This window comes from Oncorhynchus masou, chromosome 3 (assembly GCF_036934945.1).
Source record: "Oncorhynchus masou masou isolate Uvic2021 chromosome 3, UVic_Omas_1.1, whole genome shotgun sequence".
Taxonomy (NCBI): Eukaryota; Metazoa; Chordata; class Actinopteri; order Salmoniformes; family Salmonidae; genus Oncorhynchus; species Oncorhynchus masou.
The window spans coordinates 21,883,148-22,026,179 of NC_088214.1; the positions used below are offsets into that span (position 1 = coordinate 21,883,148).

General features: G+C 43.5%; 7 protein-coding genes and 1 pseudogene across 12 annotated transcripts in view; 5 read left to right on the plus strand and 3 right to left on the minus strand.

Moving 5' to 3' along the window:
• LOC135512824 (cAMP-dependent protein kinase catalytic subunit beta) overlaps positions 1-5,809 on the plus strand; it is a 9,868-nt gene extending 4,059 nt beyond the window's left edge. The window contains exons 2-10 of the mRNA XM_064935254.1: positions 917-978; positions 1,264-1,392; positions 1,813-1,911; positions 2,020-2,102; positions 2,319-2,445; positions 2,675-2,770; positions 2,889-3,011; positions 3,280-3,444; positions 4,209-5,809. Coding sequence (XP_064791326.1) covers positions 917-978; positions 1,264-1,392; positions 1,813-1,911; positions 2,020-2,102; positions 2,319-2,445; positions 2,675-2,770; positions 2,889-3,011; positions 3,280-3,444; positions 4,209-4,334 — 1,010 coding nt within the window. The 3' untranslated portion in view covers positions 4,335-5,809. The remainder of the gene's footprint in view (positions 1-916; positions 979-1,263; positions 1,393-1,812; positions 1,912-2,019; positions 2,103-2,318; positions 2,446-2,674; positions 2,771-2,888; positions 3,012-3,279; positions 3,445-4,208) is intronic.
• Positions 5,810-6,560: 751 nt separating this feature from the next.
• LOC135507891 (exosome complex component RRP41-like) lies at positions 6,561-8,032 on the plus strand (annotated as a pseudogene).
• Positions 8,033-8,265: 233 nt separating this feature from the next.
• On the plus strand, positions 8,266-19,970 carry gpaa1 (glycosylphosphatidylinositol anchor attachment 1). Its single transcript, XM_064935266.1, has 13 exons — positions 8,266-8,429; positions 8,707-8,822; positions 9,092-9,271; positions 9,496-9,607; positions 9,772-9,919; positions 10,003-10,104; positions 10,406-10,602; positions 15,723-15,919; positions 16,050-16,203; positions 17,482-17,553; positions 17,717-17,913; positions 18,819-18,989; positions 19,229-19,970. Exons 2-13 carry the CDS (start codon positions 8,749-8,751, stop codon positions 19,470-19,472), a joined length of 1,848 nt encoding a protein of 615 aa, XP_064791338.1. The 5' UTR covers positions 8,266-8,429; positions 8,707-8,748; the 3' UTR covers positions 19,473-19,970.
• Position 19,971: 1 nt separating this feature from the next.
• Positions 19,972-43,805, minus strand: LOC135512841 (ranBP-type and C3HC4-type zinc finger-containing protein 1-like). 5 transcript variants are annotated; one of them, XM_064935295.1, is made up of 10 exons: positions 35,769-36,239; positions 32,656-32,799; positions 30,647-30,821; positions 30,399-30,497; positions 30,143-30,284; positions 29,973-30,063; positions 29,585-29,870; positions 21,155-21,273; positions 20,874-20,982; positions 19,972-20,786 (listed from the first exon to the last, which is right to left on the minus strand). In XM_064935295.1, exons 2-10 carry the CDS (start codon positions 32,731-32,733, stop codon positions 20,713-20,715), a joined length of 1,173 nt encoding a protein of 390 aa, XP_064791367.1. In that variant the 5' UTR covers positions 32,734-32,799; positions 35,769-36,239; the 3' UTR covers positions 19,972-20,712. The 5 variants fall into 5 exon arrangements, with proteins under 5 accessions (XP_064791367.1, XP_064791377.1, XP_064791358.1 ...); XM_064935305.1 differs by lacking the exons at positions 32,656-32,799; positions 35,769-36,239 and adding an exon at positions 43,722-43,805; XM_064935286.1 differs by lacking the exon at positions 32,656-32,799 and having other exon boundaries at positions 30,647-30,788.
• LOC135506962 (alanine aminotransferase 2-like) lies at positions 43,803-57,377 on the plus strand. Its single transcript, XM_064926405.1, has 11 exons — positions 43,803-43,832; positions 44,410-44,499; positions 44,839-44,947; positions 54,359-54,492; positions 54,603-54,846; positions 54,990-55,069; positions 55,204-55,340; positions 56,143-56,317; positions 56,563-56,718; positions 56,917-57,029; positions 57,215-57,377. Exons 1-11 carry the CDS (start codon positions 43,803-43,805, stop codon positions 57,303-57,305), a joined length of 1,359 nt encoding a protein of 452 aa, XP_064782477.1. The 3' UTR covers positions 57,306-57,377.
• A 6,962-nt stretch (positions 57,378-64,339) lies between these two features.
• LOC135512869 (alanine aminotransferase 2-like) lies at positions 64,340-81,618 on the plus strand. The gene is made up of 11 exons (XM_064935337.1): positions 64,340-64,450; positions 77,731-77,820; positions 78,053-78,161; positions 78,543-78,676; positions 78,764-79,013; positions 79,157-79,236; positions 79,371-79,507; positions 80,318-80,492; positions 80,738-80,893; positions 81,090-81,202; positions 81,388-81,618. The coding sequence occupies exons 1-11, from the start codon at positions 64,340-64,342 to the stop codon at positions 81,476-81,478; spliced, it is 1,446 nt and encodes a 481-aa protein (XP_064791409.1). The 3' UTR covers positions 81,479-81,618.
• dhx30 (DEAH (Asp-Glu-Ala-His) box helicase 30) lies at positions 81,553-94,879 on the minus strand. The gene is made up of 20 exons (XM_064935328.1): positions 94,706-94,879; positions 94,328-94,455; positions 93,700-93,810; positions 93,409-93,578; positions 93,160-93,277; positions 92,864-93,013; positions 92,476-92,628; positions 91,893-92,363; positions 91,065-91,448; positions 89,473-89,548; positions 89,250-89,354; positions 88,382-88,557; positions 87,926-88,132; positions 87,732-87,813; positions 87,384-87,577; positions 87,001-87,160; positions 86,639-86,796; positions 86,435-86,535; positions 82,831-82,970; positions 81,553-82,572 (listed from the first exon to the last, which is right to left on the minus strand). The coding sequence occupies exons 1-20, from the start codon at positions 94,872-94,874 to the stop codon at positions 82,310-82,312; spliced, it is 3,516 nt and encodes a 1,171-aa protein (XP_064791400.1). The 5' UTR covers positions 94,875-94,879; the 3' UTR covers positions 81,553-82,309.
• Positions 94,880-105,861: 10,982 nt separating this feature from the next.
• Positions 105,862-125,282, minus strand: wrnip1 (WRN helicase interacting protein 1). 2 transcript variants are annotated; one of them, XM_064935347.1, is made up of 7 exons: positions 124,545-125,280; positions 118,061-118,255; positions 115,644-115,894; positions 111,281-111,504; positions 107,748-107,903; positions 107,308-107,387; positions 105,862-107,056 (listed from the first exon to the last, which is right to left on the minus strand). In XM_064935347.1, the coding sequence occupies exons 1-7, from the start codon at positions 125,184-125,186 to the stop codon at positions 106,775-106,777; spliced, it is 1,830 nt and encodes a 609-aa protein (XP_064791419.1). In that variant the 5' UTR covers positions 125,187-125,280; the 3' UTR covers positions 105,862-106,774. The 2 variants fall into 2 exon arrangements, with proteins under 2 accessions (XP_064791419.1, XP_064791429.1); XM_064935357.1 differs by having other exon boundaries at positions 106,919-107,056; positions 107,752-107,903; positions 124,545-125,282.
• Positions 125,283-143,032: the final 17,750 nt, after the last annotated feature.

Genomic DNA, 143,032 nt, shown 5'->3' on the forward strand with positions numbered 1-143,032 from the left:
CACTGCATATGGTCCATGTTTGTTGATCTGATATACTTGTTGTTAGTACATAAATCTATCTCTCTCTGTCTCTTTCTTCCACATCATCCCATCCATGTGGGTGATTGTTCCTGCAAATCCTTGGGTGATCTATAGAGACTTTTGGTATGCCCATTCTTCCACTAGATGCCCAAAATGACAGAAGATTCTATTGAAAATTAACCCAAGCTTGGCTTGTAGTAGAGGTTCACTATATGCTTCGATCTATATTCTGCCAAAACCATTACCAAAACCTCTGTTTTTGTCATCTGCATTCTGTCATTCTGGATATCTGCTGTCTGCTATGTTTTTCCATGTATGTTGGTTTGTCCTTGCTCGTCAAAAACAATGCTGTGAGTGTCATAGCCTTTCCCTCAACAGTATTAGGCCCTAATGCACAGTCAGTGCAGAAAGAAAGTGATGCTCAAGAGCTCTTCATGCTTCATGAGGGACCAGTCTCTCCTCCTGTCTTAGTGAATTCTTACACCTCCCTCTCCATTTAAAAAACAGAAACATGACATAGGGCTCTTGGCTTCACTTCTTAGTTAGACTGCCTGTCTTGGTTGGTGTGTTTTGTATCATTAGAAACAGAACTGTTTTGTTTGTTTCCCTTTACTCCGTACATGTATTTTGTGGATGTTCAATGCAGATGGGCGTTTGGTTAGTTACAACTTACCTATCTTTGTCTCCAATAAGTTTAACTTCATACTGATTTTGTCACTATTGATCCCCAGCACCTTTCTAGAATTCCCACATAAGGTTCCATTTAAGATTTCCTTTGTACTTTGTTGCCCGCTCCATGCAAGCGAAAGTCATTAAATAGGAATCAATCATTATGCATTGACCGACAATTCCTTCCTATGGGCTAAATGTGCCTGTGTTTCTACCTTCCATACAGTGAAAGAGTTTCTAGCCAAAGCCAAAGAAGACTTCTTACGGAAATGGGAATGTCCACCACAGGTGAGATGTTTCAATGCTCCGAGGCCTTGCCTGGAGCTACAAATCCAGGGTTTGGGGATTATTTCTCATTTACTTTTTCTGCTATTCCTCACATTCTCTTGGCCTTCTCAACTGTATTGGGGTAGAAGGTCCAAGGTACTTCACCAATGTGTTTTGAAAAGAAGATGGGGAGAGTGGATGTGAAGAATATCTAAGTTTAACCGAGTAAAAAACTTGGACTGCTGCTGCGGTCGATCCATTAGGTGTGCCTAATCCACTTTGTATGTTTTGTGTTACCCATTCCAGAGCACGACGGGCCTAGATGACTTTGACAGGCTAAAGACCCTGGGTACAGGCTCGTTCGGGAGAGTCATGCTGGTCAAACATAAAGGAACAGAGCAGTTCTTCGCCATGAAAATACTGGACAAGCAAAAGGTGGGTGCCCAGTGGAAAATAGCTGGCCTTTTGTAACACATTGCAGGATGGGTAACTGATGTACATTTGAGTAGACTTGGCAATTTATCACCCCCCCCCCCTCCCCCCTCTTCTTTTTTACAAAGATAGGGGGGGGGGCAACAATGATATTAAAGACTGTAGTTGTTAGATTGTAGCATAACATAAGTACTGTATCATTGTGTAGTGTTAGGATTGGTGGCAGTAATGTCTGCCTGGCCCTCCAATCACTAGTCTGGATTATTATTATTATATCATTTTCATTACTGAAATGGAATGAAATTTAAAAACGGACCCCTTCCCCAACTTCTGTACTGTTTTGTCATGCCATCACTAACAGTAAATAAAAAATATATATTTGTTGGTCAATAGTTGTTTGATGATCACTTCCTTGTCTATTAGGTGGTGAAACTCAAGCAAATAGAACACACGCTAAACGAGAAGAGAATATTGCAGGCTGTGTCTTTTCCCTTCCTCGTCAGACTTGACTATGCCTTCAAGGTACAGTTCACAAAACCAAAAAAGTCAGTGTTTTTCAATCTGGCCTATTTATTAGGTTATTCAATTATTATCATCTAAGTATCTGTATGGATTTGTGTCCCTCCACAGGACAACTCCAATTTGTACATGGTGATGGAGTACGTTCCAGGAGGAGAGATGTTCTCACATCTAAGACGAATCGGAAGGTTCAGGTGAGTGTCTGCTGACATTTCTGCGCCTCAACACAAAAGAATGTTGATTACAGATTGTTTATAGATTTTCCATTTGTTGATAGAACATTTGTTTTGGATAATTTTGTAACGTATACTTTGTTTGTTTCAGTGCTTATGTAGTTAATTACAACTGTTTAATTTTCTGCCCCTATATCATCAGTTTAACAGATTCTTCTGTCTTTTCTTCCTTCACAGTGAACCGCACGCACGGTTTTACGCAGCCCAGATAGTACTGACGTTTGAGTACCTTCATTCACTTGACCTTATCTACAGAGATCTGAAGCCTGAGAACCTTCTAATCGATCACCACGGCTACATCCAGGTATATGTGAAGTGCTTGAAGTGGATCATTTTAGTTTGAGACAATATTTCACCAGAGATGCTGGTATTCGAGCAGTAGAACATTTGAGGTGCCAGTACTGTGTACCGGTGAACACAGACCCAACTAGAGCACTGCGGGACACATCACTCCCTGTGGACTGTACTGTAGTGGTGGGTTGTGTTCTCTTTGCTATGTTGCTTTACTGACTGTACGTGTTCTTGGTGGTCAGGTGACCGACTTTGGATTTGCCAAGAGGGTAAAAGGCAGAACCTGGACGTTGTGTGGAACTCCAGAGTACCTGGCGCCCGAGATCATCCTCAGCAAGGTGGGAGTCGTGACAGACACACAGCACATGAAATTACTCCGTTTGAAGAGATGCAACCGTTTGTTGCCCTGGATTAGATATCTGAATGTGAACTACATTGTCATTCTGCTGTGTGTAGGGCTACAACAAAGCAGTGGATTGGTGGGCCCTGGGGGTCCTTATATATGAGATGGCTGCTGGATACCCTCCCTTCTTCGCTGACCAGCCCATTCAGATCTATGAGAAGATTGTGTCTGGAAAGGTAAGGACAAGTCCATTTTACAACCTGGCCAACCTATTTCACCTGAAGTTTAACACATTTTGAACACCTGTCTTGTTCTCATTAAGTAAGCTAAACTCAGTGGGAGTTAAGCCTTCATTTGACAGTTGTCTGGCTTTTGGCTTATGTTTGTTGTGAAAGCCTCTTCCGTCTTAAATCAGTCACTTGCTTTAGAGGGCTAACGAGGAGCAAATGTACGTTTCTCAATACATTACCATTTAGACAAACCTCAATATGTGTCCCCCTTTAGGTCCGCTTCCCATCCCACTTCAGCTCTGACCTGAAGGACCTGCTGAGGAACCTGCTGCAGGTGGACCTGACCAAACGCTACGGCAACCTGAAGAACGGTGTAAACGACATCAAGGGACACAAGTGGTTCGCCACAACGGACTGGATCGCCATCTACGAGAGGAAGGTACGTTCAAGCCTATATTGGAAGATGAGGACAAACAATGCAAAGTTGAATTGCTCTTTTTAGCACCTAACTTTTATGAAACACTATTTTATTGATGTCCAGTAGAACTTTCTTGAGCATTGTAGGGTTGGGCGATTTTTACGATTGCACGTTTGTACTCTGTGTATCCTTTGCCCTGATAATCTTTTTGCATATTCTGCAAGTGACTTCGGTCTGCTGGTTCACATTTATTATTCGGTTTGAAAACGAACAACTGCCAAACAGGCAAAGATGTTCTTTGTCCCCCCACCAAATCAGCCATAGTTTTTTTTCTGATTTAGCTTAATGCAGGCTTTACTATAGTTACTAAGTGAAATCCTGTCACTTTTTATTTTAAACAGACAAACGGTCAGAAGGATCCTTATGGAAGAAAAAATGCTGCAAATGTGCTAATAACTGATATGTGTATTTTTATGTATAAGAGAAACAAGCCCTACAGATTTGAAACTCATTCTGCAGCCTAGACTAGATAAAGTACTAGCCCTAACACTTGTTTTGAACAATGATTTAATGAGATCGTTTGTGGCTTTTGTAATAACTTGAAATAAAAATAGTCTTTATATGGCGTAATAATAATGTTTTCTATTTGACTCACTAGAATAACTTCATGAAGTAGTTTGCTGAAAGGAGGCGTTACCTAGGCATCTCTACAATATCAAGTACTGGCTTTGTTCTAAGGCAAACTCCCTCACACTTCTCCTGGTTGTGCTGCTCTGTGTTTTTAGGTGGAAGCCCCGTTCATACCAAAGTGTCGAGGCGCTGGAGACACAAGCAACTTCGACGACTATGAGGAGGAGGAGATCCGCGTCTCCGTAACGGAAAAATGCGCAAAGGAGTTTTCCGAGTTTTAGCTTGTGTGAACGTGGATATATCAGGGCTAAAACACACATGAAAAATAAGGGGATCTTTGCACTCTTCTAAAGACTTGGGGTTGGAGCAGAGACCATTGTTCAACTATTACTAAGTAGTTCCTTCATTCCACGAGGCTGAATGAGGTCGCCATGATCCTTGGGTGCCGATGATAACACCTTCACTGTCACACACACTTGCATATTAAAGCAAACACGTCACCTAAAAAAAAAAAAAAAAACTCTTCCCACTCTGTTTTTGAACTTTGTAGCAGTTGTTGTTGTCATGGATGTTGTGCTCCCCTTTACAGCTGTGATATTTTTCGTTTTAGGAGGAAAACCAGAAACAGAGTTACTATATGAGACAAAGGCCAATTGAATATTATAAGTCCACGCAGTGTAACTTCAAACCGATTTTGCCTGTGGCAGTATCGCACATGATTGTGTGGTTTTGTAGGGCATTGCCTCTAGTTGTCAAAAGTTTATATTCTTGGTCTGTTACAAGTCTGGGATGGTTTTCAAGAAAAACATTCTCACCTTGGACTAGGACAATGTTTTGGCCATATTTCAGAAATAGTATTTGTCCTCTGTGTATAATGTTTGTCACTCGAAGACATTTTAAACACCCTTGAGTGTTAAGAGCATGACCAAAATACAACTAATTGGGTGACCGAGGAAGAGAGGTCCCTTCCTTTCTTTACCTTTTGCCTTAGAGAGCCAATTCCAACACCCCACAAAGTGCCCATTCTCTGGCCCATTGGTATTCTGGCCCTGTAACAGGGAAGTCATTACAGAGAATGGTGAACCCAATTACAAACAGAAATTAACAAAACAGTGATTTGTTGTTTCTGTTTGTGCCAGAGAAAGTCTAGAATTTGTAATCTCTCCTTTTAATTTACCATATTTTATTCCATGGATTAAAACTGAAGGCTTTTTGGTCCCTAAAATGTAAGATCCGCTAATAAAAAAGGACCCTTTTAAAAATTAATTTTTGGAGCTCCAAATGCGTTAAATGTACTCTTTAAATTGATCAGTTCAGTGTGTATAGTGTTGTGGCTTTTGCCTCAACATTGTTAGTGGAACCAGTACACACTTCATAACAATATATTGATGCTAAAACATTTTAAAAAGCTTCTCAGAAGGGATCACAAGACAATTTGTTTTCCATGTTTTTCCCCTATTGCTGTTCTTGACCTCTCTCCTTTCCTTGTTTGTTTCATTCTTATGACAGAATGTAGAGTTGCAACTTATAGGTATGCATATTGTTTAAAATGCTTGATTTCAAGGTACATGTTTTTTTCTCACAGACATACTGGCAAAAAAAAACTAAAAAACTAAAAACAAGACTGCTCCTTTGTATCACATAATCCAGTCATTGTTCAGCTCATTACATTATACGTACAGTATATGCATTGTTTCATATGTTTTATTTATACACATTAGAGATGCTAATAAATTTTATTTTTAAAAGTGTCAAAGTTTGGAATGTTTTTTTGTAATCTTGTGGTGTACATAACGGCATACTGCTCTAGGAGTGTTCATATGTGGGTCTTATTTCTGTCAAACTTTATAAATCAGGACAACATCCAAGAGGCTACATCACACATCATAACTGAAATGTTCATGTATTTTTTTTAAATTACTACTAAATTTACCAAATATTAACTATTCTAGCTGTATTGGATAATTTACGCATATGCCCACTTAGTTAGATTCATGCTGGAAAATTACAGTAATATTAGATTTGGCATAACAATAGCAATCATTTCAAAGAGTTCGGCAATAAATTAAAGTAATTCAGAGGATATTCTGTCAATATTTTTGTTTTACTGTTTACAATTCAGAAATGTTTACCTTTCCTGAATAAAATGTGTGCTTGCTTCAGCTGTCGAAGCATTTGTATGGAAGTAGGAGATATAGTACTGTATGTATATGGTGAGTCTGAACTTAAGTACACTGCATTCTATGAACAATGAAATATGCCTAAAACTAGGCAATGGTGCTATCCAACTCCTGACACTAGTGTAGTTAATTAGGGGGTGTCCTGACGGACTCAAACCCTAGTCCCAACACAGATTATACCAACGGTTTATTCGTTACCTCTTGCATCAGAAACGTTTACTGTTTAAGTGTCAAACGGAAGCAAACAGCAAATTGAACGAACCCAAAATTGTCCAAAAGAAACTCGTTTTCGTTGCAAAACGTTTTCCGTTTGGATTAAACGTAAAACATTCTGCAACAGAATCGGCGCAATGAATACATCCTAAATCTCTTGGCGAGGTCGCCAAATCGTCTGGTTTTGAATCCCTAAAACCACTATTATATACCCATGGACAATGTCGTCTATTACACACGTGCGTAGTTGTACTCCAGTTCAAACATTCAAAAGATGGCAGGCCTGGAATTATTGTCCGACCAAGGATATCGTCTAGATTGAAGAAAAACTACTGAGTACACGCTGGTATGGGTTTATTTGCCCAAGCTGACGGGTCTGCATACATAGAACAGGGAAAAACCAAAGCGCTGGCAGTTGTGTATTGGCACTCATGAAGTACGTTTATTGCTAAACTAGCAAGATGGATATATATCTAGCTGACGTTAGTTAGATAACAACAAATACTATCTCCATGACCGCGCTATCATCAACTGGCCACTTTCAGCACAGCTGAGAGGAAGAGGGGACCGCAAGACCACAGAGATGAGCCTTCACCTCAAGCAGACGTGTGAGGCAGCGGTGTTGACTAATATGTACCCACGCTCTCAAATATACATTTATGTCAAGGTATCAGCTATTTCAGTTCTGAATTAATTATGAAATGGGTTGTGGTGGAATCTGCACTATTCTTAAGATGGGGAATGAAAGTGGTTGTATATCCAGTCTTTGGGATTTGGAACCAATTTTAAATTTTACTCAGTTTCATGTTCTCGGAGTATTCATTAGTAGTTAAGAGTTTTTTTCTTCTGTTGCGAAATGTTTTGCAACGGAAACTGTTTATCGTTGACGCTAGGAACCAAACAGAAGCAAACACCAAACTGAACAAAACGGGAAGGGACCAACCTACATGTGCCCAATAGAAACACTCACTTTTGCGACGGAATCCGACTAATGAATGGTGTAGAGTTTTCTTCATCAAGTTGAACACTTAGACATGGGGCTTGAAAAGTCAACATGACTTGAATTGAAACACTTCACTATCTTCCTTCTCAGATCTTGCAGTCAGACGGTGGGAACCACAGTGCGTGTGAACGCTGCCACTCAGGCACTGATCGACGCGGGTATCCACATTCGTGACTACCGTGTGCGCCTGCACTGCAGGCTTTGTGGACGAGACCGCGTTGGCAGACCTGTGGCATGCTGAAGAGAGTTGAGGGGGGCACATCACTGGCCTTGGCATTGCTGTCCCGTGGTGGGCACATCGCCCTGCTACAGATGGATGCCCGACTCCACCAGGACCACCTAGAGACACTGATGACAGGCCGTCAGCAAAGTGTTGGATGAGGTGGTGAGATGGCATCTTCAGGAGGTGTCTGCACTGACCGGAGAGTGATGTGGTGTAGCTTGGACTTTGTGGTAGATTGGCCTATAGTGAATGGCCAGGGGAGGTGGAGGGAGGAATAGATAGAGGATTAATGTTTTCTTTTTTTATTGTACACTCTTGCTCTGCTTTTGTATGAAATGCCTTTATAAACAATTACATTTAAACCCATTGATGTGTTTTGAGTAATCTATAAATGGGCCGAGATGATTTGTGGACAGAGGGAGCTATAGATGTAGGTCTACATCAGAATCTGGGATTGGATAAATCAATCAGTCAGCAAAAATAAAACAGTTTGAGTGTAGCGTCACATGGGGGTGTATTCATTCATTTCCAAACCAACAGGATGAGCCAGTCACAAATCCAATGAGGTAATCTCCGTTTTTATAATTTCTTGGCTAAAGCGGAAGTTGGTCCGTCGCACAATCGTCCGATAAGAACCAAGAAAAAAGACCGGTGGAAAATCTACAGCAGTAAAGTACTGGCTAGCTACACCTGTCAAATCTTGGGCCTTTCCATTGTGCCCGAAAAGTAGGCTCTGGTTAACTACACATTTGTAAAGGTATTGTATAAATACATTGTTTCGTTTAAAATAACTGAGTTGCGGATTTTTGCACGTGCAACGTTGCTGATTCTCTGCTGCTTAGTTAGGCAACTAGCTAGCTAGCTAACATCTGCTAATTGATAGTAATGGACCATATTCTTTAGCACTGCTTATTTTTATTACAAAGGTTAGCAGTTAGCTAGCTAGATTAACACTATAGATGCCTACAATGAGAGGGGATGACTGAAAACTACATTCATATTGAATATTATTGACTGGGGCTTTGTTTGCAAAGGTCCAGCTGAGCCAGTCTGAGAGGTGTCAAGGCAACAACAACATGGGACTGCTGTCTGACCCAAACCGAAGGCGAGCCCTGACCAAACTTCTCACCCGTCTTAATGCACCAATCTGGTGAGTCCTTCCTGGCAGAATATCAATGGTAGAATATTGCATTTGCTGGGGAAGTAGAATGGAACAGGGTGTCCTCTTGATGCACCTTATCCACTTGTACTATTTGTATTATAACAACAGATTTTTACCATGTCACCTTGGGGATTTGATCCAGCAACCTTCCGGTTAATAGTCCAACGCTCTAACCATTAGGCTACCTACCGCCCCAGTCTACCTCCTAACTGTGTATGACGCAAATGCTTTCAAATGATATAAAGTTGTCTCCCCAGTGTTATGTGCTACCTGGCGGGTGTGGCATGGTTCATGGGCTTGGCCTTTGAGCCGTTCACCCTGCGCACCTACATGTCAGAGAACGCCATGGGCTCCACCATGGTGGAGGAACGCTTCCCAGCAGGTGAGAGGGCTCTGGCCACCGGTAGGGAGTTTGCTGCTCACAAGAAGAAAGTAGGGTGAGTCAAACTAATAAGCCTTCCTCCTATAGCCATCACTAGTGCCAGGAGCTTCTTTTGTTCATGTGACCAGGAAAAACTCACCCCTAGCTATCACTAACCCCTACTTTGGGATTCAGTGCTTATCCTACCTATCACAAATGCAGCTATAATAGTGATATCCACCCCCACAATATTCCTTCTGTGTTTCAATTTTCTTCTCCCTTCCTCACTTCTCTCTGTAGTGGGATGCCGGTGGATTGGCTGGTGAAGACCATGCAATCTCGAGGGCTGGAAGTGTTCACTCAGAGCTTCACCCGCAAGCTTCCCTTCCCAGATGAAAACAAAGAGAGATATGTGCGTGTGGGCTGAGACAAAAATGTCTACATATTAAACATAAGCTCCTATTTAATCTTTGTGCGCGAACACACTCTCTCACACACATTCTTCCTCTATCTCAACACAGGCTTTAATTTCTTCTCTTTCTCTCACTGATCCTTCTCACGGTTTGTCTCGGTCAGATGGTGCGGGGCACTAACGTGTATGGGATCCTGCGGGCCCCCAGAGCCCCTCGTACTGAAGCCCTGGTGCTGAGTGCCCCCTGTAGTGAGGGAAACAATAACAACCAGGCAGTGGGCCTTCTGCTGGGCCTCGCCCAGTACTTCAGGAGTAAGCATACTACTATTACTAACATTCACACACACAGACCATTTCCAAAGGTTAAATTCTGTCAATGATTGGTCTCTTCTTAGGTCAGATCCACTGGGCTAAGGACATTATCTTCCTGGTGAATGAACATGACCTGATCGGCATGCAGGCCTGGCTGGAGGGATACCACCACACCAACACCACTGGTCAGTACTCCGTACCTGCATCTCTGTAATAATGTAACCCTGTAATGCACCAGTTTTAGAGACAACATTAGAGACTGTATGTGTTATCAATGTCTCTATACCAGGGCTCTTTAATCCTGTTCCTGGAGAGCTACCGTCCTGTAGGTTTTCCCTCCATTTCTAATGTAGCACACCGGATTCTAATAATTAGCTGGTTGATAAACTGAATCAGGTTAGTTACAGCTGTCCAGGAACAGGGTTTGAGAACCCTGTTCTATTCCAACAAACCTGCCACCACTGTGCCTCCTGCTGGATCCCTCAGGTGGTGACTGGTCTCCACTGCAGGGAAGAGGTGGCTCCATCCAGGCAGCTCTGTCTTTGGAGCTGAGCAGTGATGTCATCACCAGTCTGGATCTGGTTCTGGAGGGGCTCAACGGCCAGCTGCCAAACCTGGACCTGGCCAACCTCTTCTATGCCTTCTGCCAGAAGATAGGGGTCCTGTGTACCATCCAGGGCAAGGTAGGGAAGAAGTCCAAATGCCTTGAGTAATAACTTGAGTAAGTAAGTTTGAATTATTATTATTTTATTTCACCTTTATTTAACCAGGTAGGCTAGTTGAGAACAAGTTCTCATTTGCAACTGCGACCTGGCCAAGATAAAGTAAAGCCGTTCGACACATACAACAACGCAGAGTTACACATGGAATAAACAAACATACAGTCAATAATACAGTAGAAAGTCTATTTACAGTATGTGCAAATGAGGTTGGACAAGGGAGGTAAGGCAATAAATAGGCCATGGTGGTGAAGTAATTACAATATAGCAATTAAACACTGGAATGGTAGATGTGCAGAAGCTGAATATGCGAGTAGAGATACTGGGGTGCAAAGGAGCAAGATAAATAAATAAATACAGTATGGGGATGAGGGAGTTGGATGGGCTGTTTACAGGTGGAGTGATCTGTGAGCTGCTCTGACAGCTGGTGTTTAAAGCTAGTGAGGGAGATATGAGTCTCCAGCCTCAGTGTTTTTTGCAGATCGTTCCAGTCTTTGGCAGCAGTGAACAGGAAGGAAAGGCGGCCAAAGGAAAAATTGTCTTTGGGTGTGACCAGTGAGATATACCTGCTGGAGTGCATGCTACGGGTGGTTGCTGCTATGGTGACCAGTGAGCTGAGATAAGTCAGATGAACCAGTGGCTTTGGCTAAGAACCTGGACGAACGATGGCACTGTGATAGACTGCATCCAATTAGTTGACTAGAGTCTTGGAGGCTATTTTGTAAATTGAAGAGCATGCATTAAGTTTTACTTACATATAAGAGCAGTTGGAGGCCACAGAAAGGGAGTTGTATGGCATTGAAGCTTGTCTGGAGGTTAGTTAAACAGACGGGTCAGAGGTATACAGAATGGTGTCGTCTGTGTAGAGATGGATCAGAGAATCACCAGCAGCAAGAGCGATATCATTGATGTATACAGAGAAGAGTCGGCCCGAGAATTGAACCCTGTGGCACCCTCATAGAGATTTGACACACTGAACTCTATCAGAGAAGTAGTTGGTGAACCAGGCGAGGCAGTCATTTGAGAAACCAAGGCTGTTGAGTCTGCCGATAAGAATGTGGTGATTGACAGAGTCGAAAGCCTTGGCCAGGTCGACGAATACGGCTGCACAGTAATGTCTCATCGATGGCGGTTCTGATATCGTTTAGGACCTTGAGCGTGGCTGAGGTGCCACCCATAGCCAGCTCGGAAACCAGATTGCATAGCGGAGAAGGTACGGTGTGATTCAAAATGGTCGGTGATCTGTTTGTTAACTTGGCTTTCGAAGACCTTAGAAAGGCAGAGTAGGATAGATATAGGTCTGTAACAGTTTGGGTCTAGAGTGTCTCCCCCTTTGAAGAGGTTGGATGACCGCGGCAGCTTTCCAATCTTTGGGAATCTCATGTGATACGAAAGAGAGGTTGAACAGGCTAGTAATAGGGGTTGCAACAATTTCGGCAGATCATTTTAGAAAGAGTGTCCAGATTGTCTAGCCTGGCTGATTTGTTGGGGCCCATATTTTGCCTATTTCAGAACATCAGCTATCTGGATTTGGGTGAAGGAGGAAATGGGGAGGCTTGGGCGAGTTGCTGTGGGGTGGAGGGCTGTTGATTGGGGTAGGGGTTAGAGGTCGACCGATTTATAATTTATCAACGCTGATTATTGGAGGACCAAAAAAAGCCGATACAGATTAATCGGCTGATTTATTTTTATTTCTTTGTAATAATGACAATTACAACCATACTGAATGAACACTTATTTTAACTTAATATATCAATAAAATCAATTTAGCCTCAAATAAATAATGAAATATGTTCAATTTGGTTTAAATAATGCAAAAATAAAGTGTTGGAGAAGAAAGTAAAAGTGCAATATGTGCCATGTAAGAAAGCTAACGTTTAAGCTCCTTGCTCAGAACATGAGAATATATGAAAGCTGGTGGTTCCTTTTAACATGAGTCTTCAATATTCCCAGGTAAGAAGTTTTAGGTTGTAGTTATTATAGGACTTATAGGACTATTTCTCTCTATACCATTTGTATTTCATTAACCTTTGACTATTGGATGTTCCAGGAACACAATGACAACAGCTACCCTCGAAGCAGCGTTACCCTTGCAGAGCAAGGGGAACAACCACTCCAGGGCGAGTGACGTTTGAAACGCTATTAGTGCGCACCCCGCTAACTAGCTAGCCATTTCACATTGGTTACACAAGCCTAATCTCGGGAGTTGATAGGCTTGAAGTCATAAACAGCTGTTGGCAAACGCAGGAAAGTGCTGTTTGAATGAATGCTTACGAGCCTGCTGCTGCCTACCATCGCTCAGTCAGACTGCTCTATCAAATCATAGACTTAGTTATAACATGATAACACACAGAAATACGAGCCTTAGGTCATTAATATGGTCAAATCCGGAAACTATCATCTCGAAAAACAAGACGTTTATTCTTTCAGTGAAATACGGAATCGTTCCGTATTTTATCTTACGGGTGGCATCCGTAAATCTAAATATTCCTGTTACATTGCACAACCTTCAATGATATGTCATAATTACGTAAAATTCTGGCAAATTAGGCGGCCCAAACTGTTGCATATACACTGACTCTGCGTGCAATGAATGCAAGAGAAGTGACACAATTTCACCTGGTTAATATTGCCTGCTAACCTGGATTTATTTTAGCTAAATATGCAGGATTAAAAATATATACTTCTGTGTATTGATTTTAAGAAAGGCATTGATGTTTATGGTTAGGTACACATTGGAGCAACAATACATCCATTATATGCAATGCCAGACACGCTAGATAAACTAGTAATATCATCAACCATGTGTAGTTAACTAGTGATTATGATTGATTGATTTTTATAAGTTTAATGCTAGCTAGCAACTAACCCTGGCTTACTGCATTCGTGTAACAGGCAGTCTCCTCGTGGAGTGCAATGAGAGGCAGGTGGTTAGAGCGTTGGGACTAAGATTGAATCCCCCGAGCTGACAAGGTAAAAATCTGCCATTCTGCCCCTGAACAAGGCAGTCAACCCACCGTTCCTAGGCCGTCATTGAAAATAAGAATGTGCTCTTAACTGACTTGCCTAGTTAAATAAAGATTAAATAAAGGTGTAAACATTTTTTTTTAAATGGCCAAATCAGTGTCCAAAAATACAGATTTCCGATTGTTATGAAAACTTCGGCCATTCCGATTAATCGGATGACCTCTAGTAGGGGTAGCCAGGTGGAAAGCATGGCCAGCCGTAGAAAAATGCTTCTTGAAATTCTCAATTATAGTGGATTTATCGGTGGTGACAGTTTCCTAGCCTCAGTGCTGTGGGCAGCTGGGAGGAGGTGCTCTTTTTCTCCATGGATTTTAGTGTCCCAGAACTTTTTTGAGTTTGTGCTACTGGATGCAAATTTCTGTTTGAAAAAGCTAGCCTTAGCTTTCCTAACTGCCTGTGTATATTGGTTCCTAACCTACCCTGAAAAGTTGCATATCATGGTGGCTATTCGATGCTAATGCAGTACACCACAGGATGTTTCTGTGCTGTTCAAGGGCAGTCAGGTCTGGAGTGAACCAAGGGCTATTTCTGTTCCTGGTTCTACATTTTTTGAACGGGGCATGCTTATTGAAGATGGTGAGGAAGGCACTTTTAAAGAACAACCAGGCATCCTCTACTGACGGGATGAGGTCAATATCCTTCCAGGATACCCGGGCCAAGTCGATTAGAAAGGCCTGCTCGCTGAAGGGGAAAACAGCAGAGGTGTATTTGGAGGGCAAGTTGGTTAGAATGAGATCTATGAGGGTGACAGTGTTTACGGATTTGGGGTTGTACCTGGTCGATTCGTTGATAATTTGTGCGCGATTTGACGGCATCAAGCTTAGATTGTAGGATGACCGGAGTGTTAAGCATGTCCCAGTTTAGGTCACCTAGCAGCACGAGCTCTGAAGATAGATGGGGTGCAATCAGTTCACATATGTCCAGGGCACAGCTTGGGGCAGAGGGTGGTCTATAGCAAGCGGCAAAGGTGAGAGACTTGTTTCTGGAAAGGTGGATTTTTAAAAGTAGAAGCTCGAATTGTTTGGGTATAGACCTGGCTCGTAAGACAGAACTCTGCAGGCTATCTCTGCAGTAGATTGCAACACTGCCCCCTTTGGCAGTTCTATCTTGTCGGAAAATGTTATAGTTAGGGATGTAAATGTCAGGGTTTTTGGTGGTCTTCCTAAGCCAGGATTCAGACACGGCTAGGACATCCGGGTTGGCAGAGTGTGCTAGGGCAGTGAATAAAACACACTTTGGGAGGAGGCTTCTAATGTTAACATGCATGAAACCAAGGCTTTTACGGTTACAGAAGTCAACAAATGAGAGCACCTGGGAGTAGGGGTGGAGCTAGGCACTGCAGGGCCTGGATTAACCTCTACATCACCAGAGGAACAGAGTAGGATAAGGGTACGGCTAAAGGCTATCAGAACTGGTCGTCTAGTACGTTCGGAACAGAGTAAAAGGAGCAGGTTTCTGGGCACGATAGAATAGATTCAAGGCATAATGTATAGACAGAGGTATGGTAGGATGTGAGTACATTGGAGGTAAACCTAGGCGTTGAGTAATGATGAAAGAGATATTGTCTCTAGAGACATCTAAACCAGGTGATGTCACCGCATATGTGGGAGGTGGAACTAAATGGTAGGTTAAGGCATATTGAGCAGGGCTAGAAGCTCTACAGTGAAATAAGACAATAATCACTAACCAGGACAGTAATGGACAAGGCATATTGATATTAGGGAGAGGCATGCGTAGCCGGGTGATCATAGGGGTCCAGTGTGTGGTTGGACTGGGTGGAGACACAGCGATTCAGACAGCTAGCAGAAGGGCCTTAGAGGGACGTCTCGAAGGAGGAAAGTCTCTTTTAGCTTCCGTGTGCGGTGAAGTTATTTGATGTTGTTGCAGAAAGTACATACTGTAAATTTGTAATGCTTTCAGAGGTCTAATAATAGAACACCATAGACATTTTGTGTTGTGCATTCCTCTATGCCAGGTAAGGAGAAGCCAGTAATGACATGATGTAATAACATGTTTAATTGCCTGATTGTCATGCTGACTGTCCTTTCTCCATCCAGCTCCAGAGGAACGACTGGGACACTACATCGGGCTACAGCCACGCGGCCCAGACCATGATGTTGATGGTGCTGAAGCAGGCCAGTGGGCGACCCTGGGGGGACCACGGCCTGTTCCTCAGATACCACATAGAGGCCGCCTCCATCAGGGGCATCAACAGCTTCAGACAGTACAAGACAGACACCACCACCATCGGCAGGTCAGCTGCTGATGATGTTCAAGCTTCAATTTAGATGATCAGAAAGCCTTCAAATGCAACTCTTGGTGTTTCTATGGAGACATTTTCACAGTGAAATTGACATGGAAATAAACCTGTGTGTGTCCCTCAGGCTCCTGGAGGGGATGTACCGGAAGCTGAACAACCTCCTGGAGCGTCTGCACCAGTCCTACTTCTTCTACCTTATGCCCTCGCTCTCTCGCTTCGTCTCCATTGGTTACTACATGCCCGCCTTCGGCCTGCTGGCTGTCATTCTGCTGTTGCGCGTATCCTTCCACCTCTGGGACAATAGGGGATTCTATTTTTATTTAACTGTTTTTTTAACCAGGTAGTCCCATTGAGGTCAGACTATCTTTTTCCCAAGGGAGACCTGTCCAAGAGAGCTGGAGGGTTGAGATGCACTTGTGTGGGAATTACAGTTGAAGTCGGTAGTTTACATACACTTAGGTTGGAGTCATTAAAACTAGTTTTTCAACCACTCAACAAATTTCTTGTTAACAAACTATTGTTTTGGCAAGTCTGTTAGGACATCTACTTTGTGCATGACACAAGTAATTTTTCCAACAATTGTTTACAGAAAGATTATTTCACTTATAATTCATTGTATCACAATTCCAGTTGGTCAGAAGTTAACATACACTAAGTTGACTGTGCCTTTAAACAGCTTGGAAAATTCCAGAAAATGTCATTGCTTTAGAAGCTTATGATGGTCTAGTTGACATCATTTGAGTCAATTGGAGGTGTACCTGTGGATATATTTTAAGGCCTTCAAACTCGGTGCTTGACATCATGGGAAAATCCAAATAAATCAATCCCAGAACAAAAGCCAGACTACGGTTTGCAACTGCACATGGGGACAAAGATCATACTTTTTGGAGAAATGTCCTCAGGTCTGATGAAACAAAAGTAGAACTGTTTGGCCGTAAATAAATAAATAATTCTCTCTACTATTATTCTGACATTTCTCATTCTTAAAATAAAGTGGTGATCCTAACTGACTTAAAACAGCGATTTTTTAAAAAAAATTTTTTTTAATTTTTACTAGGATTAAATGTCAGGAATTGTCAACTGAGTTTAAATGTATTTGGCTAAGGTGTATGTGAAAATCTGACTTCAACTGTAAATGGACAGAAAGGATATTAATTTTGGTCCATTCTCCTATATTAGTAAATTAATTAGGTTCGTCAAAAGGTCTAATGTGGGTTAATGATATGTTTGCATAGTTAAGCTGAATGTTCAACTTCATTAAAGATGGAATCCACAGTAGGGGAAACAGTGCTGCTCACCGCCCTAATGCCGTTGTTATCGTTTTGTTTGACGAAGCCGGGGTGAGGAGTGTTGCACAATGGGGTAAAAAAAATGGCAGTACATTCTGCTGTTCTAGCACACGTGCAATGATGTCCATGGGGCAAACGGACATGGCAGTTTCGTTAAGGATTTCAACTTTAAGTCATGATGAGATTGCTCTGAATGAGGCTGTGTATATGTCGATGATGGTTTAATACACTGGTGCATATCGGTTTTGTCCTTAATGGAAGTAACAGGCCTTAGACCTGTGGGTTCAGCTAAGTGCTTCTCCACCAGGAACAGAGGATGGGGTGGCTGGGGGAGTGCAGGTCAGTTATGGAGTAGTAAACAAGCTGTGTGTGTGTGCGCACTTCTGGTATGTATTGTGTAACTATAGTATCTACCTTTTTTACATCTCTAGAAGTCATCAACCTATTGGTCTATGTCAGTATAATTGACTCTTTCCTCCTGTCTCCCTCTGTCCTCCATCAGCCCTCCAGCCCAGGGGTCCTGTCTATCCTGACTCCAGTAGTGATCAGTCACATGACAGGGGTGGCTCTGTACACCCTCCCTATCCTCTCTCAGGAGATGGCTGTGCAACACTTCCCTGTGTCTGAGACGGAAGCTGTGGTCCTCACTGCTATAGCTATCTACACCGCAGGACTGGCCCTGCCACACAACACACACAGGTACACACACATACACACCCTCTCATCTTTCTCACATATACACACACTCAAAGAAAACATAACATGGCTGATGCAGGTTCTCACACACTAAATATGCATACAATATGCCAGGTTTGCCCCGTGATCACACACACACACCTTGACGAATATGTGGCTGCAGTAAATTATTTTATTTCACCATGTCCCCCCCTGTAACTCGTGTCGTTTACGACTTGCGCTAACGTGCATTTCGTGATCTGATCAATATCATCTAATCAAGGCAGGGCTCTACAGTGCTACCATTTTACATGCATATGTGCCTAAATATTTTGCTGTGTGCAACCTGGAATTGTAATTTAGGAACACAAGTGCGCCTAGAAAAATGGTTGCAATGATTACTTTACTGTAAAACAGCCCCTGAGTGCAGATTCATGACTGTCATGCTTGCACCATTTTGGCAAAGAAAAACGGCTTGTTACCTCAAATATTTTTAATTGTGCTCCTAATTGTCTGTGCGCTCATATGCTCCTTGTAACAAAGGTCTGTGTAAAATATCTCTTATTCATCGAAGTTGTGACCAGATTATCTAGTGCCTCCCTGTATACAAATGATTTTACAGATATTCTTTCAAAATAATATTAATACATTTATTATAAATCAAATTGTGATACGTGTCAATGATTTTAGAGGTTGATATGATTTTTAAATGGCTTGACCATCCAGATGTTTACACTTCATTGATATCCAGACACAATGCATGTCTGACAACCGATGGAGGTGCTCAGGAAGATCTGATCACAATCAAATGTCTTTTAATCGTTTACACCTGTCTGAAAATGTGGTTACAAAATGTGGACAAGATCAGGACAAAGGGCGCATGTTAGCACCAGGTATAAATGGGTATTTTATCTCTCTTTCTCCCCCAGGCTTCTGCAAGGAGAGGGTATAGAGGAGGGCTGGAGAGTGCTGAAGCTGGTGGCTCTCCTCTACCTGGCTGTGTTACTGGGCTGCACTGCCCTTATCAACTTCTCCCTGGGCTTCATCTTGGCTCTGTCCCTAGTACCCATCGCTGCCTTCATCACACCACATACACCCAAGTAATACTCTCAACACTCTCACCCACCCACAACTTTCTCCTGGTGTTGGGTGATTTCTTATAGTAGAAGTAATAATTCTCTGTTGTTTTCTCAGTGATGTTGCAGTGTTAGTTCCATTGTCCCTGTGTGTGAGGATAGTGTGTGTAATGGTTCCCCCCCTCTTGTCCACTGTCTTGAGTGCTGTATTAATGTTTCTTCTTCCAGGGCTCTGTAATAACAACTTTACTCTCTCTCCCCAGGGCTCTATCTGCAGCTATCATGGTGCTCCTGAGCCCCGGCTGCACTCTGCTCTACTGCGTCTTCGTCTTCCAGGAGCTGCAGGAGACCCCTGTCTCCCTGCAAGATGGTTGGATGCTCTTCCTGTCTGTCATCTCCCAGGGCATCCTGGACCACGCCCTCTACGGCTCATTGGTCTATCCGCTCCTGGCTCTGCTGATCTACCCCTGTTGGTTGCTGCTCTGGAACATTCTCTTCTGGAAGTAAACAACAGGTAACTGGGGGAAGACTGGTCCCAGACCTGCCTTTATATGGGAACTATCTATCGTGAGAGATGAAACTGCTCCTAAACCTGCCTTTATGGAATGAAGGTGTTTCCCCAAGGAGTAGGCTGACTGACTTGCCAGGAAGTTGGCAGGGGGAGTGGTTAAGTGCATTGGGTTGGGCTTGTCTGGCAACTAAAAGGTTGTATTGGGTTCAGGGCTTGTGTGCATGGGATTGGTTTATGGTACCTGAAGGAATAAATAATGCACTGTGTTTTGGTTATGTTATTGGGCCTGAGTGAATATTCTAAGGGAGGAAACTGAACAAAAGAAAATGTTAAGGAAGCAGTATCCTTAAGCCAACCTCTTGGCAACTGAAGCCATCCAGAAAATGTCCATAATCTACTATATGAACTGTCTTTAAATGTTTTATATATTACTTTATTTGAACCATGTGTACAGACACTCATTTATAAATGCTCAAATAAAAACTTAACTCAAACTTGATCAACGTATGTTTATTCAGCTCACACCATTTTATACAGTTATGTTTGACACAATATAAAATTCTGTCACTAACACAGTTCAGACAGAGAAACGTATGACAAATAGGTGAAACGCATCAACAATAAAATCACTTTAAAACCCTGTCACTCCCACAGACTTGCCTCATAGCAACTAATTCCCCTCATCCCATCAAACCAAATGGCACCAACCATTGACCAGCAAGACCTGGGCCTGTATTCACAATGTATCTCAGAGTAGGAGTACTGATCTAGGATCAGGTCCCCCATGTCTATATAATTATGATCTAAAATACATCTGATCCTAGACCAGCACACCTACTCTGAGTTTGAATACAGGCCTTGGTTTTAAACTGCACTTTCAATACTCAAAAGTATCCCAGTTGGCCAACTTCAAAATATACCATATTCTCTCATCTGAGATATCAGGTAAAGAGAAGGGAAGCACCACCTACCCCTCTGGAATAAATATAGGACTATTCCACCCCTCCCCAATGTAAAATAAATAAATAGAAAGTCTACCACAAGGCAAAGGTTGCTGACTGCCATCATGTCCAGAGGAGAGTCAAAAAGCCAGCTCCCATTGACTATACAGGTAGTTCCTGCAAGTGGAGCTCCATGTGTGCGACAGCGTCCATATACCTCTAGAGTTTGTCAGTAGTGGGTTTTTACCTAAGAAGCAGTAAGTTGGTGTCAGTTGTGTGTGATCAGTCATCCAGGCTATGGTAAAGGTTGCGAGGCAGTCAACTGATCAATGCACCAATCTCCCCCTGCTCCACTCTTCTTCCTTTCTCCTTTAATACAGACAGGGAATAAAGACAATATTGTAGTTTAGAATGCAGGTGATGTGTTCTGTCTACTCTATGCAATAGATACAGTACCTGTTGTATGAGGCGGCGCTCCCGAGTCAGGTCTGGCTGTACTGCAGATCTCACAGCCTGGTCGGGAAGGATTGTTGATAAAGGTGCAGGAGGGACAAACCCATTCTGTCTGCGTGTCAGATGTAAAGAGCAGTGATGTTCAGTATACTAGCTATATGAAATATTAGGTTTCTATCAGGGAAAGAGAAAGTATGTCCTCAACTATCATCTTGCATAAAACAATTAAATGGTGTTTGAAGCCAACAGCCGACCACATAAATATGAAAACATTGGGTTAGCACCTGTGTTTTACTGGCTTTGCAGGGTTGATCAGGTTTATTGTTGATCAGCAGAGTCTCCAAGTTGAGGGCCTCTCTGATCTCGCTCATACCCAGCCTGTCAGCCTCGCGTCCGTTGCTCCCTACAGTCAATCACAACAATGGTAAACATGCAGGGTCTGAAAAAATAAATGAGCCTTTTATAAACACATTTCATGAAATTCTATGTCCTTTACATGATAGACATTAGCATCATTTTTTTTTTGTATAAATGCCACACAAATAGCCTAATGCCGCCTACTGTGCAACTCGCTATTCTGATAGGATGCAATTTTGGAACTTTATATATACTTTCGTATTTATAGTTTGTTTTATTATTGGAGGCCTATTTATTAATCTAAACCAGTTCTTTAACCCTCTCGGGCAGGGCTCTCCAACCCTGTTCTTGGAGAGCTACCCTCCTGTAGGTTCTCTTTTCAACCCCAGTTGTAACTAACCTGATTCAGCTTATTAACCAGCTAATTAATAATCAGGTGCGCTAGATTAGGGTTGGAGAAAATAAAAATAAGCTTACAGCCCTGATCTAGAGTCTAAAGGAGGGTTCTACTAAGCCAACATATGATCTAGAGTCTAAAGGAGGGTTCTACTAAGCCAACATATGAAATTGTTTGAAGATGATCATTTAGATATTTGATTTAGAATTTTAGGACCCCTTTAGGTATGAAATATTTTTTTATTATTGAATGAAACATTGAATTTGGCCTTGAATTTGGCCTGCTTATAAGCCCATAGAAATACATATTCTTTGGGACTGTTCTTCCATTTATGAATATCTAAAGGAAGTTTGTTTTGAAGTGTCTGCCCTATCATTTTTATTGGACAACTATTTCACTTTTTTGTATTTTTTATTTCACCTTTAACCAGGTAGGCCAGCTAAGAACAAGTTCTCATTTACAACTGCGACCTGGTCAAGATAAAGCAAAGCAGTGCAACAAAAACAACAATGCAGAGTTACACATGGGATAGACAAACATACAGTAGATAACACAATATAAATATCTGTATACAGTGTGTGCAAATGAAGTAAGGCAATAAATACTCCAATAGGGGCGAAGTAATTACAATTTAGCAATTTACACTAGAGTGATATGTGCAGATGAGGATGTGCAAGTAGAAATACTGGTGTGCAAAAGAGCAGAAAAACAAATATGGGGATGAGGTAGGTAGTTGGTTGGATGGGCTACTTACAGATGGGCTGTGACCAGCTGCAGCGATCGGTTAGCTGCTCTGACAGCTGACGCTTAAAGTTAGTGAGGGAGATAAGAGTCTCCAACTTCAGTGATTTTTGCAATTCGTTCCAGTCATTGGCAGCAGAGAACTGGAAGGAAAGGCGGCCAAAGAGGTGTTGTCTTTGGGGATGACCAGTGAAATATACCTGCTGGAGCGCATGCTACGGGTGGGTGTTGCTATTGCGACCAGTGAGCTGAAATAAGGCGGAGCTTTACCTAGCAAAAGACTTATAGATGACCTGGAGCCAGTGGGTTTGGCGACGAATATGTAGCGAGGACCAGCCAACGAGAGCATACAGGTCGTAGTGGTGGGTAGTATATGGGGCTTTGGTGACAAAACAGATGGCACTGTGATAGACTGCATCCAATTGGCTGAGTAGAATGTTGGAGGCTATTTTGTAAATGACATCGCCAAAGTCAAGGAATGGTAGGATAGTCAGTTTTACGAGGGTGTTTGGCAGCATGAGTGAAGGAGGCTTTGTTGCGAAATAGGATGCCGATTCTCGATTTAACAATGGATTGGAGATGCACTAAACTACACTGAAGAAACACATAAATGCAAGATGCAACACTAAGATTTTACGGAGTTACAATTCATAAGGAAATCATTCTATATAAATGATTTAATTAGGCCCAGATCTATGGATTTCACATGACTGGGAATACAGATATGCATCTGTTGGTCACAGATACTTTTTAAAAAAGGTAGGGGGCTTGGATCAGAAGGACCAGTCAGTATCTGGTGTGACCATTTACCTCATGCAGCAGGACACATCTCTTTCGCATAGAGTTGATAAGGCTGTTCATTGTGGCTTGTGGAATGTTGTCCCACTCCTCTTCAATGGCTGTGCGAAGTTTCAGGATGTTGATAGGAACTGGAACATGCTGTCATACGCGTTGATCCGGAGAATCCCAAACATGCTGAATGGGTGACACGTCTGGTGAGTAGGCAGGCAGGCCATGGAAGAACTGGGACATTTTCAGTTTCAGTGTACAGATCCTTGCGACATGGGGCTGTGCATTATCATACTGAAACATGAGGTGATGGTGGTGGATAAATGGCACGACAATGGGCCTCAGGATCTAGACACGGGGTGTCTGTGCATTCAAATTGCCATCGATAAAATGCAATTATGTTTGTTGTCTGTAGCTTATGCCTGCCGATACCATAACCCCACCATGGGGCACTCTGTTTGCTCACATAATGCCATACACAGTGTCTGCCCTTTGCCCGGTACAGTTGAAACCGGGATTTGTCTGTGAAGAGCACACTTCTCCAGCGTCCCAGTGTCCATCGAAGGGGAGCAGTCTGGTCAAGACCCTGGTGAGGCGATGAGCACCCCTGAGATGGTTTCTGACAGGTTGTGCAAACCCACAGTTTCATCAGCTATCCGGGTGGCTGGTCTCAGACCATCCTGCAGCTGAAGAACCCGGATGTGGAGGTCCTGGGCTAGCGTGGTTACACGTGGTCTGTGATTGTCAGGCCGGTTGGATGTACTGCTAAATTCTCTAAAACGATGTTGGAGGTGGCTTATGGTAGAAAAATGAACATTACATTCTCCGGAAACAGCTCGGGTGGACATTCCTGCAGTCAGTATGCCAATTGCACTCGCCTCTTCAAAACATCTGTGGCATTGTGTTGTGATAAAACTGCACATTTTGGCCTTTTATTGTCTCCAGCACAAGGCGCACCTGTGTAATGATCATGCTGTTTGATCAGCTTGTTGATATGCCACACCAGTCAGGTGGATGGATCATCTTAGCAAAGGATAACTGCTCACTAATAGGGATGTTAACAAATTTGTGCACAAAATTTGAGAGAAATATGTTTTTTTGTGCATATGGAAAATGTCTGGTTTCTTTTATTTCAGCTCATGAAACGTGGGACCAACACTTTACATGTGTTTTATATTTTTGTTAATTGTACTTCCAAATACAGTGCATTCGGAAAGTATTCAGACCCCTTGACTTTTTCCACAGCTTTATTCTAAAAGGGATTAAATAGTTTTTCCTCATCAATCTACACACAATAACCCATAATGACAAAGCAAAAACAGCTCTTTAGAAATTTTGGCACATTTAAAAAAAATAAACTGAAATCACATTTACATAAGTATTCAGACCCCTTACTCAGTACTTTTGTTGAAGCACCTTTTACAGTGATTAAAGTCTAGAGTCTTCTTGGGTATGACGCTACAAGCTTGGCACAAGTATTTGAGGAGTTTCTCCAATTTTTCTCTGCAGATCCTCTCAAGCTCTGTCAGGTTGGGGAGCGTCGCTGCACAGCTACAGTGCCTTGCAAAAGTATTCATCCCCCTTGGCGTTTTTCCTATTTTGTTGCGTTACAACCTGTATCTTTAAATGAAATCCATTTAAATCGACATACACAAATATGGTAAAAAAAAAAACATTAAAAAAAAAGTCTAAATAATAAAAAAGTGGTGCATGTGCATATGTATTCACCCCCTTTGCTATGATGAAGCCCCTAAATAAGATCTGGTGCAACCAATTACCCTCAGAAGTCACATAATTACTTAGATTGCACACAGATGGACTTTATTTAAGTGTCACAAGATCTGTCACATGATCTCAGTGTATATATACACACCTGTTCTGAAAGGCCCCAGAGTCTGCAACGCCACTAAGCAATCAGCACCACCAAGCAATCAGCACCATGAAGACCAAGGAGCTCTCCAAACAGGTCAGGGACAGAGTTGTGGAGAAGTACAGATCAGGGTTGGGTTATAAAAAAAATATCTGAAACTTTGAACATCCCACGGAGCACCATTAAATCCATTATTAAAAAATGGAAAGAATATGGCATCACAACAAACCTGCCAAGAGGGCCGTCCACCAAAACTTACAGACCAGGCAAAGAGGGCATTAATAAGAGAGACAACAAAGAGACCAAAGATAACCCTGAAGGAGCTGCAAAACTCCACAGCGGAGATTGGAGTATCTGTCCATAGGACCACTTTAAGCCATACACTCCACAGAGCTGGGCTTAACGGAAGAGTGGCCAGAAAAAAAGCCATTGCTTAAAGAAAGAAATAAGCAAACGCGTTTGGTGTTCGCCAAAAGGCATGTGGGAGACTCCCCAAACATGAGACAAATTAAGCTTTTTGGCCATCAAGGAAACCGCTATGTCTGTCGCAAACCCAGTACCTCTCATCAGCCCGAGAACACCATCAGTGAAGCATGGTGGTGGGAGCATCATGCTGTGGGGATGTTTTTCATCTGCAGGGACTGGGAAACTGGTCAGAATTGAAGGAATTAGATCTTCCAGAGATTTGAGACTAGGACGGAGGTTCACCTTCCAGCGGGACAATGACCCTAGCATACTGCTAAAGCAACACTCGAGTGGTTTAAGGGGAAACATTTAGGATTCCAATGTCTTGTAATGGCCTAGTCAAAGCCCAGACCTCAATCCAATTGAGAATCTGTGGTATGACTTAAAGATTGCCATACACCAGCGGAACCCATCCAACTTGAAGGAGCTGGAGCTGTTTTGCCTTGAATGTGCGAAAATCCCAGTGGCTAGATGTGCCAAGCTTATAGAGACATACCCCAACAGACGTGCAGCTGTAATTGCTGCAAAAGGTGGCTCTACAAAGTATTAACTTTGGGGAATGAAAAGTTCAGTTTGTTTTGTCTTATTTCTTGTTTGTTTCACAAATAATATTTTGCATCTTCAAAGTGGTAGGCATGTTGTGTTAATCATATGATACAAACCCCCCAAAACTCTATTTTAATTCCAGGTTGTAAGGCAACAAAACATGAAACATGCTAAGGGGGGTGAATACTTTTGCAAGCCACTGTATTTTCAGGTCTCTCCAGAGATGTTCGATCAAGTTCAAGTCCGGGCTCTGGCTAGGCCACTCAAGGACATTCAGTGACTTGCGTTGTGTTTGCTGTGTGTTTAGGGCCGTTGTCCTGTTGGAAGGTGAACCTACGCTTCAGTCTGAGCGCTCTGGAGCAGGTTTTCATCAAGGATCTCTCTGTACTTTGCTCCGTTCATCTTTCCCTCGATCCTGACTAGTCTTCCAGTCCCTGCCGCTGAAAAATATCGTCAAAGAATGATGCTGCCATGACTATGCTTCACCGTAGGGATGGTGCCAGGTTTCTTTCAAGCGTGACACTTGGTATTCAGGCCAAAGAGTTCAATCTTTTTCTCATGGCCAGAGTCCTTTAGGTGCCTTTTGGCAAACTCCAAGCGGGCTGTGTGGTGCCTTTTACTGAGTGGCTTCCGTCTGGTTACTCCACTATAAAGGTCTGATTGGTGGAGTGCTGCAGAGATGGTTGTCCTTCTGGAAGGTTCTCCCATCTCCACAGACAAACTCTGGAGCTCTGTCAAGAGGACCATCTCCACAGTTTGGCTGGGCGGCCAGCTCTAGGAAGATTTTTGGTCGTTCCAAACTTCTTCCATTTAAGAATGATGGAGGCCATTGTGTTCTTGGGAACCTTCAATGCTGCAGAAATGTTTTGGTTCCCTTACATAATCCTGTCTCGGAGCTCTACGGACAATTCCTTCAACCTCATTAGTTGGTTTTTGCTCTGACATGTACTGTCAACTGTGGGACCTCATAAAGACAGGTGTGTTTCTTTCCAAATCATGTCCAATCAACCTGAAATGGTCCAGACAGTGTGGTGAAGAAGGCGCAACAGTGCCTCTTCTACATCAGGAGGCTGAAGAAATTCTACTTGGCCCCTAAGACCCACAATTGAGAGCATCCTGTCGGGCTGTATCTTCACCTGGTACGGCAACCCCACAAGACCACCAAGACTCTTCCTACAGCTGGCCGCCCAGTCAAACTGAGCAATCGGGGGAGAAGGGCCTTGGTCAGGGAGGTGACCAAGAACCCGATGGTCACACTGACAGAGCTCCAGAGTGCCTCTGTGAAGATGGGATAACTTTCCAGCAGCACTGCACCAATCAGGCCTTGATGGTGAAGTAGCCAGACGGAAGCCACGCCTCAGTAAAAGGCACATGACTGCCTGCTTGGTGTTTGCCAAAAGGACTCTCTGCCAAAACTCTCAGACCATGAGAAACAAGATACTCTGGTCTTTCTCTGGTCTGATGAAACCAAGATTGAACTCTTTGGCCTGCATGCCAAGCATCACGTCAGGAGGAAACCTGGAACCATCTCTACGGTGAAGCAGGGTGATGGCAGCATCATGCTGTGGGGATGTTTTTCAGCGGCAGGGACTGGAAGACCAGTCAGGATTGAGTGAAAGATGAACGGAGCAAAGTACAGAGATCCTATTTTTTATTTTATTTTTACCCCTTTTTCTCCCCAATTTCATGGTATCCAATTGTTGTAGTAGCTACTATCTTGTCTCATCGCTACAACTCCAGTACGGGCTCGGGAGAGACGAAGGTTGACAGTCATGCGTCCTCCGATACACAACCCAACCAGCCGCACTGCTTCTTAACACAGCGCACATCCAACCCGGAAGCCAGCCGCACCAATGTGCCGGAGGAAACACCGTGTAGCTGGCAACCTTGGTTAGCGCGCACTGCGCCCGTCCCGCCACAGGAGTCGCTGGTGCGCGATGAGATAAGGACATCCCTACCGACCAAGCTCTCCCTAACCCAGACGACGCTAGGCCAATTGTGCATCGCCCCACGGACCTCCCGGTCGCGGCCGGTTACGACAGAGTCTGGGCACGAACCCAGAGTCTCTGATGGCACAGCTGGCGCTGCAGTACAGTGCCCTTAACCACTGCGCCACCCGGGAGGCCACAGAGAGATCCTTGATGAAAACCTGCTCCAGAGCGCTCAGGGCCTCCGACTGGGGCGAAGGTTCACCTTCCAGTAGGACAACGACCCTAAGCACACAGCCAAGACAACGCAAGAGTGGCTTTGGGACAAGTCTCAATGTCCTTGAGTGGTCCACAATAAATGTGAAAGAAATTCTAAAACCTCTTTTTGCTTTATCATTATGGGGTATTGTGTGTTGATTGAGGAAGAAAGAAACAATTTAATCAATTTTACAGTAAGGCTGTAACGTAACAAAATGTGTAAAAAGTCTAGGTCTGAATACTTTCCGAATGCACTGTACTTTTGGTCATGGAAGTGTATTTTTTAAATATTTGTATAATCCAGTAGTCTATACATAAAATGCCCTGATGCATTTATGCTCAAATCTGACAGCTGAAACATAAGGTGCACAATATTGTTTTAGGAATGTAAAAACCAATTTAAAAAAAAATAGGCTATACAGTTTTGCATATGCTACACATCGAAACACAAGGAATAGTGTTTTTGTCATTTGTTATAGGCTGCTTTTAAGGACATTAAATGTGGCTCATTTGGCCAATATCCCTAATTTATTGATGTACGCTGGCTGCATGGGTGGACGCCTTTTTTACATTTATTTTTATTTCACCTTTATTTAACCAGGTAGGTTAGTTGAGAACAAGTTCTCATTTACAACTGCGACCTGGCCAAGATAAAGCAAAGCAGTTCGACACATACAACAACACAAAGTTACACATGGAATAAACAAACATACAATCAATAATACAGTAGAAAAATATATAAACGGCAAGTGCAAATGAGGTATGATAAGAGGGGTAAGACAATAAATAGGCCATGGTGGCAAAGTAATTACAATATAGCAATTAAACACTGGAATGGTAGTAGCCTTAATAGGTTACTAACCCATTGCATATGGATGACAGGCACATTTCTCCAATGTCTGAAATGTAAATATTTCCTAACAGAAACCGCAACCAACCATATAAATATAATCCATAGATGCCAGTTCCCATTTAAATCAGGACTGGCAGCCATTGCTAGTGTACCAATTGAGTTGAACAGTCAAAGTGCCAGGGTAAGAGGTTCCAAAATAATTCTATGAATTATATCTATGGCCACAATGCAACAAGCTGTTCTATATTTGGTGCGTGTGCTGCCCAAATTGTGGCCTTCCTGTGTAAGTACGTGTAATAAAACTTAATCCACTGCTCTTTATTGAAGCAATTTATCCTCTGTAGCTAAATTATGCTCTCTGGTGTAGTATTTTATTTATGTCTGTTCAGACAAGAGTAATATCATTTTTATAGCCTAATTTTGGCAAAATTATTTCAATTTACTTATTGTGGCTATTAGTATGTGCACTGCTGTGTGTGTCTGTCTCTGTGGGTGTGTGCACAAACTTACCCTGGGAGTTGTGGCTGAGCCTGGAGGGCAGGGTGCTGTAGCCCCTCCAGTCCTGGGACGTAGACCTGTTGCTGGTAGGCAGAGGTGGGGTGAGGAGGGCGCCCTCCTGGTCCTGCTGGAACAGCTGGCGGGTGAGGCGGGCATGGCGGGCTGAGATCAGGTAGAGGTAGGCCATGTCCCCATCCCTCTGGACTCCATACGAGGCCAAGGACCTGGGCTCTGTGCACAAACACTGCCCTATCACCCAGCGCTGCACGCGAGGGTGGAAGCCATACTCCAGAAACACCTGATAGCAATTCAGACAGAGGAGAGATTTGTGAACATTTACATTTGCCAATGTAGCACAAGTACTCAAGCAAACAGAAGACCACAGAAGTTTTGATCTGACCTGCTGCTTGAGTGCTGCGACGGTCATGTGTGGGAAAACTTTCACTGTGACGCAACAGGAAGAGGAAATGTCCTCCACTGCCACAGCCAAACTGCAATACAGACATAGCACCATTAACACAACTAATTTCCCCCCTAAACCTAACTCTACTGCCTGTTACTTCTTCTCACCGTATCTCTCCTTCTGCGTAACTCTTCTCAGACAGTTGGATGGTGAGCGCCACCTTCTGGTGAGCCAGAGCAGATGCATGCTGAGCAGCAGCCTGGCTGTCGCCTGCTTCGATCGCCCGGGCAAGCTCCAGGCGCAGCTCCTCTTCAGAGAGAAAACAGGTTCAATTACTAATACTATACAAACATGCATAAATGTACTGTATGTTGCCATGCAAGTATGGTAGAAAAAGAGTGGAGGAAGCATGAGTGCACTTACCAGTGAGTGGTAAGGAGGCTGTGCTGCGCTGTTCTAGAGCTACTGCTGCGGTGTGCTTCTGTCGGTCATCCAGAGGATGTGGGGAACTATTTGCAGCAACTACAGTGAAAGAGAAAGAACGGTCAATTGTGAGACAGCATTCTATTGTTTTAGCCACAGTATGGGGTTCTAGGAGGATACTCTTCTAAGACACAACAAGACAGGAATGCAGCTAAACAAGCTAGAGAAAGACTGCCATGCCCTCTGACCTCTGTGTGCCTCTCTTAGGGATGACATCACCACTGTGGCCCACTGCTCAGCCTCCAGATCGCAGCAGAAGTTGAAGCGGATGCAGTCGTGAGGGGGCGTTGCCAAATGAATCTCGTGAAGGCGTGGAGACTTCACCTCATACTGCACAGAGCGCAAGTCAAACTCTGCAATGAACTGTGAAAAAAATAATAGTTTGGACACACCTACTCAGGTGTGGGGTTTTGTTTAATTTTACTATTTTCTACATTGTAGAATAATAGTGAAAACAAACTATGAAATAACACATGGAATCATGTAGTAACCAAAAAAGTGTAAAACAAATCAAAATATATATTTTTGATTTTTGATTCTTCAAAGTAGCCTGGAATGCTTTTCCAACGGTCTTGAAGGAGTTCCCACATACAGTTGAAGTCAGAAGTTTACATACGCTTAGGTTGGAGTGATTAAAACTAGTTTTTCAACCACTCCACAAATTTCTTGTTAATAAACTATAGTTTTGGCAAGTCGGTTAGAACATCTACTTTGTGCATGACACAAGTAATTTTTCCAAAAATTGTTTACAGACAGATTATTTCACTTATAATTCACTGTATCACAATTCCAGTGGGTCAGAAGTTCACATACACTAAGTTGCTTGGAAAATTCTTGAAAATTATGTCATGGCTTTAGAAGCTTCTGATAGTGTAATTTACATACTTTGAGTCAATTGAAGGTGTACCTGTGGATGTATTTCAAGGCCTACCTTCAAACTCAGTGCCTCTTTGCTTGACATCATGGGAAAATCAAAGGAAATCAGCCAAGACCTTAGAAAAAAAATTGTAGACCACAAGTCTTGTTCATCCTTGGGAGCAATTTCCAAATGCCTGAAAATACCACGTTCATCTGTACAAACAATAGTACACAAGTATAAACACCATGGGACCACGCAGCCGTCATACCGCTCAGGAAGGAGGCTCGTTCTGCCTCCTAGAGATGAGCGTACTTTGGTGCGAAAAGTGCAAATCAATCCCAGAACAACAGCAAAGGACCTTGTGAAGTTGCTGGAGGAAACAGGTACAAAAGTGTCTATATCCACAGTAAAATGTGTCCTATATCGACATAACCTGAAAGGCCGCTCAGCAAGGAGGAAGCCACTGCTCCAAAACCGCCATAAAAAAGCCTGACTATGGTTTGCAACTGCACATGAGGACAAAGATTGTACTTTTTGGAGAAATGTTCTCTGGTCTGATGAAACAAAAATAGAACTATTTGGCCATAATGACCATAGTTATGTTTGGAGGAAAAACTTGCAAGGGGGAGACTTGCAAGCCAAAGAATACCATCCCAAACGTGAAGCATGGGGGTGGCAGCATCATGTTGTGGGGGTGCTTTGCTGCAGGAGGGACTGGTGCACTTCACAAAATAGATGGCATCATGAGTGAAGAAAATTATATGGATATATTGAAGCAACATCAGTCAGGAAGTTAAAGCTTGGAAGCAAATGGGTCTTCCAAGTGGACAATGACCCCAAGCATACTTCCAAAGTTGTGGCAAAATGGCTTAAGGACAACAAAGTCAAGGTATTGGAGTGGCAATTACAAAGCCCTGACCTCAATCCTATAGAATATTTGTGGGCAGAACTGAAAATGCATGTGCAAGCAAGGAGGCCTACAAACCTGACTACGTTACACCAGCTCTGTCAGGAGGAATGGGTTAAAATTCACCCAACTTATTGTGGGAAGCTTGTGGAAGGCTACCCGAAACGTTTGATCCAAGTTAAATCATTTAAAGGCAATGCTACCAAATACTAATTGAGTGTATGTAAACTTCTGACCCACTGGAAATGTGATGAAATAAATAAAAGCTGAAATAAATCATTCTCTCTACTATTATTCTGACATTTCACATTCTTAAAATAAAGTGGTGTTCCTAACTGACCTAAGACAGGGAATTTTTACTATCGTTAAATGTCAGGAATTGTGAAAAACAGTTTAAATGTATTTCGCTAAGGTGTATGTAAACTTCAGACTTCAACTGTATGCTGAGCACTTGTTAGCTGCTTTCCCTTCACTCTGTTGAGGTCGGGTGATTGTGGAGGCCAGGTCATCTGATGCAGCACTCCATCCACTCTCCTTCTTGGTCACATAGCCTGGAGGTGTGTTGGGTCATTGTCCTGTTGGAAAACAAATGATAGTCCCACTAAAAGCGCAAACGTGATGGGATGGCGTATCGCTGCAGAATGCTGTGGTAGCCATGCTGGTTAAGTAAAGTGGAGCAAAAAAGTATTTAGTCAGCCACCAATTGTGCAAGTTCTCCCACTTAAAAAGATGAGAGAGGCCTGTAATTTTCATCATAGGTACACTTCAACTATGACAGACAAAATGAGGGAAAAAAATCCAGAAAATCACATTGTAGGATTTTTAATGGATTTATTTGCAAATGATGGTGGAAAATAAGTATTTGGTCAATAACAAAAGTTTATCTCAATACTTTGTTATATACCCTTTGTTGGCAATGACAGAGGTCAAATGTTTTCTGTAAGTCTTCACAAGGTTTTCACACACTGTTGCTGGTATTTTGGCCCATTCCTCCATGCAGATCTCCTCTAGAGCAGTGATGTTTTGGGACTGTTGCTGGGCAACACAGACTTTCAACTCCCTCTAAAGATTTTCTCTGGGGTTGAGATCTGGAGACTGGCTAGGCCACTCCAGGACCTTGAAATGCTTCTTACGAAGCCACTCCTTCATTACCCTGGCGGTGTGTTTGGGATCATTGTCATGCTGAAAGCCCCAACCAGGTTTCATCTGCAATGCCATTGCTGATGGAAGGAGGTTTTCACTCAAAATCTCACGATGCATGGCCCCATTCATTCTTTCCTTTACACGGATCAGTCGTCCTGGTCCCTTTGCAGAAAAACAGCCCCAAAGCATGATGTTTCCACCCCCATGCTTCACAGTAGGTAAGGTGTTTTTTGGATGCAACTCAGCATTCTTTGTCCTCCAAACACGACGAGTTGAGTTTTTACCAAAAGGTTCTATTTTGGTTTCATCTGACCATATGACATTCTCCCAATCTTCTTCTGGATCATCCAAATGCTCTCTAGCAAACTTCAGACGGGCCTGGACATGTACTGGCTTAAGCAGGGGGACACGTCTGGCACTGCAAGATTTGAGTCCCTGGCGGCGTAGTGTGTTACTGATGGTAGACTTTGTTACTTTGGTCCCAGCTCTCTGCAGGTCATTCACTAGGTCCCCCGTGTGCTTCTGGGATTTTTGCTCACCGTTCTTGTGATCATTTTGATCCCACGGGGTGAGATCTTGCGTGGAGCTCCAGATCGAGGGAGATTATCAGTGGTCTTGTATGTTTTCCATTTCCTAATAATTGCTCCCACCGTTGATTTCTTCAAACCAAGCTGCTTACCTATTGCAGATTCAGTCTTCCCAGCCTGGTGCAGGTCTACAATTTTGTTTCTGGTGTCCTTTGACAGCTCTTTGGTCTTGGCCATAGTGGAGTTTGGAGTGTGACTGTTTGAGGTTGTGGACAGGTGTCTTTTATACTGATAACACGTTCAAACAGGTGCCATTAATACAGGTAACGAGTGGAGGACAGAGGAGCCTCTTAAAGAAGAAGTTACAGGTCTGTGAGAGCCAAAAGTCTTGCTTGTTTGTAGGTGACCAAATACGTATTTTCCACCATAATTTGCAAATAAATTCATAAAAAATCCTACAATGTGATTTCCTGGATTTTGTTCCTAATTTTGTCTGTCATAGTTGAAGTGTACCTATGATGAAAATTACAGGCCTCTCAGATTTTTAAGTGGGGGAACTGGCACAATTGGTGGCTGACAATACTTTTTTGCCCCACTGTATACCTTGAATTCTAAATAAATCACTGACAGTGTCATGAGCAAAGCCCCCCCACGTCATCACACCACCTCCTCCATGCATCACGGTGGAAACCACACATGAAGAGATCACCAGTTCACCTACTCTGCGTCTCACAAATACATAGAGGTTACAACCAAAAATCTCAAATTTGGATTCATCAGACCAAAAGGACAGATTACCATGGTCTAATGTCCATTTGTCATGTTTCTTGGCCGAAGCAAGTCTCTTCTTCTTATTGGTGTTCTTTTGTAGTGGTTTCTTTGCAGCAATTGGACCATGAAGGCCTGATTCACGCAGACTCCTCTGAACAGTTGATGTTGAGATGTGTCCATTACTTGAAGCATTTATTTGGGCTGCAATATCTGAGGCTGGTAACTCTAATGAACTTATCTGCAGCATAGGTAACTCTGGGTCTTCCTTTCCTGTTCTGATCCTCATGAGAGCCAGTTTCATCACAGCGCTTGATGGTTTTTGCGACTGCACTTGAAGAAACTTTGCGGATTGACTGACCTTCATGTCTTGAAGTAATGATGGACTGCCATTTCTCTTTGCTTGTTTGAGCTGTTCTTGCCATAATATGGACTTGGTCTTTTACCAAATAGAGCAATCTTTCATATACCCCCCCCCCCCCATATCTTGTCACAACACAACTGATTGGCTCAAACGCATTAAGAAGGAAAGAAATTCCACAAATGAACTTTTAACAAGGCACAGCTGTTAATTGAAATGCATTGACTACCTCATAAAGCTGGTTGAGAGAATGCCAAGTGTGCAAATGGTGGGTACTTTGAAGAATCTATTTTTTATTTGTTTAACACTTTTTTGGTTACTACATGATTCCATGTGTTATTTCATAGTTTTGATGTATTCACTATTCTATAATGTAGAAAATAATACAAATAAACAAAAACCCTGGAATGAATAGGTGTGTCCAAACTTTTGACTATAGAGAGGGAGGGAGAGAAAATACGGTCTCCTATTTAGTACGGTTATTCCCTTGTTCAGATAGACACAAGGACAGATGATTGTAAAAATCACACATCATTTCCCAGCATTGGAATTACTGTGTAATTTGAATAAACAATATTCCAATTCAGTAGCTATGTCAAAATAAATCTCTAAATTGACATTTCTCAAACCAACAGAACAATGTTGTGTGTGCAATTTATTACGTCAACGCATACAATTGTTTGCATGGCATTACATATGTCAAGATACCTAGCTAGGTAGCTAGACATTGCAGTATGTCACTTACCACACTACGGCCGCTTCCGCTACTGTCCCTCAGTGCTAGCCGAAACTCTCCAGCTTTGCTGGGGTCCATACTAAGCTGAAGATGGAGAACCTCATCGCCAGCTCCGGGGAGGCAAAGCGGTCGAATTCCAGAATGGCAAACCGACACTCGCACCGACATCAAAACCGTGTTGCAGCGAGCCAGTGCGGGCCCACCATGTACAGACTGGAATGTGGCTGGCACAGGCGTTGGAGCCCAACCGCCCGCGCTTAGTGCCATCTCCCCACAACAACAGTTGGGAACCACAGGTGTGACGTTATTTCAACCCCAAAAGCACAATGCACTGTCGATAGTTATGTGTCTTGATTTTAACAGTCTACCTGTTAGTAAAGAGATGGTGTTCCATGACAGCTAGTTATGTCTATCCATAGCTAAAGACGAAATTACATGTTTTTTTGTTATCAAAACAGGAAGTAGCGTGGGTCGTCTTTTATTTACCTCCGATAGAAACCGGCGTTCATAAATATTATGGTCCGAGAGCGAGCCTTTGAACAAGTTGTTAATTAATGTTATGTTAGTATAATACTACACTCTCATTGTCAATTAGTCTATTATTGATCATGAGGGGGAAAACAAACAATTATACTTGAAGTGAGGCAAATAAAGTAATAACGCCTTCACTACAGATCAAGCAAGGAGAGAAGCAAAAAATAGATAAAACTCCATAAACCTGGACTTTTCATGCAGACTATGCCTTTAGGACAAGATGTCTTTTTCAGAATTCCTGATGGAACAGACCTTATAATATGTGATTATTCACATAACTGATATTGTTGTGTTGGTCTGCATTCACTACTGTAATAGCCTTCTTGCAATCATTCCCATGAATTTTAAAAACATATTTAATAGACGATATCACTATTTGACTATTAAAATGTGTGTGTGTGAGAAGGAGATGGTGGGAATAAGGATGGATGATGTTTGTGATGATTGGGTGAAAGTGAGTGAGAATGAATAACCACCCACATAATATCACTGGGAGCTGTTTTGTTTGGTCTCTTGTCTCAGTCTCAAGGGCACTATTTAACATAGGTTTTTTGGCATGGGAATAGCACATTATCAAACATTGATTCAATACACATCCCATACACATTGTCAATCTTCACATGCGCGAGGCGCTCACAGGCTTACAAGAGGAACTTCGAGAAGATGTAAGAAAATAACTAAATGAGTTCAAGAAGGTCATGAACCAGAAACTTGAAGAAAACAAATTAGAACTTCACAGCATATCTACAAAAATGGGGGATGCAGAACAGCGCATTGGGGAAACGAACACATGGAACTTTGCAGTCAAGGAAATACTTGAACATTCACTGAAAAGCCAACACGCACTACAGGCAAAAGTGACAGAACTCGAAGGATTCTCACGTCGAAACAACATTAGACTTTATAATGTAGTAGAGGGCGCAGAAAAAGACTGTGCCCAAATTTGTGGAGGGTTTATTCAAGGACATTCAAGGACATAATTACAGTGCTAGTAAATTATGCTCAACCTGTCTTCATCATAAGGGAGATTTCTGAGTCAAAGGTGAACAAGGTGATTATCACACTAAAGAACTCTAAAGCCAAAGATGTGTTTGCGCTGGACTCTACCTTTCTTAAAAACTACAAAGAGTCACTCATTGGCCCCATTACTAAGGTCACCAACACATCTATTGGTCTCGGGGTGTTTCCAAGGGTACGGAAGTCGGCCATAATAGCGGCCATCTTTAAATCAGGCAACCCTACTGACGTGAGTAACTACAGGTCCATTAATATACTACATGTGGTGTCAAAGGTTGTTGAAAAGTGTGTAGCAGAACAACTGATTGCCCCACCTCAACAACAGCCCCTTCACATTACACTCCATTCAGTTTGGCTTCAGAGCGAAACACTCCACAGAAACAGCCAACTGCTTTCTTCTGGAAAATGTGAAGTCCAAGATGGACAAAGGGAACGTTGTTGGGGCTGTGTTTCTGGACCTAAGGAAGGCTTTTGATACTGTTAACCATGAGATTCTCATTACAAAATCGTCCAAGTTCAACTTTTCCCTTGATGCCTTGAGAAGGATGAAATCATACCTTGAAGGCAGAACTCAGTGTGTCAGAGTGAGCAATGAGCTGTCGCCTACTCTTAGCTATGATGTGGGCGTGCCCCAAGGGTCAATACTGGGGCCCCTCCTGTTCAGCCTGTACATTAATGATCTGCCTTCTGCCTGTACTGGGTCTGAAGTTCAAATGTATGCAGATGATACAGTGATATATGTGCATGCAAAGAGCAAACAACAAGCTGCACAAGAACTCACTACTGTAATGGTCCAGGTTACAAAGTGGCTCAGTGACTCGTGTTTGCATCTCAATTTGAAAAAAAAAACTGTTTGCGTGTTCTTCACAAAAATGGCAACAGATGCTACTGAGCCAGATGTCTATGTGTCAGGGGAGAAGCTCCAGGTGGTATCTGATTTTAAGTACCTTGGCATCATACTTGATTCCAACCTCTCTTTTTAAAAAGCATGTGAAAAAGATAATTCAAATAACCAAATTCAACCTAGCTAATTTCCGATTTATACGACATTGTTTGACTACAGATGTAGCAAAACTGTACTTCAAATCTATGATACTCCCCCACTTAACATACTGCTTGACTAGTTGGGCTCGAGCTTGCTGTACAACATTAAGACCTATTCGGTCTGTCTACAAACAGGCTCTCAAAGTGCTTGATAGGAAGCCCAATAGCCATCATCACTGTTATATCCTCAGAAAGCATGAGCTCCTGAGTTGGGAAAATCTTGTGCAATACACTGATGCATGTCTTGTATTCAAGATCCTTAATGGCCCAAACATATGGCAGCAGATCCACAAGGTCCACCAAGAGAGGTGACTGTATACTTCCCTTAAGAAAAGGCACCTTTAGTAAATCCGCTTTCTCTGTGAGAGCTTCCCATGTCTGGAATACACTGCCATCAGACACACATAACTTCTCCACATATCACACTTTCACAAAATGCTTGAAGACATGGCTAAAGTTCAATCAGATTTGTGAACATGGTCCCTAGCTGTGTGTTACCGCTTTCCATGTCTGTAGCTTGTGAGGTGTGGAAACACTTTGTTGCTTTTATGAATTTTGTCTTGCTGCTTTTTGTTCTGTCTGTATGCTATGTCTTGCTTGTCCTGCTATTGTCTATATTGTAATTGCTTTTAATAACCTGCCCAGAGACTGCGGTTGAAAATTAGCCGGCTGGCTAAAACCGTCACTTTTACTGAAACGTTGATTGATGTGCACTGTCCCTGTAAAAATAAAATAAAATAAACTCAAGATGACACTGACCTGGGAATTGAGAGAGCACACCGAGCTCTGGCCTCAAAACCCCCCAGCGGCGCCACAGCAAGATCCATAGTAGTACGGTTCCTAAAATTCTCAGTCAAAGAGAAAGTCTTACATGCAACCTGGAAAAAGCCTGTTGACTTCCAAGGCCAACGAGTGTTCTTTGATCATGACTACGCGGGAGAGATACTGAAAAGAAGAAAAGAATACAGCCCCATTAAGAAAGCTCTTGAAGAGAAGGGTATTCGCTTCCAAACACCAGACCCGGTAAAAATGCGGGTATTTCTGGAAAATGGCCCGGTTACATACGAGCATGCAGACGAGGCGGCTGAGGACCTGAAGTCAAGGGGCTTCCCAGTGGAGTATACCGCCAGGAGAAAGGCGACATCACCGCGGAAAGACTCTGTTACGGAGTCTAGTTTGATAGGTTCTCGACCAGCTGGACTGTTCCCCGGACTCCGCGTGTAGGTATTTGTACAATGCATGAACAAGGGTATTGAACTTGACATTGGTGTCTGTCTTTATTCCTTTATCCAACATATCATACTGAAACAGACTCGAGCAGGCTCTCCCGTGGATCGATGTCGACAAGCTGAGTCATGGAGAAAGAGGGAAACCACCTCGGCGAGAGGACGTTCACATCCGAGAGAGACTCAGGCATTTCCAACGGGAAGATGGAAGACACTGAATTGGATTTAACAGAATTAATAGTCACGCGAGCTGTTAAGACTTTGGGTTGTTACGGTTGACATTGCAATAGGTAAAATATCTCCCCTATTTTCCCCCAATGCTGAACAAGGGTGAATAGCCAAAATGATGTGTTCTTTATGAACACACTAAGTAGCGTCACGTTAATAACATATATATTAGCTAAGGATTAATGACACATTGACAACGGGGTGACAGAAGGGCATATCAGGGGGAGGATTCATGATATGCAAGCGTGACCGATATAGTTTTCACTTGTAATTAACCGATGTGTATAAGCTACGAAATAGGAGCCCTTATTATTTTCGGTTCCACCAGGTCTTGTTTGTGACTACGTCATGCATTTTCATATCTGAGCGAGGGGCCCATCCTGCGGACAGGCTCATCCCCTCAAACCCCAGAGGCAAGAGACAGTTCTCTGACATGGGAGTCCAAATACCAAAGTATTTTCCCACTTTGGTTTACTTTGATCGTACTTTTATCATTCTTGATTTTTTGATTAGCAGGCAGATATGGTGCACAAGTTTTTTTTTATTCATATCGATGCATCATGGGAAATTTAAGGTCATAAGTCTCAATGTGAACGGACTGGGGAGTGCCATCAAGAGAAGTAAGGTCATCAGTCTCAATGTAAACGGACTGGGGAGTGCCATCAAGAGAAGTAAGGTCATCAGTCTCAATGTAAACGGACTGGGGAGTGCCATCAAGAGAAGTAAGGTCATCAGTCTCAATGTAAACAGACTGGGGAGTGCCATCAAGAGAAGTAAGGTCATAAGTCTCAATGTAAACGGACTGGGGAGTGCCATCAAGAGAAGTAAGGTAATAGCAAAGATGAAACGGGAGAGGTGACATACTATTCTGGCAGGAAACGCACTTATCCACACCTGAACACGAGAAACTCAAGAAAATGGGATATAGGAACACTTTTTTTTCTTCTTACAAAATGGGTAGAAGAGGAGTTGCAATCTTGATCCCAAATTCAGTTAATTTTGAGTTTGTCAGAAATAAAAGACAATGCGGGTAGATTTATACTTGTTAAATGTAAACTGGATAACAAGGAAGTTACATTATTTAATGTATACGCACCCCCAGGGAGTGACATGGTCTTCTACAGGAAGGTGTTTGATTTACCGTAATTGCCACAGAAACCTCTGGCACTCTAATCTGTGGAGGGGATTTTAACACAATTCTAAACTCAAAATTGGACAGCACAAATCAAAATAGGAAAATGAGTCTAGTTGCCAAAAAGATCAATAGGATATTGCAGGATCTAGGACTGCTCGATGTATGGCTTGTATAAGGATTTAGGATTAATGCATTTTAAACCCGCTACCATATTACTTAAGATTGAATTGTTTGAACAACAGCTGCTTTGTGTGTATGTGTGTGTGTGTGTGTGTGTGTGTGTGTAACAGGGTTGGTTATGTTTCCACTTGCCTCTAAAGAAATGTGTATTTAATGTTCAAGCATTCTTATTGGTTAGTTCAACTCTGATGACAATAAGGTGTGTTGTGATTGGCCCCGCTTGCAAATAGGGGGAGATCGCGAACGTCAGGTCTCCCCAGTATGAAAATGTGACGCAAGGGGTAGGTCACGTTCTGAATACTGTTTTCTATTTTCTATTTTACAATGTGTACAAGTTTGCTGTACGTTACTGATTAGTAGCCGGAAGGTTGCGAGTTCAAACCCCCGAGCTGACAAGGTACAAATCTGTCGTTCTGCCCCTGAACAGGCAGTTAACCCACTGTTCCCAGGCCGTCATTGAAAATAAGAATTTGTTCTTAACTGACTTGCCTGGTTAAATAAAGGTAAAATAAAATAAGTAAAACATGTATACTTGTGTGGGTATATGGTACCTGTTAGGGATTGAGGAGCTTTCCGGGATGTGCTTTGGCATATGATCGCTGTAAGTAAGTGTGTTAGCTAGCATACACCGATGTAATGGTCACATAAGCCACTGCTAACACAGTTGTCTTCATGCTACAGATTTTACCATCGACAGCCATCAATACAGTTCAGCCCTGCACAACTAATGTGCTGTTTCCCATTTAACAATAACGTTAAGCCCTGCACAACTAACGTGCTGTTTCCCATTTAACAACAGGTATTTACACATGTTATATTTTCTATTGTATTTTTGTATTTTGTTCACCCAGTATGAAAATGTGATGCAAGGGATTTTGCCATCGAAAGGGGGTAGGTGGGTGTGTGTGTGTGTGTGTGTGTGTGTGTGTGTGTGTGTGTGTGTGTGTGTGTGTGTGTGTGTGTGTGTGTGTGTGTGTGTGTGTGTGTGTGTGTGTGTGTGTGTGTGTGTGTGTGTGTGTGTGTGTGTGACAATAACTGAGCAACATGGTGTGACTTGCATGTTGAAAAGTGGTGTACTGTTTAATACATTTGCCTTGCCTGTCTGTGTGTGTGCCAATATTGAGAACATGGTGTGACTTGCTGCATGTTACAAAGTTGTAGTTAATCAGGTATAGGGAGGGGTGGTCATCACGAGGTTTAACTGAGATGGAAAAATACTGAACAACACAATAGCAGGAACTGAGCAACTGTTATAACTAGGGGTGATACCAAAACAGTAACAATTTATACATCGACAGAGGGTGGACTCCAAGAAGCGCCAAGAGGCGGGGACCAGCCTGAGCGCCTGCGATAGGCTGAGCAAGTCTAAACCACACTCAGCCTCTACTGTGATAGGCCAACAGACGAGTTGGAACTACGTCTATCACAGTATAAGAACAGCTGTTTACTTACATCCTGTCAGTTCTCTGCTTGCCCTGCGTGGTGATACAGTGAACCCGTATATACGAAAATTGCATTTACCATTTATTGCTTGAATTTAATTACAGATAATTAACGACAGATTCTGACTTTTATTCTTCCTGATACCGGATTCGAAAGACGCAACTCTATCACTTGACACCCACAAGACCGATAAGGAATATACTTTTTACTCAGCCCGCCACACGCAATACTCCAGGCTAAACAACTATTGTCTCTTCTCTGCCTGAGATAGATCTGCCCCAAGGTGAGGAGCATCAAACAGACAGAGCTGGAGCCCTTGGTGAGACGAGCAAGCCAGAACAGAACTCATAATAATAATATATCCCATTTAGCAGACGCTTTTGTCCAAAGCGACTTACAAGTCGGCTGGGGCCACTACTTTTACATATGGGTGGCCCCAGCGGGAATCGAACCCACGACGCTTGGCGTTGCAAGCGCCATGCTCTACCGACTGAGCCACACAGGACCCTCACACAGGTAAGATCTAATAGTTCAGCCACAGAGCTGACCTGATGTTAGTGACCTTAATACTGAAGTCACATGCATCATGTTATATTATTTCAGACATCGAACGGCTAGATACATGTTCACTTGTGCATGCAATGAAGTGCATTTTCATGTGAAACACAATATAGTATACTAATGAGTATCCATTGACTTACACTACAGTATGTAATCTGTTTCTGATAGGGAGTGAGGAAGCACTATATGGATGTATTCTACAATGTAGAAAATAATACAAATAAACAAAAACCCTGGAATGAATAGGTGTGTCCAAACTTTTGACTATAGAGAGAGGGAGGGAGGGAGGGAGAGAAAGAGAGAACATACTGTCTCCTATTTAGTACGGTTCTTCCCTTGTTCAGATAGACACAAGGACAGATGATTGTAAAAATCACACCATCGTTTCCCAGCAATGGAATTACTGTGTAATTTGAATAAACAAGATTCCAATTCAGTAGCTATGTCAAAAAAAATCTCTAAACTGACATTGCTCAAACCAACAGAACAATGTTGTGTTGTTAATTTATTACGTCGACGCATACAATTGTTTGCATGGCATTACATATGTAAGATATCGAGCTAGGTAGCTGGACATTGCAGTATGTCACTTACCACACTACGGCCGCTTCCGCTACTGTCCCTCAGTGCTAGCCGAAACTCTCCAGCTTTGCTGGGGTCCATACTAAGCTGAAGATGGAGAACCTCTTCGCCAGCTCCAGGGAGGCAAAGCGGTTAAATTCCAGAATGGCAAACCGACACTCGCACCGACATCAAAACCGTATTGCAGTCCGGGCCCACCAGTCCGGGCCCACTGCTCGCGCTTAGTGCCATCTCCCCACAACAACAGTTGGGAACCACAGGTGTGACGTTATTTCAACCCCAAAAGCACAATGCACTGTCGATAGTTATTAGTCTTGATTTTAACAGTCTACCTGTTAGTAAAGAGATGGTGTTCCATGACAGCTAGTTATGTCTATCCATAGATAAAGACAAAATGACATGTTTTTTTGTTATCAAAACAGGAAGTAGCGTGGGGCGACCTTTATTCACCTCCGATAGAAACCGGCGTTATTCATAAATATTGTAACGACCCTGGGTTATAAGCGCGGAAATCGACTCTGCACAGTCGATAGCGCGCCGGACCTCAGGCTAGAAGGTCGAGGGTTCGAGACCTGTTCCCTGCTGTTTCATTACAGTATTATGGCCCATGCAATGAAGTGCATTTTCATTTGAAACACAATATAGTATACTAATGAATATCCATTGACTTACACTTTAGTATGTAATCTGTTTCTGATAGGGAGTGAGGAAGCCCTATATGGATGTGATAGACGTTAGTTGGGGAGACCCACACGGAGGAGGGGCAAAACCCTTGACTTTTGTCCGACAGGTAATGTCATTCTAACCTTTGTTTCTGTCTGAGTGTCGCCCGTTAATCCTGCCTGTTTGCTCCTGAGTATCACAGCGGTTTAAGGCACTGCATCTCAGTGCAAGAGGCGTCTCTACAGACCCCTTGTTTGAGTCCAGGCTGAATCACAACCGGACGTGATTGGGAGTCCCATAGGGCGGCGCAGGTTTGGCCAGTGTAGGCCGTCATTGTAAATAAGAATTTGTTCTTGACTGACTTGCTTAGTAAAATAAAGGTAAAATAAATCTAAGTTGTATTTGTTAACTCTTTCTCTTTACACCTTTGTGTGTGTACGCATACATGCGCGTGTGTGTCTGTCAGGTTCTTGCAGCCTGCATATACCCTGAGCTGGTCGAAAGTGATAAACTGCCAGTGGACGTTAAACAGAGGGCCCAAAGCCTACTGAGCGCATGTGATGGGGGGAGTGTAGGTAAGGAGGACTGCAATTGGGCCTATGGAAACACATTACAGTATGTCTACAGTTTGAAAGTGTTACGTTTTTTTGAATGTACTAAGGTGGCCGATCATCATGAATGTCAATGTACAAAAATAAAAATATAAAACTCAGCATGTAACAATTTCAAAGATTTTACAGAGTTACAGTTGATATTGAAATAATATAATCTATCGAATTCACATGACTGGGAATACAGATACAGTGGAGAGAACAAGTATTTGATATACTGCCGATTTTGCACGTTTTCCTACTTACAAAGCATGTAGAGGTCTGTCATTTTTATCATAGGTACACTTCAACTGTGAGAGACGGAATCTAAAACAAAAATCCAGAAAATCACATTGTATGATTTTTAAGTAATTAATTAGCATTTTATTGCATGACATAAGTATTTGATCACCTACCAACCAGTAAGAATTCCGGCTCTCACAGACCTGTTCGTTTTTCTATAAGAAGCCCTCCTGTTCTCCACTCGTTACCTGTTTAAAATACACCTGTCCACACACTCAATCAAACAGACTCCAACCTCTCCAAAATGGCCAAGACCAGGGATAAAACTGTAGACCTGCACAAGGCTGGGATAGGCTACATGACAATAGGCAAGCAGCTTGGTGAGAAGGCAACAACTGTTGGCGCAATTATTAGAATATGGAAGAAGTTCAAGATGACGGTCAATCATCAATTGATCTAAACTTCACTCGCCGTGTTTGGAGGAAGAAGAAGGATGAGTACAACCCCAAGAACACCATCCCAACCGTGAAGCATGGAGGTGGAAACATCATTCTTTGGGGAAGCTTTTCTGCAAAGGGTACAAGACGACTGCACCGTTGTTACGTTCTCCAGTTTGTGTTGTAGTTTGTGTATTTGCATGTGTTTATTTCAGGAAATGGCTTCCTGAAATCCCTCAAGCAGCTGATTGGTCGACTCCATGGCTAATTGGAGAGCTGACCCCGTCCCTCGTCAAGACACAGCTGTCTCCAGTTACACATTCATTCTGAAGCTATATAAAAGCCAGTGTTCTGTTCAGGAGGTTAATTGCTGGGAGGTCATTGCAGAGAGATTGAATGTGATAGAGAATCATTCCTGAGAGAGGAGGCTGATGGCTGTGGATAATTTACTATGTTAGTTGTTGGAAGCAGTTGGTATGTTCAGTGAGTTTGTTGCTCAGATAGAGCTTATTTGATGTCCTTTGTTTCTTAGTTTGTTTGAGAAATTATTTGTTCTCCTGTTTCATTTGTTCCCAGGGGGGAAGGGGAAGGCACCTAGGGAGTGCTTAGGCAAGAGGCCCGCGGGCATACATATACCCGTAGCATATTCACTGTCTAGACACAATAGGTAAGACCTGGGTGGACCACCCCCTGTATTTTGGTTAGGGCACCAGGTGGTGCTAAATTAGGTAAGTATTGGTTAGGCAGGTAAGATAGGAGAGGGGGGGCTTTGAGATTTACTTTCTTTGCTTTGGTTCCGTCCAGCCCCTTTTCCCCATATTACCGTGTAAAGGAATAAAGTCCTTGTAAACGGTACCACATTTTGTCTGTTGTCATCCTTACTCGCACCTACAGTCCATACCTTTTTCACTTCACGGAGAGTTGAGTTGTAGCAGGGTGTTACGTTCCCTCTTCATAGAGGCGTGCGTAACATAATGGGGGCTCGTCCGGGATCTTTCCATTAAACCCACCGGACCCTGCTGCTCTGAGCTCTCTGTGGTTAGTGATTGAGGTGTGATGGTAGGTTGTGAGTTTGGATGACTTGTTTAGTTAGTGTGTTCAGGAGACTGCATTGTATAAGATGGCTGCAACAGCCATCTCCAAGTTTTTTGAAGCACCCTCTATTGATTGTTTGGTGAGGTTTCGTAAAGTAGACCTTATAGCTATAGCTGACCATTATGGATTTGTTTTCCCTGAGAAAGCCCTAAAGGCTGAGCTTTTGGTGCTAGTCAGGGAGGGTTTAGTGAGAGAACGGATTCTCTCATTGCAAGGAGAGGAGAGGAGACGGGTAGACCTTCCGATTCCAAGTCGGAGGACAGGGCGGTGGAAGGGGTTCCTCGTACCCCCTTTACATTGCCCCGATTCGATCCTTTATCTTCTGCTTCGGGTCGTTCAGATGGGACTGCTAGGCTGAAGGTGAGGCTGGCTCGGTTAGAAATGGAGCAAAAAGATAAAGAGACAGATGAATTTTGAACTTGAAATTAGGAAAATAGAAGCTGACAAGGAGGTGAGGATCTGACAACTGGAGCTAGACGCTGGCTCCAGTGCGACTCCACAAGCTGCTCATCATCAAGCCCACTTCGATGTGAGTAAAAACATAGCTTTAGTCCCTCCATTCCGAGAGTCGGAAGTTGATTCTTATTTCTCTGCGTTTGAGCGTGTGGCCGCTGCGCTGCATTGGCCACTCGAGGTTTGGCCGCTCCTGTTACAATGTAAATTGTCTGGGAAAGCCCAGGAAGTAGTAGCTGCTCTCTCCCTGGAAGACAGTTTACACTACGATACAGTTAAAACTACAGTGTTGCGGGCTTGAAGCTTATAGACAGCGCTTCAGGAACCACAAAAAAACATCTCACCGTACATTTGTTGAATTTGCTAGGGACAAAGAGTCTCTGTTTAGTCGCTGGTGTTCAGCCAGCAAAGCTAACACCTTTGCTGATATTCAAGAGTTGATGCTGTTGGGGGACTTTAAAAGTAACCTCCCAGATAGAATTGTAGTTCATTTAAATGAACAGAAAGTGGCGACATTGGCCCAAGCAGCAGTGTTGGCAGATGAGTACGCTTTGACACACAAGACTGTCTTTGGTGCACCTCGTTTTGAAGGCCGGACAATTACGTCATCAGCTCCTCGTTCAGGTCGCTTTACCTCTGACAACCCTAAGCCTTTTCATGAAATCCGTGAATGTTTTTACTGTCACCAAAAGGGTTACGTGATTGCGGACTGCCCAGTTTTGAAAAATAAACCGCAACAGTCCCAGTCACCGTCCCCAAAAATGAAAAGTTTGGGTTTAGTCAAGTCTTTGGCTCGTCCCTTTGGATCGAGTTATTGATTCAGAATTTGAGAAACCGGATCCTGTCTATGCTCCGTTTATCTCTGCCGGTTGTGTTTCCTTAACAGGAGAACAAGCTCATCAAAAGCCTATCCAAATCCTACGAGACACCGGGGAGGCGCAGTCAGTAATCGTTACTGATGCTTTACCCTGGTCTCCTGAAACGTATTGTGGCTCGCATGTCATATTACAGGGAATAGAGACAAACCGTACCTGTACCATTACACTGGGTCCACTTAGTGTCAGACTTGGTATCAGGACGTTTCCGTGTTGGTGTAGTGTCTACACTGCCAGTAAAATGAGTCACATTGCTACTAGGGAATGATATTGCTGGTGGTAATGTCACTCCTGCGTTAGAGGTAGTAGAAAACCCAGAAATCAGAACTACAGATGAGAAATTGGTTCAAGCATTTCCACATGTTTTTCCTGCTTGTGTGTTAACGAGGGCATAATCTCGCAAGCTAGGAGATGTGGTGGATTTGGCTAGTTCCATTTTTGAGAACGTTGAGGTAGAAGACAATGCACCGAGTATGCCTTCTGCAATGCCGACAGTTTTTACCCCCGTAAAAACTAAGGCAGGGGAAAACAAAATTGTGCCCCAATTACATGACATTCTTTTCTCTGTCACCCCCGAGAAGGTGATTGAATGTCAAAAAGAAGACACCAGTCTTCGCAAGTGTTTTGCTTCGGTAATTTCCATTGAGGAAGCTAAAACTAGAGAGACCGCCTACTTTATGGAAGCAGGAGTTTTGATGCGGAAATGGGCTTCTCATGACACCATTAATGACTGGAGTGAAGTGTGTCAAGTGGTTGTTCCTACACCGTTCCGACAGCAGGTGCTGTCACTCGCCCATGACCAGGCGTGGTCTGGACATTTGGGGACCACAAAGACTTATAACCGGGTCCTTCGTCATTTCTTCTGGCCAGGTTTGAAGTCTGACGTTGTCCAATTTTGTAAAACATGTCACATATGTCAACTCACTGGGAAAGTGAATCAAACAGTTCCTTGAGCGCCGCTCTGCCCGATTCCTGTGGTGGGGGAACCATTTGAAAGAGTGATAATTGATTGTGTAGGTCCATTGCCGAAAACCAGGTCAGGTAACCAGTTCCTACTAACAATAATGTGCAGTGCTACTCGATACCCAGAGGCTATTCCTCTCCGTACTATAACGGCTAAGACTGTGGTGAAGGCACTCGTGAAGTTCTTCTCTACGTTTGGACTCCAAACTGATCAGGGATCCAACTTCATGTCTAAACTGTTTTCAAATGTGTTAAAGACATTGTGTATTTCTCATCAGGTCTCCAGTCCGTATCAGCCAGAGAGTCAAGGGGCTCTAGAACGCTGGCATCAGACACTGAAGGCAATGCTACGCAAGTATTGTATGGATACCAGTACTGATTGGGATGAGGGGGTGCCCTTTGTCCTATTTGCTATAAGGGAAACGATACAAGAGTCCTTAGGGTTCAGCCCTGCTGACCTTGTGTTTGGACACACCCCACGGGGTCCGCTGAAAGTTTTGAAGGAGCATATCTTATCTCCTACACCCAGTAGCGTGTTGGATTATGTCAGTAAGATGCGGGAGAGACTGCACGCCGCATGTGCGTTAGCCCAAAAGTCTCTCTCCTCGTCTCAAAAACGCATGAAGTTGCATTATGACAAAAAGGCTGTTGGCCGTTCATTTGCACCAGGGGATCAAGTTTTAGTTTTGTTGCCAATCCCTGGCTCATCTCTGTCAGCACGTTTTTCTGGACCATATCTGGTGGAAAAGAAACTCAATGACACCAATTATGCGATAAAGACACCAGATCGAAGGCGTTCTTCCCGTGTGTGTCATGTTAACATGCTGAAAACATATTATGTGCATGATTCTCCCGACAGCTCCTCAAGTAAGCCGGTCCAGCCCGCCGTCTCCAGTGTGGCTGCAGTGGTGCTGAAGCCTGGCTGGGACCTAGATGAGGATAAGGAGGACGGGTTGGAGTTACGCCATACGTTACAGCAAGGTGAACGCCTATGTAATTCAGAGATGCTGAAGAAGTTACCCTCTCAAATGGAACATTTGGATAACGATCAAACTAAGGATCTCATCCTGTTGATAAACAGTTTTCTCAGTGTGTTTCAGGACATTCCAAGTCGCACATCCATCTTGGAACATGACGTGGATGTGGGGAACGCTGTTCCTATACGTCAGCATCCGTACCGGGTTAATGCTAAGAAAAGGGAGGTAATGAAAAGTGTGGTAACTTATTTATTACAGAATGACATGGCAAAACTCAGTAACAGCTCCTGGAGTTCCCCATGTATTCTTGTTCCTAAGCCTGACGGTACATCCCGCTTATGTACGGACTATCGTCGCGTAAATGCAGTTACAAAGTTTGATTCTTTTCCTCTTCCTCGCTTAGATGACTGTATTGATAGAATTGCCTCTGCTGCTTACGTTAGTAAGTTAGATTTGCTAAAAGGTTATTGGCAGGTGCCTCTGACCTCTCGAGCTTCTGACATATCGGCTTTTGTTACGCCAGATAACTTTGTACAATACACTGTGATGCCCTTTGGCATGTGTAATGCACCTGCTACTTTTCAGCGGCTAGTTAACATTGTGTTTGCAGATGTGCCAAATTGCACTGCTTACCTTGACGATGTGGTGATTCATTCGTCTACTTGGTCTGATCATCTCTCCACTTTGAAAAGTGTGTTTCAGCCGTTGGAGAATGCTTCTTTAACCCTCAATTTGGCCAAGTGTGAGTTTGGGAAGGCTACAGTGACTTACTTAGGGAAACAAGTGGGACGAGGTCAAGTGCGCCCAGTACCTGGCAAAGTGGAAGCAATTGTTGCTTTTCCTGCTCCTACGACTCGCTGCCAGTTGCGCAGATTCCTGGGGATGGTAGGGTACTATCGTACATTCTGTAAGAATTTCTCAACGGTAGTAGCTCCCCTTTCATCTCTGCTTAGTCCCAAGGTACCATTCAAGTGGTCCAAGGACTGTAACTATGCTTTTGAGTCCGCTAAAGCGCTACTTTGTAGTGCTCCAGTGCTTGCCGCCCCCAACTTTGACAAACCTTTTAAGTTGGAGGTAGATGCTAGTATTGTGGGTGTGGGTGCGGTTCTCTTACAGGAAGATGAAGACGGAGTGGATCGGCCCGTCAGTTTCTTCTCCCGTAAGTTCAACTCATGTCAGTCAAGGTACTCTACAATTGAACAAGAGACGCTGGCTTTATTGCTTGCCTTACAGTTCTTTGAGGTATATGTGGGCTCCAGTGCCTTGCCTGTAATGGTCTTCACGGACCATAATCCATTGGTGTTCTTGAAACAAATGTACAACGAGAACCGCCGCCTTATGCGGTGGGCTCTGATTGTACAAGGATACAATGTACAGATCGCTTATGTGAAGGGCTCGGCGAATGTGGTTGCTGACGCTCTATCACGGGTTTACTAACTGGGGATGCGCTGGCTTTTGTTATTGCAAAAACTAGGTTTGCAATTTTTGTGGTGGGCGTGACGAGGGGGCGGGGTCTAGGGGTATGATTCTCGCTTCGGGTGCGAGAGTTCCCGGGTTCAAATCCCGGACGAGCCCCCATTATGTTACGCACGCCTCTATGAAGAGGGAACGCAACACCCTGCTACAACTCAACTCTCCGTGAAGTGAAAAGGGTATGGTCTGTAGGTGCGAGTAAGGATGACAACAGACAGAATGTGATACCGTTTACAAGGACTTTATTCCTTTACACAGTAATATGGGGAAAAGGGGCTGGATGGAACCAAAGCAAAGAAAGTACATCTCAAAGCCCCCTCTCCTATCTTACCTGCCTAACCAATACTTACCTAATTTAGCACCACCTGGTGCCCTAACCAAAATACAGGGGGTGGTCCGCCCAGGTCTTACCTATTGTGCCTAGACAGTGAATATGCTACCGGTATATGTATGCCCGCGGGCCTCTTGCCTAAGCACTCCCTAGGTGCCTTCCCCTTCCCCCCTGGGAACAAATGAAACAGGAGAACAAATAATTTCTCAAACAAACTAAGAAACAAAGGACATCAAATAAGCTCTATCTGAGCAACAAACTCACTGAACATACCAACTGCTTCCAACAACTAACATAGTAAATTATCCACAGCCATCAGCCTCCTCTCTCAGGAATGATTCTCTATCACATTCAATCTCTCTGCAATGACCTCCCAGCCATCAACCTCCTGAACAGAACACTGGCTTTTATATAGCTTCAGAATGAATGTGTAACTGGAGACAGCTGTGTCTTGACGAGGGGGCGGGGTCAGCTCTCCAATTAGCCATGGAGTCGACCAATCGGCTGCTTGAGGGATTTCAGGAAGCCATTTCCTGAAATAAACACATGCAAATACACAAACTACAACACAAACTGGGGAACGTAACAACCGTATTGAGGGGAGGATGGATGGGGCCATGTATCGCAAGATCTTGGCCAACAACCTCCTTCCCTCAGTAACAGCATTGAAGATGGGTCGTGGCTGGGTCTTCCAGCATGACAACGACCCGAAACACACAGCCAGGGCAACTAAGGAGTGGCTCCGTAAGAAGCATCTCAAGGTCCTGGAGTGGCCTAGCCAGTCTCCAGACCTGAACCCAATAGAAAATCTTTGGAGGGAGCTGAAAGTCCGTATTGCCTAGCGACAGCCCCGAAACCTGAAGGATCTGGAGAAGGTCTGTATGGAGGATTGGGCCAAAATCCCTGCTGCAGTGTGTGCAAACCTGGTCAAGAACTACAGGAAACGTATGATCTCTATAATTTCAAACAGAGGTTTCTGTACCAAATATTAAGTTCTGCTTTTCTGATGTATCAAATACTTATGTCATGCAATAAAATACAAATTAATTACTTAAAAATCATACAATGTGATTTTCTGGATTTTTTAGATTCCGTCTCTCACAGTTGAAGTGCTTTGTAAGTAGGAAAATGTACAAAATCGGTAGTGTATCAAATACTTGTTCTCCCCACTGTATGCATCTTTTACAGATTCTTTAAAAAAAGGAAGGCCGTGGATCAGAAAACCAGTCAGTATCTGGTGTGACCACTATTTTCCTTATGCAGCGCGACATATCTCCTTTGCATAGAGTTGATCAGGCTATTGATTGTGGCCTGTGGAATGTTGTCCCACTCCTTTTCAATGGCTGTGTGACGTTAATGGATATTAGCCGGAACTGGAACACGCTGTCGTACACGTCAATCCAGAGCATCCCGAAAATGCTCAATGGGTGACATGTCTGGTGAGTATGCAGGCCATGGAAGAACTTAGACATTTTCAGCTTACAGAAATTGTGTACAGATCCTTGTGACATGGGGCCGTGTATTATCATGCTGAAACATGAGGTGATGGCAGCAGATGAAGGGCACGACAGTGGGCCTTTGGATCTCGTCACAGTATCTCCGCATTAAAATTGCCATAGATAAAATGCTATTGTGTTCATTGTCCGTAGCTTATGCCTGCCCATATCATAACCTCACCGGCCCCATGGGGCACACTGTTCACCACAATGACATCAGCAAATCGCTCGCCCACACTCCGCCATAAACGCTGTCTGCCATCTTCCCGGTACAGTTGAAATCGGGAATCATCTGTGAAGGGCACACTTCTCCAGCGTTCCAGTGGCCATTGAAGGTGAGCATTTGCCCACTGAAGTCGGTTACGACAGCGAACTGCAGTCAGGTCAAACCCTGCTGAGGACGACGAGAACGCAGATGAGCTTCCCTGAGACAGTTTTTGAATGTTTGTGCAGAAATTATTTGGTTGTGAAAACCCATATTTTTATCAGCTGTCTGGGTGGCGGGTCTCAGACAATCCCACAGGTGAAGAAGCCGGATGTGGAGGTCCTGTCCTGGTGTGATTACACCTGGTCTGTGGTTGTGAGGCTGGTTGGACTTATTGCCAAATTATTTACAACAACATTGGTAGACAAATGAACATTCAATTCTCAAGCAACGGCTCTGGTGGGTATTCTTGCAGTTAGCATGCCAATTGAACACTACCTCAAAGATTGAGACATCTGAGGCATTTTAGAGTGGCCATTTATTTTCCCCAGAACGAAGGTGCATCTGTGTAATGATCATGCTGTTTCTTGATATGCCACACCTGTCAGTTGGATGGATTATCTTGGGAAAGGAGAAATGCTCACTAACAGGGATGTAAACAAATATGTGCACAACATTTGAGAAAAAAAGACTATTTGTGCATATGGACATTTTCTGGGATCTTTTATTTCAGCTCATGAAACATGGGATCAACACTTTAGATGTTGCATTTATATTTTTGTTCAGTGTGCATGTGATGTGTGTTTATATTTGATATGCATCTCTTTTTTCTTCTTCTATCTTATCAGGCTCATACACGCTCTCTGGTGGTATCTCTTATATACAGTGCAGTGTGTCCAACTTCATCTCTCGACGAGATGGTGGTGTACCATCGTCCCCCGATAATATCTTCATGACATCTGGCTCCCAGAGGTCTTTAATGGTGAGAATCATCTTCACCATCCCCATCATCATCAAAACCATTGTCATAATAATAATAATCTTAATCGTTGTGTCTGTCTCAGTCATCTTTCATTTTATTTTTTTGTTTAGCTGGTTCTGAAGCTGTTGGTCCACAATCAGGCCTCACTCCCGACAGGTGTGCTGACCGCTGTTCCCACCTACTCTTCCTTCAAAATGATGTTGCAAAGGCTCGGGGCAGCCGTTGTTCCCTACTACCTAGATGAGGAGCAGTGTTGGGCAATGGAGGTGGAGGAGCTACGCAGAGCACTACAGGCCTCTAAGGGTGTCTGCAACACAGTTGCCCTGTATGTCATCAACCCGGGGAATCCTACAGGTAATGAGTTGTTCCGGTTCCATGATGGTCGATACAGTAGTACCCCACTATTTGTCCCCATGAAGAATATAAAGTAAACCTTTTTGCAGCCAAGTTACCTCAGCAGTATTTATGGATATTCTCATTTGTTTTGTTGTTGCTAGGTCATGTTCAGAGCAGGAAGTGTATTGAAAAGGTGATCCGATTCGCCGCTGAGGAGAGGCTCTTCCTCATGGCTGATGAGGTGACTTCCTGTCTATACTTTCTCCTGGCAAATTGCTTATTTTCAATCACAAATATTTCACTTCCCTCTATATTGACTATGTAGTGAGCTGTTCTGTCTTCCACGCACCCCTCGCTGTTTCATTTGATCCACAGGTGTATCAGGAAAGTGTGTTTGGGGAGGGCAGTGAGTTTGTCTCCTATAAGAAGGTTCTGTCTGAAATGGGGCCTCCTCTCTCTCACACAGTGGAACTGGCCTCTTTCCACTCAGCGTCCAAAGGCTTCATGGGAGAGTGAGTACTGTACAGCAGCACTGTCTGTCTTCTAAGGCAATAGACTAACGGATTCATGCATTCAACTGAAGGTGAACTGTATTAGGAGGTTTTGTAATTGACTGGTCTAAAGTTCAGAATGTCACCATGATGCATCTATTAGAATTCTGCTGGATGAATGAGATGAGGAAGGATTCAATTATCTGATTTATTTCACACACAGAGCAGAGGGGTGAGGATTTTATTGGCTTGTAAGGCTGTTAGGTAGGGTTGTGGTTGTTGATTATTTCATGCACAAAAGGAAGGCAAACAGATTATGCCACCCCCTGGCATCACCATGAAAGGATTTGCCGGTTTCAGGAGGGTAGAAGGGGGTTAAATGGTAAGGTTAGGAGGAGTGGTGATTTGGCAGTGAGAACAGTTGTGGGAACAGCTGTAGTGGGAAGGGGTGGGCATGGCCCAATTAGAGCAATTAGTCGCATCAACAGAGTAGTGGTCTTCAATACGTACATACATACATACATACTGTAGCCTACTGTACTCTACAATGATCTGGATCATATTACCCCATTAACTACTTAAGTAATTAGCTACTAGCCTACTACTTCTTTAGAATGGTCAAATTCCTTCAGCATGAGCGTTGGATTAGTGCCTTCTTAGACAATGTATGAGCTGCCAACACAAACTCAATAGTGACCAAAGAAAATAGCTGGCAGTTCCCTAAGCGATCCACTTCAGGCTTCCTATGGTGTAAAAGCCTGTACTGAAACCAGCAGGCCAGCGTTTGACCACTACTCTGTATGTGTCTCTCCTCCCTGCACAGGTGTGGGCTACGTGGGGGGTACGTGGAGCTGGTGAACCTTGACCCCGCCATCATGAAGTACGCCTACACCCTCTTTTCCACTGACATCTGTGCCCCTGTGACTGGTCAGCTAGCCCTGGAGCTCATGGCTAACCCTCCCAGGCCAGGGGACCCCTCATACCCGGTCTACGCCCAGGTGAGACCCATCAAAATAGATGTATGACAGTATGACGTTAGGCTTAATAGATTGCATATGCCATGTAACATTTAGTCATAAGTAGTTTAATGATAGTGCTCTGCAATCATTGATGTCTCTAAAATAAGAAATAGTTCATCAAAATCACATGTATTCCTTTCCCTATTCACAACGGCACCTCAGTGTCCCATACAATATGCTCTCCCCGTGTCCTTCTTTTCCATCTTCTCTCCCATCTCCGTCAGGAGACCCAGTCTATCCGGGCCATGCTGGTCCATAACATGAACTGGGTCCCAGAGTTTCTGAACAATATCCCAGGGATCAGCTGTCAGCCGATGATGGGAGGAGCTTTCGTATTCCCCCGGCTGTATCTACCCCAAGCAGCCATTGAGAAGGCCAAGGTTAGTCATGGGGCAAATAGTACACTGTATGGTCAGGTAGAGCACTAGAATGACTACTGCTGTTTGTCATATGGGCATTTCAAGAGACATTCACCTTTTGGAGGAAAAACATATGACTCAACATCTGATTAATTCTAAATACTCTGGAGTTAATGATTTGATCTCTTATATATGTGAGTTTTCTGTTTTCTATTGCAGGTGGTGGGGATGCAGCCTGACCTGTGGTACTGTAAACGGTTACTAGAGGAGGCAGGAGTGTGTGTGGGACCGGGGTGTGAGTATGGACAGAAGGAAGGCACCCACCACATCAGGTACAATCCTCTCTCTGTCAACAGCTTCTGGACATAGAAATGTCACCATAAAACACTCCAGTAGTCAATGGCTCCATATCCACTACTCATCCTATGCAAATGAACAGGGAAGCATAGCATTAGCCTCATCATTCTATTTAAATGGCTATACTTCCCCACTGATTTGTTCTCATCTCTCTCTGTAGACTGTGTGTCATGACCCCAGTGGAGACCATGGAAGAGGTACTGAAACGCCTAAAGAACTTCCACCTGCACTTCGTCAAGGAGTTCTCCTGAAAACTGTCTTCACCTTACAGCCCAAAGATGAATAATACATTTAACTTCAGACACAATCACAGTACACAGTCTTTCAACAGACCATATTTAAATAATAAATTAAGACAACACATGACCTGAGTTGAAAAATTCTGCATTTGGATTGAACAAAGATGGGCGTGAGCGGCTTTTAACATAATTATTATGCTTCAAGTCATGCATGTCCACAGAAAAAACATATTCTCCGTATTTTGTCAAACTTCGGCATTAGAGAATGAAAACTGTCTCAGACATTGTAGATCCCTTCTAAATACTCAGACTCTTCTTAACAATAAGAACGTTACCTTGTTAGGATCGGCCATTGTGGGGCAGAGATATTGGAACTAAGGGAATAAGTGAAATAAGTCCATGTCAATTCAATACTTTCTATGACTGTGATATGTTTGTCTCACCTAGCTATCATAAAATGAATGAATTACTAAGATGTAAAAATGATGACAAATAGACTTTTTAAAGCATTGGATGCAATCTGTGTTGAGTTACTCCAATGGGATTTCATGGGGAATTTAGCCACCCTCTATTTTGTGAGGATAAAAATACTTAATCCAAGACATTTGTTATTCTATAACATAAAAGTTTTAATGTCATATTCAATAAGTATATAAATACATTAAACCTCATAGGCCTACTGACAAAAGCTGGATGTTTTAAATCACCTCAGATTCTTGACCATTCTATTGAACACTTTACTTACTATGTGGTATGCATAATACAGCTGTAGTCAAATTAGATGGAGTTTAACAATCAGAGATTCTAACAATATGCTCTGAATATTAACAAAATATCACAAATGTAACAGAATTTGCAGCATTGTAGTATTTACAAAATCAAAAGCCTGTGCTAAGATCTGAATAGCAGTTTCAAGGTTGTGTTCGTAACAACTATCCTGCCAGGAGCAAAAATGATGACACTTTTGTATGGTACTGACTAAAATTTCAAAATAAAAGTCCACATTTCAAAACTTTGCAATGTCGAACTCATTCAAAAGATTATTTGTAATCAATGGCAATTCTTTATGGTGATTATATGCAATTGCAAGACATTATTTTTTTCTTATTTTTTTTTAAGAGATTGTAACCACTGTTGAAAAATCTAATTTTCATGGTCTATTTACAATGTTGTGCTGTAGAGATTTTTATTTTTGCCAATGTAAAAGTGGGGTCGGGAGTACTTAGTGTAGGGTCTGTAGAATCGATATATGGTGTTCTTTCGTGGAGGACTGGATAAGAGTGTTGCTGGCCTTTCACTCCTTCCATTCCATAAGCCTCAGTGCCGACCCTTCGTAAACATTTAAAAAAATTGTGTTTGACCAGATACAATGCTACTTCACAGTATTTTTAAATGTCTTTATTGAACCAGGTAAGCCACTTGAGAACAAGTTCTCATTTACAACTGCGACCTGGCCAAGATAAAGCAAAGCAGTGCGACACAAACAACAACACTGAGTTACACAGAATAAACAAACGTACAGTCAATATACAGTGTGTGCAAATGAAGTAAAATTAGGAAGGTAAGGCAATAAATAGGGAGGTAAGGCAATTACAATATAACAAATAAACACTGGAGTGATAGATGTGCAGAATATAGAGGAGAGATACTGGGGTGCAAAGGAGCAAAAATAAAATATATATAAATGGGGATGAGGTAGTTGGATGGACTATTTACAGATGAGCTTATGTACAGGTACAATGAGCTGTAAGATGCTCTGACAGCTGATGCTTAAAGTTAGTGAGGGAGATATAAGTCTCCAGCTTCAGTGATTTTTTCAATTTGTTTCAGTCATTGGCAGCAGTGAACTGTTAGGAAAGGCAGCCAAAGGAGGAATTGGCTTTGGGGCTGACCAGTGAGATATACCTGCTGGAGCGTGTGCTATTGGTGGGTGCTGCTATGGTGACCAGTGAGCTGAGATAAGGCGGGTCTTTACCTAGCAAAGACTTATAGATGACCTGGAGACAGTGGGTTTGGCGACGAATATGAAGCGAGGGCCAGCAAAAGAGCATACAGGTCGCAGTGGTGGATAGAGAATCACCAGCAGCAAGCAGCAAGAGCGACATCATCGATGTATACAGAGAAAAGAGTCGTCCCGAGAATTGAACCCCGTGGCACCCCCAAAGAGACTGCCAGAGGTCCGGACAACAGGCCATCCGATTTGACACACTGAACTCTGTCTGAGAAGTAGTTGGTGAACCAGGCGATGCAGTCATTTGAGAAACCAAGGCTGTTGAGTCTGCCGATAAGAATGCGGTGATTGACAGAGTCGAAAACCTTGGCCAGGTCGATGAATACGGCTACACAGTATTGTCTTTTGTCAGTGCCGGTTATGAGATCGTTTAGGACCTTGAGCGTGGCTGATGTGCACCCATGACCAGCTCGGAAACCAGATTGCATAGTGGAGAAGGTACGGTGGGATTCGAGATGGTCGGTGATCTGTTTGTTAACTTGGCTTTTGAAGACCTTAGAAAGGCAGGGTAGGATAGATATTGGTCTGTAACAGTTTGGGCCTAGAGTGTCTCCCCATCTGAAGAGGGGGATGACCGTGGCAGCTTTCCAATCTTTGGGGATCTCAGACAATACAAAAGAGGTTGAACAGGCTGGTAATAGGGGTTGCAACAATTGCGGCGGATAATTTTAGAAAGAGAGGGTCCAGATTGTCTAGGCCAGCTGATTTGTAGGGGTCCAGGAGTGAAGGAGGAAGGAGTGAAGGAGAAATGGGGAGGCTTGGGCAAGTTGCTGTGGGGGGTGCAGAGCTGTTGACCGGGGTAGGGGTATCCAGGTGGAAAGCATGACCAGTTGTAGAAAGATGCTTATTGAAATTCTCGATCATCGTATATTTATCGTGATGAAGGTGTTTCCTAGCCTCAGTGCAGTAAAAAATGAACAACAGACTTTCAGCACACTTATAGGGAAGGGCACTCAACATGTATGGCACTGACACACATGACTGATGATTGGCTGAAATAAATGGATAATAAGAAGATTTCTTTAATGGAAGCCTGTCTAACGCTAACCAGGTAGAGTATGGTATACCTCAACACAGCTGTTTTGGTCCTTTACTGTTTATTTTTTTTACTACTGACCTACCACTAACCTTGAGTAAAGCCTGTGTGTCTATGTACGCTAACCTAACGTAGCAGGCGTAAAGTACACTCCTGAAACTAGATCCCCTACATCAGTGGTATTCAAACATTTTCAGTGGGGACCCCAGTTTTTTCGGCAGAATTTCTGGGTATGCCATTTTTCCCACATGAATTTCTCACGACCTCACCCTACACCAAATCTAACGACACAGCCTTAAAAATCGGTAGACTTGAATTAATTGCATTTTAATTTCTGAGCGAAATGAAAATAGCATTTTATTTGTCAAATTATCTTAAAAAATAAATGGTGTATTGTCCCATACAATAGTCTGTACTCTTAATTTTTTCGCGACCCCGACATTGAATACCACTGCCCTACATACTGGTCTTGATAAGAAGAACAAAAACTGTTGGGGGAGGTTCTCTTCTGCCCTGTTCAACCAATCCTGTAAATGTGGAGGTCGTTTCACATGCTCTCGTTCCATTTCCCCTGAAATCTTGAACATCAGGTTGTTGCGGACACAGCAGGGGAAACACTCTTTTCACGCCACTTCGATACCGAAGTGACTTTTTCCTAGCAGATTAGGAGATTTAACGTAGCAGACTGAGGTTAGGGTTAGGTGTAGCGAAAATGCTCTCCTAATCTGCTACGGAAATCACTTTATATCAAAGTGCTGTGCAAAGAGTGTGTCCTGACTCAGCAGAGGCTAATGTACGCTGATGACTCAACATTATTCACATCAGTTATCACAGCAAGTGAAAGCACTGCAACCCTTAACAAAGAGCTGCAGTCAGTTTTGGAATGGGTGGCTAGTAATAAGCTCGTCCTAAATATATATATATATTTGAAACAAATCCTTCCCTAAACTCTACACCTCATCTAAATCTAGTGGCATAATTAATAATGTGTCAGTTGAGCAAGTTGAGGAGACGAATCTGCATGGTGTAACCCTAGATTGTAAACTGACATGGTCAAAACATATTGATGCAACAGCTGCTAATATGGGAAAAGGTCTGTCCTTGATAAAGTGCTGCTCTGCTTTCTTGACATCACAATCAACCAAACAATCCTACAGGCCCTCATTTTATCACACCTGGACTCCCCAGTTATATGGTCAAGTGCCACAAAGAAGAACATAGGAAAACTACAGTTGGCCCATAAACGTACATTTTACATTATAGTAATTTAGCAGACATTCTAATCCAGAGCGATTTACAGTGAATACATGTTCATACTTTTTTGTTGCACTCTGAGAGCTAATATCAAGAACATGCATGTCAATCTCTCCTGGCACAAAGTACAGGAAAGATTGACTGCATCCCTACTTGTCTTTGTGAGAAATATTGACGTGTTGAAAGCACCAAACTGTCACTTCAAACAGCTAACACCCAGCTCAAACACCCATACCCAGAGACATGTCACCATCTCTTCACATTCTCAGGTCCAGAACAGAGGCTGGGAAACTCACGGTACTAAATCGAGCCACGCCACATGGAACTCTCTTCCAGATCAGGTAAGCAGTAAAATCAAATAAAAAAATGTTTGAGTATCTGCAGGTTTTCGCTCCTTCCTTGTACTTGATTGATAAATTAAGGTCACTAATTAGTAGGGAACCCCTCAGCTGGTTGTCTAGGTCTTAATTGAATGGAAAAACTAAAAGCCAGCAGACATTAGGCCCTTCCATGGAATGAGTTTGACACTTCTTGTTTAGAGGCATCTGAGTACACATCGAGATCTGTGTAGTAACAAACCCCCACCTCGTGACCAATGCGAACCCAAACTGTTTACACCCTTCTTTTTTGGCTGAGAGAACATTTTCAGTTTTAAAGCTAATTTCCTGCAACTCTACACATTTTGGCATGGGGTGGAGAGAAAAGTTTACACTTTAAAATCTAATTTCCTGCAGTTTTACACATGTTGCCATGTGTTTTTCTGACAGGTCTGTCAGTGAATGACATAACAAGAGGAACACTGCCCATGCACTAACAAAATTCGAAATGGCCCATCTTGCATTACACTATTACAACTCTCTACAGCAGTAAACTGAAAGCCCAACTGAGTTTTTGAGTTAGTTGGACCCCCTGGTCCGTATTGATCCCATACTCAGTCTGGATTCGTACCGCGGACCGCCTATTGAGTATGTAAATTATACTTTATGATAAGGATATAGTAGTAATAGTATACAGTGGACACTTTTACAAATATTGAGTGATAGTGGACCTTCGTAGTTGGTGCTGCATTTTCCTGGAAACCATACGTTCATAACTCCATAGACATTCTTGCCTATTATCGAAATATTCCAAAGCTACCACAACAAGGGTGAAAGAGAAATAGCAGAGAGATGCACTAGGTAGGCTCTTAATCAATAAACTACTGGGGTAGCCAAGTGGTTAAGGTAGCCTAGTGGTTAGAACATTGGACTAGTAACCAGAAGGTTGCAAGTTCAAATCCCCGAGCTGACAAGGTACAAATCTGTCGTTCTGCCTTTGAACAGGCAGTTAACCCACTGTTCCTAGGCCGTCATTGAAAATAAGACTTTGTTCTTCGCTGACTTGCCTAGTTAAATAAAGGTTAATAAAAACTGGTAGCTGTTTAACCCGTTTCTTCACAGCATGTGCTGTGTAATGCTCAAATGATGACATTCCAGTGGAGTGGCTTTTCATTTTGAAACATGAAGCCTAAAGCTCTCACTTCATTTGAAGTGTCCATCGTTTAACAACTAAAACATCGAAAGGCAAATCGATGGTTGTATTTAGACTAGACATGTGCTACTCTGTAGAATTGTTGTCCCATCCAAGTTCTCATTTAGTATTACGATGTGCATAAAACTTTGGAATATAATGTCTCCAACTTAAACAACACCATTTCCATAAAAGTACCTTGGGTGAACTGGAATATAATGTCTCCAACTTAAACGACACCATTTCCATAAAAGTACCTTGGGTGAACTGGAATATAATGTCTCTAACTTAAACGACACTATCTTCCAGTCTACCCAAGCTACTTTAATGGAAATGGTGCGTCTTTAAATAAGACTTATCTCCACAATGCCCTCGCTGTAAAACAGAGACGGGTACTTCATTACACATGACATGGGCCTGCCCTAAACATTAATAAAGGAGGCTGGAGATGGAAAGAATTTGACATGAGGTCCTTCATAGGAAAGTAGGCCTGCATTTAACTCCCACGATGACAATCCTTGGAGATCGATCTGATCTATAACTTACTTTTCAGAGATGTAAGATTTTTTTTTTGCTTAGCTATGACTATGACTAAAAAATGTATAACTGTGGAACCATGAGGATCCTTCCAATATCACTCAATGGATTAATGAGGTCAATGCCACTAGTAGAAGGTAGTCCACAGTCTTTTCATAAGAATTAGGATCCCTGGTTAGAATATACAGAGTATAGACATTTATTAATTGATATGTGTAGAATATGTGATCGGAGGTAACAACTAAAATGGCGTGATGGCATATGAATGCAGGTGTTATTGTATGGTATGATGTGCAATGGGGATGTGCTGTATCTAGATTACATTTTCGTTTTTTGGGGTGTTTGCTTTGTTTGTTGTACTTGTATAATTTAATTATTGAATTCTATGTGGAAAGAAATATAATAAACACAATTTTTCCACAAAAATAAACTAACAATGTGGATGAACCAGAAATATCTGTTTTAGGCCAGGCCTACTGGAATTTGCCTGGGGCAACTTTAAAGCAGGCTCAACTTGCAAAACTGATCAGTTTACTGGTTCCTATACAAAAAATAACTTTGGGAGGGAGCGTTACCCTACTCACTTCCTCACCATCAGCATGAGAAAATATCAAGGAACCATAGAAGTGGACAAGTCAATAGGCATCTCATCAGATTCTATTCTATTTATCTGAGAGGACCAGCAGGTGTGATAGTAGAATGTCAGTACTCTACCTGAGAGAGATCTGCCGCAAGATGAGGAGCATCAAACAGACAGAGCTGGAGCCCTTGGTGAGACGAGCCAATCAGATTATAACAGAAGTCACACAGGTAAGACATCACAGTGGCCTATCCTAGCCCTATATAGAACATAGAATGCTGTAAATAGAGTTAACAGTATCCCAGCAACACACGTTAACAGATTGCTGTAAATTTACTGCAAAACTTTCACAGTTAGCTACTGTAATTCTATTTTACAGTACTGTACTGTAAAAAGCAATGCATTATAGGGGTTCAATGGTGTTGCACTGCTGTAAAAGTACTGTATCACCTGTTTTGCTGTATATTTATAGCAGCATACTATGAATTATGGTGCAATGTTGTAAATGAGAACTTGTTCTCAACTGGCCTACCTGGTTAAATAAAAGTTAAATAAAATAAAAATTATTACAAATCTTGTGGGCGGCGAAATAATCTCTGGCTCATGATCATATTTTGAGGCATGCCTTGTATGTTGTTGAACCCATTAGTGAGAATACGGTACCCCACAGAATATACAGTACCATGCCATTTAAAAAAAATATTTGTCCTGTAAATCTACAGTAACTTATTGGCTAATGTGCTGCCAGTAATTTACTGTAGCATACTGTGAATTATGGTGCATTGTGGGAAAATGTTGTGGGCGGTCAAAGAATCTTTGAGGCATGCCTTGTATTGTGTTGCACCCATTAGTGAGAATGTTGTACCCCACAGAATATACAGTACCATATTTTTTTAATGCATATATATATATATATATTTGTTCTGTAAATCTACAGTAATGTACTGGCTACTGTGCTGCCAGTAATTTAGTACCACCCCACAAAAAACAATACCATACTGTAACTATGGAGTGCCAAAAACCTTTGGTGGCTGCATGCTATTGTTGTGGCTTATTAACACATTTGAGGCATGCGGCATGCCTTGTAAGAGGCTATAGTCATTGCACCTGTTAATGTACTGTACCAATTTAAGTGATATGCAGTAGTAGTTCCCTAACAATTAAATGTGCATAAGGAACACATCAGAGTGGAAGCAAGTCTCAAACCTTTAATGATTGAGAGTTTAGCCAGGTCCTTTTGCTCTGTTTTGCCCTTTATCCGACCCTGCTAGTAGTCATGACAGTTTAGAAGCCTTTGTTAAGGCCTCTACATGAACAAGTGATATAAAACCTAAAATTTTTATTGGTGTGCTGTAATATATAATCACATATTCACTGTTAGCAATTGGTGTAATATTATTACAATACAACTTAACAATAAAGTACTGTATTGTTTATTTGCTATATATTTACTGCATCATTCTGTAAATTATAGTGCATTGTGGAAACATTTTGTGGAAGGAGAAAGAAGCACGGTGGCAAGTAAAAACTCCCTAGAAAGGCCAAAACCTATGAAGAAACCTAGAAAAGAACCAGGCTATGTGGGGTGGCCAGTCCTCTTCTGGCTGTGCCGGGTGGAGATTATAACAGAACATGGCCATGATGTTCAAATGTTCATAAATGACCTTCATGGTCAAATAATAATAATCACAGGCAGAACAGTTGAAACTGGACTGGGGACAGCAAGGAGTCATCATACCAGGTAGTCCTGATGCATGGTCCTCGGGCTCAGGTCCTCCGAGAGAGAGAAAGAGAGAATTAGAGAGAGCATACTTAAATTCACACAGGACACCGGATAGGACAGGAGAAGTACTCCAGATATAACAAACTGACCCTAGCTCCCGACACATAAACTACTGCAGCATAAATACTGGAGACTGAGACAGGAGGGGTCAGGAGACACTGTGGCCCCATCCGATGACACACCCGGACAGGGCCAAACAGGAAGGATATAACCCCACCCACTTTGCCAAAGCACAGCCCCCACACCACTAGAGGGATATATTCAACCACCAACTTACCATCCTGAGACAAAGATCTCCATCACGGCACAACCCAGGGGGGGGCGCCAACCCAGACAGGAAGATCACATCAGTGACTCAACCCACTCAAGTGACGCACCCATCCTAGGGATGGTATGAAAGAGCCCAAGTAAGCCAGTGACTCAGCCCCTGTAATAGGGTTAGAGGCAGAGAATCCCAGTGGAAAGAGACGAACCGGCCAGGCAGAGACAGCAAGGGCGGTTAGTTGCTTTCCGTTCACCTTCACACTCCTGGGCCAGACTACACTCAATCATATGACCCACTGAAGAGATGAGTCTTCAGTAAAGACTTAAAGGTTGAGACCGAGTTTGTGTCTCTCAAATGGGTAGGCAGACCATTCCATAAAAATGGAGCTCTATAGGAGAAAGCCCTGCCTCCAGCTGTTTGCTTAGAAATTCTAGGGACAATTAGGAGGCCTGCGTCTTGTGACCATAGTGTACGTGTAGGTATGTAGGGCAGGACCAAATCAGAGAGATAGGTAGGAGAAAGCCCATGTAATGCTTTGTAGGTTAGCAGTAAAACCTTGCAATCAGCCCTTGCCTTGCCAGGAAGCCAGTATAGTGAGGCTAGCACTGGAGTAATATGATCACATTTTTTGGTTCTCGTCAGGATTCTAGCAGCCATATTTAGCACTAACTGAAGTTTATTTAGTGCTTTATCCAGGTAGCCAAGAAAGTAGGGCATTGCAGTAGTTTAACCTAGAAGTGACAAAAGCATGGATACATTTTTCTGCATAATCTTTGGACAGAAAGTCTCTGGTTTTTGCAATGTTACGTAGATGGAAAAAAGCTGTCCTTGAAACAGTCTTGATATGTTCTTCAAAAGAGAGATCAGGGTCCAGAGTAACGGCGAGGTCCTTCACAGTTTTATTTGAGACGACTGTACAACCATTAAGATGAATTGTCAGATTCAACAGAAGTTCCTAATGTTTTGTGCACTCAGTGTACAGCCTAGGCCTATACACAACAAGCTCCTTGGTTTGTAAAACAAAACACGTTCATGATTTGAATGTTTCGAACTGCAATATAAATGTTTTGAAACGCAAGCTGACCCTAAGTTTGAAATAAGGTTTTCATTGCACCCATTAGTGAGAATGCTGTACCAATTGAACTGATATATTGTAGTAGTGTCCTACTAAGTTTGATGTATAGTGCCTTTGGAAAGTATTCAGACCCTTTGACTTTTCCACATTTTGTTATGTTACAGACTTATTTTTTCCCCTCATCAATCTACACACAATACCCCATAAAGACAAAGCGAAATACATTTTGATGATTTAGTACAAATAAAAAACAGAAATGCCTCATTTACATCAGTATTCAGACCTGTCTATATAAAGACCCTCAGTGCATGTCAGAGCAAAAACCAAGCCACGAGATCTAAGGAATTATCCGTAGAGCTCGGAGACAGGATTGTATCAAGGCACAGATCTGGGAAGGGTACCAAAGTAATTCTGCAGCATTGAAGGTCCCCAAGAACACAGTGGCCTCCATCATTCTTAAATGGGAGAAGTGTGGAACAACCAAGACTCTTCCTAGAGTTGGCTGCCTGGCCAAACTGAGCAATCGGGGGAGAAGCGCCTTGGTCAGGGTGGTGACCAAGAACACTATGGTCACTCTGGCAGAGCTCCAGAGTTCCTCTGTGGAGATGGAAGAACCTTCCAGAAGGACAACCATCTCTGCAGCACTCCACCAATCAGGCCTTTATGGTAGAATTGTCATGTCTTGTTATGTCTGTTCCTGTCCTTTCTCTTCACTCTGTCTCTCTCTGCTGGTCTTTTTAGGTTACCTTCTCTGTCTCTCATTCTTCAGCTGTTCTACATCTCCCCTAACTAGCTCATTCACTCCTTCCCACCTGTTCTCTCTTCCCCTCTGATTAGGTCTCTATTTCTCTCTCTGTTCCTGCTACTTTCAGTGTCTGATTCTTGTTTGTGTTTTTGATGCCAGAAGCAAGCTGTCGTCTCGTTTGCTTCCACCTTGTCCTATCCTGTCGGAGTCTGCCTGGCAGGTGCATCCTGCATTATACTACGTTCTTTTGTTCCATTGACTACGTTGGAAGAGGATTTATGCCATTCCTGTTTTTCATTAAAGAACTCTGTTTTCTGTTAAAACCGCTTTTGGGTCTTCACTCAAGTACATAACAGAAGAATCAGACCAAGAATGGACCCAGCGGCTCCGGACCCTTTTCACTCCGCCGTCGAGATCCAGGGAGCGATGCTAGGCAGACACGAGGAGGAATTGTCTGCTGCTCGACATGCCGTTGAGACCCTGGCCGTCCAAGTCTCCAACCTCACAAGACAGGTTCACCAACTCCACCTCGATCCACCGCCCACTTCCAGGGTTTCCGAGTCTCCGGAGCCCAGGATCAACAACCCGCCGTGTTACTCTGGGGAGCCCACTGAGTGCCGCTCATTCCTCACTCAGTGTGATGTGGTGTTCTCTCTCCAGCCCAACACTTACTCCAGGAGCGCAGCCCGCATCGCCTACGTCATTTCTCTCCTTACCGGACGGGCGCGTGAGTGGGGCACGGCAATCTGGGAGGCGAGGGCTGAGTGTATTAACCAGTATCAGGACTTTAAGGAGGAGATGATACGGGTTTTTGACCGTTCTGTTTTTGGGGAGGAGGCTTCCAGGGCCCTGTCTTCCCTATGTCAGGGGAATCGATCCATAACGGATTATTCTATTGAGTTTCGCACTCTCGCTGCCTCTAGTGACTGGAACGAGCCGGCTTTGCTCGCTCGTTTTCTGGAGGGTCTCCTTGTCGAGGTTAAGGATGAGATCCTCTCCCGGGAGGTTCCTTCCAGTCTGGACTCCTTAATAGCTCTCGCTATTCGCATAGAGCGACGGTTTGATCTTCGTCGCCGAGCTCGTGGAAAGGAGCTCGCGTTCTCCGTTGCTCCCCTCTCCACATCACTGCCACCTGCCGCATCACTGCCACCCTCCTCCGCCGGCTCGGATGCTGAGCCTATGCAGCTGGGGGTATCCGCATCTCGGCCAAGGAGAGGGAACGGAGAATCACCAATCGTCTCTGTCTCTACTGCGGCTCCGCTGGTCATTTTGTCACCTCATGTCCAGTAAAAGCCAGAGCTCATCAGTAAGAGGAGGGCTACTGGTGAGCGCAACTACTCAGGCCTCTCCTTCTGGATCACGCACTACCTTTCCGGTCCATCTCCGCTGGCCCGGTTCATCTGCTTCCTGCAGTGCCTTGATAGACTCTGGGGCGGAGGGCTGTTTTATGGACGAGACCTGGGCTCGGGAACATGACATTCCTCTCAGACAGTTAGGGGAGCCCACGGCCTTGTTCGCTTTAGATGGTAGTTCTCTCCCCAAGATTCAGAGTGAGACGCTGCCTTTAACCCTCACTGTCTCTGGTAATCATAGCGAAACCATTTCTTTTTTAATTTTTCGTTCACCTTTTACACCTGTTGTTTTGGGTCATCCCTGGCTAGTGCGCCATAACCCTTCTATTAATTGGTCTAGTAATACTATCTTATCCTGGAATGTTTCTTGTCATGTGACCTGTTTAATGTCTGCTATCCCTCCTGTTTCCTCTGTCTCTTCTTCACAGGAGGAGCCTGGCGATTTGACAGGGGTGCCGGAGGAGTATCACGATCTGCGCACGGTGTTCAGTCGTTCCAAGGCCACTTCTCTCCCTCCACACCGGTCGTATGACTGTAGTATTGATCTCCTTCCGGGAACTACTCCCCCCGGGGTAGATTATACTCTCTGTCGGCTCCCGAACGTAAGGCTCTCGAGGATTATTTGTCGGTTTCGCTCGACGCCGGTACCATAGTCTCCTCCTCCTCTCCCGCCGGAGCGGGGTTTTTTGTTCAGAAGAAGGACGGGTCCCTGCGCCCATGCGTGGATTATCGAGGGCTGAATGACATAACAGTTAAGAATCGTTATCCGCTTCCTCTTATGTCTTCAGCCTTCGAGATCCTGCAGGGAGCCAGGTTTTTCACCAAATTGGACCTTCGTAACGCCTACCATCTCGTGCGCATCAGGGAGGGGGACGAGTGGAAGACGCCGTTTAACACTCCGTTAGGGCACTTTGAATACCGGGTTCTTCCTTTCGGCCTCGTTAACGCTCCAGCTGTCTTTCAGGCACTAGTTAACGACGTCCTGAGAGACATGCTGAACATTTTTGTTTTCGTTTACATGGACGATATCCTGATTTTTTCACCGTCTCTCTCGATTCATGTTCAGCACGTTCCTCCAGCGCCTTTTGGAGAACTGTCTTTATGTGAAGGCTGAGAAGTGCACTTTTCATGCCGCCTCTGTCCCTTTTCTCGGTTCCGTTATTTCCGCTGAGGGCATTAAGATGGATCCCGCTAAGGTCCAGGCTGTCATTGATTGGCCCGTTCCTAAGTCACGCGTCGAGCTGCAGCGCTTTCTGGGCTTCGCTAATTTCTATCGTCGTTTCATCCGTAATTTCGGTCAGGTGGCAGCTCCCCTCACAGCCCTTACTTCTGTTAAGACGTGCTTTAAGTGGTCCGTTTCCGCCCAGGGAGCTTTTGATCTTCTTAAGAATCGTTTTACATCCGCACCTATTCTTGTTACACCTGACATCTCTAGTCAGTTTGTTGTTGAGGTTGACGCGTCAGAGGTGGGCGTGGGAGCCATTCTTTCTCAGCGCTCTCTCTCTGACGGCAAGGTCCATCCTTGCGCGTTTTTCTCTCATCGCTTATCGCCGTCAGAACGTAACTATGATGTTGGTAATCGCGAACTGCTCGCCATCCACTTAGCCCTAGGCGAATGGCGACAGTGGTTGGAGGGGGCGACCGTTCCTTTGTCGTTTGGACTGACCATAGGAACCTTGAGTACATCCGTTCAGCCAAACGACTTAATGCGCGTCAGGCTCGTTGGGCTCTGTTTTTCGCTCGTTTCGAGTTTGTTATTTCTTATCGTCCGGGCTCAAAAAACACCAAGCCTGATGCTTTATCTCGTCTCTTCAGTTCTTCTGAGGTCTCCACCGACCCCGAGGGGATTCTCCCTGACGGGCGTGTTGTCGGGTTGACTGTCTGGGGAATTGAGAGGCAGGTAAAGCAAGCACTCGCTCACACTCCGTCGCCGCGAGCTTGTCCTAGGAACCTTCTGTTCGTTCCCGTTCCTACTCGTCCGGCCGTTCTTCAGTGGGCCCACTCTGCCAAGTTAGCCGGCCACCCCGGCGTTCGGGGTACGCTCGCTTCCATTCGCCAGCGTTTCTGGTGGCCCACTCGGGAACGTGACGCGCGTCGATTTGTCGCCGCTTGTTCGGTCTGCGCACAGACTAAATCTGGGAACTCTCCTCCTGCCGGCCGTCTCAGACCGCTTCCCATTCCCTCTCGACCGTGGTCTCACATCGCTTTAGATTTTATCACCGGACTGCCTTCATCAGCGGGGAAGACAGTTATTCTTACGGTTGTCGATAGATTCTCTAAGGCGGCTCATTTCATTCCTCTCGCTAAGCTCCCTTCTGCTAAGGAGACGGCTCAGATCATTATCGAGAATGTTTTCCGAATTCATGGCCTTCCGTCTGACGTCGTTTCCGACAGAGGCCCGCAGTTCACGTCTCAATTTTGGAGGGAGTTTTGCCGTTTGATTGGGGCTTCCGTCAGTCTCTCGTCCGGCTTTCATCCCCAGTCTAACGGTCAAGCCGAACGGGCCAATCAGACTGTTGGTCGCATTTTACGCAGTCTTTCTTTTCGTAACCCTGCGTCTTGGTCAGAACAGCTCCCCTGGGCAGAGTACGCCCACAACTCGCTTCCCTCATCTGCTACCGGTCTATCTCCTTTTCAGTGTAGCCTCGGGTACCAGCCTCCGCTGTTCTCATCTCAGCTCGCCGAGTCCTGCGTCCCCTCCGCTCAGGCTTTTGTCCAGCGTTGCGAGCGCACCTGGAAGGGGGTCAGGTCGGCACTTTGCCGTAATAGGGCGCAGACTGTGAGGGCCGCTAATAAGCGTAGGACCAAGAGTCCGAGATATTGTTGCGGTCAGAGAGTATGGCTCTCCACTCAGAACCTTCCCCTTAAGACAGCTTCTCGCAAGTTGGCCCCGCGGTTCATTGGTCCGTTCCGTATTTCTCAGGTCATTAATCCTGTCGCAGTGCGACTTCTTCTCCCGCGCTATCTTCGTCGCGTTCACCCGGTCTTCCATGTCTCCTGTGTTAAGCCCGTTCTTCGCGCCCCGCTCGTCCCTCCCCCCATCCTTGTCGAGGGCGCACCCATCTACAGGGTTCGTAAGATTTTGGACATGCGCCCTCGGGGCCGTGGTCATCAGTACCTAGTGGATTGGGAGGGGTACGGTCCTGAGGAGAGGAGTTGGGTTCCCTCTCGGGACGTGCTGGACCGTTCGCTGATCGATGATTTCCTCCGTTGCCGCCAGGTTTCCTCCTCGAGTGCGCCAGGAGGCGCTCGGTGAGTGGGGGGGGGTACTGTCATGTCTTGTTATGTCTGTTCCTGTCCTTTCTCTTCACTCTGTCTCTCTCTGCTGGTCTTTTTAGGTTACCTTCTCTGTCTCTCATTCTTCAGCTGTTCTACATCTCCCCTAACTAGCTCATTCACTCCTTCCCACCTGTTCTCTCTTCCCCCTCTGATTAGGTCTCTATTTCTCTCTCTGTTCCTGCTACTTTCAGTGTCTGATTCTTGTTTGTGTTTTTGATGCCAGAAGCAAGCTGTCGTCTCGTTTGCTTCCACCTTGTCCTATCCTGTCGGAGTCTGCCTGGCAGGTGCATCCTGCATTATACTACGTTCTTTTGTTCCATTGACTACGTTGGAAGAGGATTTATGCCATTCCTGTTTTTCATTAAAGAACTCTGTTTTCTGTTAAAACCGCTTTTGGGTCTTCACTCAAGTACATAACAAGAATGGCCAGACAGAAGGTACTCCTCAGTAAAAGGCACGTGACAGCCCGCTTGGAGTTTGCCAGAAGGTCTGATCTGGTCTGATTGAAGTGGATTTAACAGGTAACATCAATAAGTGATTGTTAAGGACATTTGTATCAATAATAAACTAATTATGTATACATTTCAATCAGGACTGACTAATCAGAATACTATTATGTTATTGTATATGTATGAATTTTCTTTTTAATCCTAGTACTGAATATAATGTGTGTAAATATAATCAAGAATTAGAACAATGACTGTCTGTTCCTTGGTAGAAATGAATGAACTTATCGTCAGACTGGCTAGAATGCTTATCTACACAGTCTGACCTTGGCTCTAGACGAGGTGGGAAGGCTTGAGAACTATTCAGCCTTTGTACCAGTGTCAAGAAGAGACGGAACAGTTTAGAAAACGCTGACGTCATTTTCAGTTTATAACCTGTGATAAAATGTATCATGGGCAGTACTCATGAGAATAAACGCAGCTGGTTGATTTCAAAGACTGGTCTCTGTCCATTTTATACAAATAAGGGTCTTATAAATTCTTATGAATTGACAGTGTTTAATTTTAATTGGGTATTAAAACATAGAGGAATTTAATTCCTGTAACAGTGATCATAGCTTTCACCTGGATTCACCAGGTCAGTCAATGTCATGGAATGAGCAGGTGTTCCTAATGTTTTGTGCACTTAGTGTACAGCCTAGGCCTATACACAACAAGCTCCTTGGTTTGTAAAACAAAACACGTTCATGATTTGAACGTTTCGAACTGCAATATAATTGTTCTGAAACGCAAGCTGACCCTACGTTTGAAATAATGCTTTCATTCCACCTGCCAGCTAATTCCACCTGCCACCTGCCAGCGGGAAGAACGATGAATATCCGACCCAATGCAGGACTCTATAGTGTTTGTTCACATTTACTTTGTTTACAAACATTGGAGTAAAACAAGCTTATATATTAGGTTCTGATGGGGTACGACAGTTGAACTAAGCTCATGAGGCATTTATAAGTCATATTCTATTTATACATCCAAAAATGTAGGCAATGTAGCAACTGCTGATTGACCTTTTTATATTAAGAGAACGTTCACTAAGTGCGTTGTTGGAGCATGTATCTGTAGGCTTATGATAGTTTAAAAGAAAGTCAGCGCTGCTCTTGGATCAGCTTTCTCCATTCAAATCTTACCTTAACATTATAATTATTCCACAATACTGACTACGAGTCAGCTCTTAGAGAGCTATGACCACCTAGTGTATATGTTTGCAAATAGAGGAGGCTTAGTCTATTGCTAAATCAGCCCCAAGGGCCACCAGAGGGATTTGAACATGACGCACAGAAAATACTAATAGGCTATTGGTACTATGACTTTGTGGCATTTGTGGTACAAATCCCATTCAAGTCATGGTGCCAAAATCAGCATTTTTCACATAACATGTTCAAATAATCTGCAAGTGACTTTGTTGAGCTTCACAATCAATTATACTTTCGAATGATTTGGACATGATGTGTGAAAAATGCTAATATTGGTACTAAGACTAGGATTTGTGCCACAAATGCTAAAACAAAACCAAAGCATTGATTGCTGTCAAATCATGTCCAAAGACTGCTTATAGGGGAAGGAAACCAATATGTAATTTGGGTGGACTCTCCCTTTCAGGAGGAAACTGACACAAGTGTTTCCCCTGCTGGGCAGATCACTTTAGGAAGTCAGAGGAGAAAACAATGAATAATAGTGCTCTTGGGGCTGTTGGTAACCCTGGCTAGAATGTTACACAGCATGAAATATATTGAGGCAAAAACTACAGACGGTAGCCTACAATTACCACAATTAAGCAAAATTGATTGAACATTAAATGTATTTAAATATGACTTGAAATATACACTGCTCAAAAAAAGGTAACACTAAAATAACACATCCTAGATCTGAATGAATGAAATATTCTTATTAAATACTTTTTTCTTTACATAGTTGAATGTGCTGACAACAAAATCGCATACAAATTATCAATGGAAATCATATTTATCAACCCATGGAGGTCTGGATTTGGAGTCACACTCAAAATTAAAGTGGAAAACCACACTACAGGCTGATCCAACTTTGATGTAATGTCCTTAAAACAAGTCAAAATGAGGCTCGGTAGTGTGCGTGGCCTCCACATGCCTGTATGACCTCCCTACAACGCCTGGGCATGCTCCTGATGAGGTGGCGGATGGTCTCCTGAGGGATCTCCTCCCAGACCTGGACTAAAGCATCCGCCAACTCCTGGACAGTCTGTGGTGCAACATGGCGTTGGAGGATGAAGCGAGACATGATTTCCCAGATGTGCTCAATTGGATTCAGGTCTGGGGAACGGGCGGGCCAGTCCATAGCATCAATGCCTTCCTCTTGCAGGAACTGCTGACACACTCCAGCCACATGAGGTCTAGCATTGTCTTGCATTAGGAGGAACCCAGGGCCAACCGCACCAGCATATGGTCTCACAAGGGGTCTGAGGATCTCATCTCGGTACCTAATGGCAGTCAGGCTGCCTCTGGCGAGCACATGGAGGGCTGTGCAGCCCCCCAAAGAAATGCCACCCCACAACATGACTGACCCACCGCCAAACCTGGAGGATGTTGCAGGCAGCAGAACGTTCTCCACGGCGTCTCCAGACTCTGTCACGTCTGTCACATGTGCTCAGTGTGAACCTGCTTTCATCTGTGAAGAGCACAGGGCACCAGTGGCGAATTTGCCAATCTTGGTGTTCTCTGGCAAATGCCAAACGTCCTGCACGGAGTTGAGCTGTAAGCACAACCCCCACCTGTGGATGTCGGGCCCTCATACCACCCTCATGGAGTCTGTTTCTGACCGTTTGAGCAGACATATGCACATATGTGTCCTGCTGGAGGTAATTTTGCAGGACTCTGGCAGTGCTCCTCCTGCTCCTCCTTGCACAAAGGCGGAGGTAGCGGTCCTGCTGCTGGGTTGTTGCCCTCCTACGGCCTCCTCCACGTCTCCTGATGTACTGGCCTGTCTCCTGGTAGCGTCTCCATGCTCTGGACACTACGCTGACAGACACAGCAAACCTTCTTGCCACAGCTCGCATTGATGTGCCATCCTGGATGAGCTGCACTACCTGAGCCACTTGTATGGGTTGTAGACTCGGTCTCATGCTACCACTAGAGTGAAAGCACCGCCAGCATTCAAAAGTGACCAAAACATCAGCCAGGAAGCATAGGAACTGAGAAGTGGTCTGTGGTTATCACCTGCAGTACCACTCCTTTATTGGGGGTGTCTTGCTAATTGCCTATAATTTCCACCTGTTGTCTATTCCATTTGCACAACAGCATGTGAAATTTATTGTCAATCAGTGTTGCTTCCTAAGTGGACAGTTTGATTTCACAGAAGTGTGACTTGGAGTTACATTGTGTTGTTTAAGTCTTCCCTTTATTTTTTTGAGCAGTGTATAAGCCTATGCCCATACTCAGTGGTCAGTTTATTAGGTATATCAACCCATTCACAAAAATGGATGACTCCTTCAGACAGTGAGTCACAAGTTCGTAACTTGCTACATAGAGATGATTGTGGATTACAGCAAAAAGAGGACCGAGCATGCCCCCATTCTCATCGAAGGGGCTGCAGTGGAGCAGGTTGAGAGCTTCAAGTTCCTTGGTGTCCACATCACCAACAAACTAACATGGTCCAAGCACATCATGACAGTTGTGAAGCGGGCACGACAAAACCTATTCCCCCTCAGGAGACTGAAAAGATTTGGCATGGGTCCTCAGATCCTCAAAAGGTTCTACAGCTGCACTATCGAGAGCATCCTGACTGGTTGCATCACTGCCTGGTATGGCAAATGCTCTGCCTGCGACCGCAAAGCACTACAGAGGGTAGTGCGAACGGCCCAGTACATCATTGGGCCAAGCTTCCTGCCATCCAGGACCTCTATACCAGGCGGTGTCAGAGGAAGGCCCTAAAAATTGTCAAAGACTCCAGCCACTCTAGTCATAGACCATTCTCTCTGCAACCGCACGGCAAGTGGTACCAGAGCGCCAAGTCTAGGTCCAAGAGGCTTTAAAACAGCTTCTACCCCCAAGCCATAAGACTCCTGAACATCTTGTCAAATGGCTACCCAGACTATTTGTTCTGAGACAGATAAACATCTTGATTGTAAGTTTAGATCGTCTGTGTATAAAGTGATGCGCAAGGGCAAAAAAGCCTCTGACAACGCACTTAGTTGTTCTACTAGTGGTTTGAGGCAGTCATTCGGTAAATAACGAGCGTCTTCCAGTGCAACTTTAGAAACAATGGTTTTAGGAAACAGCTCGGATATTTTATATTGCTCCTACGAAGGTTCTAAAGATGAACTTAGCCTTAGGTTTTGGGAAACCGGACCCTGATCTGATGTTAGTGACCTTGATTCTCAAGTCACATGTATGCCTATTATTTCAGACATAGAATAGCTAGATATATGTTGACTTGTGCATGCAGTTCATTGCATATTCACGTAAAACACAATATAGTATACAGCTAATATATATATACATGGACTTACACTGCAGTATGTCATCTGTTTCTGATAGGGAGGGAGGAAGCCCTGTACGGATGTGATAGATGTCAGCCTGGGAGACAAACACAGAGGAGGGGTCCAACCCTTGACCTTTGTCCGACAGGTAATGTCCTCCTGACATTCAACCTTTCTGTCTGAGTGTCCACTGATAACCCTGCCTGTCTAAATATGGTGTATTTGCTGTTTTGCTTTAAACCTGTGTGTGTCTGTGTCTGTGTCTGTGTGTGTGTGTGTGTGTGTGTGTGTGTGTGTGTGTGTGTGTGTGTGTGTGTGTGTGTGTGTGTGTGTGTGTGTGTGTGTGTGTGTGTGTGTGTGTGCGCATGTGCGTGCGCCAGGTTCTTGCAGCCTGCCTCTACCCTCAATTGATCCACAGTTACAAACTGCCAGGGGACGTTAGACAGAGGGTCCAAAGCCTGCTGGGAGCATGTGATGGGGGGAGTGTAGGTAAGGTGGACTGCAATTGGGTCCTGTTAGCTGTTAAATCTAGTATATGCTACAAGCATTAACTGTGGATTCTTAGGGTTAAGTTTAGGCATTAACTCTGAATTTTTAATGTTAGGCATTAACTCTGAATGGTTAAGGTTAGGATAGGCTTAAAACAAAAAATTTGGCACCGGAGGCAGTTGCTCACAGCCATCACCTTAGCAAAATGAAAACTACTTGAAGGCAAGTGCTCACTGTTGCCTCTACTGGACGATTTCCACATCATCTCCCGACATCCTCAGACATGGATGGACGTTGAATACTGACTTGTATCACGGGTAACCTGGCTGGTATATGTGATGTGTGTTTACCTGTGTTTGTTCTTCTTCTCTATCTTATCAGGCTCATACACACCCACTGGTGGTATCTCTTATATACAGTGCAGTGTGTCCAACTTCATCTCTCGACGAGATGGTGGTGTACCATCGTCCCCCGAGAATATCTTCATGACCTCTGGCTCTCAAAGGTCAATAATGGTGAGAATCATCTTCACCACCATCATCATCATTATCATCATCACCATGTCTCTCATTCATCTTTCCCTCTCTATTTTCTGTTTTTAGCAAGTTTTGAAGATGCTGGCTGACTTCCACAATCAGGCCTCACTTCCGATAGGTGTGCTGACCGCTGTTCCCACATACTCTTCCTTCAAAATGATGTTGCAAAGGCTCGGGGCAGCCGTTGTTCCCTACTACCTAGATGAGGAGCAGTGTTGGGCAATGGAGGTGGAGGAGCTACGCAGAGCACTACAGGCCTCTAAGGGTGTCTGCAACACAGTTGCCCTGTATGTCATCAACCCGGGGAATCCTACAGGTAACGAGTTGTTCCGGTTCCATGATGGTCGATACAGTAGTACCCCACTATTTGTCCCCATGAAGAATGTAAAGTAAACCTTTCTGCAGCCAAGTTACCTCAGCAGTATTTATGGATATTCTCATTTGTTTTGTTGTTGCTAGGTCATGTTCAGAGCAGGAAGTGTATTGAAAAGGTGATCCGATTCGCTGCTGAGGAGAGGCTCTTCCTCATGGCTGATGAGGTGACTTCCTGTCTATACTTTCTCCTGGCAAATCGCTTATTTTCAATCACAAATATTTCACTTCCCTCTATATTGACTGTGTAGTGAGCTGTTCTGTCTTCCACGCACCCCTCGCTGTTTCATTTGATCCACAGGTGTATCAGGAAAGTGTGTTTGGGGAGGGCAGTGAGTTTGTCTCCTATAAGAAGGTTCTGTCTGAACTGGGGCCTCCTCTCTCTCACACAGTGGAACTGGCCTCTTTCCACTCAGCGTCCAAAGGCTTCATGGGAGAGTGAGTACTGTACAGCAGCACTGTCTGTCTTCTAAGGCAATAGACTAACGGATTCATGCATTCAACTGAAGGTGAACTGTATTAGAAGGTTTTGTAATTGACTGGTCTAAAGTTCAGAATGTCACCATGATGCATCTATTAGAATGCTGCTGGATGAATGAGATGAGGAAGGATTCAATTATCTGATTTATTTCACACACACAGCAGAGGGGTGAGGATTTTATTGGCTTGTAAGGCTGTTAGGTAGGGTTGTGGTTGTTGATTATTTCATGCACAAATGGAAGTCAAACAGATTATGCCACCCCCTGGCATCACCATGAAAGGATTTGCCGGTTTCAGGAGGGTAGAAGGGGTTAAATGGTAAGGTTAGGAGGAGTGGTGATTTGGCAGTGAGAACAGTTGTGGGAAGGGGTGGGGCATGTAGTGGGAAGGGGTGGGGCATGGCCCAATTAGAGAAATTAGCCGTATCAACAGAGTAGTGGTCTTCAATACGTACATACATACATACTGTAGCCTACTGTACTCTACAATGATCTGGATCATATTACCCCATTAACTACTTAAGTAATTAGCTACTAGCCTACTACTTCTTTAGAATGGTCAAATTCCTTCAGCATGAGCGTTGGATTAGTGCCTTCTTAGACAATGTATGAGCTGCCAACACAAACTCAATAGTGACCAAAGTAAATAAAATAGCTGGCAGTTCCCTAAGCGATCCACTTCAGGCTTCCTATGGTGTAAAAGCCTGTACTGAAACCAGCAGGCCAGTGTTTGACCACTACTCTGTATGTGTCTCTCCTCCCTGCACAGGTGTGGGCTACGTGGGGGGTACGTGGAGCTGGTGAACCTTGACCCCGCCATCATGAAGTACGCCTACACCCTCTTTTCCACTGACATCTGTGCCCCTGTGACTGGTCAGCTAGCCCTGGAGCTCATGGCTAACCCTCCCAGGCCAGGGGACCCCTCATACCCGGTCTACGCCCAGGTGAGACCCATCAAAATAGATGTATGACAGTATGACGTTAGGCTTAATAGATTGCATATGCCATGTAACATTTAGTCATAAGTAGTTTAATGATAGTGCTCTGCAATCATTGATGTCTCTAAAATAAGAAATAGTTCATCAAAATCAAATGTATTCCTTTCCCTATTCACAACGGCACCTCAGTGTCCCATACAATATGCTCTCCCCGTGTCCTTCTTTTCCATCTTCTCTCCCATCTCCGTCAGGAGACCCAGTCTATCCGGGCCATGCTGGTCCATAACATGAACTGGGTCCCAGAGTTTCTGAACAATATCCCAGGGATCAGCTGTCAGCCGATGATGGGAGGAGCTTTCGTATTCCCCCGGCTGTATCTACCCCAAGCAGCCATTGAGAAGGCCAAGGTTAGTCATGGGGCAAATAGTACACTGTATGGTCAGGTAGAGCACTAGAATGACTACTGCTGTTTGTCATACGGGCATTTCAAGAGACATTCACCTTTTGGAGGAAAAACATGACTCAACATCTGATTAATTCTAAATACTCTGAAGTTAATGATTTGATCTCTTATATATGTGAGTTTTCTGTTTTCTATTGCAGGTGGTGGGGATGCAGCCTGACCTGTGGTACTGTAAACGGTTACTAGAGGAGGCAGGAGTGTGTGTGGGACCGGGGTGTGAGTATGGACAGAAGGAAGGCACCCACCACATCAGGTACAATCCTCTCTCTGTCAACAGCTTCTGGACATAGAAATGTCACCATAAAACACTCCAGTAGTCAATGGCTCCATATCCACTACTCATCCTATGCAAATGAACAGGGAAGCATAGCATTAGCCTCATCATTCTATTTAAATGGCTATACTTCCCCACTGATTTGTTCTCATCTCTCTCTGTAGACTGTGTGTCATGACCCCAGTGGAGACCATGGAAGAGGTACTGAAACGCCTAAAGAACTTCCACCTGCACTTCGTCAAGGAGTTCTCCTGAAAACTGTCTTCACCTTACAGCCCAAAGATGAATAATACATTTAACTTCAGACACAATCACAGTACAGAAGAAAATTGCAACCAGTAACATCTTTATCTTTCTACAGACCATATTTAAATAAAAAATAATGGTTAACAATACATTCATGTAATCATTATTTTGTCATCTTGACACCGTCTCGCTGTCATCTTGACACCGTCTCGCTGTCATCTTGACACCGTCTCGCTGTCATCTTGACACCGTCTCGCTGTCATCTTGACACCGTCTCGCTGTCATCTTGACACCGTCTCGCTGTCGTGCACAGGTCACTAGACACTCATTAACAGTCTGATTCATTCAACTTCTGCTTTTCAAAAAACAAATACTTGAGTCCATAATCTAGTCAAACAAATGGATTTCCTCCCATATAGAGAGCAATCACAGTAGTATTTACAGTACCATGAGTTCACTCCTATTTAAACGGGGCTCTTGAAATATAGTTTAAGAGTCAAGCCTTCAGGGCATGATATATTTTCCTGAACTCCATTGTAAACTCAAGTGTTCCCATTCATCTATATTTCCAAACATTTTCTCATTATTTCTCTGTATATCTCAGGTGAGGAGAGAGGACATTTAGAATGGGTAGTGAACTATGGATAGTATTGTACAATTAACCAATATTACATGTCTTCTCAGATTTGTCAGCAGACCGTGCCCCGAGCATTTTGCTTTGGTACTTTTTTCCTGACCAGAAAAATCTATGGACTCTTGCTACGGCCAGAGTTTTTTCAGGTCACAAAGCAGTACTCCATCCACAGTGCTTTGACATTCCTTTATTCCAACGCGAGTGAATCAGTCTACCTCAGAGTCACTGTGGCCACCGTTTGGCTGGGGGTCTGTATTGGACTCAGTATTGTTCAGCAGCTCCACCAATAGCGAGATGAGCTTGCCATCCTGTGTGATGTAATTGGCTGAGCTGTGTGGGCGGAGGTTGCGGTACAGCATGGTCTGGATGGAGGAACGGAGCTCCCACAGCAGCTCCCATGTCTGGACAGACAGCTCACAGCGTACCAGCGACCGCCCTGGGAACGCCACCTCCACACGGTCACCATTCACTGAGAGAGGCAGGAGAGTGTTAAAGAGAGGAAACAAGGAAATATCCCTTTTCCACTATTTGACTGGATTCTAACATCCTTTATAACAATTCCACTCAATAGTTATTGGTATCGATAAAGCTAGTGAGGCCCTCAATGACATATCTGTAGCGTCAGCGCAAGTCTACGTGCAGTAGTTGGTGAATGGTGATATCTCTACAGTACCAGCAGTTTAATGCCACTCTAGGATTCATAAAATGGTACTGAATTGAATTATACCTCTCTCAGTGATGTCACAGTCGGTGAGCAGCAGTAGGGCGAGGGGGTGGGCTGCTGAGGAGTCTCTGATGAAGACGTTACCATTGGACTTGATTGCACTGAAGAAGGTCAGCCAGCGACTGGGGAACTGCTCCTCTCCCCTTTATTAAGCACACACACACACCATAAAATATAGGCAAATATATGAGAACACACACACTATACATACACAAACATATGTGGAGACCCTTCAAATTAGTGGATTCAGCTATTTCAGCCACACCCATTGCTGACAGGTGTATAAAATCGAGCACACAGCCATGCAATTGGCAGTAGAATGGCATTGGCACTGATAGGATGGCACCTTTACAACAAGTCCGTTGGTCAAATGTCTGCCCTTCTAGATCAGCCCGCTCAACTGTAACTGCTGTTATTGTGAAGTGGAAATGTCTAGGAGCAACAAGGGCTCAGCCGCAATGTGGTAGGCCACACAAGCTAACAGAACCGGACTGCCGAGTGCTGAAGTGCGTAGAAATGGTCTGTCCTCGGTTGCAACACCCACTACCGAGTTCCAAACTGCCCCTGGATGCAACGTCAGTACAATAACTGTTCGTTGGGAGCTTCGTGAAATGGGTTTCCATGGCCGAGCAGCCGCACACAAGGCTAAGATCACTATGAGCAATGTCAAGCGTCGGCTGGAGTGGTGTAAAGCTCGCCACCATTGGACACGCGTTCTCTGGAGTAATGAATCACGCTTCAGCATCTGGCAGTCCGACGGACGACTAGGTTTGGGGGATGCCAGGAGAACGCTACCTACCCGAAGGCATAGTGCCAACTGTAAAGTTTGAGGAATAATGGTCTGGCGCTGTTGTCATGGTTCGGGCTTGGCCTCTTAGTTCCAGTGAAGGGAAAACTTAACGTTACAGCATACAATGACATTCTAGGCGACTCTGTGAATCCAACTTTGTGGCAACAGTTTGGGGAAGGCCCTTTCCTGTTTCAGCATGACAATGCCCCTGTGCACAAAGCGAGCTCCATACAGAAATGATGTCGAGATTGGTGTGGAAGAACTTGACTGGCCTGCACAGAGCCCTGACCTCAAGGAACACCTTTTGGGATGAAATGGAAAACCGACTGCGAGCCAGGGCTAACCACAAAACATCAGTGCTGACCTCACTAATGGTCTTGAGACTGAATGGAAGCAAATCCCTGCAGAAATGTTCCAACATCTCGTGGAAAGCCTTCCCAGAAGAGTGGAGGCTGTTATAGCAGCAAAGGGTGGGTGTCCACATACTTTTGGTCATGTAGTGTACGTGCCCAGACACAGAGCAATCACATCGTAACTAGAGGTCGACCGATTATGATTTTTCAATGCCAATACCGATAATTGGAGGACCAAAAAAGCCGATACCGATTAAATCGGACATTTAAAAAAAAATGTATTTGTAATAATGACAATTACAACAATACTGAATGAACACTTATTTTAATATAATACATCAATAAAATCAATGTAGCCTCAAGTAAATAGTGAAACATGTTCATCGCTGAAACATCTTCAACACCTGCATTGCTTGCTGTTTGGGTTTTTAGGCTTGGATTTCTGTACAGCACTTTGAGATACCAGCTGATGTACGAAGGGCTATATAAATACATTTGATTTGAATTTGGTTTAAATAATGCAAAAACAAAGTATTGGAGAAGAAAGTAAAAGTGCAATATGTGCTATGTAAAAAAGCTAACGTTTCAGTTCCTTGCTCAGAACATGAGAACATATGAAAACTGGTGGTTCCTTTTAACATGAGTCTTCAATATTCCCAGGTAAGAAGTTTTAGGTTGTATTTATTAATAGGAATTATAGGACTATTTCTCTCTATACCATTTGTATTTCATTAACCTTTGACTATTAGATGTTCTTATAGGCACTTTAGTATTGCCAGTGCAACAGTATAGCTTCTGTCCCTCTCCTCGCTCCTACCTGGGCTCGAACCAGCAACACAACGACAACAGCCACCATCGAAGCAGCGTTACCCATGCAGAGCAAGGGGAACAACTACTAGAAGGCTCAGAGCACGCGCTAACTTGCTAGCCATTTCACTTCGGTTACACCAGCCTCATCTCGGGAGTTGATAGGCTTGAAGTCATAAACAGCGCAATGCTTGACGCACAACGAAGAGCTGCAGGCAAAACGCACTAAAGCGCTGTTTGTATGAATGTTTATGTGTCTGCCTCTGCCTACCACCGCTCAGTCAGATACTTAGATACTTGTATGCTCAGTCAGATTATATGCAACACAGGACACACTAGATAATATCTAGTAATATCATCAACCATGTGTAGTTAACTAGTGATTATGATTGATTGTTTTTTATAAGATAAATTTAATGCAAGCTAGCAACTTACCATGGCTTACTGCATTCGCGTCTCCTTGTGGAGTGCAACGAGAGAGAGGTAGGTCGTTATTGCGTTGGACTAGTTAACTGTAAGGTTGCAAGATTGGATCCCCCGAGCTGACAAGGTGAAAATCTGTCGTTCTGCCCCTGAACGAGGCAGTTAACCCACCGTTCCTAGACCATCATTGAAAATAAGAATGTGTTCTTAACTGACTTGCCTAGTTAAAAAGGTATAAATAAAATGTAAAAAATAAAATAAAATAAAGAAAAATCAGCAAATTGGCGCCCAAAAATACAGATTTCTGATTTTCAAGTTTTCACTTAGAGCCAATTTATGCTTGATGCGAAAATGTGGTAGGAGACTCCATATGGAGGGTGTGATGCAATTGCGGAGGCTCCGGAGGCATGCAGAGGTCAAAATGAGCTCCGTACTGCATCGCCGAGTGCCACTCAAATGTTATAACAATGCAGAGGGCTCCGTAACTACCTGCCCTCCAGAACACCTACACCACCCGATGTCACAGGAAGGCCAAAAAGATCATCAAGGACAACAACCACCCGAGCCACTGCCTGTTCACCCCGCTATCATCCAGAAGGCGAGGTCAGTACAGGTGCATCAAAGCTGGGACCGAGAGACTGAAAAACAGCTTCTATCTTAAGGCCATCAGACTGTTAAACAGCCACCACTAACATTGAGTGGCTGCTGCCATACATGGAAAAAAATGTATAACTAGTCACTTTAAACAATGCCACTTAATATCATGTTTACATACCCTACATTACTCATCTCATATGTATAATGTACTCGATACCATCTACTGCATCTTGCCGATGCCGTTCTGTACCATCACTCATTCATATATCTTTATCCCTTTACACTTGTGTGTATAAGGTAGCTGTTGTGAAATTGTTAGGTTAGATTACTCGTTAGTTATTACTGCAGTCGGAACTAGAAGCACAAGCATTTCGCTACACTTGCATTAACATCTGCTAACCATGTGAATGTGACCAATAAAACTTGATTTGATATAGCTCCGCATTAACATGTTTGGTTGACGGTAGGTGGGGGCGGGAGGTCCTGTATAAACACAAACTCACTTCCCTCACAACAGCTCTGGTCCACAAAGCTCAAGAAGTATGAACGCCCTGACTTCTGCAGAGGCCGTAACACCGTAAACGTTGCACGGCCAATGCAGACGTCAGATTGACCATGCAGCGCTTAACACACATACCTGTTGACGGAGGAGCGGTGTATGAGCACTGGGCCACTCTGCGTACGGAAGGACAGGCTGTTAGGGCGGAAGCGACCTTTGATCACTGCTCCCCTTTTCACCTGAGGCACAGAAACATAACAAGTGAGTCAGGATGCTGAGTGCATAGTTTAAGCTATAGGAACCCGCAGACAGTCATTCATCTGTTTGAGTTTAGATGTGTACCTGTATGAGGTTGGGGTAGAGTCCGGCCAGCAGCACAGCCTTGACCAGCTCGTCCTGGTGGCTGTGTTGGTTGTAGAGGGAGGAGGATCTCTGGCAGTCAGCTGAACGCTCCACCAGCCCAGCCTCAAGGAGGTTCTCACTGAACTGGGAAGTCAGACCTGGAACACACAAGACATCAATGATTAATAAAAACGTATGAAAATATATGGAATATGAATATCTATGGGAGACACTCAACAACCTGGGTCAGCCGGAGAACTGACTGAACCAATGACGAGGGCACGGAGTTTTACCTGGTCAGTTCACAAGGTAAGGAAAAACCCGACAGCCAGGAGTTTACCCAATGTCTCGGTCTCTCTCACCATTGATGAAGCGCAGGCCGGCTCCAGACAGTGTGTATCTGTTCAAGTAGTCCTGTCTGGTCTCTCTGTCCCTCTCTTGCTGAACACTCCTCCAGCCCAACACGGCTCGACTGAACACCAGGTAATCACTGCAGCTTGAACCTCCCAGGTCTTCCTTAGCCTGGAGGGAAGGAAGTAGAAAGAGAGATGGAGGGGAAGAAAATATTGATAAAATGTGACAGAAAATCAACTAGTGTAATTCAAAATAAAAGACTTAGATCATAAATAACAGGTAAATGCTGAAATGACCAGCAGACAGTTACACTGCAATAGAAATGTGCACTTTGCAGGTTGTTATGGATCTATAATTAAAACTGCCCAAGTGGACTGAGTCAGTGTCTGACCTTAGAGACCAGGGCTCTGTTCTGCATGCTGTTGTGGAAAGGGTCTCTGGTGAGACAGGCTGTGACTGACAGCAGGGGCAGGACACAGCGGAACAGAGCAGCAAGCACCAGCACCTTCCCCAGGCGCGGGTCACAGGACAGACAGGCTACTCTCTCCCCCAGGGGAGTCAGGGCCTCTGTCTTGTCCAGAACACCTAGGGAGAGGGAGGGGAGAGGAGTACTAAGAACAAAACACCAGTAACACACACACTTATACTTGGCCTTTTGAATGATTTGTAAATCCCAACTGAAACAATTTGGATGAAAATGTTTTTCATCATGTGAAGACAGATCATTAGAGAGTCTCACCAATCTCTTGCAGGTTGCGAACAGCATCGGTCACAGCCTCTCGCTCTGGGTTGTCCAACACCTGCGATAAGAAATCCACTGCCTGGAGAGACCCACCAAGGGAACATCAATGTGTGACTACATGCAGAGACCTCACAATTACATTGACTGGCTCTTACACACCCCTACATCATTCCTCTGTCAAATCCCTTCACCTTGCAGTGGGGGCTGTGGATCTTGGCCTGTACCACCAGGCTCTCCAGAGGGGTGCGTAGGATCTCAGGCACAGGGAAGGTCGTCATTGATTCCAGGCGTTGCCGTGGGAACAGGTGGTAGGCATGTCCGGGCTGGCATCGCCCCGCCCTCCCTCTACGCTGAGTGACGTTGGAGCGCGAGATCCAGACTGTGTCTAGACATGACACCTGGGGACCAGCAAGACAGAGGTTTGCAACACCACACTAGTATATTATAGTCAATCACCAGTTGGATTTGCGAACCCCAGCTTGGCGGCTCCTGTAAGTACGAGGAATGTTTTCCATACACAATCTTAAATTGGGAACAGGGATTTTTTAGGAGAGCACTATTGTCCTCTATTGAGGTGCTTTAAGATACAGTTTCTGCAATAATGGATATATATGATATTGACTGTGACAGAAGTGACCGTCACCTACCTTGGTCCGTGTGTCGTAGTTCTGCTCCTTCTGAGATCCCGCGTTTACTACGTGAACAATGTCGTCGATGGTGATAGAGGTCTCAGCGATGTTGGTGGCCAGGACGATCTTCCTCCGGCCCTCAGGAGGGCGCTGGAACACGGTCTGCTGGTCACCCACCGACATACTTGAGTGTACTGGACAGAGAGAACATGGGGTCACTAATATAAGAATATTTTGAAGATAAATAAACAGAGTTTGAGAGAATGCGAGGACGAGAGTACCAAACTAAATATAGTACTAATGGTTAATAGGGAATTGTAAATAGGAGTTGGGTCCCAGTTCAACAGCGGTTTAGAATCTCTGGAATGTCACTCCTGAACTCAGAGCTGCGTGTACTATGTCCTCTACATTGAGTCGGGGGCAGGATACTTGTTACTTGGCCAAGTTGTACTGCAAGGACCTCTGATTGATCAACCCCAGGCTAGGGTGTTTTTTTTATTTAAATGGCATCATGTTCCTTCGTTCAGTGGGGAAAAGCTGAGAACAGGGAGACTGAACATCTACCTCCCAGCATTACATCTTGATTTATCCTCTCTAAATAAACCTATTTTTCTCCCCCTGATTTGCTTTGCAGTTTGTTTATTGAAGAATAACAAATTGCTAACACTGACATACTTGAGTGTACTGGACAGACAGAGGAGGAGCAGAGACATTACTTTATTATAATCCAGTCTTAAGACCGTTCCTTGTGCACCTCATTTTAATTAGGTTCAGAATTCTTTCCTTACTACGTCACATTGTGATCTGACCAGGAATAATACAGGTAGCATGTTGTGAATGGGCAGCAGGACAGAAACCAAAGACAGACCCCTTATCCAGTCCTTACATGGTAGGATCATTTGAGAGCCAGACTGGAAGGTTGGCTTCTCCTCTAGTCTCTTCTGGACAGCCTTAATGTCCTGCCAACCTGGTAGGAAACACAGCACTGCACCTGTAAGAGAAATCAATGAATTAATCAACCATCAGTTGGATCAGACCTTAGCTTAACAGACATAGATAGACAAGGGGAACAAAGAGTAAAACTAGTGGAGTGTTGAGCTGTTGGTTACCTGGCTCTCCCTGTCTGTGGATGTGCTCTATCACATTAGCTACTAAGTCCAGGTCTGGCGTGGCATCATCCTTCTCCTAAAAAACATAGAAACACAGTCAATTTATGGACAAACATATACACTACCGTTCAAAAGTTTGGGGTCACTTAGAAATGTCCTCGTTTTTGAAAGGAAACGCCAGATTTTTTATGGAATATCTACATAGGTGTACAGATGCCCATTATCAGCAACCATCACTCCTGTGTTCCAATGGCACGTTGTGTTAGCTAATCCAAGTTTATCATTTTAAAAGGCTAATTGATCATTTGAAAACCTTTTTGCAATTATGTTAACACAGCTGACAACTGTTGTTCTGATTTAACGAAGCAATAAAACTAGCCTCCTTCAGACTAGTTGAGTATCTGGAGCGTCAGCATTTGTGGGTTCGATTACAGGCTCAAAACGGCCAGAAACAAAGAACTTTCTTCTGAAACTCGTCAATCTATTCCATGCGAGAAATTGCAAAGAAACTGAAGATCTCGTACAACGCTGTGTATTACTCCCCTCAAAGAACAGAGCAAACTGGCTCTAACCAGAATAGAAAGAGGAGTGGGAGGCCCCGGGGTACAACTGAGTAAGAGGACAAGTATATTAGTGTCTAATATATTGACACCTCAAGTCCTCAGCTGGCAGCTTAATTAAATAGTACCCGCAAAACACCAGTCTCAAAGTCAACAGTGAAAAGGTGACTCCGGGATGCTGGCCTTCTAGACAGAGTTGCAAAGAAAAAGCCATATCTCAGACTGGCCAATAAAAATAAAAGATTGAGATAGGCAAAAGAACAGACACTGGACAGAGGAACTCTGCCTAGAAGGCCAGCATCCCAGAATCGCCTCTTCATTTTGAGACTGGTGTTTTGTGGGTACTATTTGTTGAGGACTTGAGGACTTGTGTCCTCTTAATCAGTTGTGCACCGGGGACTCCCATTTTCTATTCTGGTTAGAGCCAGCTTGTGCTGTTCTGTGAAGGGAGTAGTACACGGCGTTGTATGAGATCTTCAGTTTCTTGGCAATTTCTCGCATGGAATAGATTGACGAGTTTCAGAAGGAAGTTCTTTGTTTCTGGCCATTTTTAGCCTGTAATAGAAACCACATGTGATGCTCCAGATACTCAACTACTCTAAAGGAGGCCAGTTTTATTGTGTCTTTAAAATCAGGACAACAGTTTTCAGCTGTGCTAACATAATTGCAAAAGGGTTTTCTAATGATCAATTAGCCTTTTAAAATAATAAACTTGGATTAGCTAACACAACGTGCCATTGGAACACAGGAGTGATGGTTGCTGATAATGGGCATCTGCACGCCTATGTAGATATCCCATTAAAAATCAGCCATTTCCAGCTACAATAGTCATTTACAAAATTAACAATGTCTACACTGTATTTATGATCAATTTGATGTTATTTCAATGGACAAAAAAATGAAATTTCTAAGTGACCCCAAATTTTGGAACAGTAGTGTACATATGAAAGAAAACAGGCAGGTATGTACAAGCGCCGTCAATTATCGAAAAACTACTAACGTCCACCCCTCAGCAGTTATCACCTTACTCACCCGTCCTTGCAGGTCTGTCCTTGCCGGGGGTAGCGGTGGTCTCCCCATCTCCCTAAGGACCTCCTCCAGGTACCGATCCCTGACAGGGTGCATGAACCCGGGAACACTGACCACGGGGCAGCCCCCGAAGTACTGGGCCAGCCTCTGGTTATCCCCTGTGGCGCTCATCAGCACGACACGGAGGTTGGGGTTGTCCCTTAGGGCGGGTCGCAGCAGGGCCAGCAGCAGGTCCGTATTGACGTCCCTCTCGTGGACCTCATCCACCACCACATGGCTAACCCCCCTCAGGGAGGCGTTACCCTGCAGCTTCCTCAGTAACACCCCCACCGTCAGGAAGAGAAGGGCCCCACCGCTGTGCTCCGGGGGACGGCTCTCCAGACGCACCTAGAGGGTGGGGGGGTCATGGGAGAGTGAGTGAGCGCGAATGTCCAATGAATGAGAGAAGCTGACCAACAGTAGAGGGAGTGACAGCTCAAATGTTAGTAGGGCGGGACGATACCAGTAACGCAAAAAAAATGTTGATGACAAAAACGTAAACACGAAGCAGACCGAACGCGTCGGTCTTTTAAAATCTTGCTGTCTGTAAAATATTGTGTGCTACAGATTGGTAAATAAATACATGTGACTGAATGACAGCATAATGTTGTGTTTCCAACACCAGGGCCATTTTCCTAGAGGTTAAATCCAATTCATGTTTTGTTTCCTTGCCAGGATACTAACGAGTATTGCAATAATGGTATTGTACCGACCCTAATGGTTAGTTAGTGAGTGATTCTGGTGACAACAACCTTTGATCTAATTATAAACACCATGCTCCCTGTAACTCACCTGATACCCTACAGAGCGTTTGAGGGCGGGGCCCATCTCGTGGGCAACACGGTGAGCCACTGACACAGCGCTAATCCTCCGAGGTTGGGTGACCAAGATGTTACACTCAGCTCCCTCCCCGCCCCGCACACGCCCCTCCAGAAGGAAGCGCGGGATACGCGTTGTCTTGCCACATCCCGTCTCCCCAGCAACCACGATGACCCTGGAGGACTCCACCGCTGACACAACGCGTTCCCGGTGGGCGTCGACCGGGAGCTCCACCCCCAGGCCAGGCCCTGCCCTCTCCCACTCCTCCTGTAGGTCGGAGCTCAGCTGCTCGGCCTCCTGGGTAGAGAGGGGCCGGTATGACCTGCCTGTGATGGCGTCTGTGACAAGGTCCTCTTCCTCCTCTTCGTCCTGCTGGTTCAACCTTTGCTGGCTTCTCTCCTCCTCCTCCTCCCACAGCTTCTGCATCTCTGTCGCCACTGGATACTGGACAATTCAAGACATGAGCACAAACACAGAGGCAATGAAGTAAATTCCTGGCCAATGTCGTTAGCTGCACAGCCTGATTTTCCAGTGTTGATGATGCAGGATAACCAACCTGTGTGAGGTATTCTCTGGTGCTATGCTCCAAGTACTCGGGTATCTCCAGATGGCAGGGCTGTCTGTCTCTCTGCCCCGCCTCACGCATCTCCTCCTTGTGGTACTTAGCATGGGTCAGAGGTTGGTTGTTTTCATCTAGCAGCTCCATTTCCTGGAGAGAGTATAGACAAAATTGAGCATTGAGCACCAAACGGAACAAAATGGATGCAATAAGACACCTATAGTTGTGTTCCTTTGCAAAATATGTTTTAACATAAATGTTCCCTTCCATGCCTTAATGAACACAACCCTGGTATGGGAATGCATGTGTGAAAACAGAATCTAACAGACATATTATAAACAAATGCATGATTCATTCTCTGTGCTCTTTCATCTGTGGTCCTCACCTTCAGTTTGAGACAGGCCAGTGCAGCAGCTCTCCTCTCTGCCTCAACTCTGCGAAGAGCCGAGGCCACAAACGTAATCTCCTCTGGCCATCGCATGGTCAGCTCACATCTCTTCATCTTACCGCCCACCGTCTTGTACTGTACCAGCTCCTGTAGAGGAGAACGGGAGAGTGAGTGACAGTTCAGAGATGAGTGACTTAGCTTTAGACAGGTTGTATGATACCTTATAACAAGTGTTATGACAGGCTGCATTATGGCACATGTTGAACCTATAGGAGACAGAGACAGTTACTGACCCTGAATCTGTTGGAGGACGTGGCCACCTGGATGACCCTGGTCAGCAGAGCTTTAGGATTTACGAACATGGAAAGAGCCTGGGAGAGCTCAGAATTCTCCTCAGGTGCCCTGTATACACTGACATGTGCAGCACAATAAACCAAACCATCAACTAAAAAGTGAATCGGGTCCCCTGCAAAATCAGCAAAGTATAAGCCATAATACATTGGTAATGAGTAGGATCCATAGTAACAGGAGGATTGTAATACCTTGATTGTATGTGAGGTTCCAAGGATCCATTCTGGAGGTCTCTTCTAGGCACACGGACATCTGTCCACCGACACTCCTCCAGGTCCTGTAAGGCTGACAGCGGTGGTCCTCGCCCTCGTCCCACACTCCTCCTGGCCACCTGATTGTCTGGACCCAGCACACCCATCTCCTGCAGAGATGAGAGGGAAAGAAAGAAGTGAGAGACACTGACGAAAGCAATGCACAATACTCCTGGTACAAAGTGAGACAGGTCCTGCTGTAATTATTTAAGGGCAGGGCTTTTCTCTTACCCTCAGCTTGTGACAGGCAGCAGCAGCAGCGTATCGTTCAGCATCAATCTTCTTGCGAGCAAAGCCCTCCACCTCCATCTTGCTGGGCCAGAGGAGTGTGACAGTGGCTCTCTGAAAACAGACACGTATAGCTAAAGTGAAACAATTCTTAGACAATGGACTTTGTTTGGGAAAAGGCATCATCTGTCAAACAAGATGTGTTGCAATCACAGGTGGCTGGTGGCACCTTAATTGCGGAGGACCCGCTCATGGTAACAGCTAGAACGGTATCAATCACATCAAACACTTAAAAATATATATATTTTTAAATGTAACCTTTATTTGACTGGGCAAGTCAGTTAAGAACAAATTCTTATTTAATTTGATGATGGCCTACACAGGCCAAACCCGGACAACACTGGGCCAATTGTGTGCCACCCTACGGGACTCCCAATCACAGCCGGTTGTGATACAGCCTGGATTCGAAACAGGATGTCTTTAGTGACGCCTTTAACATTGAGACGCAGTGCCTTAGACCGCTGTGGCACTCAGAATTTCCATGTTCCATTCCAGCCATTATTATGAGCCGTCCTCCTCTCACCAGCCTCCTGTGGTTGCAATAGTACACCTACTGCCTCGTCTCTCTGACCTTGAGACCCCCATCCTCTGTGCAATGGTACTGGATGTGTTGGGAGAGGTCAGACACCCCAAGCGACCGGGATATGGTGGTAAACAGCAGGCTCTTCGGTTCAGGGAACTCTTTCAGCAGCTCACTACCTGATATGAATGATGAAACACGGAGGTCAATTACTCAGCTAGCTATCTTGACAACTTAGCAAGATATCATTGTCATACAACTTGAAATAGAGACATGTAGATAACTTGCTAATGACAATGTAAGCAACTTTTCGGTCAGTAAGCTAGCTAGCTTTTAATGACGATTACTTCTGAACGTATGTCTCAAGGTGCTTTTCTCCGGCTTGGACCTAGCACCAGTCAACTCAATTCAACAGCATTTCTCACTCACCCCGTCTTGTCTGGCCCGCTGACGCTGCAGTGTCCTGATTGCTCTTGGCTTTTGTCTTGTACCACCGGACCCGATTGTAATTGTGTCCAATTGTGTTCCCTGTATCCAAAGATTTCCCAAGGTTACACAACGCTCTGAGTCGCACGAGTACTGTACCGGGCAGCGCCATGTTTGAATTACAAACGCCGGCTGCTTCGCACTTCCTTAGTGACAACACGAAATAGGTAATGACACGTGCATTCACTGCCACCATCTGGCGTGGAGTGGAAAGGTGCCACTCCACAATACGTTACTGCTGTAAAGTGGCATTTTACAAACAAAAAATTATCATTAAGAAAGTACAGTTAGTTTCTATTCATTCATTAACTAATTTATTTATTTAACCAGACACGTTCTTAGAAGACCCCCTTAAAATTGCCCATAAGGCAATGCCAATGGACCCTAAATGACCATTGTCTTAAATAAGAATTTGTTCTTAACTGACTTGCCTGGTTAAATAAAGGTAAAATAAAAATACACATTTTTTAAAAAGTGGAAAAAAAAAGACAAACTGAAATGTTAGAATCCTATGTGATTTACAAAACATGGATTTTTAGCTCATAAAATACGGAATAGTGGAGTGTCTCATTACCTAAAGGAAATTCTATTTGTGTGATGCTCTTTTTGAAAGACCACTTACTGCCAGTCTGTATTGTAACTGAAACTGAAACCTCAGGAGGCTGAAGAAATTTGGCTAGTCACCTAAACCCCACAAACTTCTACAGATGCACAATTGAGAGCAACCTGTCGGGCTGTATCACCGCCTGGTACAGCAACTGCACCGCCCACAACCGCAGGGCTTTCCAGAGGGTGGAGCGGTCTGCACACTGCTTCACCCGATGTCACAGGAAGGCCAAAAGATCATCAAGGACAACAACCACCCGAGCCACTGCTTGTTCACCCTGCTATCATCCAGAAGGCGAGGTCAGTACAGGTGCATGAAAGCTGGGACAGAGAGACTGAAAAACAGCTTCTATCTCAAGGCCATCAGACTGTATTAACAGCCACCACTAACACAAAGAGGCTGCTGCCTACATACAGACTTAAAATCATTGGATCACGAGTCACTATATTAATTCCACTTTAATAATGATGTTTACATATCTTGCACTCATCTCAGATGTATATACTGTATTTTATACCACCTATTGCATCTTGTCTATGCCTGTCGGTCATGGCCCATCCATGTATTTATATGTACATATTCTTATTCCATCCCTTTACTTAGATTTGTGTGTATTAGGTAGTTGGTGTGGAATTCTTAGATTACTTGTTAGATATTCCTGTACTGTCGGAACTAGAAGCACAAGCATTTTGCTACACTCACAATAACATCTGCTAACCATCTGTATGTGACCAATAACATTTTGGTCACGTTCTGATCTTTATTTCCTTTGTTTTGTCTTTTTTTAGTATGGTCAGGGCGTGAGTTGGGGTGGGCAGTCTGTTTGTTTTTCTATGTTTGGTTTCTGTTTTGGGCTAGTATGGTTCTCAATCAGAGGCAGGTGTCGTTAGTTGTCTCTGATTGAGAATCATACTTAGGTAGCCTGGGTTTCACTGTTGGTTTGTGGGTGTTTGGATATTATTAATGTTACCTATACGTGCACATTCAAGGGCCAGCCGTGCTGCCCTGTTCTGAGACAATTGTAATTTTCCTAAGTCCCTCTTTGTGGCACTTGACCAGACAGCTGAACAGTAGTCCAGGTGCGACAAAACTAGGGCCTGTAGGTGTTAAAATAATTTATAAAGGATGAAGATAAATTATTAAATAATTGTACCCGGAAACTTAACCATTAGGGATTAGAGGTTATGTCACATAGACAAGGAGTAATTCAAGCTGATAAACAAACTAGGTTGGACTGGGAATAGAGAAATCTATGTGTGTGCCGAAAGAAAACAAAGAGGTTCCTTAACCTATGTTTGAACCGACCCGGCTATAACTCCGAGGAGATAGGACAGGGAGAGCCCCTCCAGGTTTCCCTTATCTGGGGGGGACTGGAACTGTCAGCTGAGTGGTAATAAACTGTGGTGAGACTTCAGGAGAAAAAGATAGAATCCTAATGTTAGTATGCAAGTGTGTGTGTAGATAAGGAAGAATGTATAAAAGGAACGTCTTTGTATATGCACAGCAGAGCTCTCGTGAATAAACTTGGATTTGACTAATTGTGAGCTGGGAATTCTGTCTGTTTCATTTAAATCAGAACTTTACACACTCTGGGTTGCAGACCTATAAGGATAATTGATATTTATGAACATTGATTACAAAATTCTATATCTGTAGGACCTGCCTTGTTGATAGTATTGTTAAAAAGGCAGGGCAATGCTTTATTATGGACAGATTTCTCCCCATTTTAGCTACTGTTGTATTAACAAGTTTTGACTATGACCGTTTACAATCCAGGGTTACTCCAAGCAGTTTAGTCACCTCAACTTGCTCAATTTCCACAATATTCATTGCAAGATTAAGTTGAGGTTTAGGGTATAGTGAATGATTTGTCCCAAATACAATACTTTTAGTTTTGAAATATGTTGGACTAACTTATTCCTTGCCACCCATTCTGAAACTAACTGGAGCTCTTTGCTAAATGTTGCAGTCATTCCAGTCGCTGTAGTAGCTGACGTGTATAGCGTTGAGTCATCTGCATACATAGAAACTCTAGCTTTACCCAAAGCCAGTAGTATGTCGTTAGTAAAGATTGAAAAAAAGTAAGAGGCCTAGAAAGCTGCCCTGGGGAATTCCTGATTCTACCTGGATTATGTTGGAGAGGCTTCCATTAAAGAACACCCTCTGTGTTCTGTTAGACAACTAACTCTTCATCCACAATATAACAGGGGGAGTAAAAACATAGCTCATATGTTATTTCAGCAGCAGACTATGAACGATTTTAAAAGCCGCACTGAAGTCTAACAAAACCGCCCCCACAATCGTTTTATCATCAATTGCTCCCAGCCAATCATCAGTCATCTCTGGTGCCGACAGAGATGGTCACCTCTCTTCACGTTCTTAGAAAACTATGCAGTATATTGGTTTTTTTTCTTACACTGTTACCCCAGGAAATCTTAAGTCTTATTACATACAGCCGGGAAGAACTATTGGATATAAGAGCAAGGTCAACTAACCAACTTTACGACTTTCCTGAAGCGGATCCTCTGTTTGGACCACCACCCAGGACAATGGATCGGATCCCAGTAGGCGACCCAAAACAACGCGCTGCAGAAGGGGCAGATGAATCGGTCTTCTGGTCAGGCTCCGTAGACGGGCACATCGCTCACCGCGCCCGAGTATACTACTCGCCAATGTCCAGTCTCTTGACAATAAGGTAGATGCAATTCGAGCAAGGGTTGACTTCCAGAGAGACATCCGAGATTATAACATTCTCCGTTTCACAAAAACATGGCTCACTCGGGATATGGTATCAGAATCAGTACAGCCAACCGGTTTCTTCGCGCATTGCGCCGACAGAAACAAACGTCTCTCTGGTAAGAAGAAGGGCAGGGGTGTATGCCTTATGATTAACGAGTCGTGGTGTGATCATAGAAACATACAGGAACTCAAGTAATTTTGTTCACCTGACCTAGAATTCCTTACAATCAAATGCCGACCGCATTATCTACCAAGAAAATTCTATTAGATTATAATCACAGCTTTGTATATCCCCCCAAGCTGACACCTCGATGGCCCTGAAAAAACTTTATTGGACTCTATGTAAACTGGAAACCACGTATCCTGAGGCTGCATTTATTGTAGCTGGGGATTTTAACAAGGCTAATCTGAAAACAAGGCTCCCTAAATTTTATCAGCATATCGAATGCGCAACCCAGGCTGGCAAAATTCTGGATCATTGCTACTCTAACTTCCGCGACGCATACAAAGACCTCCCTCAACCTCCTTTCAGCAAATCTGACCACAACTCCATTTTGTTGCTCCCAGCCTATGGACAGAAACTAAAATAGAAAACACCCGTGCTCAGATCTGTTCAACGCTGGTCCGATCAATCTGATTCCACGCTTCAAGATTGCTTCGATCACGTGGACTGGGATATGTTCCGGCAAGCGGTGAGCGAGTTTATTAGCAGGTGCATCAGTGATTTTGTACCCACGGTGTCAATTAAAACCTTCCCCAACAAGAAACCGTGGATTGATGGCAGCATTCGCGCAAAACTGAAAGTGACTACCACTGCTTTTAATTATGGCAAGGCGATCAAACAAGCTAAGCTTCATTATAGAGACAAAGTGGAGTTGCAATTCTACGGCTCAGACACAAGACGTATGTGGCAAGGTCTACAGTCAATCACGGATTACAAAAAGAAAACCAGCCCTATCGCGGACACCGATGTCTTGCTCCCAGACAAACTAAACAACTTCTATGCTCGCTTCGAGGACAATCCAGTGCCACTGACACGGCCCACTACCAAAACCCCTGCGGCTCTCCTTCACCGCAGTCAACGTGAGTAAAACATTTAAACGGGTAAACCCTCGCAAGGCTGCCGACCCAGACGGCATCCCTAGCCGCATCTTCAAAGCATGCGCAGACCAGCTGGCTGGTGTGTTTACGGACATATTCAATCAATCCCTATCCCAGTCTGCTGTTCCAACATGATTCAAGAGGGCCACCATTGTTCCTGTTCCCAAGAAAGCTAAGGTAACTGAGCTAAATGACTTTCGCCCTGTAGCACTCAATTCCGTCATCATGAAGTGCTTTGAGACTTGCTTACCGCCCAAAAAGGTCCACAGACGAGGCAATTACACCACACACTGCCCTAACCCATCTGGACAAGAGGAATACCTATGTAAGAATACTGTTCATCGATTACAGCTCAGCATTTAACACCATAGTACCCTCCAAACTTGTTATTAAGCTCGAGACCCTGGGTCTCGACCCCGCCCTGTGCAACTGGGTCCTGGACTTTTTGACGGGCCGCCCCCAGGTGGTCAGGGTAGGAAACAACATCTCCACCCCGCTGATCCTCAGCACTGGAGCCCCACAAGGGTGCGTTCTCAGCCCTCTCCTGTACTCCCTGTTCACCCATGACTGCGTGGCCATGCACTCCTCCAACTCAATCATCAAGTTTGCAGACAACACTGCAGTGGTAAGCTTGATTACCAACAACGACGAGACGGCCTACTGGGAGGAGGTGAGGGCCCTCAGAGTGTGGTGTCAGGAAAATAACCTCACACTCAACATCAACGAAACAAAGGAGATGATCATGGACTTCAGGAAACAGCAGAGGGAGCAGCCCCCTATCCACATCGATGGGACAGTAGTGGAGAAGGTGGAAAGTTTTAAGTTCCTCGGCGTACACATAACGGACAAACTGAAATGGTCCACCCACACAGACAGTGTGGTGTAGAAGGCGCAACAGTGCCTCTTCAACCTCAGGAGGCTGAAGAAATTTGGCTTGTCACCAAAAACACTCACAAACTTTTACAGATGCACAATAGAGAGCATCCTGTCTGGGTTTTTCACCACCTGGTACGGCAACGACTCCGCCCACAACCGTAAGGGTCTCCAGAGGGTAGTGAGGTCTGCACAATGGGCCAAAATTTGTTTATTTTATTAAACGAAAACCGAATGTCCGACAAAGTTCATTTGATGACTTCCCAGGTCAACCGCTAAGTCCCCGAATTTTTAAAATGTTTTCGGAGTCTAGTAAGGGACCGTACAGTTCAATAGGGACTTTCTCACTAACCACGGTGATTGTCAAAATGTTCCCAGGGTCTCCAGAGGGTAGTGAGGTCTGCACAAACATCACCGGGGGCCCCCAGGACAAATACACCACCGATGTCACAGGAAGGCCAAAAAGATCATCAAGGATGAACAACAACCACCCAAGCCACTGCCTGTTCACCCCGATATCATCCAGAAGGTCGAGGTCAGTACAGGAAAGCTGGGACTGAGAGACAGAAAAACAGTTTCTATCTCAAGGCCATCAGACTGTTATACAGCCATCACTAACATTGATTGGCTGCTGCCTACATACTGACTCAAATCTCTAGCCACTTTAATAATTAAACATAGGATGTAATAAATGTATCACTAGTCACTTCAAACAATGCCACTTCATATAATGTTTACTTACCCTACATTACTCATCTTATATTTACAGTTGACGTCAGAAGTTTACATACACCTTAGCCAAATACATTTAAACTCAGTTTTTCACAATTCCTGACATTTAATCCTAGTAACAATTCTCTGTTTTAGGTCAGTTAGGATCACCACTTTATTTTAAGAATGTGAAATGTCAGAATAATACTAGAGATAATTATTAATTTCAGCTTTTATTTCTTTCATCACATTCCCAGTGGGTCAGAAGTTTAAATACAATCAATTAGTATTTGGTAGCATTGCCTTTAAATTGTTTAAGTTGGGTCAAATGTTTCAGGTAGCATTCCACAAGCTTCCCACAATAAGTTGGGTGAATTTTGACCCATTCCTCCTGACAGATCTGGTGTAACTGAATCAGGTGAGTAGGCCTCCTTGCTCGCACACACATTTTCAGTTCGGCTCACAAACCTTCTGTAGGATTGAGGTCAGGGCGTTGTGATGGCTACTCCAATACCTTGACTTTGTTGTCCTTAAGCCATTTTGCCACAACTTTGGAAGTATGCTTGGGGTCATTGTCCATTTGGATGACTAAGCTTTAACTTCCTGACTGATGTCTTGAGATGTTGCTTCAATATATCCACATAATTTCCTTTCCTCATGATGCCATCTATTTTGTGAAGTGCACCAGTCCCTCCTGCAGCAAAGCAGGATTAGACCCCCACAACATGATGCTGTCACCCCCATGCTTCACGGTTGGGATTGTGTTCTTTGGCTTTTCTCCAAAAAGTACGATCTTTGTCCCCATGTGCAGTAGCAAACCGTAGTCTGGCTTTTTTTTATGGCGGTTTTGGTGCAGTGGCTTCTTCCTTGCTGAGCGACCTTTCAGTTTATGTTGATATAGGACTAGTTTAACTGTGGATATAGATACTTTTGTACCTGTTTCCTCCAGCATCTTCACAAGGTCCTTTGCTGTTGTTCTGGGATTGATTTGCATTTTACGGACCAAAATACGTTATTCTCTAGGAGACAGAATGCGTCTCCTTCCTGAGCGGTATGAGCGGCTGCGTGGTCCCATGGTGTTTATACTTGCGTACTATTGTTTGTACAGATGAATGTGGTACCTTCAGGCATATGGAAATTTCTCCGGAGGATAAACCAGACTTGTGTCTACAATTTTATTTCTAAGGTCTTGGCTGATTTCTTTTGATTTTCCCATGATGTCAAGCAAAGAGGCACAGTTACACCTCCAACTGACTCAAATTATGTAAATTAGGCTATTCTAAAGCCATGACATCATTTTCTGGAATTTTACAAGCTGTTTAAAGGCACAGTCAACTTAGTGTATGTAAACTTCTGACCCACTGGAATTGTGGTACATTATAAGTGAAATAATGTGTCTGTAAACAAAAATGACTTGTGTCATGCACAAAGTAGACTTACCGACTTGCCAAAACTATAGTTTGTTGACAATACATTTGTGGAGTGGTTGAAAAAATGAGTTTTAATGACTCCAACCTAACTGTATGCAAACTTCTGACTACAACTGTATATTTGAGTTGATTGTGCAGGGTGAGCTGCACAGTGGACTTCATACTAGGGCACACCGCCTCAGTGCCAACAGTATAACTCTGGTACATAGCACATTATGCATACAATAACTGTAGGATCAACAAATGCATTCAGGGCAGTTAGGGGGACATTGTAAATTAAGTTACTTACAATGTGTCTGCCAATGCTCCTGGGATAATGTACATATGCTCCAGCATTATGACAACTCAGCGACACATGGGTAGGGATTAATTGAGCTTGTTTTGAGTTTGATAAGTCATTATCTCAATGCAGCCTTGAAATGTGTGGAGGAGTCCAGGTGTTAAGATGATTTGGATGGACTCCGTCATTCCTTGTAGACCATCTTCTGTTTCCAAATGCTGTCAAAGTTATCTATCAAAGTAATTCCAATAGAGCTACAGTAATCTTTTAGCCAGGTGTGTATTGCCAGTAACCTGCTGGATATTTCAGCCCATTGATGGTATAGGACCTGAAATAACTGACAGCTTTTTGGAATCCTTCAGTGCTAAAATCAGTTATTTAAAATCAATTTTCAGAAGTTTTGAGCTAGCCCTCCTGATGCCGTTTGACCCCACATGGACCACGACAGCATCAGGTCCCGGCATTTGTCGAAGAATGATCGGAAACAGCCTTGTAATGTCCTGCACTAATGCTCAAGGATAGCACAGGGTTTTTGCCTCGGGAAAACAAGATATTTCTTACAATAGATCTGCCGATGACGACAGCATGTTACTGTTAACAGCCATGTTTAGGTTTGCCACTTATTCTTAAGTTTCTCTTGAGTCGTTGTTCCCCACCTGCAGACTTAGGCTCATCACAGATAACTGGGTCAGGACAGATATACACTACATTACGTGAGTCCAGCATGCAACATGCCATTAAATTGGCTGTAGGATTTATATCAAATATAGTAACATACTAGGCATCCGAGGAGTAAACCCAAACAGATTGAACACCCATGTATATCCTGGTGGTATATGAAACCAAAGACTGTTTTCATATTGTTCTCCTAATGTTACCGAAGGAACACTCTCATACCCACCAATCTCAAGGCCACAGCACAAGAAACACTAACACTGATACTTTTCTGTACCTCAGCCAGGATGTGGCACTGTAAGGCTATAGGCTCGCACGTCAAAGGGGGAAAGCAACAAGACAGTTAGCTACACTGAACAAAAATATAAATGTAACATCCAACAATTTCAAAGATTTTATATAAGGAAATCAGTCAATTGAAATAAATTCATTAGGTCCTATCTATGGTTTTCACATGACTGGGAATACAGATATGCTTCTGTTGGTCGCAGATACATAAAAGAAGGTAGAGTCCTGGATCAAGAAACCAGTCAGTATCTGGTGTTACCATTGCCTCATACAGTGCGACATCTCCTTCGCATAGAGTTGATCAGGCTATTGACTGTGGACTGTGGAATGTTGTCCCACTCCTCTTCAATGGCGGTACAAATTTGCTGGATATTGGCAGGAACTGTAACACGCTGCCGTACAAGTCGATCCAGAGCATCCCAAACATGCTCAATCGGTGACATGTCTGGTGAATATGCAGGGCATGGGAGAACTGGGACATGTTCAGCTTCCAGGAATTGTGAACAGATCCTTGCGACACGGGCCTCTGCATTATCATGCTGAAACATGAGGTGACGGTGGTGGATGAATGGCACAACAATTGTCCTCAGGATCTCGTCACGGTATCCCTGTGCATTCAAATTGCCACCGATAAAATTGTGTTCATTGTCTGTAGCTTATGCCTGCCCATAACATAACCCCACGGCCACGATGGGACACTGTTCACAACATTGACATCATCAAACCACTCGCCCACACAACGCCATACACGCGGTCTGCCCGGTACAGTTGAAATGGGGATTCATCCGTGAAGAGCACACTTCTCCAGCAGCCATCGAAGGTGAGCATTTGCCCACAGAAGTCAGCTATGACGTCAAACTGCAGATAGGTCAAGACCCTGTTGAGGATGACGAGCAGGCAGATGAGCTTCCCTGAGACGGTTTCTGGAAGTCTGTGCAGAAATTGTTTGGTTGTGCAAACCCCCAGTTTCATCAGCTGTCCGGGTGGCTGGTCTCAGATGATTCCGCAGGTGAAGAAGTGGGATGTGGAGGTCCTGGCCTGACGTGGTTACACATGGTCTGCGGTTATGAGGCTGATTGGACGTACTGCCAAATTCTCTAAAACAACATTGGAGGGCAGCTTATAGTAGAAAAATGTACATTCATTTCTCTGGCAACAGCTCTGATGGACATTCCTGCATTCAGCATGCCAATTGCACACTCCCTCAAAACATCTGTGGCATTGTGTTGTGTGACAAAACTGCACATTTTAGAGTGGCCTTTTATTGTCCCCAGCACCAGGTGCACCTGTGTACTGATCATGTTGTTCAATCAACTTCTTGATATGCCACACCTGGATGGATTATCTTGGCAAAGGAGAAATGCTCACAATTTGTGCACATTTTATAGAAATAAGCTTTTTGAACTTTTCTGGGATCTTTCATTTCAGTTCAAGAAATATGGGACCAACACTTTACTTTATGTTCAGTGTAGAAACATTAACTTGAATTCAAAATACAATATGATTTCTGGATGTCTTTCTCATCTGTTCTGATCCAGGTTGCACATGTACAGACTGATCCTGGTAGAGCATGACATGAAGACAGAGGAAGGCTATGAGCAGTCCATCATAGTGGAAAAGATGATCTGCCATCCTGACTGAAATTATAATTGTCTTCTGTGGGTAAGAAAGAGCCATACAAGGACCTCATGATTTGCTCAGACATACAGTATAGTGCAAACTGTTTCCAATAAAAATAGGTCTGTAAACTTTTTTAGAGACATCACCACTGTGTCATTGGGAAGAGTGACTAACCTGAGTCACTTTCATAGATATGCAGCTGAATAAGGAATGGCAGACAGTGTTAACATAAGAGACACACACGATCATATACAAATGTAAGCAAAGTTTGAAATTGTTTTAGTCAAACATTCTAGATGTTATTATCTCAACTATTAACAATGTACAGTACATTTGTTTGATTTATGCATGCAGTAGCATCAGACATACTTCAGATTATTTTCAATGTGGCTACTTGCATCTTTCCATGTCCTCCACCCTGGTCTTCTTGCGTCTCCCCAGGGTTACTCAGGTGGGCACCTGAACTGTCAGGGTAGAGATGGTAGGTGGTACATCCAGGGGGGTTACCAGCTCTGTGAATGGTAAAGGCTGCAACACCACCCAAAAACCTACTGTCTTCACCCACGGTGGATCTTTAATTCCCTGGATCAGTCAGGTGAGTCAGGACTCATCATTTACGAGGCCTCAGGCCTAGGCTGTGTAGCTGCTGAATAAGATCACATAGTTGAAATAATGGCACCTGAGACCTTGTTGGGATTAACTGACTGTACCATGGTGCAGCAGAACTGGTGCAACACATGGATGGTTAAGTGAGTTGGTGTAAAACAAGTGGTAATGCATGAGATTACCTTTAATGTCATTTATCTTTCATTTGCAGACAATGGCTCAAAACTGAATAAACCTCCCATATACACTGAGTGGACAAAACATTAGGAACATGGTCTTTCCATCACAGACTGACCAGGTGAAAGCTATAATCCCTTATTTATGTCACTTGTTAAATCCACTTCAATCAGTGTAGATGAAGGGGAGGAAACAAGTTAAATAAAGATTTTTAAGCCTTGAGACAATTGAGACTGATAGATTGGGTACGCTATTCAGAGGGACATTTGGGCAAGAAACGATTTAAGTGTCTTTGAACGGGGTATGGTAGTAGGTGCCAGGAGCACCAGTTTGAGTCTGTCAAGAACTGCAACGCTGCGGTGTTATTCACACTCAACAGTTTCCTGTGTGTATCAAGAATGGTCCAGCACCCAGAGGAAATCCAGACAACTTGACACAAATGTGGGAAGCATTGAAGTCAACATCACAGGGCCAGCATCCCTGTGGAATGCTTTCAACAACTTGTAGAGTCCATGCCCTTATTAATTGAGGCTGTTCTGAGGGCAAATTGGGGTGAAACTCAATATTAGGAAGGTGTTTCTAATTTTGTGTACACTCAGTGTAAGTCCTAGATGATAACATTTATTATAATAGAAAAGGTGCTAATTACTGTCCCTCTGTTTATTTATAAGTCTATTGAACATAATATATCAACATAATGGTAACAATCTACAATACAAGATTACATTTATTTAACAAAGTGATATCATTGAACTCAAAATTGGTCTTATACTTAAGTGTTCTATTCGTGTTAGATCCAGCAGCATTTTCAGAGGTCCACATAGCACAAAAATGGATCTTTAGCATTATAACCCTCACAGTAACCTTCACCTCAGATGCCAGAGGTCATGGGTCAACCTCAAAGGTTACAGGTCAGAGGGCTTCCAGGTGAAGAAGTCCATTCCCCGGAGCTCCTCAGGCAGGTAGTCCTGCTCCACAGGGGCACTGAAGGCAGGGTTGTACTTGTAGCCCTCAGCGTAGCCCAGGTCCTTCATGAGCTTGGTGGGGGCGTTGCGAAGGTGCAGGGGAACAGAGGGTAGGGGGCCCTTATGGTTCCTCAGACTGGCCTTCACGTTACCGTACGCCTTGTAGATTTCTACCGACTTAGGAGCCCTGGCCAGGTACACCACACACTGAGCCAAGATCACCTGAGGGTGGGAGGGAAGGAAGGAGCGAGGGGAGGAAAGGGAGTAGAGGGAGAATTACCTTTATTAGCGTTTTGATATGGCCAAATATCAAAAGGCATACCGGATGCTGTGGTCAGAAAATAAGGAGTTCCTCAGGTAAAATCCAATGTCTCTCTTTATTGTATCCACAACATAACAAAGAGCTGATATTTAACAGAAGCAGATGTAAGGACAACTCTTGGTTGCCCTTGGTGACAAGATTTAAGTCTCACCTCACACTCTGGCATCCCGATGAAGTGGCAGGCCTGGAAGGCAGATACAGCCTGAGGAAGGGCGGAGGGATCTGCCATGCCTGAACAAAAGGGACAGGACATCCAGTCAGAACACACCATAACCTTGTCTAGGCCTTTGAGTTGTAAGGGAAGACTCCTTCCATGGCTCTGACAGGTGCAGACCAACAAAAAATAGACTCTGCATACAAATGTCAGGGCAAAAATAAGATTAGTCTGGGATGATAACAAAGACGCTAGATCATGTTTGTTGACATAATATTTTGGTACAGGTAATTAGTGCTTGACCAACATGTTTTTATAAAAAGCACATTCTCCTCCTTACAGTGTTTTCTGAGGTTGCGCCAATGCAATGGTTCATGTAATTGGGTCAATAACTGATTAAAACAATGGTTTGATGTAAACAGAGACGCATCACACACCCACGTCTTCACTAGAGAAGCGGACTAGTCTCCGAGCCACGTACAAGGGGTCCTCTCCTCCCTCCAGCATGCGGCACAACCAGTAGAGGGAAGCGTTCTCGTGGGAGCCCCTCATTGATTTGTGCAGCGCTGAGATGCAGTTATAGTGCTCTTCACCTTTATGTAACAAACAACAAAGTAGGGTTGGATGGGTGGGAAAATGACCATATAGATCTAGAGAGAAATAGAAATGCATAGAAATACACTATATACAAAAGTATGTGGACGCCCCTTCAAATTAGTGGATTCGGCTATTTCAGCCACACCCGTTGCTGACAGGTGTATAAAATCAAGCACAAATACATGCAATCCCCATAGACAAAAATTGGCAGTAGAATGGCTGTAGAATTACTGAAGAACTCAGTGACTTTCAACTTGGCACCCTCATATTAATACCCATGATTTTTGGAATGAGACGTTTCGAGGAGTTGGTGTCCACATACTTTTGGTCATGTAGTGTACATATAATGTAGTGGACAAAAGGAGGGGAGGGAAGGGGTTTTAAGGTGGGGTGGGGATGAAGAAAAATAAGGGACCCAAAAATATATAAATAATACAAATGATTGTCTTGTTTTAGTTACACATAAGGCCATATGTTTCTTATAATGTTTCTCCCTGGACTGGCAGACCTGGGTTCAAATACTATTATGATTTTTTGGGGCACAATGTAAACAATGAAATAGTCCTAAAAGTACAAACCCTTGCCCCATCTGGCTCTCCTGTCAAAATTCAATCAAATGCTCAAAGTAGCCTATCTGTAAAGAAAAAAAGAAAGTATTTTCTTCTTCTGATCCCTAGTGATCCATGGGAGGGGAGTGTGTGTTGCCAAGCTGCCCCTACGGTTTCCATCCATCTCCCTCCAGTCCACACCCACATTCCATCCATCAATCAATCAGAGATAGTTGCTGCTCAGAGTGACATGAGGCTGAAATTGGCCAGAGCTTCACTGGCGGCTTTCCAAGGCAAAGAATAATACACAGAAGTTACTGGTTAACTGTAGAGGGCTTAGAAACAAATCCAGACCAATGCCTGCTTGACACAAGTCATTTGTTTTTAAGTTTCATAGATAAAAAAATTGCTTCATCAATATATCTTTCACACTAACAAAACTTAATAGAGCAGCATCAGATTCAGTTCACACAACAGAATAGTGATGGAAGTCTACATGTCATCGCTTGTGGACAGATTCTCATGAACATGAAACAACGAGAATCTGTCAAGGCTCACATAGAATGTGACCACAAGCAGCAGTAGTTCCTGGTTTGGGGTTTTTGGCATGGATTATTTGGAGAAATCAGGATTGGGCAAAGGCGGTGAGCTTAAACTGGTGCGTGGGTTGTCAAGCCTGTGTGAGGATAATGGTTTTCGTTTGCGAGTGAGGAGACTTTGCTACCTTCTATACACACAAGGTAATCGCAATTGTTATCGGCATTCCCTTCCAAATGTAAAACAGGAAATTACAAACTTTTGCGAAATAATTTTACTTCCGGGTAACTGAGATTAGTCTACATGCAATGATGTGAATGAATTTCATCACTGTTTTTTTTATGACAAAACATTAAATAGAGTAAATGTAGAGTTAGGCCTATAGCTGGTAAAACCATCTATCCTGGATGTCTAGCTAGTTGACATAACATTTAAGAGGCTGCTGGGCAGGGTCTAGGCTATATTTGTGTTCCTGCTGTATAGTTGTACATTAATCATTTCTGGGGCATCTTCAGAGGAAATTCCAGTTAGATTTTAAATTTGGCTTGCTCCTTTAACCCCATAGGCTTAATTAGGTTCTGGATTCTCTCTGGAGGCCTCAGTCTCCCCAGACCAATTAACCCACCATTGTGGTGATGTTCTAGCCTGGTCCTGTCTGTTTGACCCGTCTTAGCATCATTGTAAGGTGTGACAATGACCATATGAGTTGACAAGACAGCACTAAGTTGACAAGACAGCACTAAGTCTGGGACCAAGCTCGTGAGGGTCTATCCCTTGCTTCCAGTGGGCAATGTCCCATTATGAGACAGCCGTCCTAATTCGAACCTATGTCTCATTTGTCACTCAGGTGCTCAACCCTCCATATCCCATCCCACTCCCGAGGCATTAGCCCACCTCCCGAGGCATTAGCCCACCTCCCGAGGCATTAGCCCACCCCCCGAGGCATTAGTGTGTTGACACAGCTATTTTGGATAAGGCTTCATCCACCTGGAGGCCTCCTTCAGCACCCAAAATAGGACACACGGAAACAAGGCAGGCGTCCTGTAAATCAACCAGGCCATGGAGGATGATGGAGCTCAGGGGGTCTCATAATAAATTGCCACGCCAGCTGGCACAAACTTTTCAAGCGCGTGGCAGACAGCACTCTGTCCCTGGTGGTGTGTTGGCAGCAGCAGCCAGAGTCAAAGGGTCCCCAGGATCCCCCTAAAAACCCATTTATCCTCTCATTTGCAAAAGAGCCATACACTCTATGGCATGTTTGAAGTGGTTGATCCATTTACTAGTAAAATCCTGAGAAGTTTGACAGGGAAGTGTTGAGAGGGAAAATACCAGGAATTTTGAGAAGACTCCTCTACCCATCCTCCACTGAGGTTGACAGAAAAAGTAAAGCTGAGAACCAGAGGTTAAAAGAGACTGGGATCAAGTCCCTTCACCTTGACTTTTCAGACACTAATGCACATAATATAAGAGTTATGACGGGTACTACATACTCTACGACCACACCAAGGAGTCTATCAATCTCCTAAGTGTCCTCTGGCTATCATATTCTGGATATTCATTGATTCCAGTAAGATGACGCTGACAACAACCAGTCCATGCTTCTAAAGCATCAATCAAGGGCAGTGAGCCACAATAGCACTTGGCAGGCTGGCACCACGGTGACATCACCTGTACAGTCACTGTCTGAGGGTTTTAACCTAATTAGAGCCATCTGGCCTGAGTCAGCTAATGTTGGGCATATTGAAAGAGTCTACTATACGTATTAGAGGGCAAAGTGTTCTTTGGCTGGATCTGGCTGCATATCTCAGACTCAGAGCAAAAGGGAAGTTAGCTCTACCAATAGGACCAGCACATTCACCATTTCACAAGAGACCTCTGAAATACACCTAAACTATTCACAGGTCCATTCCCATGAGCTGACAGACAGGCTGCTTGGGTTATTATCTCTGGGCTGCTGCTGTGGAGTCAACCAGACAGGATGTCACCACTCTGTAATTACCAAATTGAATCATGACAAGTAACATCATTTGTCATCTAAATTTTTAAATGTCTGTCAGTCCAGTGAGGGGCAGTGTAAAAGAACGTCCTAGAAAAATGTCAAATGTCCACTGACTACAGCTGAATCAATTGAAAATAATGCACTCTAATGTTATGGTTGAACCATTGAGGAGCATCAAGATCATCAGTATGCTGGAGTTTCAATTTAGTGTACAGTTGTTCTCCATGCACCTGTTAGTATGATAGGTGTGCGACTCCTATACTCTTTTCTGTTGAGCCATTGGACTCACCTGCTTTGTCGTAGAGGATATGGGACCTCTGAAGGCCCTCCTTCACATGCTCCTCCTGCACCACAATGTCATGTGGGGTACTGCCAGATCCTGATTGGCCAGGACGGGCTGCACCCACCCGGGCCTGGACAGCCAGCTGGAGTCCGTTGAGCCCCGCCCGGGCGTCGCCGTCACACAGGTGGGCTATGGTGTCCAGAGCCTTCTGCTCAATATAGACCTTTGGTCTACAAAACATGAAAAAGGAAACACATTCAATAATAAGAAATAAGAAATGTTTAGCTCCGATTATATTAGGCCTAAATGGCACAGAGAAAAGTGGCAATAACTGTGTCTTTTTGCGATACTGCACATAGAAGCGTTTTCATCCAACATCAAATAGAGACCTTGCTGCTCAGAATTTGAATCCTGCAAACAGGGTGCTATGGTTTTTGGATGATCCTCCAGATCCCCCAGCCAACTACCTAATCATTCGACCCTGATGAAAAGCAACCGGTACGGCGCCACACTTCGAGACCCTCTCACAGCGGCAGGCCCCCCCTCCCTGTATGGTGATATAAACCAGACCCACACGAGGGGCCCTCTTCAATTTAGCCAAGGCATGATGGGAAGTGTCCTTGTACCAGCATCTGGTCTAATACCATGTGTCGTTCTCAAATAATCCCATCTCTAAAACAAGTACACAACAGAGACTTGGTCGACTTGGCCACTAGTGATGGAACAAAAAAAATGAACAAAAAAAATGTGATAGTTACATATCAGGCAGATATATCGTATTGTTTTGACAATATCACAATATTATTTTTGCTCTAGTTGGCTGAACCGGCACCAAAATAAAATTACAGTACTGAATCGCAATACATATAGAATCGTAATACATATTGCTTCGGCACCTAAGTATTGTGATAATATCGTAACGTGAGAGCTCTGGTAATTCACAGCCCTATTGGCCACTAAGGTGACAAATAAACACATCCTTACCAAAAACCACATTATGGAGTCAGCAGGGGAGCATCTTTATTGGACTTGGCCTGGGTGATAATGTCATTGCAGGAGCTGGAGAGAAGTTAGCCTGAGTGTTCTTCTGGTCTGGGTGTCAGGTTAGACAGTCAGGACAGTGTTGAGCCGACAGTCCTGTGACAACATGAGAACTAACGGGGAGAGTGGAACGTGGCCCCTGGGTCCCCGGGGCGATGCAAACACCCTCCACCAGCTCCAAGTGGGTCAGGACATGTAAACGTCTCTTGTTACAGATACCGACCCCCTTCATACTGATCCACATAACTCAAACCTAACCCACCATGCCAGGGACTTGCCACCTGAAAAACGCATCATTCTTGACTAGAATTTCAGTTTGAGTGGCCTCCAGAAACCTAATCATAACTAAATGTATCCATTTAATTTGGCATAAATTCTAGTCGACATGTGTAATCATCTATCAAGTTGATTTATGAAGTTCATCTTTCTAATAATATGAGGTACAGGTAGGGTTACCGTTACAGGGACCGTATTATTAAGTGCATATATCTATCTCGAGACATGACAATGGTCCATTCTAAATCAAAACAAATATCACACATATATTATTTGGTTTATGTAAAGACAAGATTAAATAAAGAATTGTCTGATGGGTGACAATATTAGCCAATCACTTGTGAATTATATATTATCACTTTTGAATGATGCCTAGCGTAAGGCAAGAAACATGCATAATTGCATTTGCGGTCACTTTTGATAATGTGTTTTCCTGCTAATAGAACATTCGCTCTTACAGCCTACTGCCGTGTGCACATTGCTGCGATTAGAATGTGAAGAAATAGCCTAATAGTTCATCAACATTTTAAGCTAAATGTTCTGATCTGTGGCATCAGCCTCATTGCGTAAAAACGATTTTTTTTAATGCTAATGGTTGTATTAATTTGGGATCAATCACGTCCCACAACTGTCCCAGACTATGTTTGTAATAATTATTTATTGCACAGAATAGATCAACTTTAGGACTATGGGGGATAGACATAGTGTAGATTGACATAGGCTAGTGCCTTTTCTGTTCGTTAGGCCTACTCATCTTGTTGGCTGATGAAAAGTAAATGTGGACAGTAAATGTGGACACCTCGGAATTGGATAAGGACACGCGCAGTTGCGTCCCGATGTGCGGTCTTCACTTTTAGCTTGTGGGAAAGACCCGATCAGGTGATGGAGAGCCATGTGATTGAGGTGCTTCAGAGCGCGCAGCACTCAGGGAGAAGGGAATTATAAGTATTATATTCAGCCCAAAGGCACAACAGCCACTGGCCGCAAAAGCCATGGGATTTTTTAGGGGGCATTACATCCACACAAAGGGGATGCCGCCAGGACATTTGAGGCATTATCAAGTGCTTGTCAAATTGTGAATGAGAGACTGATGAAGTGTGTACAGCCGGTGCAAAAAAACTAAGCAGAGCTCAAGCCTTTCAAGCAACTTTTTTCATATCATCATTAGTCGCATCATGCAGTCTTAGAATGTATTGCAAATCTAAACATATAACCCAATGTTTGTAGAACAACTACAGTTACATTAATACCTCTAAATGAAGCATATAGGAGAACCTATTTCTTTGATAACCACAACACAGAATAGCCACATGTGTGCTCTCCCTCAAATCGTTTCTATTTTATACAGATTTGTTCAATTGCATTCTTCATACTATAAAATCTAAAATAATGCCACAAAACTCAAAGCAAATATTGTCTGCGAAATGAACTAGTGTAGCCCACAGCCATATGACATAGCCAGATCAGGACCTAACATAAGGACATCTGAGTATCCTATTCTGTTCTTCTGAAATAGACTACATGTTTCTTTAGACCTATCTAAAATAAAATAAAAAATGGTTATATTGTGAAGGTGTAGGCATGGATTTATTCGACTTTAAAAATATAGATGTTTCAAAGTTCAGTGGCTTGTAGGCTACATTTGGAATCCATACTGGTACCTGGCAGTTATTTGCTTGACAATCACAGACTGACAAAATGTTGTGACCACCACAGCCCTTGGTACCAGTGTGCTGATTCTGATCCATGAGCCTAAATGAAACAATAGATCTATATAGTAAATACCTGAGGGTAGATGAATAAAATATACTGTTTAAATGTTGACATTTAAGCCACTAAGTGTGACATCTGAACCGCATGCCATAGCTATGTGACACCAACAGCTCATTGGATATCCTACCAACCTTTCAATTCTATTCATGACTTTTGGCATACAATTAAATGATGTGAGGAGGGTGATAAGGGAGGGCACATACTAAACTAGTCTCATCTAGCTGTCCCAGTGGGACCTTCCTGTGAAACATACAGCCAAACATGCCTGTCTCCTCCCTTGGCTTGGACTCCAGACAAGACGATAGCCCCTTTTTAATTTGATAGGGGTGAGAGAGGAAAGCCAGGGCTGAGACCATATTTTTGCTGATGCAGTGTGGAAAATGTCTGGTTTAAAATGTTCCTTGGAGCAAATGTACAGTTTGATAAATTTGACAGAACAAGATAGGATGTAAAGATGTGATGTAATAGAAAGGGTTGGTCCACCTGAGTGTAAAGATCTGTACACAACCAAAGAGCATTTCACTCCATGGCTTGCACCTGTACCAAGATCTTTAAACACAAATATAACATCTAATGTTAGCTCAATCACCACCACCACTCAATCACACCCATGTTGACCATGAAGGCTTTCTGCCATGAATCTGGTACACTGTTAAATCTGCTGGCAGCAGATGAGGGCTCAGTTAACAACTGTCTCACTTAAACAGGCTAGGCTATACCGACACACTCCCCTCCATCTCTGTCAACAGAGTGAGAAATAGATAGAGGAGAGAAAGGAGAGAGAGAAAAAGGAGAGCGAGAGGTTACTAGTTCATTTAGCAGACAAAATGTGTTTAGAATTCCATGGCATTATAGTATATTATTTTATAATATGAAGAATACAATTGAACAAAGCTGAATAAAATAGAAAGGATATTTTCTCCAAGAGAGAAAAAGAGAAAGGAGAGCGAGTGAGTGAGAGAGAAGAGAGAAAGGGAGAGAAAAAGAGGAAGAGGGAGGAGAGAGAAAGGAGAGAGAAAAAGAGGAAGAGGGAGGAGAGAGAGAGGGACGAGAAAAAGGAGAGAGAACACAACTGCCAGGGCTGTCTGCCTATAGTCAGGCCTGCCAGGCCATAAATTACCTAAAGGAAAACATTTTAAGGTGGGCACAGAGTAGAGAGAGGACGTCCCCCTCGACCAATCAGGGTTCAGGAATCACAGACTTAAGGATGACGTGTCTCCACGGCACGTTCCGTGATAACAAGGCGCTCATTCCGAGAGGAGGGGTATTAGCTACTTACTCTGATCTGAGCTCGGTTGGGTCTAACTCGTCTTGATCTACGCGGTCGTTAAGATCTTCTCCCAGTACACTGATCCCCAGCGTAGCAACGGCTCTGAGCAGGATCAACCCCATTGCCTCCACAGACAGCTTGTCCAGAACCAGGACCCTGCACCTGCTGAGCAGAGCCGCGTTCACCTGGAACGAAGGGTTCTCCGTGGTTGCCCCGATCAGAGTCACTGTCCCACACTCCACATGAGGGAGGAAGGTATCCTACATACAGGCAGACAACAAGAGACATAGAAAGAGAGTGAAGAGAGACATGTGAAGAAAAGAGAAGAAGGTGTTGAGCATCCCAAAAGTGGTTCAATATCAAGGGTGAGTCACAAGGCTTTGATTACCTGTGCATGAAATACCATTGGCACTATACCTCACTGTACATTGGTTTAATAGGGTAGCTGTGTAAAAGCATTATAGGGTACATGGTTAAAATACAAATCTATCTCACGCATGTGCTATGATGGCTATGTTTTCCCTCTTAGCACCGCTTTAGCCCGAGCACGGTGTAGAGAGTCGGCGCTGGCTCTAACTGCCTGTTAATTGTTATCAGAATTTACACAGACACAGTATTTATTTATTTTAATTTTACCTTTATTTAACCAGGCAAGTCAGTTAAGAACATATTCTTATTTTCAATGACGGCCTAGGAAACCTTCCGGTTACTAGTCCAACGCTCTAACCACTTGGCTACCCTGCCTCCCCTATAAAAGGGTCGTCCTGTGCCACAGTGAGTCCTTCATATTATACTACACAAAATGAAGACAGTAACTGATAAGAAGGATATTTATTGCTATTTTCAGAGTGATACTTGTTTACTATGTTATTGTTACTATAGTTTGTTAAACTTTGTAGGTATATTAAAACAATTGTGGCATGCTGTATGAAGCAATTATTTCAGATCGGATTTTCTATCAAAACCCATCTGTCCATTATAGTGCTGAGCGATTAGTTCTTTATGAGGTTGGTTCGGTTTCGGTTCGAATCTAACTTTTTTTTAAAGACATTAACTGCACCATGCATTATGTGGGTTGAATGTTGTAACACAGAATAAGAATAAGATAATTAATAAAGCCCCATGATGGTAGTCACTGCTCTTACTGCTTATCACTTACTAACCATCATTTACTCACATTACTTTAATAAAATATTTCAGTTGTGTATAATACATTGGATGACTTTTTTTCATTCCAAGTCATCATCCCATCTCTATAGAGCTGATGCCTACGCTGTCTGACAAAATCACTATCTCAGTAGTTCTTACTAAAGGTATACTTTTGACTGCTAAATACCAAAGATAAATCACTTAGATCATGTATTGAGAAGTAGAGATACCTTGCGAAGCAACTACTCTCGATCGCTCTTGATCGAGCGCTATGTCTCTTCTCTCCGTCTCGGTGTCTGCCACATACAGACCGGACAAGTAGTTGGCTCAATGCGTTATGCTCATTGTAGTTAATTACCATGTTTTCTGTGCTAAACAATGTAGAATATTGGCCTGTTGGAAACTACAACTACATCGGACAGTTCAGGCTGGATCTGATTTATCTCTTGAAAAACAGAACAAAATGGAATTCATATATTTGAACCAAAGTTGGTAAATTAGTTGTCAGAAAAACAACAAAAAATAACAGAAATTTCAGTTAATCATTCAGCACTCATCCATTATGTTACATTTAGAACTAAATATGTTTTAGTCGATATGTACTGGTCAGGGATGTGGACCACAGATGCAGATTAAGTACACACCATGTTACTACAATGGTGTGTGGGTACTGTTACACAATGGTGTGGAGTTGTGAAAGAAAAGAATGGCCACTAACATTCAACATAAATCTGAGGCATTATCTTGGCTAGTTAGGTGATGTGATACCATATTCTAATAGCAGAATTATGCAAACAATCTCTCTCAAATGGCTTCAGGGAATCTGATTGAGATGCTACTCTAAAAATCTATGAATCTTTCCAAGAATCTGTGGTAGATAAAAAGAGGGTGGATATTGGGTATTGTTTGAGGGAATTAAGTCTTTATTTTGGGATCATGGGATGGACATTCCTATACTAGTGTGGTTGAGACCGCACAGACAAGACTAGCATGATAGCCAATCATAAGTGTACAGAGATTTCTGACAAATGTGTGGCTGTAGCTAGGCAAGGGCAACTAAATAATTTGGCCTACAACTCCATGGAGTACACTACTCATTATGAAAAAATGTGATAAGACATAAGATGAGTGAAATTAGACCTACATATTTTCAGAAAAATAAATGTCATCATTGGAATTTGCATCTTGGAGTGATATCCTTTACCCTTTGTCATTAGTATTGGCTGAAACCTGAGCCCAATTCTTCTTATTGGCTGGAGCACTTTGGTTGTTATTACCTGTTGTGACTTGTTGAAGCGATGGATCTCATCTATAAAGAGGATGGTCTTCCTCTTCATCAGTTTTAACTCATTCTGGGCCTGCTTAATAACCTCTCGCACCTCATTGGTGGATGTGCTGGTGGCAGAGAGAGAAACGAAGCGGGCCGTGCCCCTCTTCTTATTGCCGCTGGCTATGATGTGGGCCAGGGTGGTCTGGAAGGGAGGACAGAGATACATAAAACGTAAGAGTTCATAATGACACCATATCTAATTCTTAGAATTCTTATCCATCTGAAGAAAGCGAGTACCTGTGAATACTTGTCTCGTTCAAAATATGATTACTACTAATGATGAAGATAGATATATAACATGATTCCCTCTTATGTGTGGGGCCCTATGTGAAACTTATGTTTCTTCATTAAATCCTTGGGAATGCAGGCAGGCACCTAAAACCATGCATCTACTGATCCTGCTGCATGCCACTGTCACAGCATTTCCATCTGTATTTTATAGGCCTATAATGTATTTTCCAGTCCCTATAATCCACAGATGGAACCAAGTCCCCTGGTCCCTGCCTAGAAGACCCTGAAGACAAATTCATACATCTAGCCTCCACTGTAAATCCTGGAGTCCAGCTCCATAAATCTCATGAAAACTGACCCATGACACCAGGGGGCTGACAAAGAGTCAGCGAGAAAGGGAAAGTGTTAAGAGGCATGCTGTTATGGTGGCCAGTCAAGTCAGAGGTAGCTGAGGCCTATTATGGCGTTAACAGTGCAGATAACGCAAGACTCCAGCCAGTCACTATACAGTATCTAGGCCTAATGGGAGAATTTCAAGCAGTTCCAATTATGTGACTGCCATCCGTGGGCATTGCAATAATCACATGAACTCAGTCAATCATCATCAAAAAACTGCAGAAATGGCCTTATCTTTAGGCGTATCGTTATGTAGGCACTGGGCATATGCCCTATTGTTACATTCCAAGGCTGCTGCAAGGTCTTCCCTGCCCACAGGGGTCTCGTGTTCTTGAGCAACGACGACCTCAGGGGGATGGTTGGTTGAAATCAATATTTGTCTGCTTTATAGATTATTTTTCTAACAAGCTGCAACTGAGCAACTCTAATTGGTCTGGTCTAAAAGAAAACAGCGCTGATGCTGATATGAGAAGTTGCTGTTGCTGCTGTTGTCAGTCCCACTTCTTCTTCAATGAATTTCACCTGTGGTTGGCATCCAATAAATGTTGCATTACCGTCACCTACCAGACTGGAATACAACTCCATAATACTTTGCTGAAAAAAAAGCATCTTTTTAAAATACCCTACCATCTAACACAACACTCACAAAAAAATAAAACATAAATATATCATACTCCACTATTTAACCCCTGTGTGGTGTTTGGGTCTGTGGGCCCATTTTCAATGTTAACTAAAAGAAAAATGATACAATTAATACTTTTTTCAAACTGAGACTCATTGACCTTGGCTAATTTTCTGTGAAGAACATGTAAAATAACACATTTTCACACTGTGCACTCCCCTACACATTTATATTACATATGTGGTGTTCAGGTCCACTGGACCTGAGGGTAATAAAAGTGTGGGAAAGTGTGTGTGTGGGTGAAAACAAGTAAAAATTAAACAAAAATGTTTGCTGTGTGCCTTCAATCGGTTTTCCTCCTCCCTGTGCCTGCTGTTTCAACATAGCACCAAGAAAATGTCTGTTTCCCTGCCTGTCTCCCTCTTTTTCTCACTCTTTACCCTTTGTTGTGTGTGAAACTACACAATGTCTTGTGAGAACATGCACAATGTTATTACAATATATTATTTTAATACATTGTAAATATTATTTCCCCACACTCTACCCCAACCAGGTGCAAATTGGGGGAGGGACACAACAAATAAATAGCTTTGCATATGTGGCTACTTAACACAATCAGTATGGCAAAAATTATCTCTGCTCAGAGGGCCTTATACATTTTTATAGCAGAGAGAGAAGCTAGTGTGAAAGAAGCATCTTCCACTTCGGAAAATCATGAATTTTGTCCCTGTCAATTCAGAGTCTGACAGGGAGTTGGAGGAAGAGGACGAGACTGACAATAAGCCACCCCACATTCCCAGTGGGTCAGAAGTTTACATACAATCAATAAGTATTTGTTAGCATTGATTTTAAATTGTTTAACTTGGGTAAAATGTTTTGGGTAGCCATCCAAGTTGGGTGAATTTTGGCCAATTCCTCATGACAGAGCTGGTGAGTCAGGTTGAGTCAGGTTTGTTGGCCTCCTTGCTCTCACATGCTTTTTCAGTTCTGCTCACAAGTTTTCTATAGGATTGAGGTCAGGGCGTTGTGATGGCCACTCCAATACCTTGACTTTGTTGTCCTTAAGCCAACAACTTTGCTACAACTTTGGAAATATGCTTGGGGTCATTGTCCATTTGGAAGACCCATTTGCGACCAAGCTTTAACTTCCTGACTGATGTCTTGAGATGTTGCTTCAATATATCCACATAATTTTCTTTCCTCATGATGCCATCTATTTTGTGAAGTGCACCAGTCCCTCCTGCAGCAAAGCACCCTCACAACATGATGCTGCCACCCCCATGCCCCACGGTTGGGATAGGGTTCTTTGGCTTGCAAGTCTCCCCCGTTTTCCTCCAAACACAACAATGGTCATTATAGCCAAACAGTTCTATTTTTGTTTCATCAGACCAGAGGACATTTCTCCAAAAAGTATAATCTTTGTCCCCATGTGCAGCTGCAAACGGTAGGCTTTTTTATGGCGGTTTTGGAGCAGTGGCTTCTTCCTTGCTGAGCGGCCTTTCAGGTTATGTTGATATAGGACTCGTTTTACTGTGGATATAGATTAGAGGTCGACCGATTATGATTTTTCTACGCTTTTCTACCGTTGTCATCATCTGACACTAATTAGCATAACGCAACGGACTTAAATATTACTAGAAAATATTCCTATTCATGAAAATCACAAGTGAAATATATTGAGACATAACTTAGCCTTTTGTTAATCACCCTGTCATCTCATATTTTCAAAATATGCTTTACATCCAAAGCTAGACAAGCATTTGTGTAAGTTTATCGATAGCCTAGCATAGCATTTTGTCCAGCTAGCAGCAGGTAACTTGGTCACGGAAATCAGAAAAGCAATCAAATTAAATCGTTTACTTTTGATGCGCTTCGGATGTTTTCACTCACGAGACTCCCATTTAAATGTTCCTTTTTTCCAAAAATATTATTTTTGTAGGCGAAATAGCTTCGTTTGTTCTTCACGTTTGGCTGAGAAATCACCCGGAAATTGCAGTCACAAAAACTGCAAAAAATATTCCAAATTAGCTCCATAATATCGACAGAAACATGGGAAATGTTGTTAATAATCAATCCCCACGGTGTTTTTCCAAATATCTATTCGATAATATATCAACCGGGACAATTAGTTTTTCAGTAGGACCGATTGGAGTAATGGCTACCTCTGCATTTTAAGCGAGAATCTCTCTGGGAGCATCAGGTGACCACTTGCGCAATGTAGCCGCCTACGGGTATTCTTCAACATAATTTTTTTTTTTAAACCTTTAACTAGGCAAGTCAGTTAAGAACAAATTCTTATTTTCAATGGCGGCCTAGGAATGGTGGGATAACTGCCTGTTCAGGGGCAGAACGACAGATTTGTTCCTTGTCAGCTCGGGGATTAGATCTTGCAACCTTCCAGTTACTAGTCCAACGCTCTAACCACCTGCCTTACATTGCACTCCACGAGGAGCCGGTGTGGCAGGCTGACTACCTGTTACACGAGTGCAGCAAGAAGCCAAGGTAAGATGCTAGCTAGCATTAAACTTATCTTGTAAAAAACAATCAATCTTAACATAATCACTAGTTAACTACACATGGTTGATGACATTACTAGTTTATCTAGCGTGTCCTGCGTTGCATATAATCGATGCGGTGCCTGTTAATTTCTCATCAAATCGAGGCCTACTTCGCCAAACGGGTGATGATTTAACAAGCGCATTCGCAAACAAAGCACTGTCTTTGCACCAATGTGTACCTAACCATAAACATCAATGCCTTTCTTAAAATCATTGCACAAGTGTATATATTTTTAAGCCTGCATATTTAGATAATATTGCCTGCTAACATGAATTTATTTTAACTTGGGAAATTGTCACTTCTCTTGCGTTCCGTGCAAGCAGTCAGGGTATATGCAGCAGTTTGGGCCGCCTGGCTCGTTGCTAACTGTGTGAAGACCATTTATTCCTAACAAAGACCGTAATTAATTTGCCAGAATTAACATTGAAGGTTGTACAATGTTACAGCAATATTTAGATTTAGGGATGCCACCCATTAGTTAATGGGGCCCCACAAGGGTGCGTTCTGAGCCCTCTCCTGTACTCCCTGTTCACGCACGACTGAGTGGCCATGCACGCCTCCAACTCAATCATCAAGTTTGCAGCCGCCACTAGTGGTAGGCTTGATTACCAACAACGACGAAACGGCCTACAGGAAGGAGGTGAGGGCCCTCGGAGTGTGGTGTCAGGAAAATAACCTCACACTCAACGTCAACAAAACAAAGGAGATGATCGTGGACCTCAGGAAACAGCAGAGGGAGCAGCCCCTTATCCACATTGACGGGACAGTAGTGGAGAGGGTAGAAAGTTATAAGTTCCTCGGCGTACACATCACAGACAAACTGAAATGGTCCACCCACACAGACAGCATCGTGAAGAAGGCGCAGCGGCGCCTCTTCAACCTTGGGAAGCTGAAGAAATTTGGCTTGTCACCAAAAACACTCACAAACTTTTACAGATGCACAATCGAGAGCATCCTGTCAGGCTGTATCACCGCCTGGTACAGCAACTGCTCCGCCCACAACCACAGGGCTCTCCAGAGAATAGTGAGATCGGCACAACGCATCACCGGGGGCAAACTCCCTGCACTCCAGGACACCTACACCACCCGATGTCACAGGAAGGCCAAAAAGATCAAGGACAACAACCACCCAAGCCACTGCCTGTTCACCCCGCTATCATCCAGAAGGCGAGGTCAGTACAGGAGCATCAATGCGGGGACCAAGAGACAGAAACTGTTTTTCAATCTCAAGGCCATCAGAATGTTAAACAGCCATCACTAACATTGAGTGGCTGCTGCCAACATACTGACTCAACTCTAGCCACTTTAATAATGGAAAAATTGATGTAATAAATGTATCACTAGCCACTTTAAACAATGACACTTTATATAATGTTTACATACCCTACATTACTCATCTCATATGTATATACTGTACTCTATACCATCTACTGCATCTTGCCTATGCCGTTCGGCCATCACGCAATCAAATATATTTTTTATGTACATATCCTTATACATTCCTTTACACTTGTGTGTATAATGTAGTTGTTGTGAAATTGTTAGAGGTTAGATATTACTGCATGGTCAGAACTAGAAGCACAAGCATTTCGCTACACCTGCTAACCATGTGTATGTGACAAATAAAATGTGATTTGATGTGTGTCTGACTCTTCTACCTTGGCCTGCTGTAACTATATATGTGAGTGAGATGTTAGTAAAATTCCTGAACTAAGTATTTACATCATTCTAGATTGCAGCCGGTAGCAACATGAAGAAGCGCTGTGATGTGCGTGGACCCAAGGACAGGAAGACACAGTACACATGCATCAAGTGCAAGGAATACATTTGCAACAAACACAGCAAAACTCTGTCCCTCATGTGGTGTGTAGACCAGCCTTCATTTGTGTTTTTTTTTTTAAATCACATTTTATTTTTAAAATAATGATAGTGCTTTAATTGATACATATTACCTAGCAGATATTTTTTACATTTAACCTTTAACTAGGCAAGTCAGTTAAGAACAAATTCTCATTTACAATGACGGTGTATTGCTTGTAATTGATGCAAGTCAACATCTAAGTATTAAGTAATTTTACATAAATTGTTATGGCTGTATTGTTTAAAAACCCAATAATGTTTTGGGTCCGTCAGACCCGCAAACATTGGGTGAATAACAAAAACATGAACACCACACAAGGGTTAAATCTATTTAGTCCTACTTCAGGCCAACAGCCTGAAAGTATAAGCCACCACCACTTAACACACCCGGTACCTCTTCTGACATCAAACCTCGCACACCCAATTACCTCTCTGCAGCTGCCACCACAACCTCTATTTTCTGCAATGCATGTTCCATCCCTGCAGGACAGTTGATAACCACTGTTATAAATGCCAGAATTACAGTCTTACTGAAACATATCACTTGGTTTATCCCTCCGTACTGGTACAGATCTACTACTCACACCACACCTCTCAGGATCCCTCCCCTTTGACCCATCTTCCTTTACTTTCCTCACTGCCTCAGCATATGACAACTTCTGCTCGTCAGTCACAAACTTCATCACTCACGTGTTACTTTCGTTTACAACATGGAAATACAATCTAGATTATATGTATATGTTTACAAAGTAAAACACCACACCTTCCCACATCCAGGTGGTCCCCATAGGATCAATGACGGTATCTCCTGAGAATCCAACAGCGACCTGAGAAGGGTGTGTTCTCCTACTACTTTGTTTTGGCCGAAATATTCCTCTAGCGTGGTTGGTCGCAGTTTCTCCGCCAGAGGCTTATCGATATTCAGCAGTGCGCGCACAGGTGTAGTATCACGCGGGGTCTTTATCAGTGTGTTCGATGCAGGGGGGTCGATGCAAAACTGTCCCATCGCCTTACCTGCCCCCATCTCGTCCGGTGAATGACGTTTCGTTCCTTTGCTGACAGCAGTGCTGGCAATCGGTTTATTCGATAAAAATGTATTTCGTTCACTTTGAACTGAACCCTTATTTATGTTGGTCTGAAACATCCTGAAAATTGGAGAGGGCGGCGCGATACTTTTCCTCGCCGACGAGTCTGTCGTGTTGACTGTTGGACTAGACGCTTCGCTAGAAATGCGAGGTTTCTTGAGAGGTGGTCCGTTCATGTCTTTGCTGGTTGATGTCGGACAACTGTCATCGTTTAACAAACATCTGTCCAGATGGGCATTGATTTCTGACGCCGCGAAATCCTTAAAACAAACGGGACATTGTACTGGCTCCGCAACGCTACCTACTACTTCGCTCGCCATGTTTTCTTTCCCGCTAAACTTGGCCTCATCACGTGACCATAACACCGACACTTTACAAAAAATATAATATTTTACATTTATTATAGCAGTTTAAAAAATAAAAAAGATCACTTAAGATTTGTGTTCACTTGCAGCATGTGAGCCATTTCTGTCTGCCTAGGACGGGGTCAGAATTTATTTGAAGCATTATGGGATTTGTAGTTTATGGTCTGCAGATAGTGGACTTCTGGGCTACAGTCGATAAATCAATTAAGCCGCTTCAGTTTTCCAAACAAAGATGCAATGGAACAGGTGACAGATGGAATAAATCAATTCTTATTTTCTCCATTATCCAAATGTATATCAACATCTCTTGCCAGGAGTAACATAGCCTGCATGCATGTCTGACTGTCTGTATTTCCTCTATTTAGCTCAGACAAGACGCCCAGCAGCCATGAGAGACAGGCACCAGAGATCCCCCTGCAGAGGAGGACAGAGAGGGCCCACCATAGTTGGGGTCTGCCAGCTTGCTGAAAGCCAGAACAATGTAGCCAAGCTGGCCTTCTTCTACTACCTGGAGAGGGCGGAGACCAGGATGGCTCATAATAGTGTCTTGAACAGAGCAAATGGAATGGCATCAGCTATTTGGAATGGCATCAGCTATTTGGAATGGCATCTGCTATTTGGAATGGCATCAGCTATTTGGAATGGAATCAGCTATTTGGAATGGCAATCTTTTTGGAATGGCATATTTGGAATGGAATCAGCTGTTTGGAATGGAATCAGCTGTTTGGAATGGCATCATCTGTTTGGAATGGCATCAGCTATTTGGAATGGCATCAGCTATTTGGAATGGCATCAGCTGTTTGGAATGGCATCAGCTATTTGAATGGCATCAGCTATTTGATACCATTCCACTGATTCTGGTCCAGGCATTACCAGGAGCCCATCCCCCCCAATTAAGATGTCACCAACCTCCTTTGGTAGGCATATTATACACTGACTATAGAAAACATGAGGACCACATTCCTAATATTGAGTTGCACCCCTTTTGCTTTCAGAGCAGCCTCAATTAGTTGGGGCATGGATTCTACAAGGTGTCGAAAGCATCCCACAGGGATGCTGGCCCATGTTGACTCCAATGCTTCCCACAGTTGTGTCAAGGTGGGTGGATTTCCTTTGGGCGGTGGACCATTATTGAAACACATGGGAAACTGTTGAGCATGAAAAACCAGCAGCGTTGCAGTTCTTGACACTCAAACCGGTTTGCCCTGCACCTACTACCATACCCCGTTCAAAGGCACTTAAATCTTTTGTCTTGCCCATTCACCACACATACACAATCCATGTCTCAATTGTAAAATCCTTCTTTTACCCTGTCTCCTCCCCTTCATCTACACAGATTTGAAGTGGATTTAACAAGAGACATCAATAAGGGATCATAGCTGTCACCTGGATTAACCTGGTTAACCTGGTGATATGATATGGAAAGAGCAAGTGTTCCTAATGTTTTTTACACTCTGTTGCCTTGTCTTTGGCTATGCCGGATTAAGTGATATGACATGCTATTCTATAAAATCATTACTCCGTGATTAACATTACCTGATTGATGCTAATCATGTAAATGTAATTAACTAGAGAGTCGGGGACCACAAAATAATATTTATAGAGCTGTTATCTTCCGAATAACCTCTTAAAGACCTAGTACTATTTTATATCAATAGCAGTCAATATTAATTGTCATCTTATTTCAGTCTCATCTGAAAGTTGTAAATTCTTGGTTATCTGCACAAACCCTGGCTAACAAGTTGAATCAGCAATCCAAAATTGGGTTTAATTATTTATTTACTAAATACCTAACTAATCACACAGAATTACACATACACGTAATTAAATCATAACTTGATTACAAATGACGTCATAAAGGAAAACGTCCCTAGTGGGCAGAACAGATATGACAGCTGGTTACACAAAAGAAAAGGGCTGAGTTTGTGTGAAAGAGCGGAAAGACTGAGGAACAAAGGGTGAAGCTGTGCTATCGTAAATACAGAATCTTATGCATTCTAAATTACCGCCCATTTGGAAGAGGAAAATGCAATAAATATTTACTCTGAGCTGCGCTTCGGTAGGTTGGTGGTAGATGGAAGGCCGTGTTGCCTCAACCGAGTCCTTTGTCCTTTGAAGAATGTCTCTGCTGGTAAATTGGATACGTTGTAGTAATGTCGTTTGTGTGGTAGATGGGATACTCTGTCTGTTCCTTCCTAACCTGCATTTGCAGCTGCTGTTGCTAACTCAACGGCTAGGAGGTATCACTTCTGTAGTAATAAGAGTTCAACGTTCATGCCATTCGCAACCAAAGCTCACGCTGATGTTGGCTTCTTTCTGTAGTTATCTGAACCATTCTGACATCGGACTGTCGTCTTCACATCCTCGGAACAGGAGGTTACATTGTCGTCAAGGCTTTACATAGGAAGGGAAAGGAAGGCGTGTTTGAAAAGTTGTATAGCCCATGTCCCTTCACAGGGGCGGGCCACTGATTGAGCATAGCCCTAACCTTATGAAAACCCAAAATCTCACATTTTAGAAGCTAAAATCACATTTCATCCCATCACGAATAATTTCATATTCAAACATTTAATTTGAACAACAATTCCATGTGAATCCGATAACTCTGATGTGTAGACTTTCCACTGTAGAGTTTATGTCATCTTATCATTGATAAGATGGTCTCAGATGACAAACAAAATGACATCATATTCATTAAGTACCACCGCATATGTTCAATTGGTCGGATTACCTGAATATAGTTAATTTCCCCCCACCTTCTGATGTTCCCATAATCTCTAAGTTAACCAAATGGTTTGTAAATCTAACATCAGTAGGGTAGAGAGAGGAAAAGGGGGAAGAGGTATTTATGACTGTCATAAACCTACCTCCAGGCCAACTTCACGACACCATGTATATAGCAGATTTAATGTGCCCTTTTCCTTTGTCACCCGATGAAGTTTATGGTTGATTGGTACCATCTAGTGTCATAGTCCCTTCACTGCAGCATGCTGCAATCTACTGTGTCAACAAGAGGGGGCTTTAACACAACACCCCAAAAAGAACAGAACCAAGATGCAGTCAGCGTTTTAGCCACAGGGTGGCATCTCTCTCCACTTTGAAAAAGGAGCCAATAGTTTGACTCCATACTCTGCTGTACGGTTTAGTTCGGACTTGATAAGAAACCATTGTGCAGTATCCCAAAATAGAATAATATACCTGTTACATAGAATTAATTTGTGCACTATACTGCATTCTATAAGTAGTCAAAGACCAGTGGTATGGTTCACAAGCTTATAGTATAAACACATTTTAGAGCAGTTCCTCAATTTCACCAGAGACAGCAAAAACTTGAATAAGTTTTTATTACATTTTTTGTTTCACCTTTATTTAACCAGGTAGACCAGTTGAGAACAAGTTTTCATTTATAACTGCGACCTGGCCAAGATAAAGAAAAGTAGTGCGACAAAAAAACAACAACACAGAGTTACACATGGGATAAGCAAATGTACAGTCAATAACACAATATAAAAATCTATGTACAGTGTGTGCAAATGTAGTAAGATTAGGGAAGTAAGGCCATAAATAGGCCATAGTGGCAAAATAATTACAATTTACCATTAACACTGGAGTGATAGATTATCACTCCAGCAGATTATGTGCAAATAGAGATACTGTGGCGCAGAAGAGCAACAACAAAACAATAACAATATGGGGATGAGGTAGTTGGGTGTACTATTTACAGATGGGCTGTGTACAGGTACAGTGATCGGTAAGCTGCTCTGACAGCTGATGCTTCAAGTTAGTGAGGGAGATATAAGTCCCCAGCTTCAGTGATTTTTGCAATTCGTTCCAGTCATTGGCAGCAGAGAACTGGAAGGAAAGACAGCCAAAGGAGGTTTGGCTTTGGGGATGACCAGTGAAATATACCTGCTGGAGTGCGTGCTATGGGTGAGTGTAACTATGGTGACCAGTGAGCTGAGATAAGGTGGGGCTTTACCTAGCAAAGACTTATAGATGACCTGGAGCCAGTGGGTTTGGCGACGAATATGTAGCGAGGGCCAGCCAATGAGAGCATACAGGTCGCAGTGGAGGGTAGTATATGGGGCTTTGGTGACAAAACGGATGGCACTGTGATAGACTGCATCCAATTAGCAGAGTTGAGTGTTGGAGGCTACTTTGTAAATGACATCGCCAAAGTCAAGGATCGGTAGGATAGTCAGTTTTACGAGGGTATGTTTGGCATCATGAGAAAAGGAGGCTTTGTTGTGAAATAGGAAGCCGATTCTAGATTTAATTTTGGATTGGAGATGCTTAATGTGAGTCTAGAAGGACAGTTTACAGTCTAATCAGACACCTACAGTGGGGCAAAAAAAGTATTTAGCCAGCCACCAATTGTGCACGTTCTCACACTTAAAAAGATGAGAGAGACCTGTAATTTTCATCATAGGTACACTTCAACTATGACAGACAAAATTAGAAAAAGAAAATCCAGAAAATCACATTGTAGGATTTTTAATGAATTTATTTGCAAATTATGGTGGAAAATAAGTATTTGGTCACCTACAAACAAGCAAGAATTCTGGCTCTCACAGACCTGTAACTTCTTCTTTAAGAGGCTCCTTTGGCCTCCACTCATTACCTGTATTAATGGCACCTGTTTGAACTTGTTATCAGTATAAAATACACCTGTCCACAACCTCAAACAGTCACACTCCAAACTCCACTATGGCCAAGACCAAAGAGCTGTCAAAGGACACCAGAAACAAAATTGTAGACCTGCACCAGGCTGAGAAGACTGAATCAGCAATAGGTAAGCAGCTTGGTTTGAAGAAATCAACTGTGGGAGCAATTATTAGGAAATGGAAGACATACAAGACTACTGATAATCTCTCTTGATCTTGCGCTCCACGCAAGATCTCACCCCGTGGGGTCAAAATGATCACAAGAACGGTGAGCAAAAATCCCAGAACCACACGGGGGGACCTAGTGAATGACCTGCAGAGAGCTGGGACCAAAGTAACAAAGCCTACCATCAGTAACACACTATGCCGCCAGGGACTCAAATCCTGCAGTGCCAGACGTGTACCCCTGCTTAAGCCAGTACATGTCCAGGCCCGTCTGAAGCTTGCTAGAGAGCATTTGGATGATCCAGAAGAAGATTGGGAGAATGTCATATGGTCAGATGAAACCAAAATATAACTTTTTGGTAAAAACTCAACTCGTCATGTTTGGAGGACAAAGAATGCTGAGTTGCATCCAAAGAACACCATACCTACTGTGAAGCATGGGGGTAAAACATCATGCTTTGGGACTGTTTTTCTGCAAAGGGACCAGGACGACTGATCCGTGTAAAGGAAAGAATGAATGGGGCCATGTATCGTGAGATTTTGAGTGAAAACCTTTCATCAGCAAGGGCATTGAAGATGAAACGTGGCTGGATCTTTCAGCATGACAATGATCCCAAACACACCGCCCGGGCAATGAAGGAGTGGCTTCGTAAGAAGTATTTCAAGGTCCCGGAGTGGCCTAGTCAGTCTCCAGATCTCAACCCCATAGAAAATCTTTGGAGGGAGTTGAAAGTCTGTGTTGCCCAGTAACAGCCCCAAAACATCACTGCTCTAGAGGAGATCTGCATGGAGGAATGGGCCAAAATACAAGCAACAGTGTGTGAAAACCTTGTGAAGACTTACAGAAAACATTTGACCTCTGTCATTGCCAACAAAGGGTATATAACTAAGTATTGAGAGAAACTTTTGTTATTGACCAAATACTTATTTTCCACCATAATTTGCAAATAAATTCATTAAAAATTCTACAATGTGATTTTATAATTTTGTCTGTCATAGTTGAAGTGTACCTATGATGAAAATTACAGGCCTCTCTCATCGTTTTAAGTGGGAGAACTTGCACAATTGGTGGCTGACTAAATACGTTTTTGCACCACTAGGTTTTTGTACATGTCCACATATTCTAAGTCAGAACCGTTCAGAGTAGTGATGCTAGGCGGGCGGTTGAAGAGCATGCATTGAAGAGCAGTTGGAGGCCACGGAAGGAGTATTTTAAGCTCATTTGGAGGTTTATTAACACAGTGTCCAAGTGCAGTTGATTGGGGTAGGCTGCTATTCACCAGACCAGTGAACTCTTTTGGCCTGTGGCGAATGCAAGGGAATCCAGGGTCTTTTCCAGACATGCCACACATTGCCACGGTTGTTTTGGTATCTCTGCTACCATGCTACCCCCCAGTGTCAGGCTGGCAGCGTTAGCCAGATGATGTGGTGCCAGCCTCCATGTCCTTTCAGAGCCAAAATGTGTCATTGTTGAGCAGCTCTGCTTTGCTGATCATATGGGAGTGTGTTTTGAGGCAATCACTTTATAGAGAGATTTTACATTTTAAATACAGCTGCCTGACATTAACAGACACCACAGGGGGGAAATAATAATAATTTATATAATAATAATTTATATACGGGGAATTTTGAAATGATATGCTATTTAGTGTACATTATAAATTCTCCGCCATTGGTGTGTATTGAAAGCCAATCTAATGATGTTGAAGTACGTGAATACAGCCCAACTAAAGAGAGTCCCCTGATAATTGTTCATTGAAGTGTAAAGGTCATGGTCCAATCAAAACACGTGAATTGCAGTGCGACATTTACAACAGTTATCCAATAGCTATTAACACCCGGACCCAAGTCTCCAAATTTGCAAGCAAGCTACAGAACCCCAATAATCTCAGATTCGCTTACTTGTATGTCATGTTTTGCCTCAGCTCTTGTTAGTTTTACGAGTTACTGTGACATTTGTTGACATGTTGTTTTTATCTATTAATCATTCCCTTGTGCTGTTATCATCACCTCTACTATGGCAACCAGTGATTTTTAGCCTTGCTGACATACTTAGCACCCAAACAGGCCATTTGTACACACATGCCAAAGAGAGCTCACTGTCTGATCAGAAAGTATACGATGGTGAAAGGGAGAGAGAGAGTGAGGGAGAAGGAGATAGAGGCGTGGTGTCGAGAGAAAGAGAGAGCGGCGGGGTGTCGAGAGAAAGAGAGAGAGAGTGAGGGAGAAGGAGAGAGGAGAGAAGGAGAGAGAGGCGGGGTGTTGAGAGTCGAGAGAGAGAGTGAGGGAGAAGGAGAGGCGGGTTGTCGAGAGAAAGAGAGAGCGGGGTGTCGAGAGAAAGAGAGGAGAGTGAGGGGAGAGAGAGGCGGGGTGTCGTGAGAAGGAGAGAGAGGCGGGTTGTCGAGAGAAAAGAGAGAGAGTGAGGGAGAAGGAGAGAGAGGCGGGGTGTCGAGAGAAGGAGAGAGAGGCGGGGTGTTGAGAGAAAGAGAGAGAGAGTGAGGGAGAAGGAGAGAGAGGCGGGTGTCGAGAGAAAGAGAGAGAGGCGGGGTGTCGAGAGAAAGAGAGAGAGGCGGGGTGTCTAGAAAAGGAGAGAGAGCGATGGAGAGAGAGAGAACGATCTCTCAGCAGGTGTGTCTCTTAGACACCCTTTGCTGTCACCTGTCACTCTTTTGTCAGTGGGTCAAACCCACCTGTCCTTTGGGCAACATGAAGCTGAAGGGTGGGGGTTGACAGAGTTGGAGTGGTGGAGCAGAGGTAACGGTGTAGTAATGTTTGGGCGTTGCTAACCCTCTCTCGCTCTCTCCTAATCAGTGTACTGCTGCCACCTCTCTTAACCTTCCTCTCTGAAGCCTCTGAATTCTCTCTCTTCGAGAGGCTCCCGTTGGTCACTGAGATGAAAGACAGAGCATAGACTGGAAAGAAGAGAGTGAAGAAAGGAAAGGGTAAAAGCAGGTGGAAGTAGAGGAGTGCAGACATGGAGAGATTCTTCAAGGGCAGGGACATTTGGCTAGTGAGCAGTATGTGTCTGATGGCTTCATACCTCTGGCACAGGCTCTGGGATTTACTCTGCTACAGGAGGACAGCTAAAGAATCCATTCCCTCTAATGTGCAGGTAGAGAAGAAGGCTTGATGTCTTGTAAATAAGAAAAGTGTGGAGTCTGCTTTATGACAGTGGTTGTTGTGAAAATGCTACTCGTTAATATCTCACAAAGCACTGGAAAGCATGCAGCACCTGGGTCATGTGACCTACGGATGCAGGGTCTTAATTTGATAACACTGTTGTTAGTGAGAATTTTCCTGCACGCGGGAAATGCAGATGAGCTTTGTGATTTATATAAATTCACTGAAAATCCGCACTAACACACGGTTTTATTAACAGTATTGCACTTTCACCGGTCAAATGAAAATCCTACATCTTTAGGACTTTAGCAAGAAAGGCATGGCTTTGGAATGTTGCTTTTACACTATTTCAGTTTGTTCATTTGAGCAGGGCATGCTGATACTGTAGCTTTAACACAGTATGAAACCCCCCACAGTTCTGGCACAGATATGATGTTCCATTGCATACAAGTCTGAAGTAGAACACAGCCCACCGGTACCTGTCAGCACCGTAGTAAGATATGAGAAGGCCTTAGGCATTGGAACCTCACACTTTACACGTAATATGACCACATGTTGTTTCACCAGCTTATATTTCCACTGAAAAACTTTCCAGCAATTCCGTGACAGTTGTAGATGCTCCGACATTTCTCACTTTCAACACTAACTTAAGTGTATTAAAAAAATATTTAAGGGGACAAGACAAGCATGTTTTTTGTATCATGTAGGCCTACACACTGAGGAAACATAGGAAACATAATTCTGTGTCCATTCATTTAGCCCGGAATGGTAAGAGCTTCAAGTTGATATGGACCCATGATGGAATGATGTAACGGAACATGATCTGTGGTGTCCCGGGTATGTAAGATGCAACTGAAGTATATGGAGGATAGCCCCTCAACTGGTTGGAGAGTATAAGAGTTATGTCTTTGACATTATGGACATAAACATAATGGTAAATGGGTGATTTGAAAGAGAAAAAGACCTTTGAAAAGATAGAAGCCTACAGTTATATCTCTGTCTCTCTCTTTCAAGGCAGCTGGAGTAGTACAGTACAGTTATGTAGTGGTTGTTAGCATCTGGCATCACGTTTAATATCAAATCACATTGTATTGGTCACAGAGATGAACTACTAGTAGCATCATTAGGAACATAAAAAGACTACTGTGTGATAGAACTAAGATGCCTGCTGACATAGCTCTGTCATACCCACCAGATACCTATGTTTATACAGCCATCCCTTCTGCTTATTGACATAATGAGACACTTGTTGTATCCTTGTTTGTATCCTCATCTCCTCACAGTTGTTACCATGGTAAACACAAGGTCACAAATCAGCAGTGTGTTGTGTCCACTCCAGGAAAACAATGCGGGGGGGGGGGGGGGGCACATCACCCGCGGCCACATAGGTAGAGTGGTGCCTGTCAGATGGCAGTTGTGCCTGATGGGGTATGAAGCCCTGGAGATCACCCAATTTGAATCAGTGGAGGGGAAAAGGAAGCTGTGCTCTGAGGGGGAACGAGGATTAGAGTTTGTATTTTATAATTGCATCAGGTGTTGTGATACAGTGCAGACAAATGAGTGGGATCTCCTGTGGCAGCAGGGAATGGGTTTCCTCTTTATCACACTATCATCATCACAATACTCTCCGGGGAATGTCATTGTATTTAGTTCCTCTGTAGTGTGGAACTAAATACAATGACATTCCCTGGAGAGTTATTTTTGGTGGCTGGTTGGTAAAACATTTGAACTTTTTTAAATTTAATCATTATTTAACTAGGCAAGTCAGTTAAGAACACATTCACATGTTTATTTTCAGATGGGAACTGCCAGGCAGCAGAGGGTATTGGGATGATGATAGGGTGATAAAGAGGAAACCCATTCCCCACTGCCACAGGAGATCCCACTCCTCTGTCTGCACTGTATCACAACACCTGATGCTATATTAAAATACAAACTTTATTCATAGTTACCCCTCAGAGCACAGCGTCCTTTCTCTCCCACTGATGCAAATTGGGTGATCTCCAAGTACACGTCCTTGTTCTCCTCACGTACAGTACAGTTATCATTGACCTGAAATGACCGGGGTAGACATTCCTATCTTTACTTGGAATTGGCCTATACTCCCAGATCAATCTCTCTGTTTCTCTCTGTTGTCCTAATCACATATTTGATACCGCTGGTAACCACCACAGCTCTGCTGGCTGGGTGTATCATATACTGGAACATTTTGTGCCTCAGCTAAATGTCACATTCAATAACTGAGCTCAACACATTGGACGGGGCTGATTGAATGTGTGGTAGTAGTGTTGAAGAGTAATGTGAGCTGAGAAGCCCAGCAGTGAATGGATTTTAAGCCACCTCACTGTACAATAGGCCTTTAATGTAGGAGTATGTTGGTGAAGAAGAAGTATGAGTATGTTGGCTACTACAGAAGTTATGATACTTGATTCCATAGTTATCACCAGTTGAATAGTTTTTCATTGCTAAAAACATTTCATTGAAATGACGTGGAAACAACATTGATTTAACCAGTGTGTGCCAGGTGGGAGGGCTCCGTTCATGTTACGGCATTGCAGCATCTGTTTTTTGTAAATGTGTACTACATCTCATTGGTCTGTACTGTTGGGCACCAGCTGTTTTTGACAGTGTCTCACTGTGTTTCTGTAACAACGAAGGAGTAGATGGCCTCCCTCAAAGCATTTTTTACGTAACTGAAGAAAACCAATGACAATAGATTTAGTGTAGCCTATCGTTACCCCAGAATAGTATCTCATTATCAGTTTGTGTCCTATAGTATCATAAATAGTTCAGACTCTAAACTTAGATAGCATTGAGGCTCCATAATCGCACACAGGTGAAACTTAATTGTTTTCAAATAACTGCATCCACCGATTAATCATTCTTAATCTAGGCGCTGATTTAGTTGAAGTTGATCAATGACGCAGCCAATCAGTAAAGCTTCAAAGACAAGATGGAGATCTATCACCTTCTCCTGTTTCCCTCTCTGGCGTGGTATCTGGAAGATCTGTAGCACTATTAATACATGTGGCTAAGCTTCCAATATGGAACTCAGAACATCCAGTCGACTCGCCGACTCGCTTGTTACAAATGAACAGTGTCTGCGTTTACACAGGCAGACGTATTCTGATCTTTTTTTCACTAATTGGTCAATCAGGCTCTGAAAAAGATCTGATGTGAAAAAATCTGACTGGATTGGTCAAAAGACCAATTAGTGTAAAAAAGATGAGAATTGGGCTGCCTGTGTAAACGCAGCCAGTATGGGGTCCTCTATGGTAGATGCCTTACATTTCAGACTGGCCACTATCTTCTAAACATGCCAGTGAGTAGTATTTCATTCATTGTGTTCTGTGCCCTTTTTTGATAGTTTTTGTGTTTGTCAGCCAAACTGAGTTTTTCCCCGTATGATCTAGCAATATTAACACATTTGGCGTACCCTAACTTCTATTCCATCATTAATGAGGACTGCCCTGACTCATCAAAACCATATCGATGTCCTTGGGCCAATCAGAAATGAGTCTCCTTTTAGCTTAACTAAGAGCACCACCTGCTGTCAAGTGTTGAGAAATACAGAATTTGATCAAGCAGAATGTGGCACTTCTAAATCACCAACTAGCATTTACTTGGTTTTGCATGATGAAATAGTAATGACGTCATAATAACCTAATAACACGTAATATGTCTTCTTGCACAATCAACCAAAAAATGTAATGTCCTAACAATACACATTTAGCATAAAACATAAATCATGTGTTTATTGAATTTAAATTATTTATTTTACACTAAATTCTGCTCAATTTTATGCTCATCTTGTCTTGGAGACCATGGCCTAGTGTTTCACCCCACAAGGTTTACACATTTTAGTCGAGAGAACGAGGGAACACTGGGGTGTCGGGAGAGGGAACAGAGGGGACGTCTCAGCTGTTAACAGGTGTTACGTTTCTTGGCTGCCACGCACATTTCTGCCCCTTACTTTCCTAGAGGCAGACAGAAATGAGAGAGAGTCGGCAGGCTGGATGGTGTGACGGGGGGACAGGGCCATGGGAGAGGAGGGGGCTAGGTGTCCAACCACAGGCCCCCCCAGCAGGCAGCACACGACCCTGGAGCGTCCCAGGACAGTGTGTTCTGGGTGAGGGAGGCAGAGGTCCATTTATAACGGTGAAGTTTGTCGCCTTGCCAAACAAACACCCCTCTAATACCACACAGGTCACTCGACCACACAGTATATTCCCCGGCAGAGATTGTTTATCCTGCTAAGTATAGCGCTTGGTTAAAATTAACTGTATTAATGCAGACATTAGCATTATATAGATTGTGAGTGTGCATGCAGATGTGTGTGTGTTTGTGCCACGGCTTTCACGCTTGCCCTAGTAGTGTCATGATATAAGTGCTACAGTTCTTGCTAATACTCACTACTAATACGGAGTGTAATGTGATTTAGCAATATCAGTTGAAAGTTCTTTCCTTTCTGCATCTAACAATAGAGACAATCTGTGTCTTTTGCAAGTGGGTAATTGGGATGTGAATAAGAATATGTAGGAATGACAGTTTGGCTTTGCAGATTCTATTTATGTGACAAGCCTTCAGGGTATATCCATTTACCCCAATACTGTCTTGCAGCTGACCTAGAGAACTGTTTGTTCTTAGTCTGTGGACCAAATGAATAGGTGTTCCAAATCTACAGGGTCAATCAGGACACGCTCACACACACAGTCACTCACAGACTCACTCACAGACTCACTCACACGCAAACACACACACACACACACACACACACACACACACACACACACACACACACACACACACACACACACACACACACACACACACACACACACCCTTGTGTGTGTGTGCTGGTGGGGCGGATGTTGTAAATGCTCCACACATAGCACCTCCATTTGGCAGACACTGAGAGGGTGGGGCGGGACTTGAGTTTGGGCTCTCTGACGGCTATTTCTCCAGTTTCAATGTAAAGTGTCAGTGAGATGAACTCGATCTCTGGTTTATGTAATCAGCCCCACTACTGAAGCCTGTTACTCCTCCCGGCCTCACCCACAGTTAAATGGCCTTACAGTGCCCCTGGCCTCGAGTGATATGAAGCGCTATTACCTTGAAGCCATATTGACTTTAGGGGTAGATCTGGACACTGTTCGCCATATCTGGGAAAGCTTTCACAGTTTTTCTCAGTGTTTTGTGGTGCGCTACTTCGAGATGGAGTTTAGCGCATGCTCCTCCTAGGCCTGTATTGGAGGACAGACATATTTGGGTAAATAATATCCACTATATATTCTTCAGAGCTCTATATTCTCAGATGTACTATTGAGTTCCACTGTTGATCAACCACAGTGTTAAATTTAATTAGTCAGTAGTGTGAGTATTTGAATATCCAAAGTTGATTTATGAGCAATGTGTGTGCTGTGCAATAATCCTCTGAGGCAGCCTGGACTTTCCTTTCCCCTTGCTCACTTGCCGGCCAGCTCAATGGAAATGTTTTACTCCATGAAAGTGTTGCATGCGTAAGGTAAGGTAAACCTCTGCGCTTCTCAAAGTGACACGAGCTGAGCCGAATGACCTACATTGTCGAAATTCATCTGTTGGTGTCCAAGGACAGGTGCGAGTCCTGCAAATGTGAGCCCAGCTTATCTGGATGTCTCCTTAGTCGTATCATGTCTGGATCTAGGGCTTGGAGGGCATTAGTAGGCACACGTGTCAATGATACAACAATCATTTAAAGTGTCCTCTTTGTTGAATTCAAGTTGCATGATTAAAAATATATTACCTATCTACCACTGAACAAAAATATAAATTCACCATGTGAAGTGTTGGTCTCATGTTTCATGAGCTGAAATTAAAGATCCCAGGAATGTTCCATATGCACATGAAGCTTATTTCTCTAAAATGTTGTGCACAAATTTGTTTACATCCCTTTTAGTGAGCATTTCTCCTTTGCCAAGATAATCCATCCACCTGACAGGTGTAACATATCAAGAAGCTGATTAAACAGCATGATCATTACACAGGTGCACCTTCTGCTGAGGACAATAAAAAGCCATTCTTAAATGTGCAGTTTTGTCATACAACACAATGCCATAGATGTCAAAAGTTTTGAGGGAGCGTTCAATTGGCATGCCAGAGAATTGAATGTTAATTTCTCTACCATAAGCCGCCTCCAACGTTGTTTTAGAGAATTTGGCACGTCCAACTGGCCTCACAAACGCAGACCACGTGTATGGCGTCGTGTGGGCGTGCGGTTTGCTGATGTCAGCATTGTGAACAGAGTGCCCTATGGGGGTTAGGGCATGGGCAGGCATAAGCTACAGACAACGAACACAATTGCATCACCTTATGTTTCAGCATGATAATGTCACATGTCGAAAGGATCTGTGCACAATTCTTGGAAGCTGAAAATGTCCCAGTTCTTCCAAGGCCTGCATACTCACCAGACATGTCACCCATTGAGAATGTTTGGGATGCTCTGGATCGACGTGTCCAACAACATGTTCCACTTTCTGCCAATATCCAGCAACTTCACACAGCCATTGAAGAGGAGTGGGACAACGTTCCACAGGCCACACTCAATAGCCTGATCAACTCTATGCGAAGGAGATGTTGTGCTGCATGAGGTAAAAGGTCACACCAGATACTGACTGATCTTCTGATCCAAGCCCCCTACCTTTTTTTTAAAGGCATCTGTGACCAACATATGCATATCTGTATTCCAAGTCATGTGAAATCCATAGATTAGGGCCTAATGAATTTATTTCAATTGACTGATTTCATTATTTGTTATATTTTTGTATTTTTTATTTAACCTTTTTTAAATAGGCAAGTCAGTTCTTATCACTAAATTCTTATTTACAATGACGGCCTACCAAAAGGCAAAAGGCCTCCTGTGGGGATGGGGGCTGGGATTAAAAATAAAAAATAAATACAATATAAATATAGGACAAAACACACATCACAACAAGAGAGACAACACTACATAAAGAGAGACCTAAGACAACAACATAGCAAGGCAGCAACACATGACAACACAGCAAGGTAGCAACACAACATAACAACAACATGGTAGCAACACAACATGGTAGCAGCACAAAACATGGTACAAACATTATTGGGCACAGACAACAGCACAAAGAGCAAGAAGGTAGAGACAACAATACATCACACAAAGCAGCCACAACCGTCAGTAAGAGTGTCCATGATTGAGTCTATGAATGAAGAGATTGAGATAAAACTGTCCAGTTTGAGTGTTTGCTGCAGCTCGTTCCAGTCATTAGCTGCAGTGATCTGAAAAGAGGAGCAACCCAGGGATGTGTGTGCTTTGGGGACCATTAACAGAATGTGACTGGCAGAACAGGTGTTGTATATGGAGGATGAGGGCTGAAGTAGATATTGCAGATAGGGGGGAGTGAGGCCTACGAGGGTTTAATAAAAAAGCATCAACCAGTGGGTCTTGCGACGGGTATACAGAGATGACCAGTATACAGAGGAATATAGAGTGCAGTGATGTGTCCTATAAGGAGCATTGGTGGTAAATCTGATGGCCGAATGGTAAAGAACATGTAGCCACTCGAGATCACCCTTACCTGCCGATCTATAAATTATGAAAGGTTAATCTATAACCAGAAAGTTTAACATCAGTGTTCAAAACGCTCTTCCTTAACCACGTCTTAGTAATGACCAACACATCTGGATTGGAGCTGTGAACCCACACTTTCAATTGATTCATTTTTAGTAATAAGCTTCTAGTGTTACGTGCAGAAAACCCAGGCTTTTACGAGAGCAGAAATCAGTGAAGCAGGTATCAGACCACAAGTCCGAATTGGGGCTAGCAACAGTAGATGGGCCAGGGTGTACATGCACATCCACAGTAATACAATCCAGGCACGGCATAGTACAGGGAGACCTCTGCAGTGCTGGTTTTTGACATATGAATGTGCATCAGATGGCAACAAGATCATATTGTACAGCAATTTCATCAGGTAACATGAATACAGCCAACGAGAGGTGGTTAGAATAGGATGGGAGGCCAAAAGTCAGTGTAACCAATAGTGAGTCCTGAGTGTGGGAACAAACATAGTCTGTCCCACAGTTGGGTAAAGAAAGTTTGTAGTCAATTTTGCCTCATGCAGGAGTCATGAGGCAAAATGCACAAGAAAAAAAGAATATATATAACGACTTGGGGCTAGCCATTGTAAGTTCAGAGTCACTCGCCCCAACAGTGTGTGTGTGCTGGAGGTGAGCGAAAGCTCTGGAGAGAGGGGGGAGTGTGGTGGGGGTACCTGTACCAGACAGGGGGAGTCAGGCCAGGGCAGACGATAAACAGATCGCCAGGTGGAACCCCAGCAGCAGGCAACAGGAGTAGGTCTCACACCCACTTGGGAGAAGCTTTTATTTCTGGAGGCAGATTTCTTGTAGAAAATGCCAGTGGATGGTCTTTGAACAGCAGGAGGGGCTTCAGAGGGCGCTTCAAAGGGTCCTGCCACTTGTTGGGCCCAAAGGCCTCGACACCTTTTACTTCACACCTGGGTGCTAATTGAATTTGTATCTGGTCTGTCCTTGCAAGCCTGGGAGCCTTAACTCAGCATTCAGTTCCCATAAAGTCAAATATATCAAAAAATCTAAATAATAATAATAAATCTTTGTAATGTACTTTATTTTTCTTCTTTGTTTTCAAAATAGCATCAGACCAAACACTACACACTCAGTTCCAGGTTGGATGGTGTCCTAAGGTCTCTGCTTATATGAACTGTAACTCAGTAAAATGTTAAAAATGTTGCATATTGCGTTTATTTTTTATATATGAATAACAACATAATATGTTTATCTATAGATATATTTTTCACGTAGCCCTTTCCTGCATTCAAATCGCCCTCTAATGGCCTCATGGGTGTTATGCTTTTGATATTTTTCATAATTAATCAACATTATTTAAAAAGAAAATATCTGAAAATCTACTGTACTATTGGGATGCAAACTCAAAATGTAATACATTTCAACTCTATATCTGACATGGTACAGAGGTGTCTTAGTTTTGTTCAGACCATAATTATGTGTGTGAGGTGTATACTTTTGTATCAAAGTAGATTTGTTTAAGACTACCAAGAAACACAGAATCATATAATTTGTTTTGGTACTGCCCATATGAAGCTTGTTTTTGGTCACTGGTCCAGGAATGATTGAAGAATTGCAAAATTTACCTGGAGCTAACTCTGCAGATAGCACTACTGGGTGATTTGAAAAGTCATATTCAAATCGATCAATAATATAATAATACTTTTAGCTAAACATTTCATCTTTAATTTACAATCTGTAGAAACTATGAGAATAGAAAGGTTCCGAATTTTTGTAGAACATCGCAGCACAGTTGAAAAATATATGGCAAGTAGAAATTCAATATGGATGGTGTTAAGAGAGAGATGGGAGGGGTTGAGGGGAGCTGAAGGGTAGGACTAATGACAACAAGATAACTAATGTAAAATATACTGTGTCCGTAAAATACATATACAGTAGGTTAAGAACTTCTGTGAAACAGCACAGTTGAAAATATATGGCAAATAGAACTAGATGGACTTCAGAAATAGATGGGAGGGGTTGAGGGTAGCTGAAGGATAGAAGTAAAAGCAAACAAAGGATAACTATTGCTAAATAGATTGTGTCCGTAAAATTGACAGCGCATGTCAGGGCAAAAACCAAGCCAAGAGGTTGAAGGAATTGTCAATAGAGCTCCGAGACAAGATTGTGTCGAGATACAGATCTGGGGAAGGGCACCAAACATTTCTGCAGTATTGAAGGTCCCCAAGATCTGAGGTTCCAGGTAATTCTTAAATGGAAGAAGTTTGGAAC

What these genes read in the sequence shown, in the direction of transcription:
- gpaa1 (XM_064935266.1), top strand. Translation starts at nt 8,749, where the DNA reads ATGGGACTGCTGTCTGACCCAAACCGAAGGCGAGCCCTGACCAAACTT. An exon ending in GACACCACCACCATCGGCAG is followed by an intron (nt 15,920 to 16,049) that starts GTCAGCTGCTGA and finishes TGTGTCCCTCAG; the next exon opens with GCTCCTGGAGGGGATGTACC. An exon ending in ATCACACCACATACACCCAA is followed by an intron (nt 18,990 to 19,228) that starts GTAATACTCTCA and finishes CTCTCTCCCCAG; the next exon opens with GGCTCTATCTGCAGCTATCA.
- LOC135512841 (XM_064935276.1), bottom strand. Translation starts at nt 36,026, where the DNA reads ATGGCACTAAGCGCGGGCGGTTGGGCTCCAACGCCTGTGCCAGCCACA. An exon ending in CCTAAGAGAGGCACACAGAG is followed by an intron (nt 30,498 to 30,646) that starts GTCAGAGGGCAT and finishes CTTTCACTGTAG; the next exon opens with TTGCTGCAAATAGTTCCCCA. An exon ending in GCTCAGCCACAACTCCCAGG is followed by an intron (nt 21,274 to 29,584) that starts GTAAGTTTGTGC and finishes GATTGACTGTAG; the next exon opens with GGAGCAACGGACGCGAGGCT.
- LOC135506962 (XM_064926405.1), top strand. Translation starts at nt 43,803, where the DNA reads ATGGAGAACCTCTTCGCCAGCTCCAGGGAG. An exon ending in CAGCCATTGAGAAGGCCAAG is followed by an intron (nt 56,719 to 56,916) that starts GTTAGTCATGGG and finishes TTTCTATTGCAG; the next exon opens with GTGGTGGGGATGCAGCCTGA. An exon ending in GAAGGCACCCACCACATCAG is followed by an intron (nt 57,030 to 57,214) that starts GTACAATCCTCT and finishes CTCTCTCTGTAG; the next exon opens with ACTGTGTGTCATGACCCCAG.
- LOC135512869 (XM_064935337.1), top strand. Translation starts at nt 64,340, where the DNA reads ATGTCAGTACTCTACCTGAGAGAGATCTGCCGCAAGATGAGGAGCATC. An exon ending in TTATAACAGAAGTCACACAG is followed by an intron (nt 64,451 to 77,730) that starts GTAAGACATCAC and finishes TGTTTCTGATAG; the next exon opens with GGAGGGAGGAAGCCCTGTAC. An exon ending in CCTTGACCTTTGTCCGACAG is followed by an intron (nt 77,821 to 78,052) that starts GTAATGTCCTCC and finishes TGCGTGCGCCAG; the next exon opens with GTTCTTGCAGCCTGCCTCTA.
- dhx30 (XM_064935328.1), bottom strand. Translation starts at nt 94,874, where the DNA reads ATGGCGCTGCCCGGTACAGTACTCGTGCGACTCAGAGCGTTGTGTAAC. An exon ending in CTGCCTGTCACAAGCTGAGG is followed by an intron (nt 93,579 to 93,699) that starts GTAAGAGAAAAG and finishes TCATCTCTGCAG; the next exon opens with GAGATGGGTGTGCTGGGTCC. An exon ending in CGTCCTCCAACAGATTCAGG is followed by an intron (nt 93,014 to 93,159) that starts GTCAGTAACTGT and finishes TCTCCTCTACAG; the next exon opens with GAGCTGGTACAGTACAAGAC.
- wrnip1 (XM_064935347.1), bottom strand. Translation starts at nt 125,186, where the DNA reads ATGGCGAGCGAAGTAGTAGGTAGCGTTGCGGAGCCAGTACAATGTCCC. An exon ending in CTTCTCTAGTGAAGACGTGG is followed by an intron (nt 107,388 to 107,747) that starts GTGTGTGATGCG and finishes CCTTTTGTTCAG; the next exon opens with GCATGGCAGATCCCTCCGCC. An exon ending in TCGGGATGCCAGAGTGTGAG is followed by an intron (nt 107,057 to 107,307) that starts GTGAGACTTAAA and finishes TCCCACCCTCAG; the next exon opens with GTGATCTTGGCTCAGTGTGT.